The sequence below is a fragment of the Chenopodium quinoa genome, unplaced genomic scaffold (genome assembly GCF_001683475.1).
Source record: "Chenopodium quinoa cultivar QQ74 unplaced genomic scaffold, ASM168347v1, whole genome shotgun sequence".
NCBI lineage: Eukaryota > Viridiplantae > Streptophyta > Magnoliopsida > Caryophyllales > Amaranthaceae > Chenopodium > Chenopodium quinoa.
In genome coordinates this window covers 6,258,160-6,390,095 of record NW_018742418.1, presented here as the reverse complement: position 1 = coordinate 6,390,095, position 131,936 = coordinate 6,258,160, and the positions used below count along the sequence as shown (strand labels likewise).

At 36.3% G+C, this 131,936-nt stretch overlaps 13 protein-coding genes across 14 annotated transcripts; 8 read left to right on the top strand and 5 right to left on the bottom strand.

The window, feature by feature from the left end:
• Positions 1–439: 439 nt before the first annotated feature.
• On the bottom strand, positions 440–2,552 carry LOC110711556 (delta(3,5)-Delta(2,4)-dienoyl-CoA isomerase, peroxisomal-like). The gene is made up of 2 exons (XM_021889970.1): positions 1,742–2,552; positions 440–941 (listed from the first exon to the last, which is right to left on the bottom strand). Exons 1-2 carry the CDS (start codon positions 2,367–2,369, stop codon positions 751–753), a joined length of 819 nt encoding a protein of 272 aa, XP_021745662.1. The 5' UTR covers positions 2,370–2,552; the 3' UTR covers positions 440–750.
• A 3,514-nt stretch (positions 2,553–6,066) lies between these two features.
• Positions 6,067–8,827, top strand: LOC110711565 (bidirectional sugar transporter SWEET15-like). Its single transcript, XM_021889978.1, has 6 exons — positions 6,067–6,304; positions 7,419–7,455; positions 7,568–7,778; positions 7,932–8,096; positions 8,233–8,352; positions 8,438–8,827. Exons 1-6 carry the CDS (start codon positions 6,256–6,258, stop codon positions 8,648–8,650), a joined length of 795 nt encoding a protein of 264 aa, XP_021745670.1. The 5' UTR covers positions 6,067–6,255; the 3' UTR covers positions 8,651–8,827.
• Positions 8,828–9,359: 532 nt separating this feature from the next.
• LOC110711532 (serine/threonine-protein kinase PBS1-like) lies at positions 9,360–14,116 on the bottom strand. The gene is made up of 5 exons (XM_021889947.1): positions 13,542–14,116; positions 12,730–12,938; positions 11,934–12,123; positions 10,819–11,210; positions 9,360–10,473 (listed from the first exon to the last, which is right to left on the bottom strand). Exons 1-5 carry the CDS (start codon positions 13,663–13,665, stop codon positions 9,886–9,888), a joined length of 1,503 nt encoding a protein of 500 aa, XP_021745639.1. The 5' UTR covers positions 13,666–14,116; the 3' UTR covers positions 9,360–9,885.
• A 17,174-nt stretch (positions 14,117–31,290) lies between these two features.
• LOC110711515 (exocyst complex component EXO70B1-like) lies at positions 31,291–35,278 on the top strand. Its single transcript, XM_021889924.1, has one exon. It carries the CDS (start codon positions 31,903–31,905, stop codon positions 34,138–34,140), a length of 2,238 nt encoding a protein of 745 aa, XP_021745616.1. The 5' UTR covers positions 31,291–31,902; the 3' UTR covers positions 34,141–35,278.
• An 8,751-nt stretch (positions 35,279–44,029) lies between these two features.
• On the top strand, positions 44,030–47,766 carry LOC110711508 (haloacid dehalogenase-like hydrolase domain-containing protein 3). 2 transcript variants are annotated; one of them, XM_021889918.1, is made up of 5 exons: positions 44,030–44,350; positions 45,984–46,108; positions 46,229–46,488; positions 46,648–46,854; positions 46,940–47,766. In XM_021889918.1, exons 3-5 carry the CDS (start codon positions 46,231–46,233, stop codon positions 47,246–47,248), a joined length of 774 nt encoding a protein of 257 aa, XP_021745610.1. In that variant the 5' UTR covers positions 44,030–44,350; positions 45,984–46,108; positions 46,229–46,230; the 3' UTR covers positions 47,249–47,766. The 2 variants fall into 2 exon arrangements, with proteins under 2 accessions (XP_021745610.1, XP_021745608.1); XM_021889916.1 differs by having other exon boundaries at positions 45,984–46,488.
• Positions 47,767–47,903: 137 nt separating this feature from the next.
• LOC110711499 (exocyst complex component EXO70B1-like) lies at positions 47,904–50,989 on the top strand. The gene has a single exon (XM_021889904.1). It carries the CDS (start codon positions 48,712–48,714, stop codon positions 50,767–50,769), a length of 2,058 nt encoding a protein of 685 aa, XP_021745596.1. The 5' UTR covers positions 47,904–48,711; the 3' UTR covers positions 50,770–50,989.
• A 6,005-nt stretch (positions 50,990–56,994) lies between these two features.
• On the top strand, positions 56,995–58,506 carry LOC110707232 (glutaredoxin-C5-like). The gene has a single exon (XM_021885248.1). The coding sequence runs from the start codon at positions 57,500–57,502 to the stop codon at positions 58,148–58,150; it is 651 nt and encodes a 216-aa protein (XP_021740940.1). The 5' UTR covers positions 56,995–57,499; the 3' UTR covers positions 58,151–58,506.
• A 3,197-nt stretch (positions 58,507–61,703) lies between these two features.
• On the top strand, positions 61,704–64,515 carry LOC110711479 (leucine-rich repeat extensin-like protein 3). Its single transcript, XM_021889867.1, has 2 exons — positions 61,704–63,207; positions 63,587–64,515. Exons 1-2 carry the CDS (start codon positions 63,024–63,026, stop codon positions 64,330–64,332), a joined length of 930 nt encoding a protein of 309 aa, XP_021745559.1. The 5' UTR covers positions 61,704–63,023; the 3' UTR covers positions 64,333–64,515.
• A 1,584-nt stretch (positions 64,516–66,099) lies between these two features.
• LOC110711486 (ATP synthase delta chain, chloroplastic-like) lies at positions 66,100–67,766 on the bottom strand. The gene is made up of 2 exons (XM_021889878.1): positions 67,276–67,766; positions 66,100–66,751 (listed from the first exon to the last, which is right to left on the bottom strand). The coding sequence occupies exons 1-2, from the start codon at positions 67,609–67,611 to the stop codon at positions 66,311–66,313; spliced, it is 777 nt and encodes a 258-aa protein (XP_021745570.1). The 5' UTR covers positions 67,612–67,766; the 3' UTR covers positions 66,100–66,310.
• A 675-nt stretch (positions 67,767–68,441) lies between these two features.
• On the bottom strand, positions 68,442–70,136 carry LOC110711490 (zinc finger BED domain-containing protein RICESLEEPER 1-like). Its single transcript, XM_021889892.1, has 2 exons — positions 69,356–70,136; positions 68,442–69,263 (listed from the first exon to the last, which is right to left on the bottom strand). The coding sequence occupies exons 1-2, from the start codon at positions 69,659–69,661 to the stop codon at positions 68,883–68,885; spliced, it is 687 nt and encodes a 228-aa protein (XP_021745584.1). The 5' UTR covers positions 69,662–70,136; the 3' UTR covers positions 68,442–68,882.
• Positions 70,137–79,640: 9,504 nt separating this feature from the next.
• On the top strand, positions 79,641–81,476 carry LOC110713955 (coiled-coil domain-containing protein 186-like). The gene has a single exon (XM_021892410.1). The coding sequence runs from the start codon at positions 79,641–79,643 to the stop codon at positions 81,474–81,476; it is 1,836 nt and encodes a 611-aa protein (XP_021748102.1).
• A 4,901-nt stretch (positions 81,477–86,377) lies between these two features.
• LOC110711472 (pentatricopeptide repeat-containing protein At4g18520, chloroplastic-like) lies at positions 86,378–89,216 on the top strand. Its single transcript, XM_021889855.1, has one exon. It carries the CDS (start codon positions 87,218–87,220, stop codon positions 89,096–89,098), a length of 1,881 nt encoding a protein of 626 aa, XP_021745547.1. The 5' UTR covers positions 86,378–87,217; the 3' UTR covers positions 89,099–89,216.
• Positions 89,217–121,762: 32,546 nt separating this feature from the next.
• LOC110713937 (protein MICRORCHIDIA 7-like) lies at positions 121,763–127,299 on the bottom strand. The gene is made up of 18 exons (XM_021892391.1): positions 127,096–127,299; positions 126,700–126,925; positions 125,535–125,609; positions 125,398–125,432; positions 125,182–125,290; positions 124,845–124,937; positions 124,650–124,734; positions 124,457–124,532; positions 124,181–124,309; positions 123,894–123,992; positions 123,704–123,805; positions 123,250–123,426; positions 123,069–123,164; positions 122,938–122,989; positions 122,656–122,767; positions 122,264–122,564; positions 121,968–122,059; positions 121,763–121,859 (listed from the first exon to the last, which is right to left on the bottom strand). Exons 1-18 carry the CDS (start codon positions 127,297–127,299, stop codon positions 121,763–121,765), a joined length of 2,160 nt encoding a protein of 719 aa, XP_021748083.1.
• Positions 127,300–131,936: the final 4,637 nt, after the last annotated feature.

The following is a 131,936-nucleotide window of genomic DNA, read 5'->3' as shown; positions in this document are numbered from 1 at the left end:
ATAAAACAAAACCTATTTTTCAGAAGCAGATGCAAGAGCAAAGCAAACGAAGGAAAACAATAGATAGGATTATGGATCTCTAAACAGTAAACAGACATTCATGGTAGTGCTTACTGAAAAACCTTTGTGATAATCAGAACTTGGAACCGTGATGGCCCATAGATACTTGGGCCACTCTTTGCTAAATGCGTAGCAATTCGCCAATTCCCAGAACTAAGCAGGTTATGTTTAATCAATGCATTCTGAATTCCTATGGACCAACTACTTACCAAGTACAGGGAAGGTCCAAGGATATTCACCCATATCATATATTCTTTTTGAAGAACGCCCATATCATATATTCTATATCAACGTTTAAGCTGATTAAAAAAAAGGACTCAACATACGCAGCCTATAAGTCTAATAACAATCAACTATGAAACCTACATATAAGAATACATTGCAAAAACCCAAAATATCATAAACTCTGCAAGGATTTTATTTTAGAATGTGCGCACAAACAATAAGGAGATTGTAACAACAAATGAGATGTAAAAGATCTATACAAGGGACCAGAGAGACAATTTGGTACAACTCGTACAAGCACAAGGCTGTACAACCATAAGACTCATTATAGACCAAGTAGGTATGGTTAAAACCTCCAAGCTAGTGATAAAAGTATAGTATACCTGACTGCTAGAGCTTAATAAGCTTATTCAACTTTAAGTCTTTAACCAAGAAGAACAACATGACCTGAATCCCTGAAGCTGATCAAAGCTTTGAGAAAACTGGCTTTCTTTTCTGGAAAAAGGCAGAGGTTGCCTCTTTTAGGTCATCAGATAGAAGCATTGCAGCATTCCACGTAGCTACATAGTCCAACCCTTGGTCTAAACTGAGGTCCTTACTTTTTAGTAACACTGCCTTAGTACCAGTGATAGCTAGAGGAGATCTTGCAGCAATTTCTGTGTAAACATAAAATCTGATATTAGAATTGCACAAGAAGCATTTTATTGGAAACAAGTCCTTTGGCAACTAGACAACTAGAGTGCATTTAATTGAACTTAAATATCAACCAACCTTACCACTTCCTAGTTTCTACCATCGAGAACATCAGAACATAATTCATACTCTGCTCACAAGATCACTAACATTTCCTTGACTCTCTTTCCAAATGCCTTTACCATTCAACATTCTTAAGATAAGCCTAGTAATGACATACAACTACTGAAAATGAGCCTCAAACAAGAAGGTTACACTTTCCCAGTTCTTTTAACACGAAAACAAGAATACATATACTCTCAACTCTCAAAACAATATCTGAAAGCACAACAAGCCATTCAAACAACACCTTTCCAAATTGATTTCCTGAGCAATTAGAGAATTAAATGGAAATTTCACAAAACACTGGACATAATAAGCATCAAAACCCACAAAAAGTGGACTTATGAGTGCCATGTACTGTGCTTAATCCAGTAATTATGCATTGCTTAGTCCCATGTAGAGATTGTTAATTTGGTATAGGCTTATTACTTAACAATGGACCTTTATTCTAAACATCACAAGATTCTTGCTAAACATAACATAAAAAACAAAAATTAAAAAGCAAAGCTCACAAAACCTTACATTAAAGTCAGTCATTCAAACAATTCATTCCAATATATAGCAATAAGAAAATGAGTAAATATGCCACCTTTTTCTTTCCGTAGTAGAAATTTAAAACTTAAAGCAAGAACTAAGAAAAACAAGCCAAAAATCAACATACCCTCAGCAATGCGCGCCACAAAACCATCCAAATCATTTTTAGAACCGAAAACCCGAGTAACCAGACCCATTTCCTTAGCCTCAAAACCCGAAAACCGTCTCGCCGTCAAAGCCAATTCCATTGCATTTCCAAATCCAACAATCCCAGGTAATCTCTGAAGAGTCCCTAAATCAGCAGTAATTGCCAAATCAACCTCCTTAACAGAGAAGAAAGCATCCTCAGTACAATACCTAATATCACAGGCTGTAATAATATCAATTCCACCTCCAATACAAGCTCCATGAATACCGGCAATCACCGGTTTCCGGCATTCTTCCAGTGCAGTAACCGCCGCTTGCAGGTACTTAATCTCTCTCCTAAAACGCTCGTTGGTGCGAGCGCGATCCGCCGATTGGGTGATGGAGGTGAGGGTGTTGATGTCGATGCCGGAGCAGAAGTGATCGCCGGCGCCGGCGAGGATGATTGCATTGACGTTAGGGTTTTGATCGAGGGATTTTAGGGCTTTTGGGAATTCGTCGAAGAAGTCTCTTGATAGGGCGTTTCGATGGGATGGACGATTGAGGTAAAGGTAGAAGACGGAGGAATTTGATTTGATTGGGTTGACTTTAAGGGTTTTGTATTCCGCCATTGCTGATGATTCGAGAGAACACGAAGCTGGGAGTGAGAGAAGGGAGTACAAGGTTAGGCAAACTTTGGTTACTGAGGAAAGCCCCACCTTGATAAACGTGGTAATAGTGTAATACAAAAATTATATAGACAGTTAGTATGACATTTTTGTAATTAATGGTACTTCTACTTCATATATCAACGACCGACCGACCGATTGTAGAGCTCATATTTAAATGAAAAAATGTTTATACAAGTATATTCAAAAACAGTCTTATGAATGAAGGTGATTGATTAACTTGTACTTCCTCTGTTTTTTATACCTGTAACATAACTTTTATTACGTTTTTTGAGAAAGGCGATTAGACTAGGTAAACGAATGAATTAAACTATGAAATTCAAACCGTAGCAACTTAATCCTTTCTTCTTATCGGTGGTAAAATTTTGTGAATTAATTTATCCATTTATCTAATCTAATATATTTCTAAAAATGCGTGCCAAAGAGGTGTGTTGTAAGTAAATAAAAACCAAGGAAGTATATTTTTTCTTAATAATTTAAATTCGGCAAAATTAGTAATTAAATCAATAATCATATGTAAATTTGCTAATGGTGATACTTGATAAGGAAAGAATTACTTGTACGATTATTTTATGACTTATGAGATTTGACTGAGAAGAAGGGGAATTCCCCATGAAAGGTGAGATTTGATCTCTGGTCTCATACTTAAAAGTCTGAAATCTAGCCAACTGCTCAAACAATATGTTTCACACTCTCATGGTTGTACTTTATAGATGATATAAACTTTTGGCTTTGTGATTTAAAGGTTATAGATTAAAGCCCTGTTCATTTCATCTTAATAAAATAATATTCAGCAAAATTAATTTCAGTTCAATTAAAATAAGTTCAGTTCAATAAAAAAAATTCAGTTCAGCAAAAATCAGTAACTTTAAAGAAAAAATATAACGGAGAATCAGTAAAAATAATTTTAATTTTCTTCAAAAAAAAAAATTTAGTTCAGGAAAAATAATTTCAGTTCAATATAAATAATTTAAGTTCAACAAAAATAATTTTAATTCAGTAAAAATAATTTTAATTCAGTAAAAATAATTTTAATTCAGTAAAAATAATTTTAATTGAGCAAAAATAAAGTGAAGTGAACCGAACTTAAATTTCAATAAGGGCTCTTTGTGGATGAAGTTTTTCCTATCCTTCCCCCTCATTTGCAGATAAGTCTGGCCTATAAAGTTGGACTTACTTGATCAACAAGAGATGATGGTTGTAAGGTTCTTCTCCTTATTACCATTAATAAAAAGCGTATATAATAAGTTTTAAATTACATAGGCAGCACAATTTAATTAGTAGTAGATGTTGTGATTTGAATTGTGATTAATTTCACAATAAAGTTTTATTTGCACGCAATACATATGTTATTTGCTCATAGATATAGCAAACTAGCATATCACAAATACGTACAATTATATGTCTGTCAAACAAAAAAAAAAAAAAACCGTACAATTATATGAAGGATAGTTATGTAAACGCAAATATCTTTGGATTTTGGATTTTTTCTAGTCGACTAATGCCTTCCTAGGAGTTAAGGAGGGAATATTATATTGAAAAGAATTTTTGTCAAAAAACTACCTAATAAAACCTAGATATGAGAAACTACCTAATAAAAAAATATTGTAAGAAATTATCTAATAAAAGATAAATGTTGTAAAATACTACCGTTGGTCGGATTTCCACCGTTGACCGGATTTTCTGACGTTGACCCACCCATGTGTCGGTCACATGACGTTTGATGAAGCTTTTTTCCTTTTTTTTTAAAGTTGAACTTTTGGGTGGTTGTTGAGTAAGTGACTAAGCGAGGTTGGTTCATTTTCAAGGTGGTAAGACTATTTTCAAAGTAATTGGGGGATTTTTCGAGTTGGTGGAGGTAGTTTCGGACTACGAAATGGTGGTATTTGGGGTAAGATATGGTGGTTTTGGGTTGGAGGGGAGTTTTGGGGTGGTGGAAGTAGTTTCAAGCGGGTTGCATTGATTTTGGGGATAAAAAGTTCAAATGAGTAAAGTCTAATGGTCAATTTTTTTAATTTTTATTTTAAAATCAAATGGGCATAATTGAACAGGATTTGAGAGTGTAACAAATTGCAAATCATCGAATCAATATCTAATAGTTTCAATTAGTAGAATTCAATTTTAATTACTCCATAGTGAAAATCAACTAAATCGATAAAATTATTTATCAACAGAGCGGAAATTGAGGTGAAAAAAACATGAAATACACTTCAAAATCTGATGCATCATGCATAGATGATGGATCTTTATTTCTTTTTTGGCCTTATCCCAATTTTAATACCAAAGGTGGGACCATTTTGGGATATTATTGTGTTTGTTATTAGTCATTGATAAATTTACGGAGTAGTTATTTAGAATTTTTCTATATACGAAGGAAATGGAATTTGATTATCCCACAACTCTTTCTTAATTAGGATCATAAATTAATATATGAAGAAAATGGATTCGCTAATCCCACAACTCTTTCTTACGATCATTTGATGATATGGTAGCTATATAACAACGTAATTAACCTCATTGATTATGTGATGGTAAAGTCTGTATTCATGTATCATACAAGTATAATTCATACACAAACTTTTAAATAAAACAGATGTTCAGTAAATTACTGAACATTCGTTATAAAGTGACAATAAAATGTGCAAAAGCTATACTAAAACGCACAAAAGTTACCGTGACATATATAAGAGTTATTTATGCTTTATTGATAAATTTGACAAAAGTGACACTAAATTTGACAAAAGTGACACTAAATCTGACAAAAGTGCACCCGATGTACAGTAAATTACTGAAAACCGGGTGTATACAAAAGTTTTCCTTCATACACAAATAATTACCAAAAATAACATGAGAATTGAAGTAATTTAGACAAGAAATCTAAGAATCGTCTCTTAATTCGCAAAAGAAAAGTTTGAAAATAGATGATGATGACAACTTGAAGGCGACTTAGATGAATTTTAGGTTGTACTCAAAAAGAATGTTGAGACTAGAAAGAGATCATGTAAAAAAGTATACCTCACTCAAATGGAACTTTTGCAGTTTACCAAAAACAAACCTTCTGAAAAAAACTTCTTTAACATTTACTCTGTATGATCTTAGTCATAAGCCCAGCTAGATATATATGCATAAACGGAATAAGTTGAGACTAGATCATGTATGGTAGTTTTGTGGACTTTAGGACTTCGGAGTATTTTTAAAAGTTAATCACGGTATTGTACCCCCTTCATTCTACTCTGTTTTCAAATTATTCTCAACGCGGATAGTAAATATAGACTTAAAATATAATAAGAATTAATATTGTATGATATCTATGACAAGTCAGTCAAATGGACTAACGACATCTAGCTAAAATCTATAATGCATTCCTATTTCTACAAGATGACCCCAAATCGTCTTTAAAACCTTAGCTCCTTCAATTTCGAATATACTTTTTGATATTGTGGTTTTTTTTAAAGCATGTGTACATCTGATATATGTGTATATGTGTATGAACATATCAATGTTAATGTAAGTATACGTAGTACTACACAAGTACGTATGTGAATGATATTAGTCCACATTTATTACCTACCTCATCTGTACCTGTCATGCAACTAAGATGAATTTAAATTGCAATTAACTTCAACACACACATAACACACTTCTCTTACCTCATCTCCTTTTCTATTTAGCAACTTAATAATCTTGAGCTCTCATTTTCCATAAACCATAGTTGTTTGTCTATGAAAACTACAAAGAGTTTTATTTCCCTTTGAGAAGCCATAATTACAGCTTTTTAAACATCGTTTACTTCAACAATTATACAAATTAAGGTGATCATCAACTTATTATGGCGCTGCACACCAGTACTTTATCACTCACAATCGTCGGCATTCTAGGTGAATATAAATGCAATCAAGTTTTCTTCATCTTATCAATTTATTATTATTTTTGCATTTTTTTTTTTCTTATGTCAAAGTATTAACTCATGCATGATATAATGATCTCCAAATATGTATCTAGAACACTACTTTCCATCAAGAATTATTGAAATACGTATCATGAGTACATTAACAAAACGATCGACTCTCAAGAATATCTCTATCTGCGTACTAAAGTTATTATTATAAAATAAAAACTCGTGAAATACATGCCCATAAGTTAGCTTGAAAAGATATACTCTTATGTTCCAAAATAATTTTTATTATGACTTGCCAAATATATAATTTTGGTACCTTCATCTCCATCAATCTTCTGCGCATTGTTTTATGGAGTATTTCACCTTTCTATTGGCATTACTACACACTTTAAAAATCTTAAAGTTGAAAAAGATGCTTAAAAGTTCGTAGCATATGTTAGTGAAACTCACCAATATATGAGAAATTTAGAACCATGCAAATTAAGCAATGCTTTACGTAGCAAGCCACTTTTAGCTATATCTCAATTTACCCAAAAAATAGTTAATCCTTAACAATTTTATTAATAATACTTCTATCCTATCTCTATTGTAAGTCATAATACAGAGTAATTATTAACTAATACTTGTATTTCTTAAATAATGTATATTGCTTAATTTTCCCTCGTATTATTAATTATGATTATTATATATATCGATATATTAACAATCAATTAACAATATCCTTTTACTCTTCTGATCATTTTTTCCTCATTCATCCTCAAGGTGGTTACTACATAGGTTGTACATGATTGATGCATGTCTAGGTTTAAAACAAACTTTTTAGTCCTTATATATCTGTATTCTTAGTTTCTTTCTTGTATCTTTTATATGAAAATAACTTTTCATTTTTTTTTATATACCTAGCAAGTTGATAGCTACCAAATGTATGTTATCTGAAGTTTCTTTTGAATATTACCATAATAATCTGCCTTCTAACAAACAAATTATCTTATATACAAGCATAGCTTAGGTCCTTAAATACCACATCCTACATGAAATTTGAAACAATGCTAATCAAATATCCTTTAAAAGTCCCCCTTAATTCTATGTTTCAGGCAACATGATTTCAGGATTAGTATACCTAGCTCTATTGTAAGTTCTCTAACATAAACTTCATGTTGTTACTTGTTACAATATTACTCGCGGTATGCCAGTGTATCATTATGTATAAAACTCATGTTATGATAATTAACTTATGTTGCAGGCCTACATATTACAAAATATATAAGAAAAAATCAACAGAGGGGTTCCAATCTGTGCCTTATGTAGCAGCACTCTTTAGTGCTATGCTTTGGTTATACTATGCACTGCTCAAGAAGAAGGAATATTTCCTCATTAGCATAAATTCTGTTGGATGCATAATTGAGACATTGTACATCGCCTTTTACTATGCTTATGCTTCTAGAAGAGCCAGGGTACGTGTCAAACTTATCCATCTGCCTGATTTTACTTGTTGTCACGTTACTAGTTTAAATCACGCTATCAACTTGACTATTAGTTCCGGATGGAGGGAGTGTTAATGTTGAATGTCGGATTGATTCAATTTAATCCTTTATACTCTGTTGCAGATTTTTACAGGCACACTAGTTCTTTCACTCAATTTGGTGATTTTTTCTATGATAGTTCTCATCATTCAGCTGAAACTGGGGGAAGGTACAGACCGGGTAAAAGTGCTTGGTATCATTTGCGCTGTTGTCTCCATTGGTGTTTTTGCAGCACCCTTGACAATCATGGTAAGAAATCCTCATAATATTCATCATCTCTCTTTTTTTGTTTTTTTTGGTAAAGTGTAGATTGGTGCTCGCGGAGGCCAACTCATACCAAAAACGCGTACACTTTTAATCCTTGTCATACATCTGCGTCTTTCAGGTGAAAGTTATTCGAACAAAGAGTGTTGAGTACATGCCATTCTTCTTATCCTTCTGCCTCACGCTGTGCGCGATCATATGGTTTGCATATGGGTTATTACGACAAGATTTATACATATCTGTAAGTCATTAATAAACACCATGTTTCGAATATCCTCTTTCAACACTACTCAGCACACTCATATAGTTCTTATCATCAAAATCAGATTCCAAATGTTTTTGGATTCGCCTTGGGGGTACTCCAGATGGTATTATATGCAATCTGCAAAAACTGTTGCATCCCCCGGGAATCATCAGTAGATCAGAGGATTTCAAGTAATCCGACAAACTTGGTCAATGGAAACGCGGCAACTATTGATCAGCAAGACAGAAGCAATGAACCTCGAACTGAACTATCAACTGCTGATCCTGCAGTCTGATATCTGTAGGTTCAAACTCATAGTATATACCGCGTTAAAGGAATATGCTCGAGAGTTTTGGCCATGTATTTATTAGGATAATTAGGATCATATGGAGTAAGATCATATGTATCCTACATTTAGTTGCTTCTTTTCCCAACCATTTTTGTTATTGAATGCAACTACCTAATTAACTCACATTATTCTTCTGTTTAGAGCCATTTACTTAAATGAATTATGTGAGAAGTTATTACTACACCAGAACGGTAGTATGAGAAAAATAAAATACTTCTGAAAAAAGTAAGATAGTTGGGAAACAGGTGGGATCATAAGATTTGCTTGATTTAGTAAAAACAGGAACAATACCGTAAAATTTTGGTTACGGTTAAAATCTTGATGACAGACTAATTGCATCTATGATATTTAGGTGCTTGTTTCTCTTAAGTTTCCTTCGATAGATAAAAAGTCAATAATAAACAGCCTTCTTATAAAGTTGCGTACATCTAATCCTCTCAACCCCAACGAGGAAAAAAAAAAACCCTTCCTTTTTGGAGTATTGGGAGAATATTTACACTATAAATCAACCCTTTTCCCCATTTTCGGTTCAAATTATATTTTCCATAGTACTGTTGATTCTTTTCTAACTGGCATATTAGGTTTATATGAAAAATAGGCAAATTCTTAAGCATCAGAAACAAGGGGATGAGAAGTTCATATATAAGACATAGGAAACATCAAACATGGATGAATATGATATAGAGTGCTTCAAGCTGCTGTATTATAAGTTTATAACACTCAACAATGGTATAAGTACCAAATCCATTGAGTATTTCCTAAAAATGCAGAACCAAGAAAGAACCTGCCATCCGCAATTGCGGAAAAGAAACAAGCTCAGCAAAATGACTGCATACTGAAATGTTTTAAAAGGAGCCAAAGCTGCCTTTTTTTCTTTCTTACCGAAGATATACACTCTGATTCTTCTATGCAATATACCCCCGTCGTCATCTGATTTCTCCTCATATCTGCCAATCTTGTCAAGAAAAAGGAAAAAAAGAAAAAAAAAAAAAAGAGGGGGGAAAAGAAACTAATATCAACCATACATGGTGGGCATTTCTGATCCTCCATACAAAGCCTCAACACATTTTGTAAGTTGGTAAGGCAAAAAAAAGATGAAAACACGAGGGCATAAACCGGAATCTAGTTAGCCTGCCCGAAGCATCTCTGCTTTTCTGACACTGTACAAGCTGAAGGGAGAATCACCCTTCTATGTTGTCATTTGTGCCTTGAGCACTTTGCCTTCTTTTCTCCCGCCAATTCTCTCCCCACATCTTGGCCTCGGCAACAGCTCTTTCTCTGTCTGAATCCCGATTCAACATCCTAGCGGTCTCTTTTGGGGAGTCGTCCTTTTCAGACCCACCTTCCAAATCCAAAGTTTGTCGTCTCTTTTCCCGCCAATTTTCACCCCACATTTTGGCCTCAGCAACAGCACGTTCTCTATCTGAATCCTTATTCAACATTCTGACTGTTTCTCTTGGGGAGTCATCTTTCTCTGAGCCTTCTAAGTCCCATTTTCTCCCTGAACTAGCACCATCTTCACCCCTTGCAATTCTTCCACCATTCTCATCTCTGCTCCTATCTTTCATAGTTGGATCATATGCTTGGTTAGCCAGATAAGAGAGTGCTGTTACAACATCTCCAATAAGGGGTCGAGCAGCTGCATTTTCTTGTATGCACATGGATGCAACAGCCAGAGCTTGGTAAAGTCCTCTTGTTGGAAATCTACTTTGTAACTGAGGGTCTGCCAATTTCAAGAACTTTCTGCGGTCATTGAACAAAGGGCGTGCCTGCACAAATAAACAATGCTCAATTGCTTGTCGACAATAAAAGAGCTAAAAATCTAAAATGATACTCTGCAAAAGGGAAGAATTCGCCACAAACCACCTCTAATTTTTCAACTTTTCATTAAACTACTCGTGTTGTTTAAGAGCAAAGCACCTAACAGCCAATTTCCCAAAAATAAAAATAAAAAAATATGGCTGGTTATTTGCAACAAGTGAAGCATATCACTGTTGTATAAACATTGGTGTAATTGAGAGGTGGTTTAAGACAAATTACTCCTACAACCAGAAATCAACTAACAAGAGCTAAATAGCAGCTTCAGTGGGAGCTTTACAGGACCATCATCTTACCCATGCTACAAGGTTCTGCTCTCCATGAGGACGATCACTATCAATGGCTCGGCGACCAGTTATCAGTTCTAAGAAAACTACTCCAAAACTGTAAACATCAGACTTCACCGTCAGTTGTCCTGTCATAGCATATTCAGGGGCACAATAACCATAAGTGCCCATCACCCTAGTAGAAACATGTGACTTGTCACCAGTAGGTCCTAATTTAGCCAGCCCAAAATCAGAGAGCTTTGGATGGAATCCTTCATCTAACAATATGTTAGATGACTTGAAATCTCTGTAAATAACGGGAGGGTTTGCTTTATCATGGAGGTACTCCAAACCTTTGGCTGCTCCAGCAGCGATTTTCATCCTGGTATTCCAGTCAAGCGGTTCTTTATCAGGTGGAAGATCTACAAGGACAAGGTTAAACTGTCGATCAAAATTCTAAAACCAAGAGAGAAAAATTATCTTCCAGTAATATCAGATGGAAAAAAGTGGAGTTTTTCATGGCGATGTGCACACAGCTCATAGGTTCTACAGACATAAACTTAACTGTAGTTAAAATAACTTTGCATATGAACCACTGATTCAGCATTATCATAAAATTTTGAATATAGTTAATACAATAACGCAATAAACTGCCTTGTGTCGTAGAAGAGCTCCTCAGCGATATTGACACATAATTACTGAATCTAGGACACATTACATATTCTTGCATGAACAATATCTAGAAACCTACTCCACTGATAATAGTTTGCATATATAAAGTAGCAACAAAGAACTGAAACACAACATATACTTTATGCACTGCGAGGCTACAGGTATTGTCTAGCTTATGCTACTTTGGCACATCAACGTGACAAGTTTGTTCACTAGTGAGCATAAGACCTCAGGCAGCTAGTTTCACATAGCCAGTGATTCAATATAATTAAGATTTTCTGATCATATTCATCTGTTGGTTGACGCCTTCGGCGTCTAAACATTACATTCTTTTCACAAGCATGGCCTTCTATTCAAATTCCTTGGTTACATCAACAAACAAATTGATCATAGAAAGTGAAGTAATGAACACTATACAAGAACCAATTTGAGCAAGAAGAGGATGACAAACCAGTAAGATTAGAAATTGTTACCAAAGAGATGATCTTCTAGAGATCCCAGCGCCATGTATTCATATACAAGTAATCTCTGGTCACCATCAGCACAATATCCTATCAAATTCACTAAATTGTCATTATGTAAAAGACTGAGCATAAGAACCTCTACAAGAAACTCTCTGTTTCCTTGGAGACCATTTCTGTCCAATTGCTTAACAGCAACAACCTGCAAGCAAAACAAAACTGACTCTAAATAAGGAACAACATGCAGCTAAGGTAAGTTAAATAAACAGTTAAAATGTCAATAAGATTTTTTGAAATATAAGCCCTTGGATTCCATAAAAAATCATATCAAGAAAGAGAGCAATATAGTTATAAATATGTTAGTTTTACATGGTAGTTCCACAACCATAGAATCAGAATCACGGTTCAAAAAACCCCAGCAATGCAGAACATATGAGAAATCAAGACATATCCGGTCTTGTAGCTATGCAATAGAATGTAGCATAATAGATTAATTATTAGATATGAATCATTTTATTCCCTTTCTCCTGCTTCATCAACCCCAAACTCAATCCTATAGAAGAACATATGAGAAATTATGTAATGAGCACCAATAACCAAAAGCAGTACATAAAGAGCGACTCAGACATTGTTTGATAGAATTAGAACAACTTCATAAACTTCTTGCTCTTAGAGAGTTAGAAGTAACCATATATAGAGATTTATCATATAAAAAAAAGGCTCTAAGTTTGTATGATCCACATCTTAGAAATGGTGGATCATGGCAGTAGTTGCAAAATCATATTAAATGATTGTCAAGCATTGTTACCTGACCAGTCTCCAGCTGCCCTTTATAAACACGCCCGAAACCCCCTTCCCCAAGGAAGCATTCATCCCTAAAGTTCTTGGTGGCAACTGCAAGCTCGCGGAAAGTGAATGTATGGGCACTGCTACTAATATTGGCCATAGGTCCATCATTGGGAACAGATGATTCTCGCCTTGGCCCGACATTGTTTCTTGCTTTCAGCCGATCAGCTCCTGCAGATTCACATTATTATTGGCTAATATAAATCATTTGTTATCATGAGAAACACCAGATTGCGAAACTCTTTTCTAGAGATGCAAAATCGAGTAATACACCAACCTATCAAACAAAGATTCGATCTTTCCACCGCGATGGATAGTCTACCATTCAATTGCAACGAGAATTAATTGCTCAGATACTCAAAATTCATCAAGGGACATCTATAATTAGGCATTTGCCTACCTAATGGAACTTACTGAAAATAGTAAAAAGAAGGAATTTTACCAAATTAAGTCATGATACTTATTAAGTGAAACAATCCCAAAAAAACTTTATACACTTTCAACAATCCGCACGGTCCAAGAACATTGATTCAGTATATAAAATTCCAAATCCACTAAAAAGGTACCAATTCTTTTGAAATCTTATTCTTTTTTTTCACAGAAAGTAAAATTCAGCTTAATACTACTACAATCATATCATAAATAATCAATCAAAAAGCCAAAAGTTACCAATCTCAATCATAATCAAAAACAGATTAAAAAAGTTTAATAATTTTAGATCACAACAATTAACAAATTAATACAATAAAAATCAAATAAGATTATAGAACTCACCAGATGATAATTTAGAGATATTAGAATTAGAAGAAGGAGAAGCATCTTTGCGATCATCTTTCTCACCAGAAGTTGGATTCAATCTTTCTTCTTCCTTTGATTCAAAACAAGAAAAACACCCCATTTCCCAGTCAAACTATACACACAAAATTCTTAATTTATTTTTTACAATATAAAAAACTTCTCTTTGATATCTTGATTCAAACAAAACAGTAATCACCCAAAACCCAGTTCCCAAAATCTCTTCTTTAAATCAATAATAATCACTAGAAATCATCATAAATCTTTGACTATATAGCATATAACATATACTTTATAAGAGAGAAAATAAGAAGATTTGAAGAGCAAAAGAAGAGAGAGAAAGGCGTGTGGGTGAGTTGCTTCAACTGAAGAAAACTTTGAGAAAGAAAAGAAAAGAAAATAGGGGAGTGTAAAATAAGGGGGGCGAAGGAAAGAAAGAGAGAGAACGAAAGAAAGGGTGGTTCTATGTAAAAAGTGAGATGAAATGAAGGAGATTTAGATTAGATGAATCAACCCAAAAATTCATTCTTTCCTATCTTACTTAGCACATTTTTTACTCCCACAATTTGATTAATCACATTGACTAAAATAAAATAATCTCTCCTAAACAACTATCTAGGATTCATTCTCTGAAATCTAGTTGGAATATTTTTGTAGGCACTTGTATAATACAGTTGGTAACTTCTTTTAACTTCCTTTCCTATCTAGGTTAGACTTTGTAGAATCGTCTAATTTATATATTGCACGGGCTATTGTATTATAACAGAAGAGAGATTGTGCGATATAACAGTAACAATGTATGAATTTGCTTCAACTAAAGGATAACAACTATAACACCAGTTTTAATGTTGTGTGTATAAGGCAACATTAATTATAGTATGGGTGCTTTCACTGGCGTAACGACATTTAGATGTTTACCCAGCCTTTTCCATCCACTTTTAAACATTCCTCTCTCCTTGATAACTCTATCTCGTCATCAGCAATATACACATAGATTAATCAGGATTCGGCAAAATTAACAGCAATTGTCATTAGACACAACCAACTAACAATTGTTATTACTTCCCTTGACCTACTCATATATGTTGTTACTATGTACGCCTATTTTAACATACATTTTATAAATTTGTATCATATTCGGAGAAATAAAGTATGTATGAATTTAAAAGTGATAGTAGATAAAATTTAACGTAATATGTACTGTAATATGTTACTCTTTAATATTCGGATATTAAATTAATGTATGTACTTTAAAATATCAAATACAATTATTAAATTAGAAATCCTATTTATTTATTTATTTAATTATTTATTTATTTTTTATTTTTTTGTAAATGAGTGACCATGTAACAATATTTCTATTGGCTAATTTATAATTCTTTTAATGAATTTTGTCAGTTAGCAAGCACAAAAAATTCATCCGACTATTCTAGGCAATAACATAATATTAAAACAGACACCGAGAATAACACATGTCACTTCCTGGTGTCGTTTTTTCCCTCCAAAAACCATTTTCCAAAAATAAATATATTCTAACTTTATTTTTCTTTTTATATCTTATTGATTGACAACTTATTTAAGTCAATAAAATTATACTCCATATATATTTAATTTATATATTATAATTGAAATTAAAGATTCTTATTACTAGTATCAATATTATTTGCGGGTTTTTTTTTCCTGATATATTACAATCACATGGATTTAATTTATAGTACGAAATAAATTTAAAAAAAACGTTATATTGCATCAAATTGACTTTAACACATAAATCTATAACTATAACTATATATATTATAATAAATAATTAAAAAAAACGTTATATTGCATCAAATTGACTTTAACACATAAATCAGGAATGACATATGTCATCTCCTTTTTAAATAATTTTGTGCAATTTTTATTTATTTTTTTTTTTTTTTTGCCAAAGCTTCTTAGAGAATATTTAATACTATACAATAATATTTCCCTTACTATTTAGTAATTATATTCCATTATAAACATCCAACAAAATATTATTTGTTTATTTAATACTATGCAATAATATTTTCCTACATATAACTTTGTGAAGTTCCATAATTTTTTTTATTATTCGTGCATGTAATACTCCCACTAACTTCTTTAGTATGGTATAATTTTTATTTTTTATTTATTTTTGTAATTACGAATTTTTATCTTATTTTGCAATTTAATAATTATTATAAATAAATATAGTGTTAAATTAATACTCTGTAATAAATAGTGAAAATTATCGTGCATGACACGAGACCTAATCCAGTAAAATCAATAAATATGAGACCAAATGTTATTCCTTACTATATAGTGGTTGAAAGTTGAGCTTAAAACCTAGAGAAAAAATCATAATATACCTTGGTAAAGATATTAAAACATCAACCTAATATTGGGTAGAGTGAGAACTCTCCAAGTGAAATATTGACCGCATAATCTATATCAAAATTCAATTTTGATTGTCGGCGATGATACGAATTAAGTAATAACTACATACTTCCTTCGTTTCTGAAAGTTCGACTCACTTTGCATTTGCGCGGTCTCCAATGAAAATCTTTGACCATGAATATCTTCGGCTATGTATAAGTGAAAATTATAAAAGATATTTGAAAATTTTATAATAAGGGGAATCTAATAAGACCCCTCACACTAATTTATTTCTATAGTATAAATCATAATATGTAGTCAAAGTTATATTATTTTGACCAGATGAATAGTAAGTGAGTCGAATTTTCAGAAATGGAGGTAGTATTAGTTATATCTATGGGATATATGATAGCTAATTGCAAGTTGCAACATTTAAACATTTTACATAGGAGATATATCCATAAAATTTGTTATATACACCCGGGGTCATTTGCTCATTTAATCAAAAAATGAGCAAATAATATTTTTACTTATTTATTAACTGAATGAGCAAATGACTCCGAGTGTACGGTACACCCGGGTGTACATAATAGACTCTCATATTTCCATTACCTTTTATGTGTTATATGATCGAATAACAACCTTTATATATTTTTTTTAAAAAAATAAATTCCTTAACTTTTTTATAAATTAAATTATACTCGTATATTTTATTATCCGACTCAGCAACATAACTCATTAATTACCATCGTATTTTAGTGCAAGTTATTTGAATCAACCTCAAAAACCCAAATTTATAAACCCAAATATATATACAATGTGAATTGTTGAATTCTTCTAAGCTCGTCCAATAATTATTATTCTATGGTCCATTTTTTGCCTTCCTTTCTTTGGTATTCTCCCATCATGAAAAAAGTTTGGAAAACTCAGCTCATAAAGAGTTAGATGTAATTGGGTTTAAATATAAATATATCCAATCATTGAATTTCATTTATCATCATATTCATAATTCATTATTGACACATAAAAGTTGATATACATATTTTGGAGAATGGAAGAAACCACCCACTCTTATGGATCATTTGATGAATTCACATGCTAAAGTAAAGGGGTATACGTAGTAGATAAAAGGATAAGTTTTTACATTATTTCACCAAAATTGTTTTTGATAATTAAATGAAATTTGTTTTTTATTTTAATTCTTTCCCTATGACATCATATTGACATGTTTGTACGTCCTTACTCTCCTCCCATCCATGGAGGTGGGATGTAAGCATGTACTCCGCAACTCAGTAACTATGCAAAATCCATCTTTGAGATTCTCAAGGGTATTTTGGGGATTCTCTTGTCTGCTGTAAGAGTTAGGAATTAGGATATCATTTTATGGGTATTTTGGGCATTTTAAACAAGGTATTAAACATGCTCAATTTGTGCCAATGCACATGGCACTTGAATACTAATTTTGTTCGCTAATAAAATAAATAATACGTAAGTTTTTGCATTTTAAAAAAATTAATTCTATAAAAGTATTCTCAATTTCGAGTGCCTAGGGTCCTAATTTTACCCTCAAAATATTACAATTATTATTATTAATTTTTAGACTTTATTTCCCCGCTCTTTTTTAATTTTTCATTTCTCTTTTAGACATTTTCTTAATAAATAGCTTTATTTTAATTTTGTTTAACAGAGAAATTCTCTTTTATACTCTGTATTATTATACTCCCTTATCAGTTAGCTAAATATGGAGTACTATTTAATCACAAATAATCATTATTATATGTGGCCACTTTACTTATAAGCAATTAATTGAGTAGTAATAAGGGTTACAATGGTAATCAAATACGGTTAAATGAAAGCATGAGGGTTTAGCCGCCTTAGCGCAATGGGAAAATAGGGTTACCATTATAAAGGAAGGACAAGTATTTTTCTAATAGTAAATAATTAAACAAAAAAAAGGGGCTGGTTTCAAAAAAAAAAAAAAAGAAAAAAAAAAAAAAAGGGTTACTCAAATGAATAAATAAGGTTACTTTTTTTTTCTTTAATAATAAATGGATTTATGAATATTTTGAAATAATTTATATTATTAAATAAGAGTTACTCTTTTAAACAAATGTGGCCACATTATGTAGCTGGCCTGCCTGGCCACACCCACAAAACTTACTGCTATTTAATTACATTCAAGTTTCTCTCCTTTCCTTAGTTTATGTTGTAATATATATACTTCCTTTGTTCCGAAATACTTACAACAATTTGATTTTGACACTATTTGTATACGAAGTATTAACAATGAATATATTTTTTTTATTAACATATAAAAATCAAATATTATTATGTTATATGTTGTTGGATTGTTGCTTATACATTAACAGTTTGGCACATGTGGCAGTGAAACTGTTGCAACTTGCAAGTTCGGGAATGAAGTATACTAGCATAAATAAAAGACCAAGTTAATGTTCGGTTTTCCTTTCTACTCCGTAGTAGTTTCTACATCCACCTTTCTGAAGATGGGTTATTAATATTATTCATATTCCCCACTATAGGTCTATAGTGCGTCAATCAACCAATGACAATATAATTTAATAAATGTTTGGAGCAAACAATACGATAGGTTGTTTTGCACTAATCTCAATTCCAAGCTCCTAAATGGGAACGAGACGATATTTGATTATGAGAAACATAATTACGCGGTGGTTGACTTCCCACATGATAGTACGATACGCTGCTTGTTTCACGGATATTACCTAAAAGCCATACCCTTTTGTAATTAAGAAAATCATATTAGGGAGACCACCTTAATTAAAGTCTTGTACATAAAATTCTACAAAATTATCTAATGTTGGCGTTGAATGTAGTCTTCAATACGAAGTGTAATGTGGGATACTGGGATATATACAATATTGTACCCATGTATGCAGGAAGAAGAAAAGGAATATACTCAGTTTATAAATGACAAAAGTTAACGAATGACCGAAATGACATACCACGTGATTAGGGGATTTTTATCCACCAAGCGCCGTTTGACAAGTGGACCAACCAGGTTCCGCCACGCGTCCTCCACGGACCACTTAAGACACGCCACGTGTCCACCCATGCCAAATGGGACAACCGGCCATCAAGGCCCATTTCAGTCTAGAAGCCCGATCGGCCCTAGGTTTACCTTAAACCTAGAGAGTTGCACGCTTCCCAAGGCTATAAATACTCGATTAATCCTCATTAATCAAAGGACCGAATAATTTACGGAACACACTAATAACCGGCTGATCTCGCTAGCAAAGCAGATTACCTACATTAAATACTCTCACCTAGAGAGACCTTATTACTTTAATTTCTGTATTAATTACTCCTTAATCAGGTACTAACTTGACCGTTGGAGGCGGAGCTCTCAGGAGTCTCCGTTATTTTGCAGGTACAGGCGTCCGGTTCCAGTCTCGGAATTGTAACTCTCCCGCAGGACATCAGAAAACCCCGAAACATTTGGCGCCGTCTGTGGGGAGAGTACTTCAGAGATGGCATCCAAGTCTGTACCGACCCCAGAAGAGAGGCGTCCCCTAGACGACCCTCAAGTTCAGTCGGACCATGATACCGAAAGTGAATTTGAAGTTGAAACTCATACAGCTCCAGACGGGACCCTAAGGGCCCGCCGTACCCGTCATACTGAAATAAGGGAACGGGAGTATCTTCAAACAGGAAGCGAGCCAGCAGGCGCACCGCTTGCTCGGCAACAGCCGACTGATGGGTCTGCTCCGATCACAAGGAACGAACTCATGACCTTCATGAGGGGATTCAAGGGAGAGATCCAAGAGTTGATCAACAAAAAACCGCCTGCTTCAGTCAAAGAGCAGGCGGCCAAAAAACCTTCCACTTCACCGAAGAGGAAGCCAGTTCAAGGGCGAGAGGCGACTCCCCATCCTAAATCTAAGAAGCGGGAGCCGTCTGCTCTTGATTTCACAAAACTCCGTTATCCTACGGGAAATAGGAAACCGGTTCGTCATATTCAGGCGGACGGGTCAAAGCAAACGTTCACAGATGCTCGGCACCTGCTAGAGCAGAAGAAGAGTGACCGATTATCAGAGTCGGCTTCTACTTCAAATTTTCAGGACAGTTTGCGAAATGCCTCGATGAGGCCAACTCAGTCGTACCATGAGAGTCAGTCAGGCGGCACCTCCCGTCAGTCTGGCTTTCATAGTGCGCAGGCGGTGCCAAATTTGCCATTTGTGCCGCAACAACAATATTTTATGCAGCCACCTCCATTTGGTGGACCTGCAGCAAAAAACGTCCAACCTATGGACTGGCAGCTACGGCTGCTTAAACTTGGTGAACAGCCGTCGGCCTTCTCCAAGGAAATTACTGAAGCCGCTCAGCCGGCCAAAGTAAAAAATGTTTTAGTAGGCGCCTATGATGGCACTACTAACCCGGAAGACCATCTGATGGCATTCACCAACCTGATGTACCTTCAAGGGTTGGATGATCCCACTTGGTGCAAGTGTTTCCCAGCAACTCTCAAGGGAATTGCACAGCAATGGTTCGGCAACCTGCCGACTGGTTGTGTAAACAGTTTCAGGACGCTTGCTTACTTATTTGCCTCCAACTTTGCAATGAACATCCCTGCGAAGAAAACGACCCTTGATTTGGGAACAATTCAGCAGGGTGAAAAGGAGGGGCTTCGTTCCTACATCAGGCGGTTCAACCTGATGAGAATACAGATTCAAGGGTTACCGGATGAGGTAGCTTATACTGACTTTTTTAGAGGTCTCAAAGACGGGTCTACCTTCAAATTTGATTTAGTTCGAAAAAGGGTGGCGACTCTTCAAGAGGCCTTGATTGAAGCAGAAGCCTATATACAGGCGACTGATCTGTGTACAATGAAACAGTCGGACGGGAAGAGGTTCGACAATAGAGAAGGACGACAGAAACAGTCGTCCAACAAAGATGAAAAAAGAAAAGGGGTCTGGGCGGCTGATTCCTCTAAACAGCCGGCCAAGAAGAAAAAGGAATTCAAACCATACTCCCCAAAGTATGTGTTTAACAAGGATAACCAGTTTATCCTAAAAGAAATAAAGGGACGGCTCTCAATTGAGAAACCGCTCCCCATGAAGGGTTCTGCGAGCAACCGGAACCAAGACAAAATCTGTGCTTATCATGATGACATTGGTCATCACACCAACGACTGCATTAGTCTCATGCGGTACCTAGACCGCTTGGCTGATCAAGGTGATCTTGACACTTATGTCAAGAAATCTACGGGGAATACTTCCTCAAAAAAGCAGTCGGCCAAAAAGAATCAACAGGCCGACAGTTCCGATACAGATGATGCAGTCGTCTACACCATTGCAGGCGGCTTCTCAGGAGGCGGCCCCACTATTAGGGGCAACAAAGATAATATAAGGCGGTTAGATGTAAATTCCGTTCACCAAGAACGACTGTCCAAATATACATTTCCTGAGATTGTCATCACTGAAGAGGATCTAGGAGGAATAAGGGGGCCGCATGACGACCCTCTCGTTATTGAATGTAAAGTGGCCAACCAGAGAGTTGGTCGAATCCTCATAGATACTGGGAGCTCTTCAGATCTCATCAGCAGCAAATGTCTGTCAAAACTGAAATATCAGACGGACTGCATACATCCGGCCTCCCACCCTTTAATAGGGTTTGGAGGAGGAGTCGTCCACCCACTGGGACGAGTTGATCTACCCGTCCGCCTGGGCGAAAAAGGGGAAGGACGACACATGGTAGTCCGATTCCTAGTTGTAGAGGAACTCTCTGCCTACAACATGATTCTGGGTCGCCCAACCCTGAATAGTGCCAAGGCTGTTATAATCCCGTCACTTATGCTGCTTAAGTTTGAAAGGGACAATGGAACAGTCGGCTCCCTAAGGGGAGATCAGAGGATGGCCCGAGAGTGCTATCTCTCGGATGTCAAACCCACTGCTAAGGCCACTGGGTCAAGTGGAGAAAAAACAGACCTTGACAATGTCAAGGAAAGTGCGCCTGTTCAAGAAACAGGCGACAGAAAAAGAAAGGCGTCCCAGACAGAGTCCGCCAGAAAGGCAAGAAAATAGCAATCATTGGCAGAGGACCGGCCGGATGAGTTCCGCCCTCAGCCGGCTGGTGAGCATACGGACCTGATATTAGACAACTCCCGCCCTGACCGAACAGTCAAAGTTGGGACGACTGCTCTGAGAAACCTTGGTGAGGCCGCCTTCCAGAAATTAAAGGTTCACTTGCATTCCTTGCCAAGGCTGGTCAGCCCTTTGCCCAAAGAAAATCTCTACATGTACCTGGCCGTCTCTGATCATGCGTTAAGCGCGGTGCTCCTTGCTGAAAGGGACGGCTGTCAACTTCCGGTCTACTTTGTCAGTCACGTACTGAAAAATGCCGAGTTGAGGTATCCCCTAGTGGAGAAATTTGGTCTTGCACTCTTCATGGCTGTTAAAAAATTGAAGCCCTACTTTCTGGCACATGCAGTCGTCGTGTATACCGACCAACCGATCAAACGGCCCCTTACCACCATGGAGTCCTCCGGACGAATGATCAAATGGGCCATAGAAATGCAGAGTCTCGAAGTTACTTTCGAGCCTAGAAAAGCAGTGAAGGGGCAAGCCTTTGCTGACTTTATTGTAGAGATGACTCGTCCTCCTGACTCTCAAGTTCCAGACCAAGTCTGGAAGGTATATGTGGACGGAAGCTCTACTATTCAATTTTGTATTACGAGGGGCATGCCGTCTGTACCTTTACAGTCGGCTACTCTCCATTGAGTTTCACTCTTTATCTTTACAGGGGCACGCCGTCTGTTCCATTACAGTCGGCTACTCTCCCTCGAGTATTCTACTCACAATACTTAGCTAAAAAGTTTAGGGCCTGGCCGATCCTGTAACTAACAGGCGGCTACCCTTCTTTTACTTAGCACATACGTTCACCAAGAACATACCAAGGCCACTGGCCGAATGATCAGACCAGGCGCCTAGTCAACTGATCTAACTTTTAAAAACTAATCCGACCTGTCCCAACATTATAGCAGGCGTCCGGCGGCATCCATTCGGATGAAATTCGTCGCAGAGAGCAGCTCCCTTTTGGGTGGAACATTGTTCTATAAACTAATTACACGGCACCTATACGACTGTCCCAAAGGGCAACCACGTAGCCGTTTTTGAGACAAGGATAACTCTATCACTAACCAAACCAGTGGTAGCAGTTGACATCTGAGTCAGATGACCGCCTGTATTACTTGGGATAAATGCAGGGGGTACCTATTGAGTTAATAGCCAACAAACATTGGCGAATCAAGGGGTCTAGCCGGCCTACGCCGCCTGGTACCTCTACTTCTCAAACAAAAGTGACGGCGACTGAGTAACTCCAAAGTTAACTCATAGTCACTCCTTCAAATTTGGTATGGAACCTAAAAAGTTTGAGTCGTCCGCCTGTTTTATACAAACAAGGGCACTCGAACCCCTATTCCTACTGGATAACCTATTGAGTAAATAGCCAACAAACATTGGTAAATCAAGGGGTCTAGCCGGCCTACGCCGCCTGATACCTTTACTACTCAATCAAGATTGTGACGAAGACTAAGTAACCCCTATGTTAACTTAATAGTCACTCAAACTTAGTACTGAGCCTAAAAGGTACGAGTCGTCCACTTGTTTTTAATAAACAAAGGCTCTCAACCAATACTCTTGCTAGGTTAACAAATAACAAATTAGAGGCCAACATTGGCAATAAAGGGAAACAACCGGTACCCGCCGCTTGTTTTCCTACTTAAATTCCTTGGCTACTTGGTAATTCTATTTACTTGGTCAAATTGAATAAAGAGTTCGAATACCGATTGATTAAATGGCCGACTGATCATCTATCCTGGAAACAGACAACCAGTCGTCCAGGGGCATAGGCGGCATACTTACTATTTGTACCTGTCTTAACGTTCGGCCATACACAACAGTCTGTCTAGTGAGCAAATTTCAAATACTTAGACAAATTTGAACAAAAACAAAAAATTTGATTAAAATGAGCCGGCCATAAAAGACCAGCAGAATATTCAAAACCCCGGCCCCCTGGCCGGGTAATTACAAAGCAAACGGCACGCAGGCCGTGAAAAGAAAAAATATACTTAAAGCTTAAGAAGGGGGCAGTTCAGTATCAGCAGCAGCCGCCTGGTCAGCACTCTTCTTGCTGGACTCGGCCTTCGCTGCATCATCTTTTGATGCCTTTCCCCCAAGTGGCACAAGCGCCACAACAGGCTCTTCCTCCTCCAACGCAACGTCCATCGCCTCTTCTTCAGCAGCCGCCAGGATCTGTTGATTATATATTTCCGAACACTGGCGGTACGTTCTTTCCCATGAGGCAAAGTCGGCACTGGGGAACAGTCGTTCCCAGGTCATGCGTTGGATTTGGGCGGAGTCTTCCACCATCTCCCGGACGAGCTCTTGTTTCTCTTGCTCGGCCTTGTTCGAGAGCTCTTGGGTAAGACTCTTCTCCTGGTTCACCAGGCGTTCTTTTACGTTAGCCAAAGATTTCTCCATGGCTTCGTAAGAGTGCATTTTCTGACGAAGGGGCTTCAGCTCGGCTTTAAGTTTGGTGACGGTCCCCTCCAGCTCGTCAACCTTCTTTTGGGCCGCCTCTAGCTGAGCCCGAACAGCGGCGGTCGCCTGCGCCTGATAATAAAGAAGATCAATGGTCAGTACTTCATTTTGGGCAATTTGAAACATTGCTTTATCACAGCTGGAGGCGGCCATAGCCTTTGCGGCCTTTACCTCTTTGTTTTTTCCGATCAATCGGCTTGCGAAGGCTGTTGACTCGGAGCAGGGCCTAAGTACAAAGAAAAACAGGCGTCAGTTTCCAATCATAAGGGTTAACAGGCGTCCTGGAACTTCAAAAGGGTATACCTCAGCTAGGATCCCCGAAATTCCATCGAGGTCAAGGGTGCCGGCACCCTTGACCGCCTCCCTGTCAGAGGGAGGAACTACTTTAACCATTGACTTGGCTATCTCAACCAAGTCAAGTCCCTGGGGGCCGGCTGCATTAAGCAGAAGGAAAAACAAGTTAGACCTAATCAAGAAGGAAGCAAGAGTGAGTTTTTACAAGCAAGTGTCCATACATCTAGGCGGCCCCGCCTGGGTTTTTGAAGAAGTGGCCGGCTGCTTCTCAGCCGCCACTGTTTTCCTGGAAGACCCAGGAGAGCTTGCAACAGTCGTTCTCCGGGCCTTGGGGTCCGGCTGTTGCGAGGAAGAAGCCCTTGGAGTGCCAGACTGAAAACAAAAAGAGTTAGTATATGCATAATACAACTTAAAGGGGAAGAGTTTTCAAAGCTTACCAAGGGTGCCTCCTTGCTGGGGGAGTCGGCGTACGACTGCTTCATTAGCGAAACCCGCAGCATGGCCGCCGCAGTCTTAGATGCTGTTATTTTACTCATGGCGTCGGCTGAAAGAAATAAACAGCAAAGTTAGTAAAAATCCCAAGTAAACAAGGCGTGAGAAAACAGAGTATTCGTCAGGCCGGCTACCTCTAGAGCACCGACTGCCGAGGCCACAGGCGGCCAAGAAGTACTCATCATAGAGCCACTTGAAGCTCGGGACGCAGTGTAGGGGTACTTGCTCTCGTACCCCTGAAGTAGAGTTCACCCTAGTCTCTACTTTGAAGAGTCCTTTGTCTAGGATCTCTCTTTTAGCCTTTGGGGGAACAGGCGGCATGCTGCGGCCGCCTGCAAGAAGAGGCGGATCTCTGTTCCACTTGTTAAAACGTTTGTTCAGCTCCGTGTCTGAACTCTCGATAATAAGGAAGGTGTTCCGCCAATCCTTCCATTTGTTTGCCTTACCTCTCGTCATGAGGTAACCCCTGTGGCTTGTTAGTTGATACCAGCCGGTACCTCCCGACTTAGGGGTCCGGCTGAGATAGTTCATGTGGGCGAAAGCCTCAAAACTTGGCTCCACCCCGTTCAGTTCGCACCCGGCCACATAGCCGAGTACGTTTACCCAAGAGTTGGGGGCTAACTGCCATAACCCCAGATCATACCCATCTAAAATCCGCTGAACAGCCGGATGTAATGGGAAGCGCAGACCAGCTTTGATGGCCGCCACATAGCAGCCAAAACAGCCGTCACCATAGCTGGTACCAGCCGGCCAGACGACAGTATCTTCTGGATCCGGCACAAACAGTAAATACTCCGGGCCCATTTTGTGGTTAGCAATAAAGCTCGCCACGTTGTCTCGCATGGTTTCGATCCGGCCCCGGGGCACCCTGCAGTAGTAGGGGGTGTTTTCCTCTCTGTAAGAGGCGGACGGCTCTGCCCAATTATCCCCCTTCTCCACTGCATGGGAACTTCTCGCCTCTTGTAGGCGGTTATGTTTTTCTTCTGAGTCAGAAGAACTATGGTCAGAAGAGCTGGAATCGGACTCGTCCCCTGACGAGTCCGAAGAGGACGACGCCTCCCCTCTCCTAGAGGGGCCCGCCTCCTCTCCCTTAGAAGGAGCAGAAGGTAAAGTAGACATGTCCACGGTTAGATGAGAAGGGAACACCTTGGTCCCTCTCTCAGAACTGTCAGCTTGACAGTCGCCTCGTTCCACATCTGGCGCCTGGTCAGATGTTTCGCTAAGGAGTACCCTTTGGGAGGAGCCGTCTGAGTTTGATATTCTAGCAGTCTTTTTTTGTTCTGGCCATCACGTTCTGCATAGACACAGATTCAGTCGGACTTTGTATAAAGGGCAAAGATGGGTCCAGAAAAGGGCAGGCGGCACTCCTAGTCCTAGATTCAGCCGTCCCCGGTGACCGGCTAATCACTAACTTAGGGCGTGTCGTGTGCTTCCATGGTGCCATTTCAAAAAAATAAAAAGAAAATTAAGAGTAAGAGAACTGAGTTACCTGAACGGATGACAGTTGATGAAGTCCTGAAAGTTCGGGTCAGTCGGCTTGTCAGAACAGGCGGTAGGCAGAAAAAGTCCGAAAATGTCAGATCAAGTTCAGGGGTCCGAATGTTCTCGCAAAAATTCTCAAATGTGAAAATGACCGAAGTCAGCACTTCCTTTTATAGGCAAAATGAGAAGGCGAAGGGTCGCTTCCGAATTCAAATTTGGGCGGGAGAGTCTCCCGGCCGTCTGCAAGGTGACACCTGTAACGGGCCGTCGCCTGTCACCGTGCGACGCCTGTCACAGGCGACACGTGACCAGTCGCGTGCCACCTGTGAGGGGCAAATGATTAGGGGATTTTTATCCACCAAGCGCCGTTTGACAAGTGGACCAACCAGGTTCCGCCACGCGTCCTCCACGGACCACTTAAGACACGCCACGTGTCCACCCATGCCAAATGGGACAACCGGCCATCAAGGCCCATTTCAGTCTAGAAGCCCGATCGGCCCTAGGTTTACCTTAAACCTAGAGAGTTGCACGCTTCCCAAGGCTATAAATACTCGATTAATCCTCATTAATCAAAGGACCGAATAATTTACGGAACACACTAATAACCGGCTGATCTCGCTAGCAAAGCAGATTACCTACATTAAATACTCTCACCTAGAGAGACCTTATTACTTTAATTTCTGTATTAATTACTCCTTAATCAGGTACTAACTTGACCGTTGGAGGCGGAGCTCTCAGGAGTCTCCGTTATTTTGCAGGTACAGGCGTCCGGTTCCAGTCTCGGAATTGTAACTCTCCCGCAGGACATCAGAAAACCCCGAAACACCACGTATTAAAGTTAATAAAGTTAATGGTCATGGAAGTAAATTAATTAGGGTTTATATAATGATGTACCACGTATTAAAGTTAATAAAGCTAATGGTCATGGAAGTAAATTAGTTAGGGTTTATATTTGTGTGGGTACCAATCGTACCACAAATTAAAGTTAATGGTCATGCAAGTAAATTAAATAAGGCCTGCTTTGTTATATGGTATAAAATGTTGAGTCGTATAGCATTGCCACGTGCATAAGATGAAAGTGGCGGAGATGCGTATGTTGCGATGGATGTGTGGCCATACAAGAAAGGATTGGTTGAGAAATGAGATAATTAGGAAGAAAGTAGGGTTTACATCGATTGAGTTCGCTTAAGATGGTTTTGCCATGTAAAAAGGAGACCAAGTGACGCTCTAGTAAGGAGTCTTGAAGAATTGCAAAGTGTTGGGATCGTAAGAGATAGGGGAAGACCTAAGAAAGAGGACGATTGAGAGTGTCATGAGTGCTTTGAAGATTGAAGAAAGGATGGTGTTGGATAGGCCGGTGTGGAGGGAGAAAATTCGCGTCAACGACGTGTCGTGATTATATATATATTTTCTAAATTTATTTTAATATTTAATTTTGTTAATTACCCCACTAATGTTTTATCAACTGTATAAATTTCCTTTGCTAAAGTTTTCTCAAACCTTTATGTTTTTACTCCAACGTTTTAAACACTCCTTGAATACTTTCTTAAAACTTATTCTTGCTTCCCTTTTAAAACTCCCTTAATTTTTCTTGGTTGCTCTTCCTTTTTCTCACTTTACTCACCTTTTTTCAAACTTTTTCAAATGATTATTTGTTATGTCATTTTATTTTTTTTATTCGATCGTACGATTGCTTATGAGAATTCATATTAGCCGACTCCAAATCATTTTGGGACTAAGCCTTTGTTATTATTATTTTTTTTTTTCTTTTTCCCGACAACAACTAGTAAATGTTACAATGTCATTGATAATATATTAATAAGCATGTCAGATAGTCAATACTATTTGAAGGCAGAAGGATCATAAAACATTAGTTGTACAGTTGGACTTAAAGGTTAAAGAAGGGCCAACATTGGATTGTAGTTATGGTACGTACAAAAATGAAAAGGATCGACTAAGAAAATGCGGATTTACTATTATTTAGGAAAATGAGAATATGTGCGGAAGAGGGCAAAAGTTGACATTATATGTTGGACTTCGAATATGAATATGCACCAATTTCTTCAAAAGCAATCAAGGTGCTACACTTGCAAATTAAAGAGTGTCCATAGGTCCATGGGAGGATCTAGACACAGTACATATTTAGATAATAAATAAACTAATCATCGCATATAGATAAAGAGTCCGGTCTACTCGTTATTAATCTTATTTAAAACTTATCTTATTTGAATTTATTAATTTTTTTTGAACTTATTAATCCTAATTAAGTATAAGTAAGATGAACATAGCCTTATTTTTTTGTTTACTAATATTTATAACAATTCAACTTTTACACTATTCCTTTAACTATATGTGATGATTTGTACTCAACGAAAAGCACGATCATGTGATTTTGTTAGACTAATCTTGGTGCGTATGTTCAAAATATCAAGATTTTTTTAAAAAAGTTTTTTACTTATTAAGTAATAAATGTACATGATAGTGTTACCCGTATTAAGAAATTACATAAATGTGTTGATGCAAGATTTGACGCGAGCAGTGATTTTCAATTCGGCAACCATAATTACTAATATTTTCTTAATCAAAACCATAACTACACCGCTTCAAGTTTTTGACGCAAGCAGTGATTTTCGATTCGAATCTTTACAAGTAGAGACCTTCGCAATTTGTTATGATAGTTTGATTGCAAAGTTGATGACAAACTCTAAATCATATAAATCATAATCACCTTCTAAATTATTATTAGAATCCTAAAAGTAAAATCCTCATCCATATATGAGAATCAAAATCTTAGAAAATTGGGATAGAATCTCACAAATGGAGAGAGCAGAGCAATGCAAAACTAAACATGCAAAAAGCAAAACAAATCAAAAAACTATATAAAATTAAAGAAAAAAGGTCAAAAATAGTCTAATTTATGAAGAAATTGTATTATTTTTGGCCTAAACAACCAAGAAAATTAACCCTAGAGGAGGGAAAAGAGAGAAGGGGGGGGGGGGTTGGATAACTTTATTAACCCTTATTTCGTTTGAATTTATCATAGTTTGTAAACCTTATTTAAAGGTATCTATACATTTTTTTTCCTTGAAATAAGTGCACAGTGAACAAAGTCGTATTGTATAGGATACCACCAACTTCTTCTAGGTCTAATTTGTGTTATTTGAACTTTTTTAAACAATTTTTTCTTACAATAAGTGGATATAAGGTGAAGTGAACAAAGTCGTATTGTTACAGAGAATACCAACTTCTTCTAGGTCTAATTTATGCCAAATTGAATCATAAAATTAATTTCCTATGAGTTATCGTTAAATGAAATTCTCTTTTCATAATTGAATATATGCTTTCACATAATACATGAAGATATTGATTCATTTATGAGAAGAGAAGCAAACACATGCTTACCCCGTAAATTAAAAGAAGCTCAGGAGCTTAGGGTAAAGAAAGGTTTTAAGAAAACTTTTTTATCCCTTCAAATACATTTAAGTTCAAGTATACAAAAATTCATAGGTTCATGGAGTATATTTGACTATTTGTATATTGTGTATTTCGTTTTCATGGGCTTCCAACTAGAGAATCAAGCTCACAACATTTGGATGTCAAACATACACAAGGCCGATAGGCCCAATAAACATTGGACTAGCAATGTGGAGTGCCTTTTGCAGTTTTGCACCACAGAGAAACCTTCAATTTATATTGAGTAACAACTTTCTGATTGTTTTGTGGTTGGTAAGGAAAAGGGTCCGAACCTCTCATTAATTCACCCAACCCAGAGCAACTACTGGCACCCTTTAGAAGTTGGGTGGGAAGAGAATATCAACCTCCTAAATGGATCCAATCAAAGTATCAAACAAAATTTTATGCTCTGTATACTATTAGTTCATATCACTTTCTCAATATCCTAATATTGCAATATTTTATCTTTGTCATTGTTCATATAATCATATACGTAGTACTTGCATAACAAATTTCTAACTATAGTCACATATTTTATTAATATATATGAGAAATGTGAATGGATTAAATTGATTTTCTTATAAAATATTTTCTCCGTTTTTTAATAAGTGTAACATTTGAACTTTTATATTTACCAATGCACAACTTTGAACATTAATTAGTATCTTTAACTAATCGTTGTTTAGAAAAAGGGTATAAAAATTTAATATTTTGGAAGTATATGAGAAGTACTTAAGTTTTTCTTACTTAACAATCACAAATGATGACCAAAGGGGTATAACGTGAAAAATGTCTTAAATTATAATAACCGGAAATACAAATTAAAGTGGTACTCTCTCTATCCTAGTATAATCGATATTTTTGACATTTTTTTATACTAATCTTGACCATTTTTTAATAATGTAATAAAAACAAAAAGTATCATAAAATTTATCATTAAATAGACATTAATATAATCACAATATCAACTTTTTAATATTTTTTTTACTATGATTTAATTAATTATATATATTTAAGGTCATCGTAATGTAATTAATTAATTTTTGTGTAAAAGAACTATTTGCAAAAATAAATAGAGAGGATATTATACTCGTAATACACTTTTATGGAATCTTATTTGATTCGTCTCGATATATGGAGTAATCCGATAATCCGTATCATATTACAGCATATACATACTTACAAGAAAGAAATAAAAAAATGTCTGCAACACAGCGGTAGAAGCGGGGGAAGAAAGGAGGTCGTGAAGAGCACAAAATGCAAGAAGATTGAAATGTTCATTACCTTCCCTCCCATTCCCAACGATACGTCAACTGTCAACTGCCACCTTCCTAACACCTCTCCCTTCCATTTTTCTCTCTTTCTTCTAAAAATAAACTATTTCCTTTATTTTCCATCCACCACTTCTTACCCATTTTCATCTTTAAATTAAACATAATCGTTACACCTCATATTATTTTATTAAAAAAAATTTAAAAAAATATATACAAAACAAAAATCTAAAAAAATAAAACATTAACGAATCAAATTTTGTTCTGTTTCCTCCATTCCCGCTATGATCCTTCTTTCTATGTTTCCTTCCTTATTCCATTTCCTCTTCTAATCATTATTCGATAAAAACACCTTATTTTCATTTAACTCCCCAAAAAAATCCCGTAAAAAAAAAAATGGCAAATAATCATCCTGTGAAATGCTTGAGTTTTGATTCAAGATTTCAGGATGATAACAAGAGCAAAGATGAGAAAGATATTGGCAAATCCTACAGTTTCGTGGCACGAGTCGGTTCAGATTTTAATAATGATAGTCATGATTATAAATCACGTCAGCCTCTAACAATTCATGAAGGTGATGAAGAAGCAGAGAATGAGCAGCAAAACGAGGAGGTGGCAGAGGAGGAGGAAAAGGAATTCACACTTGATCAGCTTTCTGAAGACATTGATCAGTTTGTTCTTTCGCTGTCCTCGGCTTCGAATGATGATGATGATCCCCCTGAAATCTCTAAGGCGGTGGCCATGTTTGTAAAGAAGGTTGAAGCCAAGATCGAGGAATATGAGTCCACTGCTCAGGATTCGATTGTTTTTGGCCGCGATGTTGAGGGCGATGCTTCTTTTGTAGCAGCTGTTAACAGATTGTCACGCCTAATGGAGGCGATTCATGGGTTGAAATCGAGTTACATGATGCCGTTGTTGAATCAGACCAGCTCCGTCCTGCACCGTGCAATGGTGTTCTTAGAGGAGGAGCTGCGTCTGATTCTGGAAGAACCCGTGTGCCAGAATTCGAACAATGCTGCAGATTCTTCGAATTCTAAGCTCACGGATTCTTCGTTGAAGAGCCTCAAAGGGAGGCTGCAATCTTTTGCTTCGTCTGCCCATCCACATGATCATCACCAAGATGAGGGATCAGGGGAAGGGGGAGACTCCTGCGAGGTGCAGGAGGGTGGTGATCCAGAGTCGGAAGAACAACAAGAAGGGAAGGAAACGACAAGTACCTTCCCTTTCTTTTCTTCCGACTCTGTATCAAGCATCCGTCTCATAGCCAATGCAATGATCATTGCAGGCTATGAGACGGAATGCTGCAATGTCTTCCTCATCGCGAGGAGGCACGCCTTTGAAGAGGAGTTGAAGAGGCAAGGTTTGGACAAGATTAGCACAGATGATGTGCAAAAGATGAATTGGGAGCCTCTTGAAGGGGAGATTTCAACATGGATTCGCGTCTTTAAGCATTGCACCTCTACCCTTCTCTTAGGGGAGCAAACATTTTACGAGTCAGTTTTTCCTGATCGCGTACGCACTAGCCAATTCCTTTACAGCGACCTCTCCTACGCTATCCTCTACATCCTTGTTAACTTTGCGGAGGCTGTTGCATTGACCAAACGTGCCACGGAGAAATTGTTCAAATTTCTTGACATGTATGAGACTCTACGTGACACGGTCCCTTGGGTCGAAACTAAAACACCCATGTATTCCTCAGAGGAGTCCATGAAGGAGTTGAAGTCGGAGTTATGGTTTGCAAAGAGTAGGCTAGGGGAGGCTGCGGTGTCCATCTTTTGTCAATTCGAAAACTCAATCAAAGGCGACAACACAAAGACTCCGGTGGCTAGTGGAGCCGTCCATCCCTTAACAAGGTACACCATGAATTACTTTAAATACGCTTGTGAGTACAAAGATACATTAGAACAAGTCTTCCAACAACATTTGAGAACAGAGCAAACAGAGGAATTCTCTGCCATTGATCACTCATCCTCATCCGAACAACAACGCAAGGTAGTAGAACAACAACAACAACAACAGCATCCACATCAACAAGAAGAGAAGCATTCACCATTCGCCTCGCAACTGATGACCATCATGGATTTACTAGACTCGTACCTCGAGTCTAAATCCAAGTTATACAAGGACTTATCCTTAAGGTACATTTTCCTAATGAACAATGGTAGATACATGCTTCAAAAGGTCAAAGGATCGGCCGAGATTCACCAAGTGGTAGGGGATAACTGGTGTAGGAGACGATCCTCAGATGTTAGGCACTACCATAAGAGCTACCAAAGGGAGACTTGGAGCCGAGTGTTACAATGTCTAAACCAAGAAGGGTTACAAGTCAATGGTAAAATACACAAGCCTATACTTAAAGAACGGTTCAAAAACTTTAATCAGTTATTTGATGAGATTCACAGGACTCAGAGTACATGGGTTGTAAGCGACGAGCAGCTTCAATCGGAGCTTCGAGTATCGATTTCTGCTGTTATGATTCCGGCTTACCGGTCCTTCGTAGCGAGGTTTGGACAGATTTTTACTCCTGGAAGACAGGTTGAGAAGTATATCAAGTTTCAACCAGATGACATTGAGACAATCATTGAGGAGTTGTTTGATGGAAATCCTAGTTCCATTGCTAGGAGAAAAATATAGGAGCAGATCATAATTTATTCATATATATGAATTATTACAATGTAGGAAAAAGAATTTGGGTGTGTTTTATTTGTGTTACATTACATACTCATTAGTGTATTTTAATCTTCTGTAATTTTTTTTCTTTTGTAATTTGTGTTGGATAGTACTGTATTTTAATTTATTTTTTTTCTTTTCCCTCCTTTTAGTTAACTTAACAGGATTTGATTCAGAATATTAATTGCTTAGGATTGATGATTCTTCATGGAATATTAAATAGGGGCGGATCTATTAAGGGGCATGGGAGCCCGGCCAATTTTTATTTATTTAGGTGAAGGTATAAATTTATAAATTAAATACAATTTTAATGCATTAAGTAACGATAAATTAGCTTTGTCATAGTGATAAATTGGTAATGCATTAAGTTTGTGCTTAAAGTCTTAGCTTCAAATCCTCATACAAGCATTAGGGTAATTTTTCAGGTTGTTTATTTTATTAGGCCTTACTTATGGAGCACTAAACCTTTACTTAGTTCATAAGTTGGAATGTGAGATCATTGGCTCAATGGAAATAATGCTCAAGTGGGATCATTGGCTTAATGGTTATTATTTTTTTTTTCTTAATTGATGTTAAATTTATCTATTTTTAAATATCTAATTTTCAATGTGTACACTGCACACAAATAATAAAGAATTAACTATAAAAACTAATTACGTTTAACTGACTATTTTATCTCTTGAAATATAACTATATTTATACGTCAATATTTAGAAAAACACTTTGTTTTTTTTTTTTTGATCCGAGAGAGGAGAGGCGAAGCTCCAAAAAGAAAACAAACAAAGAGCTAAAACAGAAAAATAAAGCAAAAAAGAAAACAGAATCTCATTTGAGAGTGCAAGTTTAACGCGTAACTAAACGAGGCCTAGCTACTCCTCTTGCATCCTCATCCAAGTTTAAAGGAATGAAATTAACAATACTAAAGATAGAGTCTTGCAAAACTCCACGGTTGGCCAACCAATTCGCCACTCTATTTCCTTCTCTAAAGATATGAGCCACTTTCACAGTCCAATTGTCATTTCGAAGCATATTCAAACACTCTTTGATCTCCTGTATATTCTCCCCTCCACTAGCTTCTCCCTTTTGCAGAATTTGAACACAAGCCAAATTATCTAATTGCACCTCCAATTTCTTTATTTGCAAATTTTGTGCAAGCTTTAACCCCTTGACAAGAGCTAGGATCTCAGCTCGTGTTGACGTGCACCTGCCAAAATTTGTTGTAAAGCCTGAGATAAAGCGGCCCTCATGGTTGCAAATTACGCCACCCCCTCCTGCTGGCCCAGGGCAACCCTTGGCTGCTCCATCACAATTAAGGACATATTCGTCCAAAGCAGGGGGGAGCCAAGAAATATTTGCAGTGGCTTGTTGTTTTGGTGAATGATTTGAGATCAGCCCACATTGATTGAGGCTGCATTTGGTCTCCTCCACCCTGATTCGAAGAAATGCACCAAGATCCACTGGTATTTCATCCTTTCTGTTGTAAACTTGACAATTTCGCCACCTCCATATCCACCAAACAGCAGTTCCAAAAATAGTAGGCCAATCTTCTGCCATATGGTTCTCTGCCCCAGCCAAGTTTTCTTCCAGCCAATCCTTAATGGAGCCTCGGAAGAATTGGTCAAAGTACCGAGGTTGGATTAATTTGTGCCATACCATTTTAGCAGTAGGGCAGTCACGAAGCGTGTGAAGGGTAGATTCTTCATGGTTACCACATATGTAACAAACTGAGGAGTTAGTGAGGTTGCGTTTGAACAGATTATGGTTGCAAAGTACACGATTATGACAAGCAAGCCATATAAACGCTCGAGCTCGTTGTTGCACAGGCGCCTTCCAGATTAAGTCCCAACATTTCTCGTCCAAGGAGTCAGTCTCCTGTCTCATTATTCTAAGTGCAGACTTAATTGAAAATCCTCCTTTTACTTCGCCTTTCCAGTACACCAGATCGCCTACATTAGGGTCAACTCTAAGCTCATGATTCTGTATTGACTTGAGTGTGTCTTGTGATAAAAAAAGGTGCAAACACGTTCCATCTCCAGCCATCATTCTCTTCCCACATCTCAGCTACTATCGCTTCCATTAATTCCGGGGGGATGGGATTTGTGACCAAATTACTTAGAGGACTGTCTCCTACCCATCTATGCTTCCAGAAGAGGGTATTGTGCTCATTTCCAACAGCTACTTGCATACCCTCTCCTAGTAATTTAGCGTTGGCCGTAATTCCACCCCAAACATTCGACATATCTCTCTTTGGCTCAAACATGTCAATGTCGCATCTCCCTTTACAGTACTTGGAACGCAGAACTCTTGACCATAACGAATTTGGTTCAGTCAGGACTCTCCAACCCAATTTTGTAAGGAACGCTGCGTTTACTGGGTAGCAGAGTAGATACCAATGCCTCCTTGATCCTTCGGCTTTTGGAGGGTATCCCATGCTAGGATATGAATTTTTCGCTTTTCTTCATTACCACCCCAAATGAATCTCCGTACTTTTTTTTTTATCTATGTTGTCACTGATTGTACGAGGAATCTTGGCAGTTTGCATTGAATAGAACGACATCGTAGATAAGGTTGACTTCGCCAAAGTGATACGCCCAGCCAAGGATAAGTATTTGGATTTCCACCCAGCTAGCCGTCTGTCTATCTTTTCACATAGGTGGCTGTAAGTATCCTTAGTCACCCTACTTGTAAGAGTAGGAATGCCTAAGTATAATCCAAGGTCTTTCGTAGCTTCCATACCCAGAGTAGTAGCAATGTCCTGCTGTAGCTCGTGATCGACATTGTTTGAAAAGAAGACTCGTGACTTCGGCAAGCTGATCTTTTGTCCAGATTAGGGGTGTACAAAAATTGGCCCGGACCTGAAACCGGACCTGAACCGACCTGAACCGGACCGGACCTGACCCGGACCTGTTGATTCAGGTCCGGTCCCGGTTCTTAAAAATCCAGGTTCCCGGTCCCGGTCCGGACCCGGTCCAAACCCGGGGTTTTCAGGTCCGGACCTGAAACCCGGGAAAATCGTAATTAAAAAAAAAAAAAAAAAAAACAAGAAAATATCTGATTCTCTCAGCCTCCCTCAATCTCTTTCATATTTTTAAGTTCTAACCCTAACTCCCTAAGCCCAAACTGATTCTCTCAGCCTCCCTCAATCTCAACTTCTCAACGCGGCTGTCCCAACTCGCTCCGGCCACCGCCCACTGCCGACACCTCCCTCATTCTCTCAGGCGATGCACACCGATAATATCTGGTAAGTATTTGCTTATAATTTTGGTATTTTTAATTCGAAATAATAAATTTAAGTGTGAGAATTTATATGTTTATTCTTGTTTCAAATTTTCAATTGCTTTTAATGATTGTTTGATGTTTGCATGTTGAATTTCTTATTTTTAGTTCATCTCTTTCGAATTTCTGTTTTTTTTTTTTTTTGGTTTTTTTGAGTTTAGGGTTCATAAGAATTAAGAAGTTTAGGGTTTAGGGTTCAAGTGCGAAATTTAGTTCGAAATTTTGTGTTTATTATGATTATTAAGATTAATTTAGTGCGAAAATTTGTGTTTATTCCTAAAGTATAAGTTATTCAAGGTAATATATGTCTCCACTTGAATTATGGGTTGGGGTGGTAGGGTGGGTTGGGGTGGGGTTATGGTGGGGTTACGGTGGTACGGTTCTGGTGTGTGGGGGTTAAGGGTTAAAAAATGCCTCCCTGAGAGCGTCACAAAGTTGCAGAAATTGCAGATATTGGATTTTCAACAATCTAGTGTTAAGAGTTTTGCAAGCTAAGTCATTTGAGGCACTTGTATACTTGAGGTAGATTGGTTGATATGCCACCGAGGTTTGGGGAATTAAAACCTCTCCAAATTTTAGATGTGTTTATAGTCAGAAATAATAACGGTATAGATGTGTTGGGTAACTTGAGTGATCTTGTTGGAAAGCTCATAATCAAATATGAAAAGCTTCCTTCCAATCCTGGTGCATCACGGACAGGTGATAAAGGTATATTGAATAACATGAATGTAACAGACTTGTCATTGGCATGGTCATCTTCGTGTTCAAAACCAGCCAACCTAGAAGAGTTTGATTACTTTCATCCACCTCAAAGGAGAAACATTTCCCCTACAACTTATGTTTGGAAAGGCTGTTTTTGATAGCCTTATTTCTATACATATTGAAGACTGTCGAGGATGCAAAGATCTGCCAGCTCTGAGTTCATTGCCTCATCTGAGAGCTATTCAACTCTGGGACCTAAATGTCTTGGAATACGTGGAGCCTGATGTCGATAATAAAAAATTTACAAGTTCTGGTTCATCTACACTCAGACACTATTTTCCTTCTTTGGAATACCTGTTGTTGGCTAATTTACCAAGATTGGAGGGATGGTCACGTTATATACAACAACAACTCCTAATCCCTTCTCATAATCTTACACTTTGTGTGAGCAATTGTCCAAAGATGTCATCGATGCCTCTGTTGCGAAGTCTTGTGTCATTAGAGGCACATGATATCCATGTGAAATTTCTAAGGCATCTCTTATCAACTACTGCAGGACCATCTCCTAGTGCCACGTTGAGGAAGCTTGAAATTGTCTCAATTTTCGATCTTAAGTCCACTTTTCCAATTAGAAATCTGAATGCTCTAGAGTCACGCGATCAAAGGAAAAACAACTCGTTGGAGAATTTATATATTTCTAGTACTTGAGAGTTGAGACTTAAGAGAATTTATGTAATTTTATGAGTTTTCGTGGACTTATTTGTATTTTCGGTGGACTCATTTGTATTTTTGGTGTTTGAGAATCGGGACTTTATAGACTTTATGTAGTTTTGTAATTGATAATTTTGGTTTGTATGTAATTATTAAATTATGCAACAGGTCTAAAAATCACAAAATAGGTCCATATGCAGGTCCAATAGGTTTTGTATTAAAAAAAAAAACGAAAAAGACACAAAACAGGTCCATTCAGGTCCAAACCCAGACCGGATCTGATTTTTCAGGTCTGGCCCGGAACCGGACCTGTTAATTCAGGTCCGGTCCCCGGTCCTCATAATTACGCAATTCAGGTCCCCGGTCCAAACAGGTCCGGTCCAGGTCCGGTCCGGTTTTGGACCGGTGTACACCCCTAGTCCAGATGCTTGGAAAAATCTTTCCAGGCATGCTTGAATTAACATTGTTTGATCCACAGATGCTTTTGCAAATAGAACAATATCATCCGCAAAAAATAGGTTTGAGAGTAAAGGGCCATCCCTGCTTGCCCGTATCGGTTTCCAGTAGCCATTGACGATGGCTGCCTCTATAGTTTGGTATAGGCGCTCCATACACATCATGAATATATACGGAGATAATGGGTCTCCTTGGCGAACTCCCCTGCTTGGTTTGAAACTACTCGAGGGCTCTCCATTCCAAAGTACCTGAAGAGTTGATGTGCTGATGCATTCCATTACTACCTCTATCATAGTTAAAGGGAGGTTCATTTGCACAAGTGTATCTCTTATAAATGACCATCGGAGCCTATCATAGGCCTTTTCAAAATTGATCTTGATCGCCATATATCCTTTTTTTCCTTGCTTTCGTCTCATGGTGTGCAAAACTTCTTGCATAATCACAATATTATCTGTGAATTGTCTACCCGGGACAAAACTTGATTGAGTGTTCGAGATTAAAGTAGGCAGGATTGGCTTGATTCGATTGACTATAACCTTCGTGGCAATCTTGTAAGCAACGTTACATAGCCCTATAGGTCGAAATTGGGAAGCAAGTTTTGGTTTTTCAATTTTCAGGATTAGAGCAATAAACGTGGCATTAAAGTTTTCAGGCATGCCTTTCCCTTCCAGGATCGGAATGATGGTATTGTACACTGATTCTGCTACCAAGTCCCAATTCTTTTGATAGAAGAGCGCCTGAAATCCATCCGATCCCGGAGCTTTGAGTGGGGCCATCTCTTTGATGACCATATCAATTTCAGCTCGAGTGTATTGCCGAGTGAGAAATCTCCATTGATCCAATGGGAGCTCCGGAAAAACGTCCTGAGGCACATCAAATCGAATAGGTTCCCCTTCTTCAGTAAAAAGCTGTGAAAAATAGTTTACTATATGCTCTTTAATTAGCTCTTTGTCTTGTATCCAATCCCCATTGTTTCCCTTTATGGCTACTATACGGTTCTTCCACCTTCGTATGATAGTAATAAGATGGAAAAAGGTCGTTTACGTAATTAAGTGGGATCTTATTAATTTCGTAGTGTGTACGTATCAAATATCTTTCTGATTTTCATAATTTTGTTACGCAGTATAACATTAAACATATTCGTATTTGGCAATAAAACTAACAAGGTTATGAAGATCAAATTTGATGTGGTCTTATGTGTAATACCCCGTATTTTTATATGTATTTTAAATTTAAATAAGTATTTCTTGAAGTATTTAAACAATATGAAATAGATTATATAGGGTTTCTTCAATACAAAAAGAATGATTTTAATTAAAAATATATTTTATTATTTAATAATCTTGAAAATATTGGATTTTATGATTTAAAATATTGGGGCACATTATTTTATATTAAATAATTTAAAAAGACAAGTTTTAAAGAAAGTCAAATCCTAATCCGATTAGGAAAGGGATTATTAAGGGAAATAAGTAGGAGGGCTAAGAGGGAGTATAAATACTCCTCATGTGCCTAGGGTGAAAATTCACCCAAAGGTACGTTCTCTTTCTCCCCTCTTATTTTATTTTTCCTTAATTTTCCCCTTCCCCTTTTATTTATTAATTTATTTATTTATTGTTTACACCACCACCACACACGCCGGCCACCACCACCAACCTTTTCCGGTGGCGGAAGCCACCAGGAAGCGTGGCAGCGGCGGCCAGGTGGTTGCATATTGTGTATTCTCCGTTCGTAATTTTCTTAATCTCGATGTAATCACGATTAAATTCTAACTCGTCCGATTTTTACAAAAAAAAATAGTGTTTTTCGTGTGTAAACAATATTATAAACAAAACTCACTACTTTAGTAGTGAGCACCACCTTTTCGTGGCCAAATTCAGCCTCTAAATATGGTTTTCGGACAGTTTTTAATTTTAACGAAAGATTTATGTTGCTTTTCTTATTTTAATTAAATCTATCCTAAATCCAATTGTTGTTTTTGGGTTTTGTGATGATTCTTAGGATGTTTAATAACAAGTATTTTAATTATAATTTTTAGATTTTGGTTTTTAATTAAAAAGCCCCAAGATTGGAAACCCTAGGTTTTTAAATTAATGTTTACAGATGGAATTTGATTATGGTTGGTTGAAATTATTAAAATTAATGTTTTTAAACCAAATTACAGAAATTTTATAAGTTTTAATAATGCTGGAATTTTTATATAAAAAGTCTAATTAAAGTTTCTTGAAAAGATCTTTAATTACCCATTTAATTGGGAACAAAGTAAGGGTTTTAAATAAAAATTCAGATTATTTTAGAGGGTTTTTTAGTGATTTAAAGAGAGTATATATTGCTGGAATTTTGTGTTAAAAGAGTATTAATACTTCTTTTATAATTGTGGTTTATAGGAGAATTCCAAGTGAGCAATTTCGTGTAATCGTGGCTATTTTAAGATCATATTCAAGGTACGTTCGCGTACTTGGTAAAGTTTAAGTGTATAGAAGCATGCTAGGTTGTGTTAAATTAATTCCAAGTAGTATCATGATAGGTGTTGGATGAAATTTGTTGATTTGATTGATATTGGTGAATAATTTGTGATGAATGAATTATATATGGTGAACTGGTGATTGGAATTAATTATATTGGCATGTTGATATTGAACCATACTTTTATTATTGGCATGTTAGAAGGCATGTTTGGCTAAACTGGATGTTTATCTTGGTTTGGATTATGGAAGAGGAATTTTATTATGGTTCATATAATTTTTATTGATGCTATAAGCATGAAGAAAGAGCTATTTAAGTGTCTTAGTACACATGGATAAATTATATTGCGGTGCCTATGTGCACTTAAGGTGTTTCTAACACCGAGGGATAGGATTTGCGGTGCCTTATGCACTTAAGGTGTTATTTAACACCAAGGTAGTTTAAAAAGGATTCCACACTAAATTTATATGGTCACCAGATATTCAAGAATTAAATTGGTTGTTTGATTGCTTGAGTGAATTGTCATGTTTGGTTGTGTTGTGTTTGAGAGTCATCACCAAGTCTAATAATTTGTAAATCACGTAAAGTGAAAGAGATTACACACCAAAACTCTTGGAACGTATATACCTTGAGTATGAACATATTGGGGGGGGGTGGGTGGGTGGGTTATGCGACTTTATATTTGACCATAACTCCTACTGGGGGTACAGGACGCTGTACTTTCCATTTTATTATTTATTATGCGCAGGATCCAGTCACTTCATGTGGCATTTGCCTACCCGGTTAGCTCCCGGTGTAGTTTACCTCAATTTATTTGAGGCAGGTAGTTGGTTGGAAACCCGTTCGATGTGTAATCAAAATTAAATAAATATTAATTAGTAGTTGAGTCAAGTGATGATTGTTGTGTGCTTGTAAACAGGTGCATCGAGGTAAGTTGTATGTTGATAGGATGAAAGCATGTTAGTGTGTGTTAATTACGCTTATGTACTCAGCTTTGCTGATTGTGTGTATTGCGCGTTTGTCTGGCCCTGTCCTTACCTTGGCCCTACGACGACCCTTTTCTAATGGCGAGTAGTGGGGACAAGTAGAGAGAAGCTTTTCAGGTGATGAAGCATAATCATGAAGGGGCATGAGTGAAGAGTGAATCATGCTTAGTTCTCGTTAGAATATGATTTGTTTATTGCTTTGATTTATTATTTAATTATGTTGATTGTGAGACTAACGCAAAGAGGTTTTCAAGTGTTTTGGTTTAAGGGCCTACAATGGTTCCAAGTTGTAGATTGACTTCGTTTGACTTTGTTTGACTTTTACTTTCGTTTGGTTTGACTTTTAAAGTTGACTTGATTTTAAATAGTTTTAAAGGTAGTCTTCCGCTGTGTGTCTTTGATAATTGCCTTAGCCGTTTTCACGATGGCGACAATGTCTTAGATTTTCCTTCTTCGTATTTTAAAAAGGGCAAAACAGGTATTTTAAAAGGGAAGGAATTTCTAGGGTGTTACATTATGAGTCTAGTTTGATTTTTCTGGATAGGTTTGATCTAGTTTAATTTTAACAGTAAGTCCTTAGAAAGTGTAAGTTACTTATGCAAATACTTTTCTTATATAGTCTTACTAACACATAGTTTACGGAATTAATTTAACGACCAACCATTTTTCTTGAAAACCATGAAATAGTAATGGGGCAAAAATTAAGGGACGAAAGGCATAATATATATTGGAAAGGTATAGTTTGGGAATCATATGTATTCGCTATTTTTCTTGTGTCATTTTGTCTTCCAAGTCCACAACTTTAAAATAACTTATGCAGATTGAGTTTACAAATTATTTATAGACTATATAGTTTTTTTTTTTTTTTTTTTTTTTTACTACTCCGAAAAAATATTATCACAAGGTTTGAACACTAAACCTCCTTAAATAAAGACAACACTTATTCCATCTTAGCTACAAATAAATCATGTTCTATACATTGGCATAAACCTCCTTAAATAAAGACAACACTTATACCATATTAGAATGTATCATAAAAGTGAAAAAAACATCTAAAATAATTTATTGTTGTCATGGTATTTTTATAAATTAGTGACAAATAAAATCAACAACAAAATTTGCCCTTCTCTTCTCTGCTGACTCAAGTTGAAATCTGCTCTACCTTGCCACAAGCTCTAAAGAACAGGGCTTAACTCCGTTTTTTTTTTTATGAGTGTTTAGAAAGAGACACATGTTATTTATGTCAAATGATCATTTTTCTTCTGAAAACTTCAGTACACTTTAAGATTAGAGACCAACCTCACGTTTTAAGGCCCCTAGATTAGGCTTAAACCAACGATAACTTACATCCATTTATGTAATTACCACCGCCAACATTAATCTGTGTGCTTGAATAAAAAGTTAGCTTCGTAATTAACAATTCAGCGGCACTCTCTCTCTTACTCTCCAGTTGAGACTTCTATTTTCTTTCTTTCTTTTTAATTTAAATTAAATTATTCCCAAATGCTTGACCAATTCGCTACAAATTTCGGACTCACCCAAGTTATCTTAGATTCTTTGTCTGATTTCTGCATCTGGGTATGTCTTCATTTTCCTTTTTACTCTCAATTTCGTTTGTAATTTGTGTTTCTTCTTCGTTAATTAATAATTTTGCCTCTTTGATTAATTCACCTTAAATTGTTGATTCATTTGGCTTACTGTTATTCTTTTTACATGAGATTGCATGTTTTAAATTTGTTGGTTGCTGTGATTATTACTTTTTATTTATTTATTTATGATTAATTTAATTTAACATTTTGGAGTTTGATGCCAGTTGATTCTTGTAATATAAATTCATAGTTAGTCACTAATTAACTTGATTAAAATGGCATATAATTTGTTGTTAAAAAGATCAGTTGATTCTGTGAACAGTTGTCAGATGTCTGTAAACTAGGTTTTCCCTTGATTCATAGTTTTGTGTTGTCATAAGGTGATACATTAAGTAGGAATAAAAAAATTATTTGTTTTTATAAAGTTGATCACTTTTTTGATAAATTCCAATTTTTGAGCATTTTGAAATTCATTTAAGCTGGTTCTGTACATTATATAATCATTGAAATACAAGCTTTTGAGCAAGTGTTAGGGATCGGATGAAGGCTGGAACCTTGCTGAACTTGAATTTAAACACGGTAAAAACTCGACTAGGCTCAACCTGGGTTTACACCCTTAATTACATTGAAAATTAGAACAATTGGTTAAAGGCTGTTTTATGTCAAATTGCTGTAAATGTATTCGGGTGGATGTCAAAAACTTGTGGATCATATGTTAATTGTTTAAAGCATTTAAAATGCTTAAGGAACAACTTTCATCTAATTGTCAGATAAAATCTTGATATTGAGTAAAGATAAATGAAGGAATGCTCTAAATTTTACTGCTGATTAGAGCAGTAAAGAGAGACAAAGTGTTGCAAATGCTATTCTTCTATGATTCTATCAGATGTTCTCACTACGTTTAACTCTGTATCTTGTAGAATGCTAAGTCATTCAGTCATTCACATAGCTGAATCAAGTAATGGATTTAATTCCTATTCCATGATGGTCATTGTGTCTTGTATAATTTCAGCACCATTTTAGCAGTGACTTCAACGTACTTAGTTAAGAATTAGAAACTTATAGATTTAAGTAGAAATTTAGGGGATTTAAAGATCAATAACTTCTCTGGGAGTGTAAGGTAAGTGATTATCTTGCCCTCCCCTGATACTCTGACACACTCTAATTTTTCGTTGCCAAACTTGTGTTTGATACACATCTGACACCTTAAACAGATGATAACACTTAAGTGTGATCCCTGAATTACATTAGAAAAACACATAAAGCTTCCTGTATCCATGTTGGATACCTCTGACAAGTCTGATACTTGCAAAGAGTCTGAGAACTCTGAGAAGCATCAAGTCTCCAATAGTTAGAAGAAGCGCGCACTTTCATGGATTATGTTGAACTACATTGGATCACTTGGAAAGATGGAAATCATGTCCAAGGCATTATATATTGCATCTACTCAGGCCACCAGCACTCATTGTTTGTGGTTGTTTAATCTACCACTGCACTTATTTGTTCCAAGACTAGCTGATCAAATATTGTTGTTTTTTCTCCTTCTGTTAAGTTTGCCAAAATTTCTCCTTGATTCCCCACTAGAGGCCTATTCTGACCTATATCGTTGTTTACTGTTGCAGAAAATTTTCAGATTATTGATTTTAATGGCTGACTGTAGGAGTTTATAAATCTTGCCTGGAGGTTTCAGCTGCAGTCATCTTCAAAAGTTAAAATTTTCTTTCAAACCTTGAAGTCCTATAGTGTGGCAAGTGTACTATAATTGGATCTTGAAGTTTTCTTTGCTATAGTGTGCAATAGTTGGACCTTGAAGTTTTGTTGCTGCAGTGTGCTAAAGTTGTACCTTTGCCACTTGTTTGGACTGCAGAGATGACAATCTTGTCAAAGTTACGTTGTATAACTGTTGATGTTACCGGTACTCTCTTAGCTTACAAAGGGGAGCTTGGAGATTACTATTGTATGGCTGCCAAAGCTGTAGGATTACCATGTCCTGACTACAAACGCATGCATGAAGGCTTCAAACTTGCATATACTGATATGGCCAAGAACTATCCTTGCTTTGGCCATGCTGCAAAGATGCCCAATATTGTTTGGTGGAAGACATGTGTCCGAGACTCCTTCATAAGGGTAAATGTTTTTGCTTTGGCTATTGATCCCATAAATTGTTTGATTGTTTGCATTTGAAAAAAACGGAAATGCTCATTAGGGTCATCTTTGGGTGTTTCCTCAGTAGATTTCATAGAATCTTTTGCTGCCCCCTTATGTATAGTGTTTTCTTGGTGATAGGCTGGATATGACTATGATGAAGAGACATTTGAGAAGATATTCAGACGCATATATGCATCATTTGGCTCATCTGCCCCTTATGTTCTTTTCCCTGATTCCATTCCTTTCCTAAGATGGGTCCGTGCACAAGGTATGCCGGTTGGGCTAGTGAGCAATGCAGAATACCGTTATCAAGATGTAATTCTTCCTGCCTTGGGTATAAATCAGGTAAAGATTGTGTCTTAGCTTTTAGTCTATCCTCTGTATCGTGAGTGCAATGACCTTGAAAACACTTTTAAATTCTGAAATTCAGGGTTCTGAATGGGATTTTGGAGTATTCTCTGGTATTGAAGGTGTAGAGAAGCCAAATCCAAGGATTTATGAGATAGCATTAGAGAGAGCAGGAAATGTTGCTCCTGAAGAAACTCTACATATTGGAGATAGCATGCGTAAGGATTTTCTTCCAGCAAAGAGCTTGGGCATGCACGCATTATTACTAGATAGATTTAAGACTTCAGATGCCGAGAAATGGAGAAAATCCGGAGCACCTGTCTATCCGGATTTGGCATCTGTGCAAGATCTTCTAAATTCTGGTAACATTGACTTGCTGAAAGAACTTTGAATTATTAAACTTAATGAAGTTTAAGTTGGTGTTACCATATTAAAGAATTCTAACATTAACTTGCTTTTCTAGATCTTCTTTAGGCCTGCCTTCTCCGTCTGTTGTAGAATCTACACATTCCTTAGTCATGTTCATTGTATAAGAAGCATCTCTTTTTCAAGAATTCTGCTTCTCTTGTTCATTAGTTCTATATATTGAGTGGTTGTTGATGAAGCTCTTCCTTCTCTTAGTTCTGTTGTTTTTTTTTTTTTTTTCCTTCTTTTTTTTGTAAACAACTTTTTTAGGTGAAATTTTCACAATGTTTCATTGCTCTGGGCAGTACAGCTCGTGGCGACTGTGCCATACCAGCCATCCTGTGGGCTAAGCCTGCGCACTATAAGCATTTCCTAGTATATTAATTGTAGACTGATCATGCCAAAGTGCCAAACCATTGGCCCTGTGGCCTGTGCTGTGCCAGTCTTTGCAAAATGCGGCCTTGGCTTAGCCTGCGTGCCTCATGCTGGCCTCATGGCCCACTGCCATCTCATGTCTTATTCTAAGTTGCATGTTATCTTTTAATTAACGCTAACATGTTTCTTAATATTTTAGTAGTTTAAAGTTGGTTAACGAAGCATTTTATTTATTTATCGTTCGATTAGACGGTCAAAATTGTCTCTTGTCCTATTCGTTGAGCTATGTAACATAAACTGAAAGTCTAAAATAACCCCCATTGAGTATGACCAGCTGAATCAATCATAATCTTCAGATAAGCAACACTTCCAGTTTTCACCTTTTTTTTTTTTCTTTTTTCTTTTTTCTTTTTTGTAGCTTTGAAGGTATCTTTCTTAGTTTGGATCATAAATCATTGATTATGGAAATGGTCTGGCATTATCCATATTTATATTCTGATAATATACACTTATAAACTATAATTAGTCAAATCACCCTTATAATTCTCATAAATCAACGGTTTGAAGTGTTTTAGCTTAATGTTCTGTATCTGTATTATTATCTATAAATTTAGGCACTTAATTATATGAAATAAAGCATATTTATTTTAGCATATAGTATTATATTTATCATGTACAGATGTGCTCAAGTTGACAATAAAAGAGTAGACGGTTGTGGGGCCTCAATAAGTCGTGGTACCCACAAACTCTCACACCATATAGGGTCAACCATCAACTGCCATTCCCTCCCAAAATTAACGGCCATCTAAAATTTAAATAGAAGAAAAAAAATAAATTAGAAGAAAATATAATTTTCCAGATTTTTCAATCAAAATTTCAGGCATCTCTAATTTCAGACCCTTATTTTCTCCATTGTTTTCGCTTCTCTTTCCCACCATATCCTCATCTTTCTTTCTCTCTCCTCTCTTGTCTTTCTGTTTTGCTTATGACAAAATTGTAAGGCCATTTGTTTTTTCTGATCTCCCCCGAAAACAAATAAATAAAAATAAAAATAAAAACTCGAGGGGGGAAAGAATGGAGAAGAATTCTTTTGCATCCAAGTCTAGTAGCTTTAATGATCGGAGTGGTTCTTCAAAGAAAGAAAAATCTACACGTCTTAGCAAATCCTCTAGTTTTAGTGTTCATGTAGATCGTCGCCTTCCTCGTCCTCCTCAAAGAACCCGTTCTTCCAATGACGCTGTGTTGATCCAGGCGGCTTCTGACGTGAAGGAGATAGAAAATGGTGGTGAGGTAGAGGAAGTTCATCATCAACCTACTTTGGAAGAACTCAATGAGGAAATCGATGGCATCATCGAGAAGCTCTCCTCAATGGAGGACAACTCGAATCTCCCTGGGATTTCTTGGACAGTTGAGACCTTTGCCAAGATGGTTCAGGTGGAGATTGAAAGGTATGATTCATCAGAGTCTACGTTGAAGTTCGGGCAGGATGTTGATCAAAACAACGTATTGATCAATTCGGTAAGTAGGTTGTCGAAATTGTCCAATCTGTTAAGTAAATTCTCATCTGATGAGAATGTAAAAAAATTAAGCTCGTCCCTTAGCCTCACTACACTCGTTGTCCAAAGAGCAATGACTTTCATGGAGGAGGAGCTTCGAATCATTCTAGAAGATTCCACAAACCCTTCTAGACGCTCTTCCGCCAAGCCAGAAGCTACGGATTCTAATGAGGAAGGATCTGAGGAGGACAAGTATCCAATGATTGGCGAGGAAAGTATATCTAACATGAGGAAGATTGGTTCGTTGATGATCTCTGCAGGGTATGAAACCGAATGTTGCCAAGTATATAGTGTTCTTCGAAGAAATGCCTTCAAGGAAGCTATGCAACGAGAAGGGTTTGAAAAACTAAGCATCGATGAAGTGCAAAAGATGCAATGGGAGTCTCTTGAGGGGCACATTGGCAATTGGATCAAAATTGTCAAGTATGTGGCAAATGTCCTCTTACCCGGTGAGAAGAAACTCTGCGATTCTGTCTTCTCGAATGAGCACCCATCGATCAGTGATGCCATGTTCTCTAACCTTGCTCGGTCAGCGGTCATCCTCTTCCTTAACTTTGCTGAGGCAATTTCCTTGACAAAGCGTTCGGCTGAGAGGTTGTTCAAGGTGATTGACATTTATGATACTTTAACTGACCTTATTACCGCCCTTGATAAAATGTGCTCTAAGGAATGCGCCAATGAGCTGAGGTCTGAGTTATCTTCTGTGAGACGGCGTTTAGGGGAAGCTGCTGTTTGCATCTTCTGTGATCTCGAGAACTCCATCAAAAACGATGTTGCAAGGAACCTAGTTCCTGGAGGGGCTGTCCACCCACTGACTCGATACACAATGAACTACTTGTGGTATGCTTGTGATTTCAAAGACAGCCTCGAGCAAGTCTTTTCTCTTCACCACATCACTGGACTGAATTTGGAAGCCCTAGAGCCGAGAAGAGAGCATCAGGATGAGGAGGACAACCACAACAACAAGAACCAAGGCCCGAAACAAACACCATTTGCTGCCGAGCTAATGACAATCATGAGCCTTTTAGATGCAAACTTAGAGGCAAAGTCTAAGCTATACAAAGATCCTTCATTAAGATACATCTTCTTGATGAACAATGGGAGATACATTCTGCAAAAGATCAAGGAATCAGCCGAAATCCACGATTTGGTTGGGAATAATTTTTGTAGGAAAAGATCATCTGAGTTAAGAGGATATCATAAGAGTTATCAAAGAGAGACATGGAGTAGAGTACTACAGTGCTTAAATCAAGAAGGATTGCAGGTTAATAATAAGGTTCAAAAGCCGGTACTAAAGGAGAGGTTCAAGGCTTTTAACCAAATGTTTGATGAAATTCACAAGACACAAAGTGCCTGGGTGGTGAGTGATGAACAACTTCAATCGGAGCTTCGAGTTTCCATTTCAGCTGTTATGATTCCGGCTTATAGGTCGTTCTTAGCAAGGTTCGGACAACATTTTACCCACGGAAGGCAGCGCGAGAAGTATATCAAGTATCAACCCGAAGATATCGAGAGTACTATCGAAGAGTTGTTTGATGGGAACCAAAACTTGTCCATGGCTAGAAGGAAAAACTAGCCCCTCATCTTGCAAAGGAGGGAGATTAAGGAGATAAATGGTTTGTTTTCTTCTATTATTGTTTTTCAAACGAAGTTTTTTTGTCATTACTAAGTTTGTAAACATTCATTTTGGTGTACTATGAAATGCAATTTTGCTCAAGACAGGCTTCATAGCTTTTTGAGTATCCTACTATTTGTATAGAGATTTCTTGTTTCATATAATATACGATGAAAAAATTATGCAACTTTAACAATGTCTATCTTATAGCATTATGATTGCGATCTTGGTAATAATTTGGTTTGAAATCCGAATGTCACAACTCACAATATAGTACTTTGAAGTAACTTTTTATGTCTATCATTGATTAACTGATTATATTAGTGTGAGATAATCTAATCTAAAATTCTCTCATTGTGCAATAAAACTGCAATTTGATAAGAAAGATACTATGTCATTGGCATACAGTGAGTAAGTTCAAAGCTTGCTAGATTTAGTGCTAAACATGGAATACTGTGAGTTATGGTTTACTATTCTTTTTAATTTCGTTAGTTTTAATTTGTACTCTCTTAATCTCCAATACTTGTATTATGCTTTATTTCATTACTTTACTCTTAATTTCGTTGTCGACTGCACTCAACCAATTAGTAAAAATTAGGTAAAATACACTTTTTTTTTTTTTTTTTTTTTTTTTTTTTTTTTTTGGTTGGGTAAGGAGAACAACCCACTCTTTGGGGAATGAGGGAGAAGAGTAAGGGAATTCCCAGTTTTCCACCCACAAGAACCACAAGTCCGCAACTGATAGGAATCGAACTCATACCTTATGGTGTAAAATACATTTAGATATACTACCTTAAAGTTGCAAAAAAATATGAGGTAGCACAATCTATTAATAATACTATACTAAATTGGTTCTTTTTTTTTTTCCCTCCAAAAGAGCTTAAGATCCCGCCCATTTCCTTCTTGTGTGTGTGTGTTTTTTTTTTTTAATTTTACCTATCTATTTTGTTTGGTTAAGAGATATTTATGGTTATTATTTTTTTTAACCTTTATCACTAACCTATTTTTTTGGTTAAGAGATATTTATTATTGTTTGGCTAAATTCAATATGTTTTGAAATTTTCTGTACCTTTATCACCTATTTATTTTTTTTGGTTATGAGATTTTTTTTTTTTTTTTGATAACCTTTATCACCTACCTATTTTTTTTGGTTAAGAGATATTTATTTTTGTTTGGCTTCTAGTATAATGCTATAAATATTACTAATGTATTACAACAGCCAAAACTACAATATTCCACCGATAGTATATTCAAGTAGGTTTTTTTTTTTATTTTTTTTTATTTCATATATTCTAATAACAACTAATCTAAATAGGTAATACTAACTTTTTTTTTACATAGATGTACAAGCTAACATTTTGAGCATCGCACGGGTACTACCTAGTAGAGTTCAAAGAGTAGTGGTTTTATACTTCACCATAAAAATGATTTATTGGGCCTATGTTTTATGGCCAATTTGCTCTAGTATGTAGGTTGTAGGCTCGTAGCCAATTTTGTCAAAAAAGTATACGAATATAATTGAAAGAAAAAGTTCTAAGCCCATAAGTAATAAGTATGGTACCATACTTGGCCAAAAAGTCAGCACTAATACGTGGCCTGTTGCTCACTAATCCTTGTGAATATTGTGATGGCTAGTTGTGCTCACCAATACTTCATTGATTCTCCAGTATCTAAATAAGTGCATTATTTAAGTGGTACATTACAACTCAAACTATTACGAAGTATTATTTTTAATCTTGCATTATTTTAACTTTAAAAAATTATTGTGACCGATCTAACAAAATTTTACATGATTATATTTGGTTTTTTAAATATTATTCCATAATAGAAAATTAAGTCAAAGTTAGTAGGTAAATAGTTCAAAGGTCAAAGTGAAGCACTTATTCAACTAAATTCAAGTATGAATGAGTTTTATTTTTCAATTTCACCATATTTTTAAAGCTATTTCTAGCATGTAAACATGTACTTCTAACCGTTAATTTTTTAAGTTTCACAACACAATTAAAATACAAAAAGTATACAAGTATTATTTTGAAAAATAAATACCATAACAAATTATACATATTAATGTTGTGTATTATATCAAATAATTTCTTCATTTTTATATACTTGCAACAAAGTCTGTAGGCATACACTTTTAAGGAGTGATTAATGAAGTTAAAAAAATGATTTTATCAAAAAAAAAAAAAAATTAATACTAGGGGTAGGAAGAGCTAGTTACCATGTCAAAAAATAATTTTGCATGTTTATATTGTATAATCTTGACCTAAAATTGTGTGATCAAGACTATATTGAAAGTAAATGTTCAAATGTAAGATGAATAAAATACTCATATTCAAGTATTAAAAATTCATGAAAAAGTACTTGTATGTTACAAACATAATGTTTGTAAAGGGAAAGATTACAAACATAACTAGATTAACTACACAATATAATATGCATAATACTAGAAATAATTACTACCTTCTTTTCAATTCATTTGCAACATTTTCATAAATGAATATTATAAGTTATTTGTAATAAATAATTTATTTCCTTTTTTTAATTATTATTTCTTTCTATCTCTCTTCATCACATGCAAATAAATAAAACGGACTCTGTTCTGCTGACTCAATCTATTCTTCTCTACTCTACTATGTTAAAATCTGCTCTGCTCAGCTATTTGAGAAGCTCAAAAGAAAGGCCGTACTATATAAAGAGTCGACTAGTGAGCACTGAGCAGCATGACGTCCATAATATGGATTGAACAGTAAAAGGCTGTGCATGCGCCCTGGATTTGCTGAGCAAAGCAACTCCAAAAAAAGTGAATAAAAAAAAAAAAAAAAAAGGAAAGTATTTTTGCACAAAAAAAGGTGATTGGTCTGTTATTGTTAATACAGATGCTACTGCTGTATAATGTCTCACTTTAGTGGTATTGATCTATCTAAAGTACGGATTGTAATTGTTATAGTATTGGGATTTGGGAAGATCCAATGGGCCGGATTATCTGGTTCCGTACCCGAGAGGCCCATAACCCGGTAAAATTGACTGCCATTTTTTGCACGCCACATTTCAGATTTTGTTTTCACTTTTTTATCCTTTGGTTTTTTCTCAATTGTCATCACTTTAGGTATACAAATACAACACCCCCTAATTTATTTTGGTTTCATAGGTTAACCCCTTATCTTATTAGTACTAGCTTCTAAAACACTTGAATCCATGAGTATGCTTCCTCCATTAGTGTTCTTGTTCATACAAGAACCAGTAATACACAATAGAGGTTGTGGATTTTTTGCCAGCAATCCAGCGTAGCAATTTGTTTATACTCCGTATTAGAATTACATTTTTTAATGCAAAAATTATTTATAATAATGGATAGAATGCAAAGTACTCAAATGTATGTGATACTAATAGTAGTTCAATTACTTTGTGATGATTTCGTAAGTCCTTTGACTTTTGTTTTGTAGATTTTATGGTCCATGTATATGTATGTGCGACTATGCAAATATTTGTTGTCATGAATATTAAAAATAACCCTCTAATCATAGGTTATCAATTCCAAAATTTATTGCTTAATTGAGATCTTGGACCAAAAGAAAACTTTATTGCTTTTATTGATAATGCTGATGGTGTGATTGGTGTCAATGTAAATCAATATATAATTTCCATTTTTCAAATTAAATTCACATTTTCGTCACTAAAAAAATACTTCGTTTGTTTTTTTTTTTTTAACAAAATTAGAAAAAATTATAAACAACACAGACAATTAAATAAGTAGCTAGGAAGATACGGAGTAGCAAAGAACATACTATACAAATATGAAGGTTAGTTTTTTTGTCCCCCTTGCTAAGGTTTTTTTTTTTTTTTTTTTTTTACAAAAACTAAGGAAATGTTGTTACAATTACAAACTTTGAAACTTGCAATTATACTTGTAGTAAGTGTAAATAATCATGTCATAATGAGCATAAAAGAATCTCTCAATAAGACTTAAAAGTAGTCAACTTGGTACCGCAAAAATAGAAAAAAGAGCAAGATGTTACAAACTGTATATCCGACAGATATGCCAAAAAGAAACCATTGACCAGTAAATATTTCATTAAAATCACCACATAAATTAAATAATTCGGATAAAAATTAAGAAAGCTGATGTTTGCCTCAGTAAATGCGACAACAAGGACATAAACAGCCGTTTTTAAAAAAGTTGAGATGATCTTACATAAACGAATACTCAGTTAAAGTTGTTTCTCACAAACCCTTCTTCCATATCTTAGCTTACATACCCTTGCCAAACCATGCTCCTGTTAAAGGTAGCCTAGTGCAATAGTTCGTACTACTGCATAACTATGTAGTAAACTTGTACTTGTATTTAGTAATAACAAAATTAAATTAAGCCTAATTATTACTTTAGTTTATCAGTATTAGAGTTGGGCATGGACCGGGCCGGCCTGCGGGCGATACAGGCACAACACGGTAGCGGCCCGACATGAGGAACGAGAGGTGGGCCGTGAACAAAAAAATAAAAATTCGGCACAAATCTGGCACGAGCTTTTGGCCCGCCAGCACAACTCATAGTAATAAAAATACTTAAAAAAACTATAAATAATAAAAATAAAAACAATAAAAATAAATATTATAAAAATAAAAATAATAAAAAGAACCATAATAATATAAAGAACTATAAATAATAAAAATAATATAAATATTAAAATTAATTAATTAATAATTAAAATATTTAATTAATAATTAAAATAATAGGTTGGCCCGCGACCCGGCCTGCCAAGCACGTGGATCGTGCCGTGCCGTGGGCTGGAGTGTGCCATTTGGTGGCCCGGCTCAGCACGGCACGACATGACCCACCTCCTGGCACGGCAAGACACGACCCGCGACGGCCCGACATGGCACGATGTCCAGCTCTAATCAGTATGCATAAGCATTTGACTAATAGCTAGGCTCTTTCCAAATTTATAGGTCAATTGGTTTATCCGAGCCAAGAAATCAAAACGAAGTACTCGTACGAGTCGTGAAAGTTAATTAATAAAACATATCATAGTCGTGTTTTAACAAAATCAAGTATTCCGTACTTTGTATTGGTACTTTTATATATATTGAGTAGTTAGTTATATATAAATGGAGTTTTTCACACATGCTTATGAAAATTTTCTTTCTTAAGCTAAGGTTACATGCGTGCGGTGTACCCAATACCTCATGAGTACGAAAAGGGTTGAACTGGACACCACCACTTCTTATTTATGCATGTTTTTGTAAAGATAGGAACCTTATTGATACAAATTCAAACTAATACTCCCTAGCTAGCAAGAGTAACAACACATAATAACATTAATATTACCATTATATATTGCTAATGATTAGATAAAATATGCTATAAACTTCGAGTACGTATTATATAAATAATAAAATAAAAAATTATTAGGAAACCCTCCTCACAAAGGATATTCCTAATATGGAGTATGTATTATATTGGAAATGTATAATAAGTTATATGTACTTTATATGTATTATTATACACCGTAGTATATTAATCTTTCAGAAGTTTGAAATATAATCCGTAGATGTGACTAAAGCTTGAAAGTCATAAGGATTCTAATTGGGTATAGAAGACAAAGGCTAAAGGCATTAGCCGCCTTCTATATATGATAAAAACTGACATAACCTACTTTATGTTTAAAGCCATTATTGTCTTTTAAAGTTTTAACTATATTTGTTTAATTATGTTACGTTAATTTGGATAAACCACTCTTTTACTTACACATGTTTTCTTTCCCCTAAAACCTACAAAGATACCTACCTATCATAAGTCACAACTAATTTAAGACACTATTTCTTTTTGGCATGCGTTGCGACAACTAACAGACAACCCCTTTAATTACCAACGTATCCTTCGTTATCTTCTTCTTAGCTTCAAGAAGAATTTCAATACCCCATAATTAACATTACTCGTGTGCATCGTGCTCTTCTTGCAATAATAGTTGCATTATTGCCTTAATTTTGTTTGAAGTGCAAAGACGACTAATTAAATTATTACTCATACGGTCATACCTAAGCAAAAAGTCGAAAGCAACGGCATCATTCACCACACTAACCCCCTAAACTCACACTTTAGTCGAGTACTCGAGTGGGCTAAGGTGAGCCATAGCGTGAGCTACACAATGAGCCAATGATATTTGGTTGAAGAAATTGCTTGCATGAATGTGAATGAGAAAAATAACCAAATACGAGTATAAACTTGATCATATACGAAGTACATTTGAATAATGTTCTCAGAGTACAACATTAACAAAAGAGTTTTGTCAATCACATAATAACATGTTAAACAACCATTTTTATTTTTTTTTATACTTTTACTATTGCTTTATTTATGTAGATGGTTAAAATCTTACTCAAAATATGGAATCAAATCTCGTCTATAAATCGTTTGAAAGTTTTATTATGAAAAATTAAACAAGTGGACAATTATTTCTTGTTCTTTGTAAGGATTGTCTATTTGATCTACAAAATTGGATTGTTTTTAAATTTACTAATCATTACTTTACGTTATACAGAATATAAATGATAATATGATCATATAATGAAATATGGACAAAAAAAATACACTATTATAATCAATTACTTACGTCATCAAACTCATAGAGTCATAGTCACATACTCACATTTACCTTGTATATATGTTCCCACGCCTATATAAAGGGCATGCATGCTCTCATTCCAAAAACACAACCTCATCACATACACTTCATCTCTCAGTATACATTCTCTCTTTCTCACCTTTGAAACATATATTAACCTAAAGTTCTTACTTCAAGCATTATTTGCGCAAAATAAAATTCTAATTAATCATTTATTTCATTCCAAATTCCTCTACTTTTCACTACTACTTAAACCCTCAAAAAAAGAAAAGAAAAAAAAAATGCAATACCATTTACAAGAACCATCCTCATCATCATCGTCGTCATCATCATGGGGATACTCATACTACATAGGAGTACCATCCATGAACATGATGAACATTCGAGAAGCGGCCGACCCGCTCGAGAAAGTGGCAAGGCTAGCATCCGAGAGTGCGGTGGTAATATTCAGCGTGAGCACCTGTTGTATGTGTCATGCGGTCAAGCGGCTGTTTTGTGGTATGGGTGTTAATCCAACGGTGTATGAACTCGACGAAGATCCAAGAGGAAGAGAAATGGAGAAGGCTTTGATTAGACTGCTTGGTAATAATTATTCACCACCTGTTCCTGTTGTTTTTATTGGTGGTAAACTTGTTGGTGCTATGGATAGAGTCATGGCTTCCCATATTAATGGCTCTCTTGTTCCTCTCCTCAAGGAAGCCGGTGCTCTTTGGCTTTGAACTATATTCGATCGATCAATAATAAACTAATTAAGCTAGGTTGCGGGTTGGTTTCTTATAAGCCAAACTCGAATAGTTAACGAGCAAGTTCTTTATATTAGTTGAGAACTCGTAGTTTAAGGATAGACTAATTAAACTCGTTATCATCTCTATTCATAAATTTCAGTATGAATAATTGTAGTAATATGACTTGTATCTAATGACTAGACTAGCTGGTGGTAGGAAATTGCATTGCACACAATTTTGGAAGCATGACACCGGTGTGTTGTGTGTGTGTTAATATAATTATGATTATAATTGTAATTGAACGACTCAAGATGATTTATGTAATTTGTAGTAAACTGTGAAATGAAAGATTTGATGCAAATTTACATTTGTCAAAATGAATAACTGTAATATACTTCGTATTTCAAAATGCTCATAAAAAGTCTATGGGCAAAAAGTCTTGAACATGCAAGTATGCAACCTTTAAAATATAAAATTAAAAGTAAGAGCTTATCCAATATACAAGTAATAATGACATAATTAATGGTAATAACAGGAGGCTATTGAAGGTTTCTTTTCTCACCTCTCAAATCCTTGCAAAATTCTAATTAATTTATTACAGTAGTTTTTTATTTTCATTTGAAAAAAGATTCTGAGCAGTAATAATTAAGTATAATAATCTAAAGCATCACGCGGAACGTCGCTAGTTTTTAATCCAAGGCACCAAAACTCTATCCTAAGAGGCTAAGAGTACACACTACACACAATTAGGTGTGTTGTTTGGCTAGTTACTTCTTAGAACAAATGTAATGAGAGTACATCCTGTGAGAGTCAATCCTATTCCTTTACTACAACACATGAATAAATCCGAGTAACAAATGATTTTGGATATGATGATGATGATGATTTATCGGATCCATTTATGTTCCGACTCCCAAATCTTTGATCGGCGAAACCATTAAACATCAGTTAAGATGAGTTGGTTTCCCCAAAAAAAAAAAAAAAAAAAAAAAAAAAAAAAAAAAAAGCACTAGATGGAAAAAGAACAAATGACTCTAAGCTTTAGATACATGGTTTAGAAAAAGATGTAATTGAATTTTTGGGTTGAACATACTTTTTTTTTTTACACAAGGGTTTTACATTCTTGTAGAAAGAAAAATATTATTCTTGTACAAGAAAGGTATGTAAATCATGATTGTTTAGCAAATAAAATTATACTTCCTCAATCCCCTAATATCGCAACATGTTGAGTTTTACACTTTTCAACCCGTCACATAAACCATTAATATCATTCTAAAAAGTTAAAACATCTAATATCATATCACATCACATCACTAATAAATGAAGCCGATATCGCATCCAGGCCACGAGACAACGACACTTGACATTCCAATTTTTCGCCAAGTGTCACGCCACGTAGACGACAAATAAATATTATTGTGACACATATGATGCTAAGTAAGGGATAGATTTTAAAGATAAAAATGTGGTATAGAGTTTTATTATTGATATACTTTTAATATTTCATATATACAAAATTAATAATAACTTTTAATAAATATCTTATAATTCGGTACTATTTCCATCATAAAATCCGTTTTAAAAAGTTCTTTAAAATAAAATCCATTTATAATATATTTAATTTATTTACAAAAATAAAAGAGAATCAGTAAAAATAAGTTTTAATCATGAAAATTAATTTTTATTTTGGTAAAAATACTTTTGGTTCAATAAAAATAATTTCAATTCAATAAAATATATTTCAGTTCAGTATGTATCTCTAAATATCCTGATTATAGGATCGTATAGAACATTCAATCCAAAAGAGTTTATCCTAAACTTTTATCAACCATCTGGGCATTGCCCGGGTACAAAACTAGTATATATATAAAGGGGAGTTTTTTCCCAAGATTTTAGAGAGCCACATAGGATTTTAATTTTTTAAAAATTATTAGAGCGCCATGTAAGATTAGTATTTTTAGAGCGTTACGTATAGGATTATGCCACGTAGGATTATTATTTTAAAGCGCCATGTAGGATTAAAATCAAAAGTTTGACTCACTTTGCATTTGCACGGTCTCCAATGAACATCTTTGATTGTTAATTCGGCTATGTATAAGTAAAAATTTTAAAAAATTGATATTTGAAAAATTTATCATAAGGGGAATCTAATAAAATCAAACTTGTTAATTTATTTTGATTATATAAATCATAAAATCTGGTCAAAGTTATTTTATTTTGACAACATGAATAGTAAGTAAGTCAAACTTTCAGATTCGGAGGTAGTATTAAACTTAAAAAATGAAATTCATGTTAAAAATTGGATTAGTTAAAAAAAATAATGAAATATGAGAAGTGATTATAATAAAATATTTTTTTAAAAAAAAATGCTAATAATAAAAATATAAAATCACATTCAATTATAAAAAAATATCAGTTTTGAATTATCTACAAAAAATAAGAAAAAATCATTAAAACTAAAAATATATCCTTTCTCTTTTTCGAGCAAAAAAAAAAATGTTCATCATTAAATGTTCCACGCAAATAAACGTAAAACTTTTGCAGGCAACGAAGCATATATTTTAGAATTTGAACACCATGAGATTCTTGAATGTGATGAACAATAATCAGAAGTGTTAATTTTGCAATTCAAGGGGGCAGGTTTAATTACACAATTTATCAACTGGCACGATCAACGACTGATTTACAAAGGATGATGGAAGCCTGGAAAATTTAAAATTTGTTTGTATATGTGTGAACCTTAATTGTATAAGATTAAAAAAAATTGTATTATTATGTGTTAATATTTTGTTATTTCGATTAAATATTAAAGGTTAAGTTTAACTATGAATAAAACCCGTGCATCGCACGGGTTTAAATCTAGTATAAATCAAGATAAAGTTCAAAAACCCACACAATATTTACGTATAAATCACAATCTAGTAAAAAAAGAGTGGGTGAATAGAGTAAAAGTCCAATTGTCGTAATATTAAGGGAATGTATGAAGTGTTTAATTGATTTACTAGAGTTTTTGTTGCATGAGGTTGCAAATCAAAAATAAATTTTTACTTTTAAATAATGATAAATACATATTAAAACTCACAATCACTAGTCATAATCTTCAATGCTAATTTTTGACCGCATATATTTTCAGTATACATGAATAAAAACTCAATAAAAATTAATATTTATAAAATATATTTTAAGTTGAATCTAACAAGATCCTACATTCTCACTTGATATAGTTTTAATTTTTGTAATAGTGAATTTTTATAGTAAAAAAATTAGAAAGTTGACTGTAAAAAGTCAAAGTGTAAAAAACAAAAAGTGACGGATGGAATGAACTATGAACAAGTGAGTAGATCTTTAATGGAAGAGAACAAAGCTTACTCAACCCACCTCCCCTCCTTGGTTCCATGCCTCAATCACCATCTCCTCCCCTAAAATTCCTTTTTCCTATGCTCTCTAATGTTTCTATCCACTAAATAAAAATAAATGAAGTTTATAAAAACTAATTTTTTTGAAAAATGCTTTTCACAGAAAATAGAATTTGGTTTAAAATGTATTCCTCAAACCAAACATAACCTAAGTTATGAAAACTGTAATTTACAACTCTGAATTTTTCATGAAATTGACCCATTTTCAAGGGTATAGCTCAAGATGAGATATCCTTCCAAAGCAAGAAAACGGGAACATGATGAACTAATCATCAATTGTCCTGATATTCTCTTGATAGATTAGATACTAGAGAATGACAAAGAAGGGGAAAAACATATACATCATTACATACTTAGCTGCCATGCTGCATGTCTAGCCTCTTCCAACAGATTCAATCTTGTGCAAATACCACAGTTCACGAATGCAGGCTAAGTTTCAACAAGTGCACTTGTCGATTAGAAACACAACGTGAGACGTCGTGAGTTTGTGACCTTGTCCCTACCAACAGCATCGCCAAAAGGTATTTTCATCATCAAATTTACGTCGGTAAGCTAGCCAACATACACAAACCAATAACACAGTTCCACTAGAGATCTGTCGCACGCATTTCATGTAATATGCACATACTATTCACAAATCTCAGCAATTCACAAGCACTTCTTCCTAATGATTAACCAGCTAGCAATTCTTCCTAAAGCAAATACCCATGTGCTGCTATGCTGGCTAAATTTTGTCAACCTTGCTGACAACAAGTTCCATATAATGCAGGACCTCCGCACAGCAGTAGACAGTTTCGTAGCAATTACTTGCATATTTCTTCCTTACCAACTTGCATATTTCTTCCTTACCAAAAAATTATAAACCGCTAACTTGTAGGAATTACGCCGTAAGCAGACCAGCACAATGACATTGCACATTATTCCCACAACTAATTTTGCCAAGCAAACAAGTGCGTTAATGAACTACACTTAACATTTAACAGCAGTAGATAGATGAGCATATTCAATGGCTCAAATTCAATAACCACGCATGATATACTTAGTGGTATTTATATAGAAAACAAAAGGACAAATCCAAAACAATCAATCGAACTACCAAACAAATGTTACAATTCCCTTCCAAAAACCCGTGATTTCCTTTTACAAAATTTCCAAAGAAATGATGAATTTCAAGCCATATAATCTTCCAAATTGCCTCTTCACATGGCTTTGTTTGTAGTGAATAAAATTGAACATAAAAAAATAGCATCATCTATTGTGATAACAATCGACCCCACCAACATAAACTCACGGGCATATTACTGCAGAAAATATAAAGGATTATCTACAAGTTATAAAAAGTTATGCCTCTGATTCTTCAAATCATGGACTACTTAATGTTTCTGTATTTCTAACTGCTGGGATGCTCTCTCATTAGAACCTTCTATACTACATTACTACCCCTTCCCCTCATGTCTCATCCCATGAATATAATGTCAAGCTCTCTGTTCTTTGTGATTTTCTTCGGCCAGACTCTCAATCTTATGGCTCAATCTACGACGACGCCCATCAGCTCTCGCATCACTGTGGTAGGTGCTGTTTACTGTGATACTTGCCTCAACGACGGTTTTTCAAAACACAGCTACTTCATCCCAGGTAATTACTTACAGCTAACATACTAAAGAAAAACATCTTGAATAAAGCTGTGTTTGGTTTGGAGGAAAATGATTTTTAAAAAGGAATTTTTAGTTTCAGTGGAAAGTACATTTTACAGGAAATTAGCCTTCAATTTTCATTTCGTATTGGTTCTTTGCTGCAAAAATTTAAGAGTATATGAAGGAAGATTGAGGAGGAAAATGTAGACATTCCTTTGAGATAAGGATTAGGAAAATGTAGACATTCCTTTGAGATAAGGAATAGGAAACTTAGTTTTCCCGGAAAAATAATTTTCCTTCCAACCAAACACAGGACAGCCAGTTCACTGACATTCTATTGCATAAAACCAAATTATAATAGGTTCTTGTTGAAATAATAGGTGCCGACGTACACATACAATGCAAATTCAATGCAAAATCGCCAAAAACAGCGGAGATGATAAACTTCTCAGTTAACAGAACAACAGACATACATGGAGTATACAAGCTGGAAATACCTTCTGTTGATGGAATAGATTGCGTAGATGGTCCTCCGATCCAGTCATTCTGTCAGGCGAGTTTGCTGGGAAGCCCATCTTCAGCCTGCAATGTTCCAGCCCTGAAAGCTACAACAACTGAAGTTTCAGTCAAATCCAGAAAAGAGAATCTTTGTGTTTACAGCTTCACTTCTCTGAGTTTCAAACCGAGAAAAAAGAATGATAAATTGTGCAGGAAACCAGAAAAAGTAAAGGAATTATCAAATTCTGGTAGTTCATCCAAGTCCTTGCTTCCACATGATTTCCCTTTACCAAATCAAAAAACTTCTAAATCACAAGCTTCAAACTTGCAATCTTTTCCTTTCCCATTTTCGCCTCCCTCTTTACCTTTTCCGTTCCCATTTTCAAGTCCTCCATCTTTACCCTTTCCATTTTCAAGTCCAGCTCCATCTTTACCCTTTCCATTCCCTCCAGTTCCTTCCCTCTTTCAACCGCCACCTCCACCATCCTTTAGTCTAGGAGACCCAAGAACATGGATACCTCACATCCCACTTACATCTCCACCATCACCCCCACCACCTGTATTTGATATACGCAATCCAAGAACTTGGACACCGATAATTCCTCCACTCACTCCACCAAAACCTTAGAAAACAGAATTCATGAAGTAGGATTTTTGTTTTCCAGTTATCAAAAAATTATTGCTTTATATTGTTCCTTGTTACACATATTGTGACTCAAAATATGAGTCTATGATGTACAGCAGGAATTACATATAAATATTGTAATGTATTTGTGTCAAATTACTACAGTCAATATAGCTCATACATTCACAGATTCACAACCCTTTAGCAAAGTAATACCAGGGAAAAGAAAAGCAATATATTATGGCACCGAACTACAACTAACATCATAACAAATTATCAGCATAAAGTATAATCTCTGTTATAAAAAAGAGTAAACAGCACATTTCAATACCTAGCATTGAAATCAATCATAGAGATTCTAAAGACAAATGAGTAAAGGCTTATTTCCAGCAAACAAACAAACCAGCATATTGTGAATATTTAAGGGTAGAAGACATACAGGCATCAAATCCCAATTACACAGGATTTCACAAGCGCCAGAATTGCAGATTACAGGCGATTGAATCATAATAGCAGCTGTGAAGAAAGCAAAGAAACATAAATTGGAGATCAAACAAAGCTATGGCCAACAATGAACACATTGTAGAATATTAGAAGATTTCTTGAACAGAACAGTTTCAAAAGTAAACAAACCATGGAAACATTAAATCTAGCCTATTAATTACACAGCTTATGCTTCACAAACATGCATAGTACTCTGCGGTGAATGTACACAGCACATTTTGATACCTAGCATTGATATCAAACATAGAGATTATAAACAATTAGTAAAGGCTTATTTCCAGAATTCCAGCAAACAAACATAACAGCATATTTGCAAATATAGAAGACATACAGGCATTGGATCCTAATTACACAGCATTGTACAACCACCAGAAGTGCAGATTATAAGAGATTGAATCAGAATAGCAGCCATGAAGAATGCAAAGAAGCATGAAATGGAGATCAAATAAAGTTATGACCAGCAAAGAACACATTGTAGAATATTAGAACATTTCTTAAACAGAACAGTTTCAAAAGTGAACAAGCAGTCAAGCAATAAAAAACGTGTAATTTCAGAAGCATTCTCAGAAATCCAGCTTTGCAGAGCTGATGCCCCATAAACATGCATTGTAGGCTAGTAGCAATTAGCAGTTGCTATACAGTATTCCTGTACCCCGTTCCAAAAACTGAAACCATGTTAATCAAGGTAACTATGCTTGCATACTAGAGCACTTGCCAAGTTGCCAGCATTGTCCACGCAACGAACTTTTGCTCTACATGTTAGTATTTTGCTAGCTTATGTTCAAAAGTTATTACAAGGGAAATTGAGGTATTTAAAAGACTATAAACTCAGTGATGACTCTTCAATAAGCAGGCAGGTTTGCATGCTTGAAATTAGGGTATTTCCACCGACGAAAACATGCCATTTAATAAACAGGTAGGGAAGTCATGCAGCTACATCTGACAGGCAAACAACCAACTCGTATTTCAGGAATGGTGAAAATGCATTTAATATTCATTGTCTAACAGCAGAAGCATGAAGCACAGCACGGGAACTCAGAAGTAACCATAGTTTCTAGTATTAATACAGACAGAAGTAAGATTACTTGTGTTGCAAAGATTGATGCTCAAAGCCACATACGTTCACCTCTTCCTGCACAGAGCTGAGATGTGTTTGCAGTTGAAATAAATATAGGCATTCAGAAAAATAGTTCCCACAAATGGTCCAAAATCTGAAAGTATTTCCAATAGTCTGCCACAAAGAAAACATTTGCAATGACCCATATATATACACCTTTCGTGGAATATGTGACACCACATTATACAATATGGAATCACTTATATATCAAGCAAAAATCATGGACAAAGGTACAATCTGCTTGTCATTAACATAATTATACAAATTGAGTTCATATAGTTTCAAAAATACAGAATTCCAAATTTAAATTCAGAACATTTATCTAGCAAAATTTACTAGATGACCATATGATAACTACATTTATACTAGTGTAACATCATCCAAATCAAGTTGAGAAGCAATCTCCTCAAGCTGTTTCTTCACACTCATATCAACCAACTTGGAACCTTCATTACCATACCTGACAGTGAATCCAGCAACCAGTGAAGGATCAATCACTGTCTTAATCCTCACATTCTTCGCCCCTGTCATCCGTTGGACACTCTTAGCAATCTGAGCCAAGTGATCATTCTCCAACTTCACCACCGAAGTCACCACTGCTACTTCAGTGTTGGTAATCTTATTATACACATCCTCAAATGCATTCAATATGTTTATAACCTGATCGATTCGCTCTGAATCAATCAAAATGTTAAGGAAGTTAGCCGTATGAGGCTGGAGTCCTGCGGTGCTGACGATCTCATCCAAGACACTACGCTTTCTCTCAATGCTAATCACTGGGCTTGCAAAGAAGTAATACACCTGTACAACACGAATTCAGCTGAATGAGGTGATCACTCCAACAATATTACGAAGTATATAACTACTTACAGAAACCTAATTGTCGCTCCAATATGTCATCACATTGTTCAAACAAATCAAATAACAGGAACTTGTACTTAAATTGAAGCAATAATTAAACTGACAAATATACGAACACAATAATTTGAGTCAAATCAACTTAACTTTGAGTATAATTAAAAATTTGACAGATATTATGAATTGCAATCATCAAGAACTATAAAAAAAAATTGTGTATATAAAATGACAGATAAAATGGCACATTATTCGAACATAATTAATCAGCAGCAATTTGTGTATATTTAGGGCGTAGAAAAATTGACAGATGGAATCAAAATTACGTGAAACTTCTACAACAAATCAACAATTCAAACTTAAATTGAGTGTATGACACAAATTCACAGACATAAATCAACAAAATCGTCAAAAATTGAAATAATCCTGAAAATTGTTTATAATTTCGTAAAATCGATGAAAAATTATACCTGTTCTTCGGCGAAAATCCTGGAGAGTTTTTCAACATCAGCGCTAGTTTCATCAAGAGTACCGGTGGAATCGGCGACATCGGCGAGAGCGGAGGCGTACCTGCTGGCGGTGGTGTCAGCCATGCGAGCACCGAGAGCTCCGCCGCCGCGAGGCTTGGCGGAGAGTTTCGAGGTGGTTAAAATCTGGAGCCTGAGAGGATTGAAGGTGGCGGTAGAAGAGGAGAAGGAGAGAGAAAATGGCGTCGGAGCTTTGGTAGCAGAAGATGAATTTGATAATGCTGCAACAGTTTTTGTTCTGGATTGCAAGGATACTGGAGTTTGCAGAGTTGCCGCCATTGTTGCCGGTTAGAGAGAGAAAGTGAGGTGAGGTGAGGTGAGGTGAGGAGAGAGAAAGTGAGGTGAGGTGGGATAAGCAGAGAATGGATGGAGGTTTTGAGTGATGGTTTTGGATGAAAGATGACCTCTTGTTTTTCTGAGGGGATCAAAAATTTATTTTAAAAAAAAAACACTAAAATAAAATTGATTTTTTTGGAGGATAAAATAGAGATGTGGTGATGTTAATTTGATTGGCGCGGAAATTAGATTTGTTCTTCTTGTGGGGTCACATTTGTAAAATCGTTGTTCATCGTTTTTCTTTTTATCTTGTTCTTTTTTAGGTTTTCTTTTTGAGGGAAATGTTCTTTGTTAGGTTAGAATTAAGCTAGTTAGATCTTTGTATTTTTGGGTTTATGGACTTATAAAGAGGGGAGAGGGAGTAATTCTTACTCCTTAGCTCCTTGCCTATAGTGCAGCAGAATAAAGGTTACCCATTGAATTGATATAACAATGCTATTTTAGAAACAGTATTTATTATAGGGCTGGCAAACAGGTCGAGTCGGGTCGGGTTCAGGTCGACCTGTTTACATAAACGGGCCAGGACCCCCCAACCTGAACCCGACCTGTTTACTTAAACAGGTCAAAATAACCAACCTGAACCCGACCTGATTATAAACGGGTCGACCTGAACCCGACCCGCCTAAATCTGATTTTTTTTTAATTAAAAAAAATTAAAATAAAAACCTGTAATTTACTAATTTCTTTATACTGTAATTTTTTTAACCTGTAATTTGACTAATTTCTTTAACCTGTAAGATTCAAGTATTCAAGACTTCAAATTCAACACATAATTCAAGCAAACATAACTTAACAACATAATTCAAGAAAATCCTGCTGCATTAGTGCATTGTCCATACTTCATAGTTTCATACACTCACAACAACAACTAAAACTTGAAAAGTAGCTAGCCAACAAGTCCAAAATATTTCCAAGAGTTACATGTCCAAAATACTTCCAAGTAGGCAAATAAAAGTTCAACTAGAAAACCAAATACATGTCCAAAATAACAGTAACAGTTTCATCAACTAATTTTAGAAGAAATTAACAACATAATTAGGTTTGACTCTCCATGACAGCAGGACTTTCTGGTGCACTTTGTGGAGGGCTGGGGCTGGGAGTATCCCCCACATCATCGTTGACTTTCATGGCCATGATTTTTCCACATAAATCTTGCAATTGCGGATCCATATTAGCTACAACCAAAAGAATACATACAAAAGTTAATTTCAGCCTTAAGCATAAATAAAATAGTACAAAAAAGAAACAAAAAAAATTGTAATTTTAAATACATAAACTATTTTCATACCTTCACCAAAAGTCCAACCTTTGAGGCAAATGATAGCTTCTGCTGTGTTTGGTTTCAAAGAGCTTCTATAGCAGTCCAAAACTCGACCACCAGTACTGAAGGCAGATTCTGAAGCTACTGTTGAAATAGGGATTGCAAGGATGTCCCTTGCCATCTTTGAAAGAATTGGATACCTCACAACATTTGTTTTCCAATGATATAGAATATTAATGTTGGTTGCACGAGGAATCAATGGCTCTTCCAAGTAGATTTGCAAGTCAGATTTAGCAGCAACATATGATTTGCTAGAAGAGAAGTTATCAAAGTCCTAAAAGATGTTTAAACAAAAATTACAATAAAGCATACAAAAAACAGAATTTAAAGCTGATTATCAAACAAAAAGCAAGTGTTCACAGTTACCATCATAAAAGAATCAGAAGCAACATCAACTTGCTCTTCATTAGGCTGTCTAGAAGAACGGCGCCTTGTTCGTGGTGTTGTTGTGGAAGCCTCAGTCACATAAGCACCATATAAATAATCCAACCTTTCCTTGAACTTCACCAACTCATTAGTACCCTCTATTTCCCCATACACCTTCTTAAAAGCCCACTCCACAAACTCATACTTAAATCGAGGGTCTAAAACAACAGCCACAACCATGATTATGCTAAAGTTGGTCCAATATTTAGCAAATTTCTCATTCATTCTTGCTGCCATCTTATGCATGAAGTTATCAGAATTTTCAAGCTCCTCTTTCAAGAGTAAACGGATTTTCAACACATTTGGGAAGTATACATTAGCGGTAGGATAATTAGTACCCGAAAAAACATTTGTCACATAAAAAAAGACCTTCAAAAATCTAAATAACTTCTCTATTCTCCCCTACTCCTCATTTGTTGGACAATGAATGTAATTGGCATCAACCTTTTGAAAATGAAGAAAAGCTTTTTGGTAGTACAAAACATTCTCTAACATCAAATAAGTTGAATTCCATCTAGTAGGGACATCTTGTCTCAATCCTTTACTTGAGTCTAGTTCAACATGTGCCACACAAGTCAAAAAACGTTGCTTTCTAGCCTGAGACCCTTTACAATACTTCACAGTTTCTCTCACCTTAACAACAGCCTCATTAATTTCTTTTAACCCATCTTGCACAATTAAATTTAGGATATGTGCACAACACCTCACATGGAAATAATCCCCCCCCCCCCACATACCAAATCAAGTTCATTTTTAATTACATCAGCAAACACATCATTAGAGGAAGCATTATCAAGAGTAATACACATGATTTTCTTTTGGATACCCCACTCTTTAAGAAAATCATAGACATGGTCAGACATATGGACACCGGTGTGAGGTGGAGGCAAAAAACGAAAGTTCAGAATTTTTTTTTGCAAATTCCATTGATTATCAACAAAATGGGCAGTCAAAGACATGTAACCATCAGTAGTAATTGAAGTCCAACAATCAGATGTAAGAGAAATCCTACCCTTAACTACACTCAACTCCTCCTTAAGTTTATCTTTTTCCCTCTTAAACATTTTCAGAACATCAGCCTTCAAAGTATTCCGAGACACAAGTTTAACATCAGGATTTATGTAATTAATCAACTTCCTAACAGCACTATATTCAGCAAACTGAAAAGGCAAATCATGTTTCACCACAGCAATAGACAACATCTCACGAACAATATCATAATCAATTGTAGGAACCCTATTCATCATAGAACCAGAACTGCTTGAATCAATAATCATCTGACCCACATCTTTAAAGGTCCTTTTTTTACATTTCTTAATGTGGCGTTTTAAATTACCAGTTCCTTCCCTACTTTCAGCATTATATTTCTGCCCACATTTTTTACACTTGCAAATGATGTTACCTTGTTCGTCAGGTTTATCAAGGAATTCAAAATTTGCCCACACATCTGAAGTGAGCTTTCGTTGGCGCTTGAAATGAATTCCAGGCTTATTCAGCGAGGTGACATTAGAGGTTTTCTTCTTTGATTCCGTTTGATGAGAATCAGAAACTTCATCATCTGAATCAGAATCCTGAAGATCAATGGGTTCATCAGGATTAGGGCTATTAGCCATCTGTGAATAAATTAAAAAAAGAATACACTCATGGCATAAAAGATAAAACATGAAAAACAGAAGTATAAACTCATGAGTCATGACATAAAGAATCAAACTCATGAAATTGCAGAGTAAGAAAATCAAATCAGGGCAAAAAATCGCATAAACAAATCGCAAATAATCGCAAAATAAGTAAATAACAAATCAAATCTTCGAAAGAAATTGCAGAGTAAGAAAATAACAAACGAACAACATTAAATGATTAAATCACATAAACAAAGCATACATAAACCATAATAGCAAAAAATCGCATTAAAAAATCAAAGAAATCTGAAAATTGCATAACCAAATCAAGGAAATTGCATAAACAAATGACTCATGAGCAAACAAACTCATAAAAAATCGAATAATAGGATTATTACCTTCAGAATGTTTGAGATGAAGCTTCAATCTTCAAGGTTCAAGCATTTTTATTTCAATCTTCAAGAGTTAGAGAGAGAAAAGAGAGGAAAGAAGAGAGAGAAACTGAGAAGAGAGAGAGTTTGAGTGAAAGAAAGCGGCGAGAGAAAGAGGGAATTAGGGTTAGATAATTTGGGCTTGGCCCATATTTTAAAATTAGGGTTTTAAGTTAAGAGGGTTGGGTTCGGGTTGACCCGACCTGAAACCGACCCAATTAAATAAACGGGTTTATGCGTGTTGGTTTCGGGTTGGGATTTTCAACCTGAACCCGACCCATTTAACTTCAGGTCGGGTTCGGGTTGACCCAATTAAATAAACGGGTTGAAAATCTCTATCAAAACCCATTTATTTCGGGTTGGGTTCGGGTCGGGTTGTCGGGTCGGGTCATCTTTTGCCAGCCCTAATTTATTATAACCTTTTCGCTAACTAGTTTGATAATTGACATTTGTTAAATCCTTTTGTATCATATTAGCAAAAGTTATCATTAGAAAATCAATGCCATTAAAATGATATTGGTATATATATTCTCTTTTTGTAAATTGTTAACACCTTTATCCCATCAACTAATTCAAAGATACTAAAATTTTAACACTATCAAGAACAATTTGTTAAAATTTCTTCTAAGTTTTTGAGATTAAAAGGAGCACTAATGTCTACATCAATAATCAATAACATAATACTAAAACAGACACTAGGAATAATGACACGTGTCTCTTTCCTAATAAAAGGAATAATTTTAATTTTTTTTTTAAATATACTTTTTATATATTCATCAAATCATTTGATTGTGATTCACTTTCCTAATAATATATATATATATATATATATATATATATATTTGTGATTCACATATTTTCCATATCTTTTATTGTATATATATTATTATTATTATTATTATTATTATTATTATTATTATTATTATTATTATTATTATTATTATTATTATTATTATTATTATTATCTCAAAAACAGACAAAGTCATACAACCTACAACAAATTAGTGGGAAGCCGAGATACAATCTGGGCCCCCACTCCTCTAGCTATAACAAAGTCTACCCTAGTGAAGATATAAGCTGCAGCACGAGACCCGATGTCTTGCGTCGTCGAGAACCTCTGAACTCGCTTCAGCAACACAACAACCTCCTTCTCTAATTCCCCAAGCGAAGAAAAGGAGAAGGGAATGAAACCATATCCAATCAGCCGACAACTAGCTTCATACTTCATCCTCTTCCGATGAGCCGCATCAGCCACAACCCGTCCAGGAACAAAGTCAGAAAGCCCTGTCTGTGTCATAGGAGAAGACCCTATTAAGTCCACACAAACATCGCGACCACGATTCCAAGAATAAAGTAACACATCAGCAGGTCTAAGGGCCCCGTCATTCCCTCCAGACAACCCTATGTCAACCTCCTCTTTCTTGCTGAAATCCCAGATCTGTAGCAGATATCAACAAGGATATCCCGGACAATATTATGCCGATATTTAATACCCACAAGACCAGCACATGACACCGCGTGATCACCAAAAATATCCCCAGGAAAAACCCGAGAACAAGCAAAGCACGGCGTCGAGATATAGAACAATGCAACACCCATCCTGTAGCACAACACACACTGGTAGGTCTTTGGGTTCATCGTCTGACCCAACCCAGAAATAGGGACTGCCCGAAGCCAAGCAGAGGTGTGATCTCCCTGTTGCGATTTCCACAATGCTGATTGCCGAGGAGTCAAAGAATAGACGGATTCTGCAGAAGCGGTAACCTTTGTGAAATACATATCTGCCAATTTCTTCATGAGTTTAGGGGCAGCGACCTCACTAGGATCACTCATAATGTCAGATTCCACTATTCCATTAAACAAACTCAACACATCTCCAAAGGCTCGTACAAGACCAACAACACCAGCATGTCGTAATAGATGTGTCTGCAACCCAGCAGAATGTAACCGAGAAGCAAGAAAAGCATAATGACGAACATCACCTGTGGAATAAACACCAAGCCCGCCATACGCAAAAGGTAAGGTGGCAAGCCGCCATTGCCAATCGCCAAACCCAGGCCCTGAAGCAACAACGATACGCTCTAAGGAAGATCGAAGAGCCTCGTCGAATGTGAGCTGAGCCTCCTCAAAAGTACTAGGTGGACAAGTACGCAAAGCAAAGTAGAGTTTAGAAACTCCGGTACAAGCCCTAAGTAACAATAACTCGCACTGAGGATCATTAAGCTTAGCAACCTTATCCATTAGTGTAATGGTCCTGGTAACCTTTTGCATCACAAGCTCACTTCCAAACCCAGAATCAGAACTAGCCGGACCACCAAGCAACTTAACACCACGCAAGGGTCGAATAATATTCAATCTATTATTATTATTATTATTATTATTATTATTATTATTATTATTATTATTATTATTATTGTTATTATTATTATTATTATTATTATTATTATTATTATTATTATTATTATTATTATTATAACAAAAACCTACAAAGTCAATTGATTTACAAGAAATTAGTGGGGAGCCGAGATACAATCTGGGCCCCCACCCCTCTAGCTATAGCGAACCCGATCCTGTTGAAGATATGAGCAGCTGCACGAGCACCAATATCCTGAGTCCTAGCAAACGCCTGAATCCGCTTCAGCAACGCAACAACATCCTTCTCTAATTCCCCCAATGAAGAAAAGGAGAAAGGAAGAAAACCATAGCCAATTGCCCTGCAACACGCCCCATACTTATCCCGCTTCCGCTGAGCCGCAACCGACACAACACGACCAGGAACAAAGTCAGACAACCCAGATTGAGTCAAAGAAGAAGACCCCGTCAAGTCAACACATACATCAAGACCTCTTTCCCAGGAATAAAGCAACACATCTGCTGGTCGAAGGGCCCCGTCATTCCCTCCAGTCAACCCAACGTTAACCTCCTTCCTTGCAGAAATCCCAGAGCGGAAACAAATATAAACAAGGGTATCACGAACAACATTGTGTCGATGCTTAATACCCACCATCCCAGCATAAGACACTGCATGATCCCCATAAATATCCCCATCAAAAACCCTAGAGCAAGCAGAACACGGAGTCGAAACGGAGAACAAGGGAACACCCAACCGGTAGCAAAGAACACAACGGTAAGTCTTACCATTCATAGTCTGACCCAAACCTGATATCGGGACCGCTCGCAACCAGGCAGATGTGTGATCCCCCTGCTGGGACTTCCATAAGGAGACCTGACGCGGAGATAAGGAGAAAGTGGATTCTACAGAAGCAGTGACCTTCGCGAAATATATATCTGCCAATTTCTTCATGAGGTTAGGGGCAGCGATCTCACTAGGGTTACGCAAAAGGCTAGTATCCACAGTCCTATTAAAAAGACTAAGAGCGCCATCGAAGGCCGGACCTGGACCATCAATACCAGAATTGCGAAGAAGCGAAGTCTGAAGACCAGAAGACTGCAAACGCAACGCAAGGAAAGCATAGTGACGAACATCACCCGCTGAATAGACACCCAATCCACCATAAGAAAAAGGTAAGGTGGCAAGTCGCCATTGTCAATCACCAAAACCTGGCCCCGAAGCAGTTACAATGCGCTCCAAAGAACCTCGAAGGGCCACATCAAAAGAAACCTGGGCCGCTTCAAAAAGACGAGGAGGACAAGTACGCATAGAAAAGTAGAGTTTTGAAACCCCAGTACACGCACGAAGTAGTAACAGCTCACATTGGGGATCCTCAAGCTTAGCAATAGCATCCATGAGCTCAATGGTCTTCGAAACTCTCTGCGAAACAAGCTTACCACAGAAAGAGGCATCCGCACTGACAGGACCACCAAGCAACTTAACACCATGAACAGGACGAGCAATGTCCGGAGGAAAGACACCGGCCAAACGGCTATGTGGGTCCTCCGTGGGCCAGAAAACTTCCGTTTTCTCAATGTTAACATGGAGGCCGAGACTAGGTCCCTCCACCAAAATCAAATCCATGACCTTCCCTACCACCAAGGTGTCACCAATAATAGTGCCATCATCCAAATACCAAGCCTGCAAACATAAGTCGAAAGAATCCCTGATTCGACAAACCAACGGATGGAGCACCAAAGCAAAAGGCAAAGGGCCAAGAGGATCACCCTGCTGCACACCTTGACATGACCTTAAGGTATGCTCCCCATAAAACAGCCTGGCTGGAGTAGAGTAACAGAATTCAACCCAACGCGAGAGAGCTGGACAACGGAGACGGACCTCACGCAGTAAAGCTGTACAATCAACCAAATTAAAGGCATTCCGGAAATCCACTAGCAACATAGAGAGGCTAACATCACCACCACGAGCCTCAACCAAACGATTAACAGCATGAAGAATAGCCTCACCACCCGCCGGCACACCAACACCAAACTGAAGACCTCCTAAATAGTTTCCCAGACGCGGACCAATTAAAGCAGCCCCAACCTTTGAAACCAGACGCCTCCAAACAGTACCCACAAAAATAGGTTGAATACCACCACCAGGCTTAACAAGTGGCGTGAGAGGAGCACTGGCGATGTATTCTCCCAACACAGCAGGACATTTCCCAGCGAGAAAGAGATTAACCACCTGCGCAATAGAGTCTACCAACTCATCCGAAATAGCAACTGCAGCACCACCCAAGCAATCCATAAGGTGTTGAGCACGCAAGTCGTCTCTAACGCATGACGTACCACGCGGAAAACCCCTAATTTGATCTAAAACAACAGAAGGATTAGCAATAAGGGGCTGATCAATGGGGATGTCCGGTAAGATAGGAGTCGGAAAGGAAGGGTGCTTAGCTTGCAAATCAGCAAGAGTAGCATCATTGTAAGGGGCAAGACCAGAAGACGAAAGTACCCGAACCGCAGCAGTATAATGTCCGTCACTAATCTTTCTCTTACATTGCGTAATATTACCCTCAGACAAATTATGCACATCATCAATTATTATTATTATTATTATTATTATTATTATTATTATTATTATATATCTATACTATTCAATCTATAACGTAATATTAAAACAGACACTAGGAAGAAATCAACTCTAGAAATAATTATATATCTATACTATTCTAGAAATAACACGTGTCACAATTTGGTACTATTTTTTCCTCTATTTTTCCACGGTGACATCAACTACTTATTGTAAAATATACTAAAAATATTCACCAAATCATTCACTTACTTAAACAAGATATATATTTGTGATTCACATAATTTCCATAAAATACTATTCTAACGTCTATTACTTTGTATATATACGGAGTATATATTATTTCCTAATCCTTATGCAGTATTTTATTCCTTCAAATCTTCAATATATTATATATGCAATAATTTTGTAAAAAGGAAAAAAAAAATAATAATTATGCGTTTTTAGAAATAATTGATTCATACTTGATTATTACTATTACTATTACTATTACTATTATTCCCTAAGCCTTCTTTAGTTATTCATATATTCTCTATTTAGAAATTTCAAAATTGTTTTAATTTCTTATTAGGAAACGATTTCCTAATAACATTTTTTTTTTACAATATCAATCTTATTTGGTTTATTTTTAATTTTTAGTTATTTATGTATATCAAAAACACGACAAAATAGATATGTTTTTTACTATCCTAAATTGTATCGAATACATTATAGTAATTATTTATGTTACAATCCCGTAGTGTTTAATATACAATTTTAAAATACTTAATTATTTAGTTAATAAAAAGACAAACGATATCAATTTATCATTAAAATTTTAAACTTATTTGTCTAATTACTCTGTCGTCATTATATTTCATGTTTCATTACATTATATACATAAAAAAAATACTATGGTTATATATTTTTTCCACATGCATTATAGAAAATATTTTATTTTTGTTTTTAAAAATTTTGTGTTGAATTATAAACAATAGTGAAATTAATTACTGTGCATGGCACGAGACTTAATCTAGTAACATAAAATAATACTAAAACAAACACCAGAAAGGACACGTGTCACTTTCTGGTGCTGTTTATTTCCCTCCAACTTTTTCAAAAAAAAAAAAAAACTTTGAACTATTTTTTTTTTACAACAAATATCCTTGATTGATTATATATAAAATTTACGGTGTATTCACCGTCTCAGAAAATCCTTGAATAAAAATTATACAAATGATCATATATAGAGATCACTTTTGTCATATTTCAAAAAATATTATTATTTCAAAAGATAATCTTTAACTAATTTACATAAAATTTACTATAGGATTTGCTTGAGAATATAATTGATGTTTACATTCATTAATAGTGCAAAAAACTACAAAGATACAAAGCTTACATACGAGTAAGATCTAGCCTATAATTAAATAGGTACTTTTTTGATTAAATATATTATGAGTAATAATTAACAAGATTTGTACCCATAAAACCGAGTACATGCACTAATGTCAAAAAAATATAATCAAATTATTCAAAAAATATTTTAAGGAATATATATCCCTTTAAAGTTCACAGTTTACACATATCTTTTGCGTTAAACATAAATAGTTTAAAACTTTCACAACTAATTTATGAGAAAAAAACATCAAATTGTATTAAACTTAAATATTCATATGATCTTATTATTATACTATTAACCTTAGATATTTTATTAGTTAAAATGTGGAGAATATTTTCATTTTGACGATCACAAAGTTTTCAAAAACAATTCCTTACAAATATTAATGCTCACAATTTTATAGTTTGTATACCACTGCACGTATAGAACTATATATATTATGATTCTTTCTCAAAAATAAAAAAATATAGATTATGATTCTTATGCCATATGATTAATAATAATAAGAATATATTACATGTTTATAAGATGAATTATGACTACCATTTATCTTTTCTTCATATGAAAATTATCGATCAATATCAATATCTAAATATTCATGCATTAGATGTTATCGATATATCTAATTGTATGACTGTTGAATTGACTACCTTAATATTTTGATGATTGACTTACATAAAACAAACTCTGACTAATGATGTTTATGAGTCTTGGTTGAACAGAAAGATTCAGGTACACAAATACATGTTTCGGAGTAGGAACAACAGAGTTTGGAAGACTTGATGATGAATGCAAGCTTTCAAGATGTCCTCATAACTCTATATACTTAGTTACTCAGTGTACGAGCTTAAGAAACAAAAGTGTTGGAAGGAATGGAAGGAATTAAGAAGAAACTCGAAGTTCCTGAAGGAACCTGTAGTTCCCGAAGGAACTTGACGATTGACTCAGAAAGTTTTAAACGAAAGTTTTAAAACAGTTTTCATATCCCTTAATTTAAGGAAGTGATAAAAATCAGTTTTGAAAAAGATTTAATAAATAAATAAATAATTCATTAATTTAAAAAGATAAGTTTTAAATTAATTAATTATTTATCTTTTAATTAATAAATAAATAATTATCTTTTTTTAATAAATAATAATTATCTTTTGAATAAGTCTTTAACTGATTTTTAACTTGGTAAATATTGGATGCTTAAATTAAGGAGCACGTTGAATTTAGGAGTCAAGCTAGGGAAATCATGTTCCTAAATTTTCTCTGCCTACATCCCAACTTCTCAGTCAAAGAGAACGTGGGATTAAGGGGGAAGTGTGAACTTGATGGAAGCTTGGTTTAACTCCTTATAAAAACAAATCAACGTTAAGTTTTGAAAGCGTGGAAAAACAATCTTAAGTATTCTGAGCATAGAGTTTCAAAGTGTTTAAAAGAGAAGTTCCTTCCATCCTTAGTCTCTTAAGTTCTTTAGGAAATACTTGTAATCATTGTGTAATTGGGTTTGGGTTGTGAGAGTTGTAAAGTGTGAGACTTGAGAGAGTTGTTTACACTGTACAAGTGATTCGGAGTAGAATCACAAAGTGTGAGAAACTGTGATTGAGGGATCACAGTTGGGTAACTTGAGTTCCTCACGGAACTTGAGTCTAGGTAACGTATTAGTGATTGTAAATCATTTTTACATAGTGAATTTATTCATTGCCTATCTCAGTGTCTTTTCTCTTAGTAGTAGATTTAATTCCGCAAAATTTACTATAGTCTACATACACTACAATTCACCCCCCCTCTTGTAGTATACATTGTTCTATCAATTGGTATCAGAGCAAGGAACTCGGAAAAGCAGGAAGCCCTGTCGAGTCAAGTTCCTGGAGGAACAATGTCAAAGGACGAGAGACTAGCTGAAGGTTATTCTACACAAAGACCTCCACTCTTCAATGGGAAGTACTACGCCTATTGGAAGACGAGGATGGAGATGTTCATACAGTCCGAGAATTATCAAGTCTGGCGAGCTATCGAGGTAGGAGATTACGAGGTAACAAAGACCAATGCAGAAAACGAGGTAATTCCTAAACCTATTTCTGAATACGATAGAAGCGACTTTGAGAAGAAAGAGATTAATGCTACTGCTAAAAAACTCCTAGTTTGGGGTTTAGGGCCAGATGAACACACTCGTGTTATGGGATGTAAAACAGTAAAAGAAATATGGGATTTACTAGAAATAACCCACGAAGGAACTCATGAAGTTAAACGTTCTAAAATTGATTTACTGCTTTCTAAATATGAACGTTTTGAAATGGGTTCAAAAGAAACTATTCAAGAAATGTTTACTCGTTTTAAAAATATTACTAATGAATTAGTTTCTCTTGGTAGAGTTATTCCTATGGATGAACAGGTACGCAAAATTCTAAGGAGTCTTCCTGAAGATGAACGGTGGAGATCCAAAGTGGCAGCTTTGCAGGAATCAAAGGACTTTACAACTTTCAACCTTGAACAACTTGCAGATTCCTTAATAACTCATGAGCTTCACCTATCAAACAAAAGCCAAGAAAGTTCAAAGAGCCGAGGAATTGCTCTAAAGGTTGTCCAACCAAGTGAAGAGGATTCCGAATCTGGAGAGGAAGAAGCTGCCATGCTAGTCAGGAAGCTAAAAAAGTTGTACCGCAACAAAAGGTTTGGTGACAAAAAGAAAAGGAACTTCAAGAAAAACCAATATTCCAAGGAAACTGGAGGATGCCACAAATGTGGGAACACAAATCACTTCATCAAGGAATGCCCTCTCTGGGAATCAGAAAAAGGAAAAGGCAAAATGAAGGAACACGGAAAATCTAATACTCCAAACTTTTCAAAATCTGATTACAGGAAAGCCATGATAGCTGCGTGGGGAGACACAAGTTCCGAGGATGAAGAAGAATCCACGGAAGAAGAGACGGCAAACCTATGTTTGATAGCTAAACACAGTGAGTCTGCTAAAAAGTCAGAGGAGGTAAATCTCAAACCTAAATTTCTGAAATCCCTGTCACAAGACAAATTAATTTCTTTGCTCATAGAAACTTTGAATGAATATAAAGAAATATGTCTTAAACTTGGACAAAATGAAAAAGCTCTAGAAATCTATAAGGATCATATGAAATATTTGAATAGTTCAAGAACAGATGTTCAGGGAAGATGCTTTGATTTGCTAGATAGAAACTCTATGCTAAAGGAAACATTGGAAAGAGTCAAAAATGAAAATATCATGTTAAATGTTGAATTGAATCGGTATAAATTGTTATGCACTAACATTGATTCTAATAATGCTCTTCAATTGCCTTTAGTAACCTTTAATGATGATCTTGAAAATTTGAAAAAAGAATTGCAGGTTACTAAAGACAAAAATGAATCCCTTGAAAAGGATTTAGAAAGATCTAGAAACAACAAAAGTGCAATCCACATGGGAGTTCCAAAGTGGATATCTGAAGCTCAAACCAGAAGGACAGAGGGTTTGGGTTTCAACCACAAAAAGAAGAACAGTGGTAAAAAGAAAAAGTACGTGGAACTCCCTAGTGAGACTGTGTGTTCCTTCTGTGGCAAGTCAGGACACAAAGATACTGATTGCAAAAGAAAGGAACTTAAGTCCACTAAAAATATAGCTTATGTATGGCAAAAGAAAAATGAGTTTGCTGTATCAACAAAGGAACCCATGAAAGATAGGGTTCCTGAATCTAACCCTTAGTTTCTTTTGCAGGTCGAAGTGAGGGGGAACAACCAATGATACCTCGATAGTGGTTGTTCCAAGCACATGACAGGAGATAAATCAAGATTTCTCTCACTAACGGCCTATACAAGAGGAACAGTGACCTTTGGTGATAACAAGAAAGGCAACATTGTTGCCGTAGGAAAAGTTGGAAGGTCAAGTTCCCAATCTATTGATAATGTTTTTTTAGTCGAGGTTCAAACACAGCTTATTAAGCATATCACAATTTTGTGATAAAGGAAACTTTGTAAGTTTTGATTCTGAAAAATGTAGCATCATTCAGAATGACATTGGGAAAGTTTTGCTGGAAGGAACTCGGAAAGGAAACACTTATACAGTGGATCTCAATACAGTTCCGAGGAACAACTTAACTTGCCTCAGTGTCATTGAGGATGATCCTTTACTGTGGCATAAACGTTTTGGTCATGCAAGTTTCTCTTTGATTGATAAGTTAAGAACAAGGAACTTGGTAGAGGGACTTCCTTCAATCAAGTTCCTATGTGACAAAATTTGTGACGCTTGTGTGAAAGGAAAGCAGGTCAGGACATCATTTAAATCCAAGAAGATGGTGAGTTCCACGAAACCCTTAGAGTTAATTCATATGGATTTATGTGGTCCTATGAGAATTCAAAGTAGAAGTGGAAAGAAGTACGTCTTAGTAATTGTTGATGATTATTCTAGATTTACATGGGTTATTTTTATGTCTAGTAAGGATGAGACTTTTGACGAGTTTGTTACATTTTCCAGGAGAATTCAAAAGTCCACAGGTCATCAGCTGATACACCTTAGATCCGATCATGGCACTGAATTTGAGAATTTTAAATTTGATGATTTATGCAGGGAGCAAGGCTTAAGTCATAATTTCTCAGCTCCAAGAACTCCACAACAAAATGGAGTTGTGGAAAGGAAGAACAGAACCTTAGAAGACATGGCTCGAACCATGTTAATAGCCAGCGATCTTCCAAGGAACTTCTGGGCAGAAGCCGTGAATACAGCCTGTTATATTATAAATCGTGTCATGCTAAGGCCTATATTAAATAAGACACCCTATGAACTGATGAAAGGCAGAAAACCGAACATATCTCATCTTAGAGCATTCGGTTGTAAATGTTTTGTGCATAATAATGGTAAAAGAAACATAGGGAAATTTGATGAAAGAAGTGATGAAGCCGTATTTCTTGGATATGCTACTAACAGTAAAGCGTATAGAGTTTACAATAAACGTACTATGTGTGTTGAGGAAAGTGTGCATGTTATATTTGATGAAACTAATCCACTTCCATGTACACAGGAACATGAGGACTATGACTTTGAAATTGGTCTAGTACGTTCTCAAGAACAAGAAGAAGATGCAGTAATTCCAAATAAGCAGCCAACTCGAGTAAATGAAAATCATGAAAATCTGGAGAAGGAACTCGACATACTGACTGAAGTTCCTTCGATAGAACAACCTCAGAATGAAGAACCTGCCGAGGAACCAATAACACAAGAGGAAATCACTGAAGAAGAAGCAACTGGCTCAGAAAATAAGAATAGTCGAGTTACTATCCAAACCTTCCAGCCTAAACCTTGGAAGCACCAAAAGTCACACCCACTGGACAAAATTATTAGTGACTTATGCAAAGGAACTCAGACTAGATCGCAAATGAGAAGCTTCTGTGCCTTCAATGCTTTTCTATCTACTTTGGAACCTCGCAACCATAAAGAAGCCTTAGAAGACCCTGACTGGATTATAGCCATGCAAGAGGAACTTAATGAATTCGAAAGAAATCAAGTATGGCATCTTGAACCTAAGCCACTAGATAAAAAGGTCATAGGTTTAAAATGGGTCTTTCGAAACAAACTTGATGAATATGGTACAATTGTAAGAAATAAGGCTAGGTTGGTTGTAAAGGGATATAACCAATAGGAAGGTATTGATTTTGAGGAAACATTTGCTCCTGTTGCTAGACTTGAGGCTATTAGAATTTTAATATCTTTTGCTGCTTTTATGGGTTTTAAACTGTATCAGATGGACGTAAAGTGTGCGTTTTTGAATGGTTTATTAAAAGAAATAGTTTACGTCGATCAACCCCCTGGATTCAAGAATCCAAACTTTCCAAACCATGTTTTTAAACTTGATAAGGCTCTCTACGGGCTAAAACAGGCTCCAAGAGCATGGTACGAAAGACTGTCCAAGTTCCTTTTGGAAAATGATTTTAAACGAGGAAAAATTGATAAAACTTTGTTTTTAAAATCTAAAGGAACTCATCTCTTAGTTGTGCAGATCTATGTTGATGATATTATATTTGGTGCAACTAACGAATCTTTGTGCAAGTACTTTGCTGACTTGATGTGCAGTGAGTTCCAAATGAGCATGATGGGGGAACTCAATTTCTTTTTAGGACTATAGATCAAACAAACAGAATCAGGAATATTTATACATCAGCAAAAAATATGTCAAGGAACTCCTGAAAAAGTATAACCTTGACAGCGCAAAGACTAACCACACTCCTATGGGAACTAACTCTAGGTTAGACGAAGATCCCTAAGGAACTTGTGTGGACCAGACAAAGCACAGAGGTATGATTGGTTCCTTACTATACTTAACTGCAAGTAGACCTGACATTTCTTTTAGTGTTGGTCTGTGTGCTAGGTTCCAATCAAACCCCAAAGAATCGCATCTAACAGCCGTCAAGAGAATACTGAGATATCTCAAAGGAACTGACGACTTGAGTTTATTCTACCCAAGAAGTGACACATATGATCTTAATGGATTTGCCGATGCCGACTATGCCGGGGATTTGGTGAATAGAAAAAGTACATCAGGTATGGTCCAATTCCTAGGATCTTGTTTAGTTTCTTGGAGTTCCAAGAAACAGAATGCAGTTGCTCTATCCACAGCAGAAGCAGAATACGTAGCAGCTGCTGCATGTTGCTCACAACTGTTGTGGATAAAACAACAATTACGTGATTTTGGCATAGTTCTTGAATGTGTTCCAATATACTGTGATAATACAAGTGCTATTTGCATATCAAAAGATCCAGTACATCATTCACGTGTAAAGCATATTCATGTTAGGCATCATTTTCTAAAAGACAATGTGAAAAAGGCTCTATTAAACTAGAATTTGTACAAACTGAATATCAAATTGCTGACTTCTAACAAAGCCTTTGAGTAGTGAAAAATTCAAAAAGATGCGATTGGAACTCGGAATGATAAAGCTGAATTGAGCAGTTCTTCTTGGAACCCCAAGGTATGTCTTAGTTAAACGACTGAGCATTGCTATATATAACCTTGGTGTGAAAAACATAATCTCGAATCTTGCAATGAAAGAGTGTGTAATTCTAATGAGTGTGTGATCATGTGATTATGTTGATGAAGAAGACAAATTAAGCCATATTATTTTCCAAGTTCCTTTGTGAAAAGCTCTGTACAGGTCAACCAGTATTTTACTTTGAAGTAACTTACTGGAATTTTTTTTCTTTCGTAATTTTAATTTTCTTTATCTTTCAATTTTTATCTTTTTATTAATTTTATCTTATAAATTTCAAAACAACAAAAAGATTTTTTTATTTTCTCAATTAGATTTTATCTTATTTTTTATCTTTATCTTTAATTCTTATTTTATCTTAATCATTGTAAGTAAATCACAAAATCCTTTACCTTACCCCACTAAACTTAATATTGTTGAATTGACTACCTTAATATTTTGATGATTGACTTACATAAAACAAACTCTGACTAATGATGTTTATGAGTCTTGGTTGAACAGAAAGATTCAGGTACACAAATACATGTTCCGGAGTAGGAACAACAGAGTTTGGAAGACTTGATGATGAATGCAAGCTTTCAAGATGTCCTCATAACTCTATATACTTAGTTACTCAGTGTACGAGCTTAAGAAACAAAAGTGTTGGAAGGAATGGAAGGAATTAAGAAGAAACTCGAAGTTCCTGAAGGAACCTGTAGTTCCCGAAGGAACTTGACGATTGACTCAGAAAGTTTTAAACGAAAGTTTTAAAACAGTTTTCATATCCCTTAATTTAAGGAAGTGATAAAAATCAGTTTTGAAAAAGATTTAATAAATAAATAATTCATTAATTTAAAAAGATAAGTTTTAAATTAATTAATTATTTATCTTTTAATTAATAAATAAATAATTATCTTTTTTTTAATAAATAATAATTATCTTTTGAATAAGTCTTTAACTGATTTTTAACTTGGTAAATATTGGCTGCTTAAATTAAGGAACACGTTGAATTTAGGAGTCAAGCTAGGGAAATCATGTTCCTAAATTTCCTCTGCCTACATCCCAACTTCTAAGTCAAAGAGAACGTGGGATTAAGGGGGAAGTGGGAACTTGATGGAAGCTTGGTTTAACTCCTGATAAAAACAGATCAACGTTAAGTTTTGAAAGCGTGGAAAAACAATCTTAAGTATTCTGAGCATAGAGTTTCAAAGTGTTTAAAAGAGAAGTTCCTTCCATCCTTAGTCTCTTAAGTTCTTTAGGAAATACTTGTAATCATTGTGTAATTGGGTTTGGGTTGTGAGAGTTGTAAAGTGTGAGACTTGAGAGAGTTGTTTACACTGTACAAGTGATTCGGAGTAGAATCACAAAGTGTGAGAAACTGTGATTGAGGGATCACAGTTGGGTAACTTGAGTTCCTCACGGAACTTGAGTCTAGGTAACGTATTAGTGATTGTAAATCATTTTTACATAGTGAATTTATTCATTGCCTATCTCAGTGTCTTTTCTCTTAGTAGTAGATTTAATTCCGCAAAATTTACCATAGTCTACATACACTACAATTCACCCCCCCTCTTGTAGTATACATTGTTCTATCAATGACTATATGTGTAATAGTTCATGCTTAATTAGGGAAAAAGATACTGGGGGTAGAATAAAAATTTTGTAATTTGAGGTAAATAAATTGGTTAGTGCGAGATAAAACATGTACTATTATTAATTAGAAATTATACCTACTTGAGCAACTAGCTGTATGAAACACACAATTTGGATTTTATACTCTCTAGATCGCTATTGCGGTTACGGTGAAATGTTTGAGTATACTACACTTATACAAAATGTTATTTTTATATCACTATTGAAACTATAAGTTTTTTTTTTATTTTTTTTTATTTTAATTTCAAAATTGAAGATTTATTTATAAATGATTTGTAAACCGTGCATGACACGGGCACTATACTAGTAATATTAAGAGTGTGGTCCATTCACCTAATTTTTATTTAATTGAACTAACTTATTAAACTTATTTTAGTTGTAATTTGAATTTAAAAAACTCTAACCAGATCTTATTTTTCGCGAACTTATTTGAACTTATGAGACTTGAAATAAGTAAAGATAAGATAAACAGAATATACCCTATTCAAAGTAAGAATTACACTAATATTCTGTGTTTTAGCGTTCATAAGGGGATGTATTTTACCAACCACGCTACGTCGCTACTCCATTAACCATAAAGGGCATCAACTTTCCTCTGAAGAAAAAAAAAAAAAAAAAAAGAAAAAAAAAAAAAAGGGCATCAACTAAACTCGTCGTTTTACAACTCATCAATGCCAATTGCCAATTACAAGTATAGTATTCAGTACTCACTAGTAGGAGCCTAGGAGGGACCGAGGGAAGCATAACAGAATAACTACATTCTATACTCAGACCAACAGAAAAACATACAAACTAATATTCGCGGGAACACCAACGTCCTGCAAATTCAGTTCAATGCTTTCTCTCTCTTCAACATTCATTCTACCATTCCATAATTCTCTTCCCCAGAATCTTCTCCTTTCATCTATTGGGTTATCACTGCAATCAAAATCTTCAAAACATGCCAACTTCTGCAAATCCCAAAACTTGATTCTTCAAAGAAATCCCCCAAATTTTCGTTTAAATTACAAATTATCTCCATATTCGGATGATTTATTGGAAGTCAGCGATGCCCAAATTTCGCAAGAGAACCCAATTGTTGGAATTTCGGAATCGCGGGGTCAAGGGGTTAGTCTTGATCCATTTTGGGTAGCTTCTCTGCTTCAATCACGCTCTAGATTAAAAGATGTAAAATTGATACATGCTTTGATTTTGAAGTGTTTGAATGATTCTGTTGTGTTTGTTAATAACAATTTGATTAGTGTATACTTGAGTTTTGGAAAGTTAGAAGAGGCTCGCAAGGTGTTCGATGAAATGCCTGAGAGAAGAAATGTTATTTCTTGGACCACAATTCTTAATGGGTATTTGAATTTTGGTTTAGAGGATGAGGGTCTTAGTCTTTTTGGTGAATTTGTGAAGTCGGAGATTCAAGCGAATGGGACGACGTTTGTGTGTGTGTTGATTTTGTGTGGAAAGAAGTTGAATTTTGAGTTAGGGAAACAGGTTCATGCTTGTATTATAAAAGGAAAATGGAGCAATTTGATAGTAGATAGCGCTGTTATGTACTTCTATGCACAATGTGGGGATTTTTCGAGTGCTTTTCGTGTCTTTGATGGCATGAAAGAGCGGGATGTGGTTACTTGGACTACGATGATCACTTCTTGCTCTCAACAAGGCTACGGTGAGAAGGCCTTCTCACTTTTCTCAGAAATGCTAATGCACGAATATGTACCCAATGAACACACTATATGTAGCGTTTTGAAGGTGTGTGGAGAAGAGAAGGCACTGAAATTTGGGAGACAGTTGCATGGCATAGCAGTTAAGAAACTGATAAACAATGATGTTTATATTGGCACTTCACTCCTGGATATGTATGCAAGATGTGGAGAAATTGAGGATTCTAGAAAAGTGTTTGATGGGATGAAAAGGCGAAATATGGTTACATGGACTTCAATCATTGCCGGGTATGCTAGGAATGGGCTTGGGTATGAGGCGTTGAAACTTTTCCGTGTGATGAAACGAAGAAAAGTAGCAGCAAATAATTTGACATTTGTAAGCATACTCCGAGCCTGTGGTTCTATTGGTGCTCTGGTAATTGGGAAGGAAGTTCATGCACAATTACTGAAGAACTCATCACAGAACAACATCTACATAGGAAGCACTCTTGTGTGGCTTTATTGCAAATGTGGTGAATATGGTCTTGCTTCAAGGGTTCTCCAACATATGCCCCTTCGAGATGTTGTCTCATGGACTGCCATGATCTCTGGTTGTACTCAATTAGGGTATGAGTTTGAGGCTTTTGAATTTTTGAAGGAAATGCTCAAAGAAGGAGTGAAACCAAACCCGTTTACATATTCCTCTGTTCTGAAGGCTTGCGCAAGCCTAGAAGCAGTTAAGCATGGAAAACTAATACACTCGTCTTTGAATAAATCCCCTACATTTTCAGACAATATATTCGTGGGGAGCTCCCTGATTAATATGTATGCCAAATGTGGATTTATTTCAGATGCATTACAAGTCTTCAATAGTATGAAAGAAAAAAACTTGGTTTCTTGGAGATCTATGATAGTGGGATATGCAATGAATGGGTACTGCCGCGAAGCTCTGCAGCTCATGTACCAGATGCAAGAGGAAGGTCTTCAAGTGGATGATTACACTGTCACAACTGTTCTTAGTGCGTGTGGAGATGTGGAATGGAATACAGAATCTCTTACTGATGAACTGCTACTGAGTTGATCCTGATTCTATTGACTAACTGTACATATGTTTGTGGATGAATTAGTTGTATCATGTAAATTCATAAACAAAGCAATTACGAAAAGTTGAATCCAAAGGTATGTGTAACTTTGATATGATCTAAATTAGTCTCAATTAACTATATACATCTAAAAAAAAAAAAAACAGAAAAAGTTCTTGTTCCTTCTTAATCACACAGGCTCACCACTCATTGCAAATTAGTAAAGAAATAACATTTGCTTTATTACTGAAGTCAAATGGAAAAAAGGGCAAAAGATTATAACTCACCATCAAATGATTACTAAATGCTATTGTAGTTTCAGTGCATAATTTTTAATTTCTATCTACTAAATGAGGAGATAAAGCTTTAGTTTTATAGTAAAGTTGGAGAAACCAAACAGAAAAACCAGGAAAAACTGAAGCAGGGAAAACAAGAGACTCGCAATATTGGATTCAACATGATCCAATTAACACAGCAGGAGGCAAAAGGAGGTTAATTATCTTGAATGTTAAGTACTGTTAAAACCCAATAGAGTGGCTTCAATTAACCAGAGATCCACAAAATCAATCCCTCATACAAAATTACGAATAAAAAAAAACCCAAAATTCTTACAGTACAAAAACACAAACCAATTTCAAGAATTTAGAACTTAAGAATTGAACCACAAATATAATATCAATAAATTACGATGAATGCTCGGATATTGATTAACCCAAAACAGCTAATTCCGATGATTAAATGTGTATAATAGATTAAACCACAAACTAAAACAAATTTAGAAGTATAATGTTACAAGAAACTAAAATTGTAATCTAAAAATAATATTCCTAATTAGTCATATTTGGTTCAAGAAGCTTAAAAATCCTTGCACGTACTACTATTCTTTGAATCTACAAATGTTGTAAACGGAACTGCAAGAACAAAAATAATAAGAACAATGTTACCGGGAATGAGACTGAGTCGCGGAGTATGTCGCTTTCTTTAGAACATTCACGTATTGCCTCTAATTTGTGCAAGCAGACAACAGTAGCATAACGACAGCCAAAAATCAGCCAAAACGGTTACCAAAAATCCAGAAAAGTAGTAACAAAGTATTCTGAATTAAAATAAAAAAGGTAATGTTGAATGAGAATTGGAATAAAACAGTTATGAAGGGAATTAGTCAAAAAAACGTTTAGCAAAAATCAAGGCACTAATTACTTAATTAAGCCTTGTTCAAACACTGATGCGCGTGTGCGATAACATTGGCGTGGTAGGTACGCCTTCTCTCCACAAAATGTGGGTAGCCCTTGGGCCACACCCAACTATTCCACTCTATATATTATAAAAGAGGAAAAACTCTTATTTTCCACTAATGTGGGACTTTGTGATTTTCACAAAATTCATATCCATAGTCCCATACACACTTTGTTCCAACTAGTAATGAATTTTACTATTTCAACTTTCGTACATTGTGTGCTGGGCGTCCTCCGGAATCCTTGATCCGCGCTTGAAGTTGCAGTACCGGACAGTGTAGTTCTCGGTGGAAGGTAGCATTGTGTGAGATGTCCTTATTAAGTTGAAAGACGGCAGTTCCGAAGGTCTCTGTGTAGAGAAACGGCACCCTAGATAAGATTGTTACGTTGAATTTAGCTTGTCGTTGGGAATAAAGAAGAGGAACTTGTAGTTCCCAACTCCATCCTCGTCGAGAGGGGTTAAGAACATCCAAGTCCTCCAACTCCGCTCAACCAACCCACCAACGAATGTTGACAGTTTTCCAAACCTCAGCTTCCTCACCGGCGGATCTACGTTCAACTCCAAAGACCACCACGTCTCCTCTCTCTCTGTCTTGCTTGATGATATTCCCATCGATCAATAACCTTTTATTTATTTTTTTATTTTATTTATTTTATTTATATTTTTATTTTTTTCCGTAACTACAATAACGAACACTCCTCTCCTTGGCCTTTTGAAGATAAAGAATACGTAATTAATGTTGTGTATTTTATAGCTTTAGGCCAAGCCGCCTTATACAACAATTCGGATATCTGTTAGTTAACCCACGTAGATCGGTAAACCTATTTACATTCGGATCAACTTTTTTAATTTATTTTTTAATTATCCAAATCAAATTCCCTTTCTTTAATTCCTTAGTTGCCAATCTCTATCATCTTATTGTTTTTATTATATATTTTTTTTCCAATTCGATCCAGAAATAAACAGGAAATCTCTCCAAATTCGTACGTAATGCATTGCAGCATTGGGTATACTTTGTACTCCCTCCAATTTATAATAAGTGTTCCACAAACTTTCATATTTTTTTTAAATGGTCGGGATTACTTGGTCAAGGATTACTCACTCAGTCGGGACAGTGGGCTAAGGCTAGGAGTCAAACCCCAGACCCATGGGGCCCAAGCGCACAATCCCAAACCCCTTGCTACCATTGAGCTGTGCTTCTTTTCCTATCTCACCTACGCACACAAATTCTATTTATTCTTTTTTTTTCTATTTTTTTAAAATGAAAAAAAAACTTTTTTTCTTGAAAAATCAATGGGTTCAATGAACCCACTTGAATCCACCATGGATCAGCCACTAGTCAGGGATTACTCGATCAGCTAGGGCGGGTTACTTAGTCAAGGTTTACTTGATTGGTCAGGGGTTACTCGGCCAGTTAGGGGTTACTCGGTCGATCAGCGGTTATCTTGTCAAGGGTTACTCTTGTGTTAGCTGACCACATAGTGCGGCCAGCCACACACAAAAGCTGCTGTAAGTGTTCTATTTCTTTTGGGCACATATGTTGATGCTAATCTTGTATCAATAATATCTTATGTATAAATCACAAACAATAGTCAAACTAAAAGTGTTGATGGAACACTTATTTAATGAATAAAAGGAGTATGTGATCATCTAAATAGTTTTAAAAAAAAATGTTACTTATTAGCTAGTGATGTTAATTTAATGACAATTTTTATTTTAAAAGTGGTTGTACATACAGCTAGATATAATTTAATTATATTTGATCATTTGCACAAATTTTTGGTCATTTAAATGAGCAATTTTTAGGGTTGTACAAAGTTTGGTTTAATTGGTTTAAACCGGACCAAATTGTAAACCAAACCACATTCTCATGGTTTGGTTTGGTTTGGTTTTTTTGTCATTAAATATGGTTTACAATTTGAGTTTGGTTTTTTTTTTATTATAAAACTTAAACCAAATAGTAAACCAAATTTCCGATAGGATTTACGTATCTAACCACAACCCCGCAAATTAAACAAAATCGATCCATAAAAGTAATATATAGGTACTTTTAACATATATTAAAAATTCTAAAATTACATATGATTAGTAATTTTTAAATATAAAGACTTATTGGTATAGTAAAGTTTTTGGTCTTAAGAAGGTTAATTACCTCTTAAGACCAAAAATGTAACTCATATTATGAAGCGGCGACGGATTCACTCAAAAAGTTGTATGAGATAACGAATCGAGAATGTGCCGAGCGAATTGTTATATATATGTATTTGGATTCTTAGCCCTTCCTCGGTTAATTCTTGTTTGAGTTTGTTAAATTTGTTTTCATTGTTGTTAATTGTCAATTGTAAATATCGTATGACTTTCATTAATGAAATTTAATGTCCTTTGGAACTAAAAAAAAAAAAAAATAACTTGTATGATCTAGAATGCTAAGCACATGCAGCAGTTAAAACCCAATAGAATAGCTTCAATAATTAATCAGATCGAGATCCACAAAGTCAACCCTCATATAAATCAAATCAAAGAAAACCAAAATCTTATAAAAGCACAAAAAAAATTTAGAATTTAGAACTCAGGGATTAAATCATAAATATCAATAAATTACCAATTCATCAAATTTTCGGACATTAATCAACCCAAAACAGCTAATTGGACGGTTAAATCTAATATATATATTATATAAATAAAGTAGACATATTTGGAGAGATTTGGAGCGCCACATAAGAAATATACTTATTTCGACCAATAAGAAGAAAGATTTGTATTTTATTTTTGAATTAAGAAATTATGTCGCCACCTAGATAAAAGTAACGAATAGATTTGATATATTTAAAATTTTAATGCCACGTATATTATAATCCACGAATTAAGTTATTTTAATGAAAAAAATAAAGTAAAAATATAGGAAAGGATAAATTTATTAATTCAATAATACGAGTGTGAGAAATCCAAAAAAAATATACTAAGAAATATTTAAATGATAAACGCTTATAATAAAGTTTGATACCTATCATTATAAGATAAATTCTGATAGTATTTATGATAAGAAATACAAATTGTTCGTTAATTATAATTAAATTAAAATTTGTGATACATACCATTATAAATTGACACATCATATGACACAAACAAAATTTCGTATCAATAAAAAACCCCATCAAGCGAATTTTGTGTTAGTAATTTTGTGTTAATTTTTGGTCATCAATGGTCGGGTAATTTTTAGCTTAATTTTTAAAATCCTATGTTTAAATTAGTATTTCTAATTATTACTTACATTGTATTAATTTGGGATACTCAAAGATTATATGTTTATGTTTTATTTACTAAATGTTTTTTTACATGCAGATCTAACACATCATATATACAACACAAATAAAATTTCGTATCAATACAAAACCCCATCAAGCGAATTTTGTGTTAGTTTTAGGTCATCAATGTCCGGGTAACTTTTAAAATCTTATGTTTAAATTTATATTTGTAATTATTAGTTACATTGTATTTATTTAGGATACTTAACGATTATTTGTTTATGTAATGGCATACGATTAGATGTTGTATACTTAATATATGGATGGCTTTGGTTATTTTTGGAGATGATGAAAAAATTCCAATGCATAGATTTGATTTTATATCGCAATGATTTTTCATTTATTGGTAAATATATTGATTTATTTTATATAAATGTAAAGATTTAATTTATATCAATTCAGTTTGGCTAACATTTCACGGTTCAATTTATCTATTGATGTAGTAGGTTGGTTGTGGACGAGGTTGGTGATTCTATCAAAATAAAAGATATGGTAAAACAATGAATAATGATTTAGGATTTAAATTATTAAAAATATATCATTTCACATTAAAGATTTTATATAACGAAAAGAATTATCATATTTACAATTTATTTATATTTAATAAATTCATTATAAATTATAGTAAAAAAAAATAAATACTAAACTTTTGTAATTTTGTCTAAAATTATTAAATACAATAAATCAAATAATTAAAAATATTAGATGAAAAAACCGTGCATCGCCCGGGCTTCCATCTGGTCAGTATATATAATAGACTAAACCACAAACTCAAACAAATTTAGAAATGTAATATTACAACAAACTAAAAGCCCGGGCGATAGAACTTAATTCTCTCCTTGAACAAGAAAAGAAAAACAGAAAAACAGAATTGTTTCTCTTAAGAATGAAGTGGGTGAATGGTTATCAGATCCGTCAAAATCCATGACCATATCATTAACCACTTCTCCAGTCTTTTCTCTTCTGCCCCTCCTTCTTTACCCCCTTCTCCTATCTCTTCTGAAACTATTTCCTGCTCCTCCATTCCTTCGATGCTAGCTGGAACTCAGACAAGCAGTCTTCTTTGTTGGCTCCCTAAAAGCGCCAAGAGAAGATGGCTTTCACGCCATGTTCTTCCAGCACTTTTGGGATACAATCAAAGATGATTGCCACCATTTAATCTCCTCGATTTTCAGAGAAAAGCAAATTCCTCAAGCCTTGAATAAAACTATCATTTGTCTAATCCTTAAGATAGAAAATCCTACTAAAATCACTAGCTATAGACTGATTAGTCTGGTCAATTCTTGCTACAAATTCGTCTCAAGCCTTGAATAAGGACGATGCTCCACTCCATAATTTCCCAAACCAAAATAGCTTTTTGCCGGGGAGGGGGACTAACATAAATTTCTTGATTGCCTCTGAAATTGTTCATTCAATGGGGAAAAAGAAGAAAAGTAGAAAAGGTCGCTTTGCTTTGAAAATTGACTTAGAGAAAGCCTATGATAGGCTTGAGTGGTCGTTTATCCGCCACTGTCCTCTGTTCTTCAATTTCTCTTTTGATACAGTTGACTTAATCATGAGTTGTGTTACAACTGTCTCTTCTTCCATTATCATCAATGGAAAACTGTTAGATTCTTTCACCCCGACTAGGGGCTCGAGGCAGGGAGACCCAATCTCCCCATACCTTTTCATAATTTGTATGAAATATCTGTCGAGAATGATTCACAATCAATGTGAATCTAACTCTTGGTCTCCATTTAGATTTAGAGGAGGGAAAACAGCAATTTCCCACCTCTTGTTTGCGGATGATGTGCTCCTTTTCGGCCAAACTGATAAAAAAACTTTGCAATCCCTCACCAAGACTCTCTCAGATTTCTTCAAGCTTTCTGGCCAGAAGATTAATGACCAAAAGAGCTCAATCCTTTTCTTTAAAAATACTCCTCACGCCATGATTGATGAATTTGAGCAGGAGCTTAATGTTACTGCCATCTCTGACCTGGGTAAATACCTCGGTTTCCCCCTTTCTACCATAAAACCTTCAAAATAGAACTTTCAATTTCTTATTGACAAGGTAGGTGGTAGACTAGCTTCATGGAAAGCTAAAACTTTAACTAAGGCGGGAAGAGCAATCCTTATTCAGTCTACTCTCCAATCCATCCCTCGATACTACATGCAAGCTCTTTTATTTCCTAGATACATTTGCAGAAATCTTGACTCAAATTGCTCCAATTTCCTTTGGGGTGGGAGTGGGGAGGTTAAAAAGATCACTTGGGTGGCATGGGATAAAGTCTGTAGGCCAAAATCTGAATTAGGCCTAGGCTTTACCAAGCATGAGCATTTCAATGATATCTCCCTGGCAAAGCTATGCTGGTCAGTCTATAACAATAGAGGATGGGCTGCAAAGCCAATCAGGGAGAAGTACATTAAGAAGAAGACCAACCCAACCCCTTTCAACAAAGGTTCATACATTTGGAAGGGTATTGGTAAATGTTGGCCCTTATTCGAGCAAAGCTTAATGTGGGATATGGGAAATGGAAAATCTATAAGCTTGTGGAAGGATAGATGGCTTATCAACAAATCCCTTCGTGAGTACCTCATTGGCCCAATTCCCTTTCATCTCATCTCTCTTGATCTCTCTTACCTTTTTGTTCAGTCCAAGGAGCAAGTCGAGGAGCTGTTGTCCTTCACAATAGATAACTCTCTTTTCCAACTTATCAGCTCCATTACTCTCTCAAATAAAGAGGACTCTTCTTTTTCTGATTGCTCTTATAAAGGAAAATTTGATTCAATAAAGGCAAAATTTTCTGTCCTTGCTACTATCCCAAAGTTGAATTTATCACTCTAAGTTTAAGTGGGATAAAATCTGAAAATCCCATACTCATCCGAAAATTCAATTCTTTTTATGGCAATTAGCTTTAAGCAGAATCCCGCACAACCTGAATCTTCACAAGAGAGTATCCCATATTCATCCTTCTTATCTCTTTTGCCCTCATTTGGAAGAATCCTGCAACCACTTGTTTATGACTTGCTCCAGAGCAGAATTTTGGTACCTTCTCCCCTCTCCAATATCCTTAGTTGACAACACCTCTTTGGGATTCTTGGCAGTCCAAAATTTAAACCTGTCAGCTACCTACATCTATTCTATCCCACGGAATGTAGTCTTCTCCTTTGCCTTATGGCATATTTGGAAAAGGCTTAACTCTCGGGCATTCTCCAAAGTAAATACTCCAATTGTCTCATCAGTCAACCATTGCTTATGGGCTGCTTCTGAATGCCACTTCTCAAAGAATTGCAATTCAGAAAGTCTAAAGTCCTCACCTCAAGCATGGCTTCTACCTCCCCCACATTTCCTAAAGATAAATTGTGACGCCTCCTTTATCCATTCCACGAAAGAAGCAGCTTGTGCTGCAGTCTGTAGAGATCATAGAGGTGATTAGATTGAAGGTGCAATCTTGAGAAGCTTTTATCCTTCACCCCACGAAGCTGAAATACAAGCTATCCTCTTAAGCTTGAAATGGATTAAACAAAATGGTTGGGATAGAGTTATTCTTTGCTCTGATTCTAAGAGAGCAGTCGAGGAAATCTTGATAGATTTCTCATTATCTAATGTTCCTAATTGCATTGAAAATTGCAGGGGCATGCTAAGGGAGCTCCCCCATCTAGAGTTGCGCTTTGAAGCTCGCACTTCTAATGCTGTAAAGGACTTATTAGCTAAGGATGCTAGATGTACGTTGGAGGCAGTTAATCAACTTTGTATTTTGAATATGCCACCTCCTAGTTGTTTGAATGCTTTTGTTAAGGAACAAACTTCTGGTTCTGTAAGCTCTAACTTTATTATTGCTGGTGATGTCCCAGCCAACTCTTCCTATACTGTAACTAACTATTAATCTATGCATCCTCTCTTTTCAAAAAAAAAAAAAAAAAAAGCTTAGTCTTTTGATTAAGACTAGGGCCGAAAAGATCGATAAACTAGTTTTGTACAAAATATTTGGTTAAAGAACCTTAAACCTTTAAAATCAGATTGATAAATTAGTTTTGTAAGAAATATTTGGTTCAAGAACCTTAAGCCTAAAAAAAACTTGCATTGCTATATGAGTTACTTATTTTGACTTTCGTACATTGAGTGCTGACCCTCCTCCGGAATCCTTGATCCGCACATGAGGTTGGCTCAGTCTCGGATGGTGTATTGCATGGTGGAAGGTAGCATTGAGTGGGGTGTCCTCATTAATTTGAAAGACGGTGGTTCCGATGATCTCTTCATTTTGGAAAAACCACTGCATAGTATAGATTTCTACGTAGAACTTACACTCTGATTCAGAAAGTCTGTCGTTGCCAATAATAAAGATTACCTTGTAATTCCCCTTTAGAGGCTTGTCAAGACATTTATAGTAATTCCAAGTCCAACTCCGCTCAACTTTCCCAACAACGACAGTTTCTAGCCTAACCCTTGGCTTCCCGACCGGATATTCTACTCGCAACTCCAACATTCACCACCTCCCCTCTCTCTCTATTTTGCTTGATGATAATCCCATCAGCAAATAGTAACAAACACTCTTCTCTTCCGCCCTTTCCTTAACTTCTGAATTCTGATATTAGGAAACTATTTCAGAGTGGGAGATAAAGAATACGTAATGTTGTGTATATATAGCTATTGGCCTAGTCGCCTTATTATTCAACAATTTCTGACCTGGGATATTTATTAGTTAATCCTCCTACATTTAGAACCTATTTGTATTTGGATTAACTAACCGTAATACCCAACTAGGTAGTACCCGAAGTTAGTGTTGTTGGGAAAAATCACAACTAATCTTGCGGCGAAAATAATATTTACTTTCCCTTTGTGTATAAACAAAATAGGTAACAATTATATCTTTATAACATAATAGATTAACTCACAAAGTGTTTATATTCAGCCTATATCTAAATAACTAATGATGCAAATTATCGTTATATAATTTGCCACTGATTATTTCTTATTTTGCTACTACTCTCCTTCTTTTTCTCTCCTTTTATTCCTCTCATTCTTTTTCTCTTCTTTCTTGTAAATTCTCCTTTATTTATTTTTAGCAAACACTAATAATAAGGAGGAATATTATCCAACAAATCTCCCCCTTCCGACTTATTAGGAGATTATTGATAAACCCGCTTCATCTCGACAAACATCAAGCTTTTGCATGGTCAATGTTTTTGTCATCATATATGAACCATTGTGGTCGGTATGGATCTTTTCCAAATGCAACAGCTTGGCTTCAAAGACTTCTCGTATCCAATGATACCTAACGCCAATATGTTTGGAACGGGCATGGAAGGTAGGATTTTTCACCAGATGAATAGCACTTTGGCTATCACAGTAAAGTGTATACTTATCTTGTTTAATCCCTAACTCTTGTAGGAAATTCTTCATCCATAATAGCTCTATACAAGCTTCTGTCACAGCAATATACTCGGCTTCCGTTGTTGATAATGCAACACATTTTTTGTAACCTTGACTGCCATGATATAGCTCCCCCTGCAAAAGTCATCGTATAGCCTGATACTGACTTACGCGAATCAACATCATTTGCCATATTTGCATCTGTGTAACCTTTGAACACAGGATCTCCTTGACCAAAACATAAGCACATTTTTGATGTGCCCCGTAGATACCTTATAATCCATTTTACACCTTCCCAGTGTTCTTTCCTTGGATTTGAGAGGAACCTACTGACAACACCTACCGAATAGGCAATGTCTAGTCTCGTACAGACCATAGCATACATCAAACTACCAACCGCAGACGAATAAGAAACTTTATTCATCTCTTCTCTTTCTTTCTCACTTGTAGGACATTGTTGAGAAATCAACTTAAAATGACTTGCAAGTGGAGAACTTCCTAGTTTAGCCTTATGCATGTTAAACCTCTCAAGTAACTTCTCAATATATCTTTCCTGTGACAGCCATAACTTCTTAATTTTCCTGTCACGTGAGATTTTTATGCCTAGTATCTATTTTGCTGGTCCTAAGTCTTTCATGGCAAAAAAATTATTCATCGCCTTTTTCAAGTTAGCGATTTTAGTGGTGTCGCGGCCAATAATTAACATATCATCAAAATAGAGGAGTAAAATAATAAAATATCCCTCTGCAAATCTTTTGATGAACACACAATGATCTGATGTTGTCTCATGATACTTATGGTCCTTCACAAAGGATTCAAATTTTCGATACCATTGACGCGGAGCTTGTTTTAAACCATACAAGCTCTTATTCAAACGACATACCATGTGCTCTTTTCCTTCAACCTGAAATCCCTCAGGTTGTTCCATGTATATTTCTTCTTCCAAGTCACCATGTAGAAAAACTGTTTTCACATCTAGTTGTTCAATTTCTAAATCCATGCATGCTGCCATGCTGAGAACAACTCTTATTGACAACATTTTCACCACCGGTGAGAATATTTCTTCAAAGTCAATACCTTTCTTCTGACTGAACCCCTTCACAACCAGCCTTGCTTTGTATCTTGGTTGCGGATTATTTTCTTCAGTCTTCAATCTTAACACCCACTTATTCTTGAGTGGTCGTCGACCTTTTGGTAGCTGTACCAAATCAAATGTTTGATTCTCATGCAAGGATTTTATCTCGTCTTGCATGGCTTCAATCCACTCTTTTTGGTGAATATCTCTTAAAGCTTCTTCATAAGACTCTGGCTCTCTACCTTCAGTAAGCAACTGAAAGTCACCACTAGCAAATTTTGCTGGAAGTCGTCTATCTCTATTAGACCTTCTTAACTCTAATGGTGATGTTGGTTGACTTTCTTGTTGTGTCATTTGTTCCGCATTCTCATTATTATCATCCTTGTCATCATCGTTGATGTTGTGAGGATGATCTTCTTGGTTTACATCTCCCCCTTGATTATCAACTACACTCGGGGAAGGAACTGGATTCATAATTATAGGCAATTCTTCATGGGATGTTGTAGACTTTCCCAATTTTTGTATGTCTTTAATGGTTTGATCTTCGAAGAAGACAACATCTCTACTTTTGACAATCTTTCTTTTAGAAGGACTCCATAACCTATAACTAAACTCATCTTAAGGATAACCAAGAAAAATACATTGTTTTGTCTTGCTATCAAGTTTTGATCTCTCATCCCTCGGGATATGAACAAAGGCTCTACATCCAAACACCTTCAAACTTTCATAATTTACTTTTCTCCCTGACCATATCATTTGTGGAACTTCACCATCAAGTGGAACTGAAGGAGAAAGATTGATCAAATGAACTACATTTTTAACTGCCTCCCCCCAAAATTTTTTGGGTAACCTTGCGTGAGATAACATCAAACGAACTTTTTCAGTGATCGTACGATTCATTCTTTCTACAATGCCATTTTGTTGAGGCGTTTTTGGGACAGTTTTCTCAAGTTTTATCCCATACTTCTTGCAGTATTCTTCAAATGGACCTTTATACTAACCACCATTATTAGATCATACACATTGTAATTTCATGCTCATTTCTCTCTCTACTTTTGCATGAAACTCCTTGAATGCATTAAGGACTTGGTCTTTACTTTTCAAAAGATAGACCCATACTTTCCTGGAATGGTCATCAATAAATGTGATAAAATAAGATGCCCCACCAAGAGATTTTTTTGTCATAGAACATACACCTGTGTTAATCAAATCTAGAATATGTGGTTTTCTAAATGGTGGATTTCTTCGAAATGAAACTCTGTGTTGTTTTTGAGCTAAACAATCAACACAAGATTTCAAATGAACATCCTTCAACGGAAGAAGTTTCTTTTGAGTGAGGATTTGCAATCCCTTCTCACTCATATGCCCGAGCTGCTTATGCCATAACTCGGTAGAACATTCTTTGGCTACATTCAATTGTGTGTTGAGCTTCCCATTTGTGACATAAAGGGCTTGTTGCTTCTTTCCATGAGCAATGATTATCGAGCCTCTCGACAAATTCCACTTTCCATCAGAAAAGTGATTCGCATACCCTTCATCGTCAAGTTTGCGGGCTGAGATCAAATTCAGCCTTATATCTGGAACATGTCTAACATCATGTAAAGTTAGCTTGCACCCTGCATTGGTTTCCAAGCAAACATCTCCAATAAAAATTATTTTGGAGGATCCATTATTTCCCATCCTCACAAAGCCAAGATTGCCGCTAGTGTACGATGTGAAGTAATATTTGTTTGCAGTTAAATGATATGAAGCACCTGTATCAATCACCCAGCTACAATCTTCATTTGTAAGGTTATAACATGTGTCATCACCTGCAAGATAAACTTTTCACCAACTGCTGTAGCTGTGACATTTTTCTTGTCTTCATTATCACTACTCTTGTCATTCTTTGATCGCATGTCCCTCTTCCATATTCGACATTCACTTTGCTTATGTCCTGCCTTGTGATTGTAATCCCCCATATTTTTGAGTAAATTATAATTATATATTTTTTACGTATACGAATATTTTATAATAATTTTATACTTATATAAATATTTTTGGAAAGATTTGACAAGATAAGAACAATAACTTATATTCTAATAGTAATGTTGCTTCAGTACTATATTTTAGAAACTTTTCCTATAATAATAAAAAAAAAAAAAGGATTTCAATAGCATAGTTACCCACTTTGGGCCCATTACCATCATCCTAATTCTACTAAAACTAAGAAACAACAAACCCTTAAGCCCAAATCCTTATTTAATTCAAAGCTAACCTTACTCCTTATTTCTCCACCATAAAACTCACGTATAACCCCCTTTTTCCCTATATAACTGATGTTGCCTTTCTCCGTGCTCTCCTCCTACTGCATTCACGATTAAAAAATAAAATTAAAAAAAAAAATTTGCTGCCACCACGCCAGCCACCGCAGCCATCGAGCACCACCACCACCGGCGTCCGCCTGCTGCCGCGCCGCCCAGCACACCACCCGCGACCACCAGTTCGGCCCCTTCTCTCTCCTCCTTCTTTCCTTCCTCTTTGTTAGATTATTTCAAGTTATAATCTTTATTAAGTTTTTGTTTTGAATTGTTATTTTTATGGTTTAATGATGTTTAATTATCCTAAAAGAATATAAATTTATAAGTTTTATCATGTTTAAATTATGCATTAAAATTTCAAGTTTATTTAGTTAAGAAAAGTAGGGTTTAAAACTTGATTTTCATGGTTTTAGGGCCTAAAAACGTGTTGCTAAAGTTATTTAATTAAAGCATGATTATATTGTAATTCTACTATGATAATTGATGATGTTAAATTCAAAAACAAATTATCAGTTTTCCGTAATCAACTTTGATCTCCGTTCTTAATTTTTTTTATCACGTTTTAATCACATTTAGATTCTAACTCGTCCGATTTTTACAAAAAAAATAGTGTTTTTCGTGTGTAAACGACATTTTAATCAAAACTCAGTACCTTTGGTAAAGAACACCACCCTCTTGTGGCCAAATTCGGTCTCTAAATATGGTTTTCGGGTAGTTTTTGATTTTTAACGAAGGTTTAATGTTTAAAATAAATTTTCAGATTTTTTATAAAGCTCTAAACTTGCTGTAAATTCATGAATAAGTATGTATTTTAAGGTTTTATGTAGGAAATTTTAAGAATAATATATAAGCTTTTAATTCTAGCAAAAAGGAATGTTTCAAAGTGTTGTTTAATTGAATTTTGAAGGCTTGATTGAGTTTTTATGAAACTAATTGAATTCTAATTATATATTTCAAGTTTAGATTGTTGTATTCATACATTCTACTATTAAATTAAATTTTCAGATTTTTAATCTTGGTTTTAAATCATGGTTTTATGATGGATTTTTAGGTTTTTACAATATTAACCTACTATATAATGATTATTTCAAGTAGAGATGTTTATGGGGTTGTTTTATAATCTTAAACTAAATTTCTAGATTATAATCCTTACTTTAAAGTTGCTGGAATTTTATGTTATAAGCTATATTTTCATTATTTTAACATATAAACTTATAGTTGAACTATTGAATTATTAACTTTGACTATTGTGAGTAATGTAAAAGCATTATTTCAATGGTTTAAGGGGTTTCAAAGTAAGTTAGTATTGCTGTAAATTATATTGCTTGGGTATTGATTGAATTATTTTTGTTTGGTTTAGGAGAGGACTTTGTAGAAGGCGATTTTTAGTCCCTAAAGTGGCCAACCAACTCGTTTACTCAAGGTACGTACAAGAACACGAAAACCTTGATTTTAGAAGCATGTTTAAGGACTTGGAAAACCTTAAAGTCATGTTAGGGAAACTTGTAGATTGGTTGAAATTGTTTGGTAGTGAGTTTGATTGATGATTAATGTGATGATTGGTTTGATTCATGTATGAGAAATGCGTATTAATTTTTCTTGTAAGTATTTTGTATGCAATAACTTGCAAGGTGAGCTTAGAGACAAAGGTACAAGAATATATGGAATGAATTATTATATTACTCTTTCATGATTATTGAAATGGAATGAGTAAAGGGAGATTTAAAGTCTTATGAGACGAGGTTGAGGATTGAGGTGCCTTATGCACTTAAGGTGTTTATACACCGAGATAGTTAAAGGATTCAATACTAAATATTGTTTGTCACTAATAAATCAAAAATTGAATTAGAAATTTGAATGATTGATGTATGATTGGGTGTATTATTTTGCATTATAGTCATCACCAAGTTTAAACTTGTAAATCACGTAAAGTGCAAGATGGATGAGCAATAAAACTCTGGATTTGTGCACATCTAGAGTATTGACAATCAAGGGTTGGGGTTCACGGATATTAGCCATGTACTTTTTAGAGGTCGTCTGATCTACGAGTCTCTTGTTTTCAAATACTTTTTAAAACTATAAGGAGTTAGATGAGATCTCATACTAGCTATGGCCACAGAGTCGCGCCCGTCTGCTATTGGATGTTTATTGATGTTTCCGAAAGGAGGCATGGGATTTTTCTTTTATTGATGTTCCGAAATGGAGCATGGGGAGACAACCTTGTCTATTGCTTAATCCAAGCAATGAATGTAATTAAATGAATTATTGTTACGAAAGTCTTAGTAATGTTAACAATTGAAGCGTGTGTTTGAGTCAATAATTAAATTGTGTTTACTGATTGATTTTTAGTAACATTTTAGGGATTCTTTGTTATAATTCGTAGCTTGTATGTACTTAGCGTTGCTGATTGCGTGCTTTTGTGTGTCTCTTTTTTCTGGTCATGGCCCACGCCTTTACAATGACCCTATGATGATCCAATTTTTACACTTGTAATATTGGGGAGCAGATTAATCACAGGTTTATACATAATCAGAACTTGCATCAAGGTGGTGAGATTTTGAATGGAGTGTTGGATGTTTCCACAGTATATTTCATCTCATAAGTTTGGATTTAATTAAACTTTGGTTTGATTTATTTACTACTTTTATTGGGTTTTGAATAAGGGCCTTAATGGTTCCAACTTGTAAGACTAAATTTGGTTTTGATTTTTGGTTTTGAAACTTATTGATTTTTGGCCTTAATCCTTTCCTTCTAGCTTCTTCATTGAACAAGCTATCTTTCACTATGTCAAGGGTGAGTTTACCATTCGGAGCCGAATTGTTCAACGAGATAACAAGAGTTTCCCAGCTATCGGGTAATGAGCTAAGGAGTAATAAGGCTTGGACTTCATCTTCAATTGTCATGCTAACATTTGTTAGCTGATTAACAATGCCTTGAAATTCATTCATGTGTTCAGCCATATTTTTACCTTCTTTGTATAGAAGACGAACCAACCTTCTTACCAATGTAGCTTTATTTAAAGCTGTCTTCCTCTCATACATTGACTCAAGCTTTTTCCAAAGCTTGTAGGCATTGGTATCATTAGCAACATGTTGAAAAATACTTTGATCAATATGTTGTCGTATCAGCCGACTGCTTTTCGATTCTCCAATTTCCATACATCTTCGGTTTTACTTTCCGTTTTATTTTCTTCCTCGATAGATTTATACAAATCCTTGCAATAAAGAATATCCTCCATTCGAGATTTCCACATGGAATAGTTGGACGACGTCAATCATTCTCGATAAGCTTACCATCGAATCTTTTATTTTGTTTTATACAACGTGTATATATGTAACCGACTCTGATACCAGACTGTTGGGAAAGATCACAAATAATCTTGCAGCGAAAATAATATTTACTTTCCCTTTGTGTATAAACAAAATAGGTAACAATTATATCTCTATAACATAATAGATTAACTCACAAAGTGTTTATAAATTATAAACTAATATTCGATGGTATACTCTCAAATTTAAATAGTGTTTCTATTTATCAAAAATAATGTGATACAAATTCTATCTCAATTTACAATTAACAAATAATCTAATTACATATTTATAATCAGCCTATATCTAAATAACTAATGATGCAAATTATCGTTATATAATTTGCCATTGATTATTTCTTATTTTGCTACTACTCTCCTTCTTTTTCTCTCCCTTTATCCCTCTCATTCTTATTCTCTTCTTTCTTGTAAATTCTCCTTTATTTATTTTTAGAAAACTCTAATAATGAGGGGGAATATTGTCCAACAAATGTTAACATATTCAGATTATTGTTATTAGAATATAAGAAGAAAAAAAACCCTACTTGAATATACTATCAACGGAATGTTGTAGTTTTGGATAATATAATAAATATCTCTTAACCAAAAAAATTTGTTAGTAAAAAAAACACAAGAAAAAATGGCGGGATTTTAAGATATTTTGGTGGGAAAAAAAAGAATCGGTTTAGTATAGTACTAGATTAGTCTCGTGCGATGCACGATTTAATCAAATACTCGTAAAATTTTCTAAATTTGTTTATTTGTTTCATAAACAAAACTAAAAATAAAAATATTCCCAAAAAATAAAACATCATTTAAAAAAAAAATAGAGCTCATATAAAAATTGAATGATGAAAAGGGTACTTGAGGAAGAAAAATTGAATTATTATTGTTAAAGAGAATATACAGTTTTTCAGAATCTGATAGTAATTGTTTCGGGGTTTTCTGATGTCCTGCGAGAGAGTTACAATTCCGAGACTGGAACCGGACGCCTGTACCTGCAAAACAAACGGATGCTCCGGATGATTGGAGATCCGCCTCCGACGGTCAAGTTAGTACTTGATTAAGGAGTAATTAATGCGGAAATTAGAGTGATTGAGTCTCTCTAGGTGAGAGTGTTTAATGTGTGTAATCTGCGTAATCTCCCTTAATGAGGATTAAGGGAGGTATTTATAACCTCGGGAAACGTGCCAATCTAGGTTTAGGTTAACCTTGGGTTGATTGGGCTTCCCTCGGAAGTTAGGCCTAGGTGACCGGCTTCTCCATTAGGCATGGAGTATGCCACGTGTCATGACATAATAAGTCCAGGGTGGACGAATAAGCGTGTGCCACGTGGCAAGCCCTGAGAGGTCCAACTGGGGGACACTTGGCAGGACCTGATTGGCCCACGTGGCGCATTCCGATTGGTGGGAGCAAAATCCCCTAATCATTTGCCCCTCACAGGTGGCACGTGACTGGTCACGTGTTACCTGTGACAGGTATCGCCCTGTAACAGGCGACGGCTTGCTACACGTGTCACTCGGCGAGAGGCCGAGAGATTCTCCCGCCAAAATTTTGAATTCTGGAAGTGACCCTTCGCCTTCTCACTTCGCCTATATAAAGGAGTGTTGACTTCGGTCATTTTCACACTTGAAAACTTTGTGAGAGAACATTCGGACCCCTGAACTTGCTCTGACATTTTGGACCCTTTCTGCCTACCGCCTGCTCTGACAAGCCGACTGCAAAGGATTTTCAGAACTTCATCAATCGTCACTCGTTCAGGTAACCGTCGATTCTCTTACTCTTAATTTTCTCTTTACTTTATTCTTTTTTGAAATGGCATCACGGAAACACACGACACGACCTAGGTTAGTGATCAGCCGATCACCGGGGACGGCTGAATCTAGGACTAGGAGTGTCGCCTGCCCTTTTCTGGACCCATCTTTGCCCTTTATACAAAGTCCGACTGAATCTGTGTCTATGCAGAGCATGATGGCCAGAACAAAAAAGACTGCCAGGATCTCAAACTCAGACGGCTCCTCCCACAGGGTGCCGATTAGTGAAACATCTGACCAGGCGCCAGATGTGGAAGTGAAACAAAGCGGCTTGAAAGCTGGCAGTTCTGAGGGAGGAGTCAAAGTGACCCCTTCCCATTTTTCAGTTGACAATTCTACATTCTCTCCTTCTCCTTTTAAAGGAGAGGAGGCGGGCCCCTCCGGGAGAGGGGAGGAGTCGTCCTCTTCGGACTCGTCAGAGGACGATTCCGAGTCTAGCTCTTCTGACCATGCTTCTCTGGACACAGAAGAGAAAAACAGTCGCCTACAAGAGGCGAGGCTTACTCACGCAGTTGAGAAGAGGGACGAATGGGCGGAGCCATCCGCCTCTCACCGAGAGCAAAATACCCCCTACTACTGCACGGTACCTCGGGGCCGGATCACGGCCATGCAAGAGAAAGTGGAGAGCTTTATCGCAAACCACACAATGGGCCCCGGCTTTTTAGTGTTCGTGCCGGATCCAGAAGACACAGTCGTCTGGCCGGCTGGTACCAGTTATGATGGCGCCTGCTTTGGCTGCTACGAGGCGGCCATCAAGGCTGGGCTGCGCTTCCCACTACATCCGGCTGTTCAGCGGATCTTGGATGGGTATGAGTTGGGGTTATGACAGTTAGCCCCGAACTCCTGGGTCAACGTACTCGGCTATGTGGCCGGGTGCGAACTGCACGGGGTGGAGCCGAACTTTGAGGCTTTCGCCCACATGAACTACCTCAGCCGGACCCCTAAGGCAGGCGGTACCGGCTGGTATCAATTGACGAGCCACAGGGGCTACCTCATGACGAGAGGTAAAGCAAACAAATGGAAGGACTGGCGGAGCACCTTCCTTATCATTGAGAGTTCAGACACAGAGCTGAACAAGCGCTTCAACAGGTGGAACAGGAATCCGCCCCTTCTTGCAGGCGGCCGCAGCATGCCGCCTGTTCCCCCAAGGCTAAGAAAGAGATCCTAGATAAAGGACTCTTCAAAGTAGAGTCGAAGGTGAACTCTACTTCAGGGGTACGAGAGCAAGTACCCCTGCACTGCGTCCCGAGCTTCAAATGGCTCTACGACGAGTACTTTTTGGCCGCCTGTGGCCTCAGCAGTCGGTGCTCAAGAGGTAGCCGGCCTGTCGAATACTCTGTTGTTCCGTGCATTTCTTGTTATAACTTTTATTAACTTTGCTATTTGTTTTTGCAGCGAACGCCATGAGCAAAATTACCGCCTCCAAGACTACGGCGGCCATGTTGCGGGCCTCCATCATGCAACAGTCTTCAACCGACTCCCCCAACAAGGGGGCACCCTTGGTGGGCTTCGAACCTTTCACCCTCTTTTTGGAGTTGTGTTTATGCATATACTGACTCTTTTCTTCTTTTTTAGACGGGCGCTCCAAGAGCTTCTTCTTCCCAACAGCCGGACCCCAAGGCCCGGAGGACGACTGTTGCGAGCTCTCCTGGTTCTGCCAGGAAACATGCGGCGGCTGAGAAACAACCGGCCACTTCTTCTAAAACTCCAGCTGGCCCACCTAGAAGTATGAAATTGTCCTTGTAAATTTTAGACTTGCTCTCTCCTTTACTAGGTCTAATCAGTTTGTTTATGCTTGATGCAGCCGGCCCTCAGGAGCCTGACTTGGTCGAAGTGGCCAAGTCTATGATCAAGGCCGTACCTCCAGCTGAAAGGGAGGCGGTCAGGGGTGTCGGCACCCTTGACCTAGACGGGATTGCAGGGGTCCTTGCTGAGGTATACTTAGCATATTTTTGAGTATTTGAATTCCAGGACGCCTGTTTTCTTTTTTGTTTGGAAACTGACGCATGTTCCCCTTTTTACTTAGGCCCTGCTCCGAGTGAACGACCTTCGCAAGCCGCTTGACCGGAAAAACAAAGAGGTAAAGGCTGCAAAAGCTATGGCCGCCTCTGACTGTGATAAGGTAATGTTTCAAATTGCCCAAAATGAAGTTCTGACAATTGATATTCTTTATTATCAGGCGCAGGCTACCGCCGCTATCCGGGCTCAGTTAGAGGCGGCCCAGAAGAGGAATAGCGAGCTGGAGGCGACCATCAACACCCTCAAGACCGAGCTGAGACCTCTTCGCCAAAAGATGTCCTCATACGAAACCTTGGAGAAATCCTTGGCGAGCGTAAAGGAACGCCTGGTGACCCAGGAGAAGAGTCTTACTCAAGAGCTCTCGGAAAAGGCCGAGCAAGAAAAGAAAGAGCTGGTCCGGGAGATGATGGAAGACTCTACTCAAATCCAGCGCATGACTTGGGGCCGCCTCTTCCCCAATGCCGACTTTGCCTCCTGGGAAAAAACGTACCGCCAGTGTTCTGATAGATATAATCAAGAGATCCTGGCGGCTGCTAAGGAAGAGGCGTTGGAGGAGGAGGAGCAGCCGGTAGTGGCGCTTGTGCCGCTTGGGGGTAATGCATCGAAGAAGGATGCAGCTGAAGCCGAGTCCAGCAAAAAGAGTGCTGACCAGGCGGAAGTTTCTAATATTGAAGATCTGCCCCCTTCATAAGCTTTATGTCTTCTTTCCCCGGCCTGCGTGCCGTTTGTTTGTATTTACCCGGCCAGGGGGCCGGGGCTCTGAATATTTTGCCGGTCTTTAATGACCGGCTTCCTTTTAATGAATATTTTATTTTTGCTTCAAATTTGTTTAAGTATTGAATATTCTGATATCCAATTGTACACTATACCGACTGTTTTACATGGCCGATAGTTGCAGACAGGTACGTATAGTTAGTCACGCCGCCTATGCCCCTGGACGACTGGTTGTCTGTTTCCAGGCTAGACGATCAGTCGGCCATTTATCCAATTGGTATTCGAACCATTTTAAAGACTGGATCCCCTTTAGGCAGGCGGTCCTGTCATTTGTAAAATTAACCAAGTAGGAAAGTGGTTTTCTACTTGTCATGTTTTTAGGCTAGAGACTTTAGGCCGTCTAGGCCGACTGTTCCCCGCCATATTTAATCTAGTGTGAACAGGTGCTGTATGAACACCTTTTTAGTTTCATACTAAATTTTTAAGGAGTGACCAAGTAAACATGATTGTTACCTAGTCGCCAAGTAACTAAGTAGTAGAGGTATCAAGCGGTGGGTACCGGTTGTTCCCCTTTATTCGCCAATGTTTGTTGGCTTTTAACTCATAGGTTGTTAACCTAGCAGGAGTAGTGGTTGAGAGCCCCTGTTTGCTAAAAACAGGCGGACGACTCATACCTTTTAGGCTCCATACTAAGTTTGAGAGAGTGACTATGAGTTAACTTTGGTGTTACTCAGTCGCCGTCACTCCTGCTTGAGTAGTAAAGGTACCAGGCGGCGGAGGCCGGCTGAACCTTTTGATTCGCCAATGTTTTTTGGCTATTAACTCAAGAGGTACCCCCTGCATTTATCCTAAGTAATACAGGCGGTCATCTGACTCAGATGTCAACTGCTACCACTGGTTTGGTTAGTGATAGAGTTATCCTTGTCTCAAAAACGGCTACGTGGTTGCCCTTGGGGACAGTCGAATAGGTGCCGTGTAATTAGTTTATAGAGCAATGTTCCACCCAAAAGGGAGCTGCTCTCTGCGACGAATTTCATCCGGAGGGATGCCGCCGGACGCCTGCTATGATGTTGGGACAGGTCGTATTAGTTTTGAAGATTGGATCAGTTGGCTTGGCGCCTGGTCTGATCATTCGGCCTGTGGCCTTGGTTAGTCCTTTGGTGGACGCAGCTGCCTATTTAGGCACAGGGTCGGCCAGGCCACCATCATTTTTTAGCTAAGTATAGGAGGGTGGTCGTCTGTCTTGGAATCGACTGTATGTCCAGACGGCATGCCCCTCTGAAGATAGAGTAAAATACTCAATGGAGAGTAGCCGACTGTAAATGTATAGGCGGCCTGCCCCTCTTAAGTAAGAATAAAAATTAAACATGGAGAGTAGCCGACTGTTTGTCAGTAGGCATGCCCCTCTTAAGTAAAAATGAAAACTGAGTATGGAGAGTAGCCGACTGTTTGTTAGTAGGCGTGCCCCTCTTAGTACAAAATTGAATATCAAGTAGGCAAACTTTTATTAAGTAGCCCTTGACTATTTACATCATTCAAAAGAAATATTTCTTAAGATTATCTACATTCCAAGTTCGAGGCAACGGTTGGCCGTCTGGTGTTTCCAGACGGTAGGTACCGTCCCTGACCTCTTCACAGATTCGGTAGGGTCCTTCCCAGTTGGGAGTTAGTTTTCCAGACTCATTAGCCCTTCCAACTGCTTCCATTTTTCTAAGTACAAAGTCCCCCACTTTGAGTGGACGCCTGTGTACTTTTTTGTTGTATGATCTAGTCATTCTCAGGCGGTAAATTTCATGGCGCAAAACAGCATTGCCCCTTCTTTCAGGAAGTGAGTCTAATTCCAGGCGCATGGCTTCCCAGTTTGCCTCTTCGTCATATAGCATTACTCGAAGAGTCGGCTCGTAGTGTTCTATTGGAAGAACAGCTTCCGCACCATAAGTTAGGAGGAATGGAGTTTCTCCAGTCGCCCCTTTTTCAGTCGTCCTAATGGCCCAGAGAACATGTGATAATTCATCCGCCCATAGGCCGCCTGCTCGTTCAATCTTTTTCTTGAGACCGTCTGAGATGATTTTATTAAAGGCTTCTACCTGGCCGTTTGCTTGTGGACGGCCGACAGATGCAAAGTAGTGTGCAATTCCTTGGTCACTCAACCAGCTTTTGAGAACAGGCGTCTCAAATTGGGGACCATTATCAAAAACCATAGACATGGGAACCCCGAACCGAGTGATGACATTTTTCCAAATGAATGAAATTACATCCTTCGTCTTGATTCCCTTTACAGCCTCCGCCTCTACCCATTTAGTGAAGTAGTCGACGGCAACAAGTATGTACCCCCTTCCGCCTGTAGCAGGCGTATATGGACCCAGAATATCCATGCCCCACTTAGCAAATGGTAGTGGGCTATGAATGGTAGTGAGGTCAGTAGCCGGACGGTGAATTAGTTTGCCAAACCTTTGGCACTTGTCACATTTTTTCACCATCTCCATCGCATCTGCTTCTAAAGTAGGCCAAAAGTAGCCCTGCCGCCTTGCCCGTTGAGCAAGCGTCCTACCGCCTATATGGGAAGCACAGTAACCAGAGTGAAGATCATCTAGTATCTCTCGCCTCTTTTCTGGAGTAACACACTTTAAGAAGGGTTGAAGGTACCCCCTTTTGTGAAGTTCTCCCTTTATTATTTCAAAACTGGTTGCTCGTTTTTTCAGTGCTGCCGCCTGTTGATGATCATCCAGCAGGGTACCATTTGTCAGATATGCCCTGATTGGATCCATCCAGGTTGAGCTTCTGTCTAAGATTCCAATAGGGTCTTCCTCAATGCTTCTCCTCTCCATTACTTCCCAAAAAACAGTTCGAGGAGTATCACAGGAGGCGGATGATGCTAATTTTGAAAGTGCATCCGCCTGGTTGTTTTCTGATCTCGGCACTTGGGTCAGATGGAAATCCTCAAGGGAGCCGACTGCTTGTCGGACTGCCTGTAAATACTTGATCATGGCCGGATGGGTCACTTCATATTCGCCATTGTACTGACTCACTATCAATTGTGAATTGGAACATGCGTCTATTTTTCTTGCCCCTGCCGCCTTGCACATGCGGATTCCGGCTAGTAAAGCTTCATATTCTGCCTCATTGTTTGAGGCCTGAAAACTGAAGCGTAGAGCATACTCGTACCTGTCGCCCTCTGGCGACTGACATATGACGCCTGCTCCACAATCATTTGAAGTATAGCTTCCATCCACATATACCTTCCAGACTTGGTCTGGAACTTGAGAGTCAGGAGGACGAGTCATCTCAACAATAAAGTCAGCAAAGGCTTGCCCCTTCACTGCTTTTCTAGGCTCGAAGGTAACTTCGAGGCTCTGTATTTCTATGGCCCATTTGATCATTCGGCCTGACGACTCCATGATGGTCAGTGGCCGCTTGATAGGTTGGTCTGTATACACGACGACTGCATGTGCCAAAAAGTAGGGCTTCAATTTTTTAACAGCCATGAAGAGTGCAAGACCAAATTTCTCCACTAAGGGATACCTCAACTTGGCATTTTTCAGTACGTGACTGACAAAGTAGACCGGGAGCTGACAGCCGTCTCTTTCAGCAAGAAGAAAAGCGCTTAACGCATGATCAGAGACGGCCAGGTACATGTAGAGTACTTCTTTGGGCAAAGGGCTGACCAGCCTCAGCAAGGAATGCAAGTGAACTTTCAATTTCTGGAAGGCCGCCTCAGCATCCGGCCCCCATTCAAACCTTGCCTTTTTCTTAATTGCATGGAAAAAGTATAGGCATTTGTCGCCTGATCGGCTTAGAAATCTTCCCAAGGCCGCCAGACAACCTGTTAACTTCTAAACCTCTCGGATGGTACGAGGCGACTGCATGTCGATGACCGCCTGCACCTTCTCAGGGTTCGCCTTTATTCCTCTCTGATTGATAAGGAATCTGAGAAATTTCCCAGACTCAACTCCAAAGAAACATTTCCTGGGATTGAGCATGACATGGTGCCGCCTGAGTGTGGCGAAAGTTTCTCGGAGGTCCGACAGGTGATCTTTCTGAAGTTTAGACTTGACAATCATATCATCAATATATGCCTCGACATTTCTCCCAATCTGATCAAAGAACACAGTGTTTATCATTCGCTGGAAAGTGGCCGGGGCATTCTTAAGACCAAACGGCATGACCGTGTAACAATATAACCCCTGATCAGTGACGAAGGCCGTCTTCTCCTGGTCTTTCTTCCATAAAGGAATTTGATGGAAACTAGAGTAAGCTTCCATAAAGCTCATCAAAGCATGGCCGGCTGTTGAGTCGACCAGGTTATCAATTTTAGGCAGAGGGTAACTGTCTTTGGGGCACGCCTTGTTTAAGTCTGTGTAGTCTACACACATTCGCCAGGTGCCATTCGGCTTTTTAACAAGCACCACATTTGCAACCCAGTCTGGGAAGTAACATTGCCGAATGAACCCTGCATCAAGTAATTTTTTAACTTCGGCGGCTGCCGCCTGACTTCTTTCTTCGCCATGGTTCCGCTTCTTCTGCCGTACCGGCTTCTTTTTCGGATCCACGGCCAGTTTATGTACCGCCAGATCAGGACTAATGCTTGGCATTTCATGGACTTCGAATGCAAAGATGTCCTTGTATTCTTTCAATAGTTTGTGAAAGTCGTCACCCAGGTCCCTTAGAGCAGTCGTCCCAACCTTGATTGTTCTGTCAGGACGCGAGTCATCTAAGATCAGGTCCGTATGCTCACCAGCTGGCTGAGGGCGGAATTCATCCGACCGCTCCTCTGCCAATGATTGCTATTTTCTGTCTTTTCTTGCGGCCCCTGTCTGGGATGCCTTTCTCTTCTTGCCGCCTGCTTCTTGAACAGGCGCACTCTCCTTGACATTGTCAAGGTCTATTTTTCCACCGCTCGACATAGTGGCCATAACAGTGGGCTTGACATCCGAGAGATAGCACTCTCAGGCCATCCTCTGATCTCCCCTTAGGGACCCGACTGTTCCATTACCCCTCTCAAACTTGAGCAACATAAGAGATGGGATTATAACAGCCTTGGAATTATTCAGGGTTGGTCGTCCCAGAATCATGTTGTAGGCCGAGAGTTCTTCTACTACCAGGAACCAGACTACCATGTGTCGTCCTTCCCCTTTTTCGCCCAGGCGGATGGGTAAATCCACTCGTCCCACTGGGTGGACTCCTCCTCCTCCAAACCCTACTAAAGGGTGGGATGCCGGATGTATGCAATCAGTCTGATATTTTAGTTTCGACAGACATTTGCTACTGATGAGATCTGAGGAGCTTCCGGTATCTATGAGGATTCGGTCAACTCTCTGGTTGGCCACTTTACATTCAATAACGATAGGGTTGTCATGCGGCCCTCTTACCCCTCCTAGATCTTCTTCAGTGATGACAATCTCAGGAAATGAATATTTGGAGGGTCGTTCTTGGTGAACAGAATTTACATCTAACCGTCTGATATTATCTTTGTTGCCCCTAATAGTGGGGCCGCCTCCTGAGAAGCCGCCTGCAATGGTGTAGACGACTGCATCATCTGTATCGGAGCTGTCGGCCTGTTGATTCTTTTTGGTCGACTGCTTTTTCGAGGAAGTGTTCCCCGTAGATTTCTTGACATAAGTGTCAAGGTCACCTTGCTCAGCCAGGCGGTCCAGATACCGCATGAGAGTGATGCATTCATTGGTGTGATGACCAACATCTTCATGATAATCACAGAATTTTTCTTGGTTCCGATTGTTTGCAGAACCCTTCATGGGGACCGGCTTCTCAATTGAGATCCGTCCCTTGATTTCCTTTAGGATAAATTGGCTATCCTTGTTAAACACATACTTTGGGGAGTATGGTTTGAATTCTTTTTTCTTCTTCTGGGACGGCTATTTAGAGGAATCAGTTGCCCAGACCTCTTTTCTCTTCTCGTCTTTGTTTGACGACTGCTTCTGTCGTCCTTCTCTTTTGTCGGACCTTTTCCCGTCTGACTGTTTTACCGTACTACAAAGATCAGTCGTCTGTATATAGGCTTCCGCTTCAATCAAGGCCTCTTGAAGAGTCGCCACCCTCTTTCGGACCAAATCAAATTTGAAGGTCGACCCGTCTTTGAGACCTCTGAAAAAGTCAGTATAGGCTACTTCATTCGGTAACCCTTGAATCTGTATTCTCATCAGGTTAAATCGCCAGATGTAAGAACGAAGCCCCTCCTTCTCGCCCTGCTGAATTGTTCCTAAATCAAGGGTCGTCTTCTTCGCAGGGATGTTCATGGCGAAGTTGGAGGTGAATAAGTAAGCAAGCGTCTTGAAGTTATTTACACAACCAGTCGGCAGGTTGCCGAACCATTGTTGTGCGATTCCTTTGAGAGTCGCTGGGAAACACTTGCACCAAGTGAGATCATCCAACCCTTGAAGGTACATCAGGTTGGTGAATGCCATCAGATGGTCTTCTGGGTTAGTAGTGCCGTCATAGGCGCCTACTAATACATTTTTCACTTTGGCCGGCTGAGCGGCTTCAGTAATTTCCTTGGAGAAGGCCGACGGCTGTTCACCAAGTCTAAGCAACCGTAGCTGCCAGTCCATAGGTTGGACATTTTTTGCTGCATGTCCACCAAACGGAGGTGGCTGTAAAAAATAATGTTGTTGCGGTTCAAACGGTAAGTTTGGTACCGCCTGGTCGCTATGAAAGCCGGACTGACGGGAGGTGCCGCCTGACTGACTCTCATGATACGACTGAGTATGCCTCATCGAGGTATTTCGCAGACTGTCTTGGAAGTTTGAAGTAGAGGCCGACTCTGAAAATCGGTCACTCTTCTTCTGCTCTAGAAGTAGCCGAGCGTCTGTGTATGTTTTCCTCGACCCGTCCGCCTGAATATGACGAACAGGTTTCCTATTTCCTGGAGTAGGAAAACGGTATTTTGTGAAATCAAGGGCAGGTGGCTCCCACTTCCTAGATTTAGGATGAGGGGTCGCCTCTCGCCCTTGAATTGGCTTCCTTTTCCGTGAAGTGGAGGGTTTCTTAGCCGACTGCTCTTTGTCCAGAGCAGGCGGCTTCTTGTTGATCAACTCTTGAATTTCTCCCTTGAAGTCCCTCATGAAGGTCATGAGTTCGTTCCTTGTGATGGGAGCAGACCCATCAGTCGGCTGCTGCCGAACAGGCGGTGCGCCTGCTGGCTCGCTTCCAGTTTGAAGATGTTCCCGTTCCCTCCTTTCGGTATGACGGGTACGTCGGGCCCTTAGGGTCCCGTCTGAAGCTGTGTGAGCTTCAACTTCAAATTCATTCTCAGTATCGTGGTCCGACTGAACTAGAGGATCGTCCAGGGGACGTCTCTCTTCAGGAGCCGGTACAAACGTGGGTGCCATCTCAGAAGTACTCTCCCCACAGACGGCGCCAAAATGTTTCGGGGTTTTCTGATGTCCTGCGGGAGAGTTACAATTCCGAGACTGGAACCGGACGCCTGTACCTGCAAAACAAACGGATGCTCCGGATGATTGGAGATCCGCCTCCGACGGTCAAGTTAGTACTTGATTAAGGAGTAATTAATGCGGAAATTAAAGTGATTGGGTCTCTCTAGGTGAGAGTGTTTAATGTGTGTAATCTTTGTAATCTCCCTTAATGAGGATTAAGGGAGGTATTTATAACCTCGGGAAACGTGCCAATCTAGGTTTAGGTTAACCTTGGGCTGATTGGGCTTCCCTCGGAAGTTGGGCCTAGGTGACCGGCTTCTCCATTAGGCATGGAGTATGCCACGTGTCATGACATAATAAGTCCAGGGTGGACGAATAAGCGTGTGCCACGTGGCAAGCCCTGAGAGGTCCAACTGGGGGACACTTGGCAGGACCTGATTGGCCCACGTGGCGCATTCCGATTGGTGGGAGAAAAATCCCCTAATCAGTAATAATAATGTAGCTGACCAAAATTTTAATAAAATAAAATAAAAATCACAAAATGATGATATCATTTATAGTTTTGGAGGGAAAAATTTTAATCACAACATGACATGTGTCTAATTTTAAAATAAAATGATATCAGTGGTTAGTTACTACTTTAGTATTAGTTATAGATAGATTGTAGATTCCAATTTCTTTCTCAAATTTCCCTTTCTTTAATTCGTTGGTGCCCAAGCTGACAAGCTCTATCATCTATTATTGTTTTTAAGGGTATTTTTTTTTCGTAAATTCCAGAAATTAACAAGATATCTCTCCATATTCATATTATCACAAATTTTTAATTAAGGCAAACTTTTATATTATTTATTGTAAGACACGTTGAAATTATCCTAAAAGTATCATACCATATCATATCATATCATATCACTAATAAATAAAGGCGGTCTCGCAGCCAGGCTACGAGACAGCGACACTTGACATTCCAGTTTTTTGCCAAGTGTCGAGGCACGTAGGCAATAAATAGATATTAATGTGATTAGATTAGATTGGATAGATTTTATTTAGAAAAAAATATATACATAAAATAATTTATAATTATTTTTTGAAAAAAAATATCTTTTTATTGACAATAGAATTTTACTTATAGCAACACACCACATATTATAATTAATATGAATATCCAATTAACAATAGAATTTAACTCCTATACAAATAACCACGTAAATTATAATTATAAATATGGCCATGTATCATTAATTTATTTTAGTCTACCATTGATTTACCATTAAAGCTTTTGAATAAGGTGTTCTTCATATTCCGTTGTAATATTTTTGTGTAAGTTTGTTATTTTGTGAATGAAATTAAAGAAATCAAAAACTACTAAAATTAGGACACAATAGAAACTGTACAATACAAGGGAATTTTGAAGTGAATTCATATCAATGTTAGCAAACTCTTATAACTTTACGGGTTTTTCACTTAAAAAGCTTTTCAATAATTTATTTTATGCTAATTATATTATTATTATTTACTATTCTGCATTATTAAAAGGGTTTATTTGAAATAGTTAACATTCAAACCAAAAGGTTTATCCTAAAATTTTATCAACAATGCAAGCATCACCCGGGCACAAAACTAGTATTATATAAAGTTAATCTTATATACTATAAAAGTTACCATTTTTCTAATATAAATATTACTCTTAGAAAAACACTTATAATGTATTAGAGAATCTGACACAATTCATTAAACATACTTTGACAATGTTTGTGAGTAATACATAAGAAAAAGTATAGTCTTGTGAGTACTTGTTGGAATCGTCTCAATGAGTAGATTATTAATATTGAATAATTGTTATAATTTATAATTAATGATAATTAAAGATATTATTGGTCAAAGTTTTACATTGGCATGCATGCGTGTCATGTTACTATGGGGCACTTTAAAAAATGGAGGGAGAATTCATTAGAAAATACACATTAAAATAAATTTAATTCATTATTACAAATCAAAAATTATTCTTAAAGTCTTAAAAGAATAAAATTACCTTCCGATTGACCGTCTTTCAATAAAATTAATGTAAATAAGTCACAAGACTTAATGCCGTATTATTGCATTGCATATACTTTGTACTACCTTCTTTTAATTCACAATACTCTCACAATTCATAATTAACACAACAGGACACAAAAGGAGAGCTTATTATTTCTTAAGACCAAAAACATAACTCATATGATCTTGAATGCTAAGCACATGCAGTAGTTAAAACCCAATAGAATGGCTTCAATTAACCAGTGATCCACAAAATCAACCCTCATACAACAATCATATATATATATATATAAACACAAACCAATTTCAATAATGATTTTACGATGAATTCTCACATATTGATTAACCCAGGCCAAAACATCTAATTCTTATGATTAACCCACAAATTTCAACTTCAACAAATTTAGAAATATAATGTATGTTACAACAAATTAATCAGAAATTAAGAACTAACAAAATTCCTAACTAGTTTTTTTTTTTTTTTTTTTTTTTTTTTTTTTTTTTTTTTTTTTTTTTTTTGTAAATCATGCATAGGGAAAGATCGATGAACTCGTTTTGTAAAATATTAAGTTCAAGAACCTTAAACCTTTAAAATCTTTGCATGCACTACTATACTTTGAATAAAAAACTATATTAATTAATTTTTGCCCTGACTATTCGAATATAGTCGACTAGATTGCGAAAATCCTTGAACCGCCTGAATTTGATCCGCACTTGAGGTTGGCACAGCCCCGCCGGATAGTGTAGTTCTTGGTAGAAGGTAACATTGATTGGGATGTCCTTATTAACTTGAAAGACGGCGGTTCCGATGTTCTCGCTGAGTATAATTAAATTCTGGATCGGGTAGATTAAGTCGTAGCTCCCATTTGCATTCTTGTCAAGACGTTTAATGTAACTACAAATCCACTTCCCCTCAATCTATACATGGACAAATATTTTATTTAAACACTGGATGTACATTGACAAAATTTCCCTTTCTTTAATTGCTTGGTGCCCATTGCCCAAGCTCTATCATTTTATTGTTACTAAATTTTGTTTTTTTTTTTTTTTTTTTTTTTGCAAATTCCAGAAATTTAACAGGAAACTTCTCCATATCCATATCCGTATTGCATTGCATATACTTTGTATATGATTATCTAAACAGTTAAATAATTTCAACTAAGTTGATCCCGATTCTTTTGACTGACCACGTAAGTTTGTGGATGAATTAGTTGTATCACGTAAATCCATAAACAAAGCAATGGGAAATTCACTGTTTCTCATATTGAGAAACGAAATTTGTTTCTCATGAGGGCATAAAGCAATTACGAACAAAAGGTTGAATCCAAAGGTATATGTAACTTTGATTAGATCTAAACTAGTCTCAATTAACTATATACATCTTAAAAAAAAAAAAAAGAGGTCTGAGGTATTTTCATTCTATGCCTATTACATGTCTTGTGCTCCAATCCAGTTGATGCTTACAACTTGAGTTGGGAAGAAAATAATCCTCGCTCCCACCTAAAATTACTCTGGTTCCTGTACATTACAGCTGAGGGTTGTGTAATGAAACGAACACACTCCTTAATCAATTTCAGGCTTACATCTTGGAAGCTTCCTGTATTTCTCCATTGTATGCACTTTTTCGACCAATTCGTCAATTGTTTTTGAAGCAGCCTACAGGGAAAAAACACACATTTACTTTACAGCTGAAAATCGTCGTAAAAATAATAGGCTCATAAATATGTTCTTATTTCCGTAGTCAATGAAAAACGGTGCAATAATAGATAGATATAACAATGTGGTTAGAGTTACTAATGTCGTCGTGTGGCCAGGAGAGCATTCGATCCCTCAGTCAAGAAGGTGTGACTTACCCTTAAACGCTCCCTCGTCTTTTCCTCTTCGTTGTCTCTTCGCTCTCTTTCCTCTCCAAATATCGTGTTTAAAGCTTCCTGCTCTTTGTCCATTTCAGCATATTTTCTATTGGCCTCTTCAAGCTGTAGGTTCAGAATAATAGAATGCAAATCTCGGTATCAATTTATGATCAATCAAGGTATGCTTTCAGTTTTTACATGTAAAAGAGCAAATATTATATGACTGTATGTATGAAAAGATAGCAGCAACTTGTGCAACTAACTATACACTTACTTGAGCTTCAAGGGCTCTATTCCTATCTCTTTCAAATTGTAGCTCTCGCAGCGAATTATCCCTTGATTCAGTAGCCTTTTCTAGCCTACAGCAGAATTAATGAAAAAACAGAAGGTAAATAGTCTAAAAACAAGAATTGAAACAGAAAAGAATGAGCAAAAATAACTGTTCTCATCGCGCAGGGAATTGATACCTCTGCTTCAACTCGAGGTTCTCTTTTTGTAGCATTTCAACATATGCTTCAATTTCTGGAGATGTATGCTTATCATTGTTGATCTGTTCCGCCTATGTAGTACAATTGATAAACATACATTAAAGTCTGATTATATATTTAGAAAGGGGATTACCTATGTATATACAAACAATTCACTTGTCTAATTAACATTATACTATTTGCAATAGAAAATCTGTTGCATTTTATTGTACATTGATGAGGTGCAGTTAAATCATGCAAAGATCTGGTATACTTTTATGTCAATTCTCAAATACCTTGTTACTACTGGAAAGGTTGTGTTGGATTCTTGGTGATGGTAACTCGATATGATTATTAGTCATCTCATCATCTTCACTTAAAGATTCAACAAATGGTGAAACCAGTTCAATTTTCTTAACAGAATTCCTCTTACTACTGTTTCTGATTATTTCCAAAGCGTTGTCATCACTTCTGTTGGGAGTCATTCCCTTTACAGCATTGCCATTGCCTCTAATTGGAAGAGGAGAAGACACTATTGGAACAACTTTGTTTATTAATCTTCGTGGTGCATAACCAATTTCATGGCAGTTGTCACGCCTAAATGAAAAACAAGTGCGATTAAACTTAACACACAAAAAAGGGAGGGAGGGGGGTTGGTTAGGAGAAGACAGTGATGAGATCAACGAACCAATAAGTCTTCTGCAAATGAACTAGCCGTGATTCAAGTCTTGACAGCGCTGTTGTCCTCTCAAAACCCTGCTTATCATGAGCTGGTTCGACAAAATTGGCCTCCAAAACACCTAATTAACACAGGAAAACAATATTGGAAAGGGTAAATAACTTGATCCTACAGTCTACCCCAACTATGTAATTATGCAATCACCTATGCATAATTAGTATCTAATTAAACTCATCAAATTCCAAATGGAAAAGCACCACAATTTGCTATATTCATAAGAGAAAAGGGTACCTATGACTCCTCGACCATCACTTCCAGCAGCATTCCAGACTCTCCAAAAGGGCTGTTGAAGCAAGAAATTATCATTGATATGCTAAACAAATAGCAAAGATTTATAACATAAGGGCTGAGAAAACACTAACCTTAATTAGCCGATTTTTGTGGTAAACATTAAACCCTTGTATATCCATATGATCTTGAGCATCTTTCACAAATCCCAGTGTCACCAAAGCTTGTATCTACGTACATAATGAAACTATTAGTTGACATTTTCTTATCAATCAGCTATAAAAAGCAAAATGTAGGATATCAAAGAGATTGTACATTTTCTGACTGGCAAGCTGAATCCTTTACAGTCCCATCAGTTATAGGCATAGGTCTGTATGAAACTTGTTTTGGGTGAATCATATCATTCACCAGTTTATGGTGCATGACATCTTGCCCACGCAGAATAATCCGAAATCCAGGAGGAATTCTCAGATAAAGGATAGATGCATAACTCTGAAAACAAAGCACCAGTTAGTCTGTCAGAGTTATTATTATTATTTTTTTTTCCCAATATGATTCACCATTCATATAGTTTTTGTTAATAAGAGATCAGTGTCATAATAATATTTATGGCAACCATGCGTCTAGTCTTGGGGTGACTTGTTGCGCGTCTGACCTATAAAACGAGTATTGATCCAAGAGTCCAAGACCAGTTGAAAACTCTGCATATTGTAAAATAATAACCCCATTGAAGAAGGATGAAGAATTATAAACTATAAACCTCACATACCCTTAGTGAATGCTGATATGTTAAGAAATGCTTAGAGTTGGGATACTTTCTAGCCATAGCTATCCTCTTCTCATCTCTATTGACTCCTCGAATTTGGATATCCTGTTCATCACAAAAATATCTTAGGCCTATGCAATCATTTTGATAATGATTTGGCATCTGTCATAGCGTATAGTATTTAGAGACATACGTTAGGATCAGTACCAAAATCCAGCTCCAACTGTCCTCCATCATCCTCCCAGAGATTGTATATTATAATTCTGGTACCTTGATAACCTATGGAATCGAACTACATAATAAAGCAAAATTTCAGACTTGAAAAGCATATTTGTATGAATAAAAAAAATTCAGGGCTATATCAGGAAGCAATGAAAAGCCAAGCACCAAAATTAATTAATCAATCAGAGGAAATTCTAAATGTGACATGAATTTCAAACTTGAACACTTGTAAACAAGATATTTACGAGCAGAGGTTACCTGCTGAAGAAGGTCTTGCTCGCTGGAGAATGGAGACCACTGGACAATAGCCTCTAAATTTACATGCCAATCTTCAAGAGAACTGCGTACAATCTTTGTCCAAACTTCCCCTTTCTTCTCGTAGTCAATCTTGTTGAGCAGAAACATCGAAACAAATTAAAAGTGATCACCAATTGACCAATAGTCGAAGTGTTTGATAAATCAACTTTGATCAGTTTGTCTCTTTGTAAAAATATCGAAGAATAATTCTAATACTCGTTTAAAAGATCATCTTACCATGGGAACAACGATATCCTCCTTCCCAGTACTAGTCAAAAATGTGTATGACAGCATCCCTACACTTCTTGTAGGACTGCAGAATATATGTAATGATTCAGTGAAACTTCAAAACAGTATTAAACTCATCAAATTAAATTAGATGATAATGTGTGTCTAGCTATGAGATCGAGATGCTAAGTATAATAACAACCATGTGCCGTCCTTCCCTTGACACATTGAAAAGACGATAACATCTGCCCCTAGCCTCATGGTACTAGTCTTAAATCCATTTCCATCTGTGTAAAAACAAGATAAGGAAGTTAGCAACAATGCTGCAATAAATCTGACATTCTAAGAAGTACTTTGCTCCAATACTTATTTCAACTGCCTGATCAGAATCACTCACATTGCCCAATAGTGTTTGCAAGTTTGCTCTTTGCTGAATACCCAAGAGACATGCATTGCCTCATTTTATTGGGATCCATTCCACCGCCATTATCTGCAATCGATGTGCCAAGCATTAGTATGTGGTATGCAAACAGCTATTGCGAAAGCCAGATATAAAGAGGTGCACAACATGTTCAGATCTAGAGAAAATAATCAAGATCAAGCAATTAAACCCTTCATAATGAAGGAAATGAGACAACTTTATTCTAAACAAATTAAAATAATCGGCTGTCCTGTACACTATTGATGTTACATCCAAATCCTGAAGAGAAAAAGCTGAAAATAGAGAAACATACCTTGAACTAGTAGCATTCTATTGCGGTCTATGTCAGTTAAAAGCATCTTACTGCGGTCCTTTTCGTTTATAAGCATGTCAATTTTAACATAAGTAGCACCATTATTGACCTATAAACGCAACATAAAAACAGCACTTATCAAAAAATATAGCCATAAGAAATAGTCTGCATGAGATGCATTTATATTTGGTGAGTTGTTAAGATCTGTGTGCATACTTCATCCAAAGCGTTATCAAGGAGCTCAGCGAAAGCTGCAATAGAAAAATAGATCGAGCACCATAAGTATGTAACCATTTCATTTCATAATGAGCCTATTTTTGTATAATAATTCTTCATAATAAAGGCTTAATTACCTCCCAATGCCCATTTATGACTTGTTGCATTAGAATGTAAAAACCTTGGATGGACCCTAACATGATCCATACCGGCTGTAAATGAGAGAAAAGATATTGTTAGAATCAAGCAATGTAACTTGATCTCAAAGGAAAATTAATGAACAATATCTTGATCCATTTATAACTAGATGATCATCTTATCACGAAACAGCTAGAACGAACATTTACAATAGATTGATATAGAATTTATTTTCACCACTATTAAATAAGGCTAAGACAATGTATTGAAGCATTGTAAGCAATTTTAATAAATTGATTTCTTGAATAACAAATAAACCGATTCTTTCCACTACCAATCAGTTGCAAACATCAGTTTTCCTAAGTACTCAGTGTTTTTTATAGATTGGTGTTGCTTATATGCTCAACATCTCTACCACAATGATGCAAATTGGCCCTAGATAAATATTTTTGCGGAGTTGCTACAAACATTCTGCCTTCATTGTACTTATTTTGTATGAAAGGCCAGGTAAGGACATAGAAAACTTCATCTAGCATCTCATGTACCCAAACTCTTATTATATTATCTCAATTCTCATATTGATGTACATTAGGTGCACAAAAGATATTCAAGCATCATCATTTCTTCCTGAATACACGAGCATCACTAGCAATTTAGCACCTAGTTTTAGGTGTTTGCAACATCAACAATGCCCCCATAATTTTGGCCTGTATAAAATAAGTATAAGTGTAATACGTATTTATATAAATTACACCAGACAATTATAATAAACTTGAGTCTTTTTTGTTGGTTACGCTTTGGCCATTTTTTTCTCACAAAAAGACTTCAAACGTAACCAACAAATAGGAACAGAGTGAGTATTATAACATGAGGATCTTCAAGTATATTGAAAACACATTTATACTTGTATGAAGATTTAAACACCATTGATGATTCAATTACAAAGAGTTCAAACTCATATTCACCAATAAGTTAACAATTATCCATGGTAACTCCAATTAAGATAACGAATTAAACAAACAGAAATAATTTCATTTAAAAAAAAAACAACCCAACAAATTAATCTAATATAAGTGCAAAAAAAAAATCATCAATTCACCATTCACCATTCACCCAACAACAACAACAATAACAAAAAACAAAAAAAAAAACAAAAAAAAATACCGGAGTAAGAAGAGGTGGATGCATGAGCCCCAAGAACACAAGAAGCCTCATAATCACCAGCCTTCCAGAACTGTTTACGAGCAATACTCGACGAGGCGGTCACATCAGCCGTCGTAACATTACTACCCACAACAGCAGCATTATTATAACTAGCGTCAACAAGTTCCCTTTCCAATGGAGGAAGAGGGTCAAGAAACGCTACTGGTAAAACATCGTTATCTTCTTCCTGATCATCATCACCGTCGTTGTTATTATTATTATTATTATTATTATTATTATTATTATTATTATTATTATTATTATTATTATTATTATTATTATTATTATTATTATTATTATTATTATTATTATTATTATTATTATTATTATTATTATTATTATTATTATTATCTCAACCTTTGGCTTCTTTAACCTGTTATCATCAACAAAAGAATCTTCAGCAAAACTCGGCCTTTTTCCAATGAATGAATCATCTTTATCATTGTTGTTATTAATATTCGACTCATCCTCGGAATCCGAGTCGATTTCAATGAGATCAGGAAACACTACTAATGATGATGTTGAACTAGGGTTTTTCCTCTTCAACTGGGTTACATCCATGTCTCTTGAGATTTCTTGCTTAATCATGGTACCAAGCAAGAAAAGATAAATTAAACTTTTTTTTTGTTTTTTTTTTTTTTTTTTTTTTGTGGTTATCTTTAAGTGTTAACAAAACTGAATAAAAAGATGAAACTAAAGATGAAACTGAGGAGGAGGGGATGATAGGAATGAATGAATGATGCACTTGTAGGTAGGTTAAAATCTTGAAGGTGGGTCCCACACTCTCGGGTTAAAATTTTAAATTTACAATACTATCCTTTGTAAATTTTATCTACTCGCCTAAAAATCCAAATAGAAATGAGAGCTCGCCTAAATTTTACATTGCTACCTTTTGTAAATTTTATCTACTCGTCTAATTAAAAATCCAAATAGAATTGAGAGTATAAGGATGGTAAACTAAGCAATTAAAGAAGTACAAGTTTTTTGTCTAACTAATATAATGTTTTAAAAAATCTAAATTAAAACTAATCATAAATTAACACGGTTTTTTGTTATTCTAAAACTTCACACTTAAAAATTATAATAAAGTAATACTTCACAAAAATTCTAATAAATGTAATAATGTAATTTAGGAAATAATCAAATAAATTATATTTCATAATCAATTATTTGTGAAAAAATTGACCCTCATATAATTGAATATATCAATATGAACAATTATATTTCATTAATATATCATCATTTTAACACATTGATCTATGTTGATTAATCCTTCTTAGTTCTTACCTTTCTTATTATTATTCTCTCCTAATATTCACATATATGATATATCACAATCTTGTTAATAATGGTAATTAAAGATCACCAAAATTGATTTTCTTATATCTTGCATTATAGGAAGGTTTAATTATCTTTATTATATTAGCCAAGGAGAGAGGTTGTGGTGTCCACCTAAAAAGACCTTCGTACCCCTCTTGGCTTATACTACAATATTGAATAAAAAGAGAAAAATTATAATTTACCCTATCATTTTCTACTATAAGGCTCTGTTCACTTCACCTTATTTTTGCAAAACTGAAATTATTTTTACTGAATTTAAATTATTTTTACTCAACTGAAATGAATTTTACTGAATAAAAATTAATTTTGCTAAACTAAAATTATTTTAACTGATTCATTGTTATATTTCTTCTTTAAAGTTACTGATTTTTACTGAACTGAAATTATTTTTACATAACTGAAATAATTTTTACTGAATAATATTTTCTTAAGGTGAAGTGAGCAGCGCCTAACACTTAAGTAAATTTCTAAATCAAACACTCCATAATTTTATAATTAAATTTCCAATCAATAATGTTTTAACAAATCGATCCCATAATCAATCAAATCAAAACTTTCCTAATTACAATGGGGTTATATTCTTTATTTATCAATCTTCTAATATACAAATCAATAATTACCTAAATAATTCCTAAAAATATCCTATATATATAATTGTTTCACTTGTTTGATCTATTAAATTACCCATCACCTTCTCTTCTTTCATTTACACTATCTCGCGTATTCATTTTATGTTTTTCTTATGTATGACCATGTGCTACATTTATTTAATAACGAATTGATCTGGCATTATTGCTGGTTATTTTAAATGAATAGCTATTAACTACGTACATTTATACACCTTGATAATTGAATCTTCTTACTTTATTTTATAATAATTATCATACAATTGGTCAATATACTTTTATTTATTAGTTTAGACTTCTCAACATATTGGATCATCTTTATTCTTAACTCATTACTTTTTTATAGTTAAATATTATTTAACACTATGGTGTAAATTGTTTATTTAATAAGGAAATAAAATTTGTCAAAAATCAACTTTTAATACACATTTTTTGTGAAAAAACCACCTTATAATTTTTTTTTTTGTAAGAACACACTTTAAACCAAATTTTATTTGCGAGATCACACCTTAGGCCAGTTTCAAGGCATTGACCCTGCTTTCCAGCGTTGACTACCCCGCGTGCCTCACACATGCTCCCTCAATACCACCCCTTTTAATTTTCCCCTCCAATCACACTTTATCTCTCCTCTGTTCTTCCCCCTTCCTTCCTCCCCACCACCACCAAAATCACCAACCCCACCTACTTGCCACTTGAATATATCCCAGCTAGCCTAGCTACTCATGCGCCTAGTCCCTAACACCCTCCCTAACCTGATGTCACTCATAGCAGCCCGAAATCATGTCGTGACTAACCATCGTTGGCTGTTGTGCGGTGCCATGTAGGCACTACAACCTTTGATTCTCCCTCTCTTTTCACTTAGGATTAACAATTCAACTTTTGTAATTTGTGATGAAATCATCAATTATTTTGGGGGAGATTTAGTGGGTGCATGCAATTATCATTATAATAATAATAATAATAATGATGATGATGATATTGTATTAGAAATGATGCAACTGCATAAGGACATATGTGTTTTATTAGGTCAAAGTAATCATTGCATCAGATCTAATGCAAAGGTATATTATTAGGACTGTTGCATTAGGTATTGTGGACCGTTGCAATATGACCTAATGCAACGATCTTTTACTAATTCTAATGGACAGTTGTACTAGGTATGAAGAGGCGGTGTTGCATTAACCCTAGTGCAACAACTGCAAATGTAGCAGTCCATAGACCGTTGCAAAGGTCTATAACAACGGCTTGCAACGGTTTTTTATTATATTACAACGATTTTAAAGGTTGCATTTGCTCGTTTATGTAACACCCTATAAATTTCTTTCCTTTAGAATACCTGTTTTGCCCTTCTTAAAATACGAAATAGGAAAATCTAAGACATTACCGCCACCGTAAAAACAGCTAAGACAATTATCAAAGACACACAGCGGAAGACTCTATTTAAAAACCATTCAAAACAAGTCAACTTTAAAAGTCAAACCAAACGAAAGTAAAGTCACACCAAAGTCAAACGAAGTCAAATAAAGTCAACCTACAACTTGGAACCATTGTAGGCCCTTTTCAAAACCCAAACGAATATTATAACCTTTGCATTAGTCTCACAAGCAAATATATATAAGAGCCAAAGCAAATAAAATACATCATATTCTTATGAAAACTAAACAGGATTCGCTCTTCACTTATGCCCATCATGAATATGCTTCATCACCTGAAAAACTTCTCTTACTTTGTCCCCACTACTCGCCATTAGAAATGGGTCGTCGTAGGGCCAAGATAAAGACAAGGCCAAACTAACATATAAACACACAATCAGCAATGATGAGTACATAAGCATAAACAGTACACACTAACATGCTTTCATCCTATCAACACACAACTTATCTTGTTACACCTGTTTACAAGCATACAACATACAACACAACCAGCCAATAAATAAATAAATTACTTAGTTAATTTGATTACGCATCGAACGAGTTTCCCCCCAACCTGCCCCAATAAAGGGGTACTAACACGGGAGCTAATCGTGCCAGTATAAAAGAACCACTCGTAAGTGGCGGAATTCCAGCGCATAATAATAAAAAGGAAAATACAGCGTCCTGTACTCCCAATAGAAGCTATGGTTAAATATAAAACCCCATAGCTCCCCCCCATATATTCATACTCGAGGTATACACGCTCCAAGAGTTTTGGTGCGTAATCTTTTTCACTTTACGTTGTTTACATATTTTTAGACTCGATGTTGACTCTCAATCCATAACACAATCAATCATCATAAATCATTCAAGAAACCAAACATACCAATTTAATTCTTGAAATTAGTGACCATATTTAATTTAATGTTGAACCTTTTTTAAACTACCTCGGCGTTAAATAACACCTTATATTAAGCGCATAATGCACCATAAATCCTATCCCTCGGTGTTTAAAACACTGTAAGTGCACTTAGGCACCAAAATATAAATTAATCCTCGTGTACATAGATACTTAAATAGCTCCTTTCCCATGCTTATAGCATCAATAAAAATTATATGAACCATAATAAAATTCTCTTCCAATATTCCAAACTCAATTAAACATTTAGTTTAATTAAACATGCTCTCAATCATGCCAATAATAAAAGTGTGGTGCATAATTAACATGTTAACATAATTATTTCCAATCGATAATTTACGTCAAATAATTCATACCTCACAAATCAATCACCAAAATCAATCTAATCAACAATTTCAACCAATACCTATCATGATACTACCTTGGGAATTAATTAAACAAAGTCTAGCATACTTCTACACACTTAAATAATTACCGAGTAGACGAACGTACCTCGAATATGATCTCAAAATCGCCACGACTACACGAAATCACTCATTTGGAAAGTCTCCTACAACCCAAAATTACAAAGAGACATTATTACCCATTCATAATAAATTTCCAGCAATATATACACTCTTTAAATCACTTTTAAACCTTCTAAAACATGCTGAAAATTAATTTAAACCACCTACTTCTATTCCCAATTAATGGGTAATTAAAAATCCTTTCAAGAAACATAATTCTAGCCTCTACATAAAAATTCCAGCATTATAAAAACTCTTAAACTTGTTGTACTTTAGTTTAAAAACATTAATTTCAATAGTTTTAATCAACTACAATCAAATTCCATCAATAAACATTAATTTAGAAACCTAGGGTTTTCAATTTTGGGGCTTTTTAATTCACAAACTAAATCTG

Excerpts from the sequence above, each read along its gene's own strand:
- LOC110711490 (XM_021889892.1), bottom strand. The coding sequence starts at position 69,661 with ATGCATAAGATGGCAGCAAGAATGAATGAGAAATTTGCTAAATATTGG. Across the intron at positions 69,264-69,355 it reads CTTCTGATTCTTTTATGATG|GACTTTGATAACTTCTCTTC; the intron begins GTAACTGTGAAC and ends AACATCTTTTAG.
- LOC110711486 (XM_021889878.1), bottom strand. The coding sequence starts at position 67,611 with ATGGCGGCAACTCTGCAAACTCCAGTATCCTTGCAATCCAGAACAAAA. Across the intron at positions 66,752-67,275 it reads GGATTTTCGCCGAAGAACAG|GTGTATTACTTCTTTGCAAG; the intron begins GTATAATTTTTC and ends CGTGTTGTACAG.
- LOC110711515 (XM_021889924.1), top strand. The coding sequence starts at position 31,903 with ATGGCAAATAATCATCCTGTGAAATGCTTGAGTTTTGATTCAAGATTT.
- LOC110711565 (XM_021889978.1), top strand. The coding sequence starts at position 6,256 with ATGGCGCTGCACACCAGTACTTTATCACTCACAATCGTCGGCATTCTA. Across the intron at positions 6,305-7,418 it reads CACAATCGTCGGCATTCTAG|GCAACATGATTTCAGGATTA; the intron begins GTGAATATAAAT and ends TCTATGTTTCAG. Across the intron at positions 8,097-8,232 it reads CAGCACCCTTGACAATCATG|GTGAAAGTTATTCGAACAAA; the intron begins GTAAGAAATCCT and ends TGCGTCTTTCAG.
- LOC110713937 (XM_021892391.1), bottom strand. The coding sequence starts at position 127,299 with ATGGATGTAACCCAGTTGAAGAGGAAAAACCCTAGTTCAACATCATCA. Across the intron at positions 125,610-126,699 it reads ATCCACCTCTTCTTACTCCG|CCGGTATGGATCATGTTAGG; the intron begins GTATTTTTTTTT and ends TCTCATTTACAG. Across the intron at positions 125,433-125,534 it reads TCATAAATGGGCATTGGGAG|CTTTCGCTGAGCTCCTTGAT; the intron begins GTAATTAAGCCT and ends TTTCTATTGCAG.
- LOC110711556 (XM_021889970.1), bottom strand. The coding sequence starts at position 2,369 with ATGGCGGAATACAAAACCCTTAAAGTCAACCCAATCAAATCAAATTCC. Across the intron at positions 942-1,741 it reads TGTGGCGCGCATTGCTGAGG|AAATTGCTGCAAGATCTCCT; the intron begins GTATGTTGATTT and ends ATGTTTACACAG.
- LOC110711472 (XM_021889855.1), top strand. The coding sequence starts at position 87,218 with ATGCTTTCTCTCTCTTCAACATTCATTCTACCATTCCATAATTCTCTT.
- LOC110711479 (XM_021889867.1), top strand. The coding sequence starts at position 63,024 with ATGTCTCATCCCATGAATATAATGTCAAGCTCTCTGTTCTTTGTGATT. Across the intron at positions 63,208-63,586 it reads ACACAGCTACTTCATCCCAG|GTGCCGACGTACACATACAA; the intron begins GTAATTACTTAC and ends TTGAAATAATAG.
- LOC110713955 (XM_021892410.1), top strand. The coding sequence starts at position 79,641 with ATGTCAAAGGACGAGAGACTAGCTGAAGGTTATTCTACACAAAGACCT.
- LOC110711499 (XM_021889904.1), top strand. The coding sequence starts at position 48,712 with ATGGAGAAGAATTCTTTTGCATCCAAGTCTAGTAGCTTTAATGATCGG.
- LOC110711508 (XM_021889918.1), top strand. The coding sequence starts at position 46,231 with ATGACAATCTTGTCAAAGTTACGTTGTATAACTGTTGATGTTACCGGT. Across the intron at positions 46,489-46,647 it reads TCCGAGACTCCTTCATAAGG|GCTGGATATGACTATGATGA; the intron begins GTAAATGTTTTT and ends TCTTGGTGATAG. Across the intron at positions 46,855-46,939 it reads CTGCCTTGGGTATAAATCAG|GGTTCTGAATGGGATTTTGG; the intron begins GTAAAGATTGTG and ends TCTGAAATTCAG.
- LOC110707232 (XM_021885248.1), top strand. The coding sequence starts at position 57,500 with ATGCTCTCATTCCAAAAACACAACCTCATCACATACACTTCATCTCTC.
- LOC110711532 (XM_021889947.1), bottom strand. The coding sequence starts at position 13,665 with ATGGGGTGTTTTTCTTGTTTTGAATCAAAGGAAGAAGAAAGATTGAAT. Across the intron at positions 12,939-13,541 it reads TATCTCTAAATTATCATCTG|GAGCTGATCGGCTGAAAGCA; the intron begins GTGAGTTCTATA and ends GTGAATCTGCAG. Across the intron at positions 11,211-11,933 it reads TCTAGAAGATCATCTCTTTG|ATCTTCCACCTGATAAAGAA; the intron begins GTAACAATTTCT and ends TTGTCCTTGTAG.